The 144,179-nt window shown below is 39.1% G+C and overlaps 1 long non-coding RNA gene across 1 annotated transcript; it reads left to right on the top strand.

The window, feature by feature from the left end:
* Nucleotides 1–72,466: 72,466 nt before the first annotated feature.
* Nucleotides 72,467–121,487, top strand: LOC119530960. Its single transcript, XR_005216157.1, has 3 exons — nucleotides 72,467–72,593; nucleotides 107,895–107,971; nucleotides 121,407–121,487. It is a non-coding gene; the product is annotated as an uncharacterized LOC119530960 (long non-coding RNA).
* The last annotated feature ends 22,692 nt before the right edge of the window (nucleotides 121,488–144,179 follow it).

Raw genomic sequence — 144,179 nt, 5'->3', positions numbered from 1 at the left:
ATATTTCCTTTTATGAGGCATGGTTCATATATTCCAGAGTTTATTTTCCCATTATAATTTCAAATCAGGTGATAACTCATGTTTTCCAAAAGGAGTAGGCTTCAGATTTAATAAGACTATAGGTAAGGTGTCTTGGCCATGTTTGATTCAAGGATTCCATGAATTTAGCTAATTAAGTTTAAATTGCACTATGTGTTCTTTCATTGAGCCTGAGGGTTGGGGGTGATAGGCACAATGAAACTATTGCAAAATAGACCATATTTTGTGTATCGTTTTTATAATTTGTTCTGTAAAGTAGGCTCCTCAGTTACTCTGAAGTTCTGAGGGAATTCCCAAATGTGGACTTCTTTTCTCTAATACCTTTGCAACAGTAGCCGCAGTGGCTTGTCTACAGGGAAAGGCTTCAGGCTAATGGGAGTACATCAAATCATTATTAAAACATATTTAAAGCCTTGGGATGTTGGTAATTGAAAAAAAGTCCAATTGCTAAATTTCAAAGTTATGGTATGTGTTCTAGTTTGCTAATGCTGCTGGAATGCAAAACACCAGAGATGGATTGGCTTTTATAAAAGGGGGTTTATTTGGTTACACAGTTACAGTCTTAATGCCATAAAGTGTCCAAGGTAACACATCAGCAATTGGGTACCTTCACTGGAGGATGGCCAATGGTGTCCGGAAAACCTCTGTTAGCTGGGAAAGGCACGTGGCCAGTGTCCGCTACAAAGTTCTGGTTTCAAAATGGCTTTCTCCCAGGACGTTCCTCTCTAGGCTCCAGTTTCTCAACAACGTCAGTCTTAGTTGCACTTGGGATATTTGTCCTCTCTCAGCTTCTCTGGAGCAAGAGTCTGCTTTCAACAGCCATCTTCAAACTGTCTCTCATCTGCAGCTCCTGTGCTTTCTTCCAAGTGTCCCTCTTGGCTGTAGCAAGCTCGCTCCTTCTGTCTGATCTTACATAGTGCTCCAGTAATTTAATTCAGACCCACCCAATGGGTGGGCCAGCATCTCCATGGAAATTATCCAGTCAGAGTCATCACCCACAGTTGGGTGGGGCACATCTCTACTCAAAGGATTCCAGTCAAACAGCACTAAAATGTCTGCCCCACAAGATTGCATCAAAGAACATGGCTTTTTCTGCGGGACAAAACACATTCAAACCAGCACGGTATGCAAGGGAAAATTTCCTTGAAAGCTATTTAAAGGTTTTCCTGGTTTAGAGAAATAGTGCTTTCCTCAGTTTTACCAATTTATCAGTATTCCAGTGAGACATATTATTAATAACTTCCAAAATACTTTTCTGGAGGTAAGTAGGGGAAGACTGGTTTACCATTAGGGCCCAACAATGATTTAATTGCAGGCTTATAAAAGCAGTCAGCATTCCTCCCTTTTTTTTAATCTCCTGAGGAGTATTTTTTTAAGTATCAAGAAGTAATATTTTTATGTTTCCAATAGAATTGTTTGGCTCAAAAGTCATTTTAGAAATAAGAATAGGATTAGAATTTCTTGCTGTACTTTTGCAGCTATAATTGCCATGTGGTGGCCAGCACTTTTCTCCACTTTTGCCTAAGAATGACCAGAAATTTTAATTATAGCCAAAGCCTTTGGTAACAGTATAACATCTAGCAATTCCTTAACATGCGAGCTGTTAATTTTTTTTAAATGTACCTGCATCAGAGGATAAAAAACCTCGTTTCTATAACATCCCCAAATCACGAACAACTCGAAAAGCATACCAACTATCACTATATAGATATGCTGTTTTTCCTTCTGCAAGTATACAAGATTTTATGAGGACCAAAAATTCATCTTGCTCAGCTGATGTAGAATTAGGTAAGGAATTTTCTTTTATGATTTCATGATTAGAGGTAATAGCAAATTCAACACAATAGATTCCTGAGTTATCTTTAAGGTGAAAACCATCTGTATAGTAGATTTAAATATCAGTATTAATGATTGGGGTTTTTTGTAACCTATTCACAGGGTTAATAATTAGTTAAACCTGTGACGTCATGAGGAGTTTCATCAGAAATAGTAAGAAGTAAAGTAGTCGATTAATTTTGTGACAATGAACAAAAGAAACATTGGAAGTGGAAAGTAAGAGAATTTCGTAAGAAGTTAATCTGTTGGTAGAGAGGGCTTCAGCAGAATGAGAGACATAAACATTTAGGTCTTCAGTTGATTCCATAAGTTTTGCCATTGCAACAATGGACTACATGCAAGTGGGAATCCCTTGGTTAAGGTATCTAATTGCTTGTTTTAATATCCTAGAGGTCTATGTTTGTCTTTATGATTTTATACAAGAGAACATAAGGCATTCCCTTTATGTTCATGGACAAGGAGAAAAAATGGTAATTTGTGATTAGGGTGTCCCAGAGCAGGAGTGCTGAGCAAATTGTGCTTTATTTCCCTAATGAAATTTTGACTAGTTTTATTCTAAATAAGGGGCTCAATTTATTTAGCTTTAAGAAAGGCATATAAAAGTTGAGCCATCAAATAAACATTAGGAATCCAATTTCTACAATATCTGACAAGGCCTAAGTATCCTGTTAATTGGCACTTGGTTTTGGGAAAAGGGAAAGTTAGAATGTTTTGGATGTGGCCAAGATCTAGGAGGAGGCCCCGAGGACAGGGATAGGTGGGGAAGAAAGAACAAGGCTAAAGTGTTGGTATAGTATCTAAAAGAAGGTGACAATTAAATTTTATTTCTTCTTTAACTGAAAGGACAGCAATATGTATGGAACTTTTTTTTACAATTCCATACTATGGAGATATATTCACATACCATACAATCATCCATGATGTACAATCAGTTGTTCACAGTACCATTATATAGTTGTGCATTCAACATCACAAAAAAACTTTTGAACATTTTCATTACCACACACACACACAAAAAAAGAATAAGGATAAAAGTTAAGAAAGAACATCCAAAACATCCCATACTCTGCATCCCTCCCTGTTACTGATTTACTTTTTGTCCTCACTTTTCTATTTGTCTGTCCATACACTAGACAAAGGGAGTGGGAGCCACAAAGTTTTCACAATCACATGGTCATACAGTATAAGCTATGTAGTTATACAATCAGCTTCAAGAATAAAGGCTACTGGGTTGCACTTCAACAGATTCAGATATTTCCTTCTAGCTATTCCAATACACTAAAAACTAAAAAGGGATATCTATGTAATGCATAAGAATAACCTCCAGAATGATCTCTCAACTCTTTGAGATCTCTCAGCCACTGAGTCTTTATTTTGTTTTATATCTCTTCTCCCTTTTGGTCCAAGAAGGCTTTCTCAGTCCCATGATCTCAGGGCCAAATGCATCCTGAAAAGTCATGTCCCACATTGTCAGGGAGATTTACACCCGGGAGTCATGTTCCATGTTGGGGGAGGGCAGTGAGTTTACCTGTAAAATTAGCTTAGAGAGAGAGGCCACATCTGAGCAAAAAAAGAAGTTCTATGGAGGTGACTTTTTTTTTTCTCAATAGTTTCCCTTAACATTTTTTTTAATTGAGATATATTCACGTACTGTACAATCATCCAGTGTACGCTCAACTGTTCACAGTACCATCATATAGTTGTGCATTCATCACCCCAATGAGTTTCTGAACATTTTCCTCATTCCAAAAAGAATGAAAATAAGAATAAAAATAAAAGTCAAAAAGAACACACAAAACTGTCCATCCGCCCATCCCACCCCATCTTCATTTAGTTTTTGTGCCCATTTTTCCACTCATCTGTCCATAAACTGGACAAAGGGAGCATTAGCCACAAAGTTTTCACAATTACCCATTCATACCACGTAAGCTACATAATTATGCAATCATCATCAAGAATCAAGGCTTCTGGGTTGCATTTCAACAGCTTCAGGTATTTCCTTCCAGCATTCCAATACTAAAATACTAAAAACTAAAAAGGGATATCTATACAGTGCGTAAGAATGCCCTCCAGAGTGACCTCTCAACTCCATTTGAAATCTCTCAGCCACTGAAGCTTTGTTTCATTTCACTTCCCCCTTTTGGTCATGAAGATATTCTCAATCCCATGATGCTGGGTCCAGGTTCATCTGAGGAGTCATTTACAGCATTGCCAGGGGTGACTCTCAGGCACAATTATAAGTAGGCTTACCTCTCCTTTGCAGTAACAAGCTTCATAAGGGCACATGGACCCCCAAGACCAAGAGCTCAGTCCACTAAATTGGCAGTTCTCAATGTTTATGAGAATATCTGTAATAATCCAGGTGGGAAAGTCCAACATGTCCACATTTTCCCCAGTTCCTCAGGAGAGCCCTGCAAATATATTTTTATTCTCTGCCCAAATTACTCTGGGATGTATTGTGATTTCACACTATGTACAAACCCACCAGTTCTCACTTCCTATTCAAAGTTCCATGTAATTATGGTTTTTGAATAAACTGACCATACAAGTTAAATTATTTAGTGTGCTGCAGAAAATATAGACCCTATACTAAATAAACATCTCTTCCCTTGGTTTCTCTGAGGGTGACTCTTAGGAACAATTTTTTTTTAATAAACAACATTTATTTCAATTCATGAAATACCTACAAGACATAGAGAAATAGTGATTTGTTTGCACTCATCCATCAAATAATCAGGAAAAGGTGAATTAACAAATATAGACTAATATGGGTATACTGAATTAGTGACTGAGATATTAAAGCAACATTCCTGTTGACTATGAGATTTGTTTTCCCAATTGGTAAACAACTCTTGGTAATATTCCAAACAAAATATGTGAAACTTTTTAATATAATGTTTGTATGCCTAGAAAATTTAATACATGGTTCAAATTTTAGTTCATTATGAATAGTTTTTCACTTATGTGAATGAATGGTGGGGAATTCAAAAGTCGAACAGGTAGGAAGATGAGTTTGTTTGTTTTTGTGTTTTTAATTCAGTTTTTTGAGATATATTCACATACCATACAATCATTCATGGGGTACAATCAACTGTTCACAGTCCCATCTTATAGTTGTGCATTCATCACCCCAATCTATTTTTGAACATTTTCCTTACCCCAGAAAGAATCAGAAACAGAATAATAAATAATAAAAAAGACCATCCAAATTACCCCCTCCATCCCACCTTATTTTTAATTTAGGTTTTGTCCCCATTTTTCTACTCATCCATCCATATACTGGGTAAAAGGAGTGCAATCCACAGGGTTTCCACAATCACACTGTCACCTGTTGTAAACTACATTGTTGTACCATTGTCTTCAAGAGTCAAGTCTACTGGGTTCGAGTTTGGTAGTTTCAGGTATTTACTTCTAGCTATTCCAATATATTAAAAACTAAAATGTGTTATCTATATAGTGCATAAGAATGTCCACCAGAGTGACCTCTCAACTCCATTTGAAATCTCTCAGCCACTGCAGCTTTATTTTGTTTCATTTTGCATGCCCCTTTTGGTCAAGAAGATGTTCTCAATCCCATGATGCTGGGTTCAGATTCATCCCCGGGAGTCATATCCTGCATTGCCAGGGAGATTTACACCCCTGGGAGTCAGGTCCCACATAGGCGGGAGGGCAGGAAGATCACCTGCCAAGGTGGCTTAGTTAGAGAGAGAGGGCCACATCTAAGCAACAAAGAGGCACTCAGGGGGAGACTGTTAGGCACAGTTATAAGCAGGTTTAGCGTCTCCTTTCTTAGGCACAATTTTAAGTAGGCTTAGCCTCTCCTTTGGAGTAGCAAAATCCGTAAGTGCAAGACTAAGATTCAGGGCTATGCTGGTTTGAATGTATTATGTCCCCCAGAAAAAGCCATATTCTTTGATGCAGTCTTGTGGGGCAGACATATTAGTGGGGATTAAGTTGGAAAGTTTGGATTAGGCTGTTTGCATGGAAATGTGCCCCACCCAACTGTAGGTGATAACTCTGATGAGATATTTCCATGGAGGTGTAGCCCCACCCACTCAGAGTGGGCCTTTATCAGTGGAGCCAAATAAATGAGCTGACAAACAGAAGGAGCTCAGTGCAGCTGAGAGTGACATTTTGAAGAGGGGCTACAGCCAAGAGGGACACTTTGAAGAAAGCACAGGAGCTGCAGATGAGAGACAGTTTGAAGACAGCTGTTGAAAGCAGACTCTTGCTCCAGAGAAGTTGAGAGAGGACAAATATCCCAAGTGCAACTAAGTGACATTTTTGAGGAACTGCAGCCTAGAGAGGAACGTCCTGGGAGAAAGCCATTTTGAAACCAGAACTTGGAGCAGAGGCCAGCCACATGCCTTCCCAGCTAACAGAGGTTTTCCGGACACTATTGGCCATCTTCCAGTGAAGGTAACCGATTACTAATGTGTTACCTTGGACACTTTATGGCCGTAAGACTGTAACTATGTAACCAAATAAATCCGCTTTTATAAAAGCCAATCCATCCCTGGTGTTTTGCATTCCGGCAGCATTAGCAAACGAAAACAGTGGTGCATGGGGAATTTGGCCACCTGATGGGTGTGACTGTCTGTTCCAGTTTGCTAATGCTGCCCTTTTGCAAAACACCAGAAATGGATTGGCTTTTATAAAGGGGGTTTATTTGGTTACAAAGTTACAGTCTTAAGGCCATAAAATATCCAAGGTAAGGCATCAACAATAGGTACCTTCACTGGAGAAAGGCCAGTGGCATCCGGAAAACCTCTGTTAGCTGGGAAGGAGGGTGGCTGGTGTCTGCTTGCTCCAGGTAGCGTCTGCAGCTCGTCTCTCAGCTTCTATGCATTCTTCACAGTGTCCCTCGTGGCTGCAGCAAGCTCGCTCCATCTGTCTGAGCTTATAGAGGGCTCTAGTAAACTAATCAAGGCCGACGCTGAATGGGTGGGGACATACCTCCATGGAAATTATCTAATCAGAGTTATCACCTACAGTTGGGTGGGGCGCATCTCCATGGAAACAACTTAATCCAAATGTTCCAACTTAATCAACACTAATATATCTGCCCCCATAAGACTGTATCAAAGAACATGGCTTTTTCTGGGGGACATAATATATATAAACTGGTACACTGTCCATGTAGAAAACTCACTGCCACGAAGGAGCTGTTCATGAAGTTCCCTCCAGAACCTACACTAGGACCCAGTTTCCTCCCTAAACAGTCTTGCAGGGAAAACATTCATGGAGAGGACTCAACCGTGTTCATGGACCATGGGAAAAAGACCCGTGTGGTTTAATATGTATAAACATAAACAGGAATCCCCACATTTAAACCTAAAGATATCACATCAGGACTTGCATTACTGTTTTATGGATCCGAACTACATGAGGTTAATAAACTTGTCCAAGGCCACACAGAAAATGGCAAAGCTGGCAAACAAGCCAGGGCAGCCAGACTCCATAAATCTCTTTCCTCATTGTGATAACTTCCTTCCAATAACAAACACTTTGCAAAAATCTGGTGACTTAAATGTTCTCTCTATGCCTCCCTTACTCTAAAGCTTTTCAGTTTCATTCCCCTGAACTTCAGCAGTAATTTTGCAACCACCACACTGAAAACTATCCCCTTTGGCCCCTGGTTGTGTGTGGCAGTACAATTCTCAAATGATCTCTATGTGGGGGATAGCCTCAATCGTTGGCCCATAATAGGTAGTAGCTGCCTCCAAAATCAGAGAACCTATCAGATGCTATTTACTGAAGTGTCAAGATCCTAAAAGTAAACTGTGAGATACAAGGCCCCCTCCAAATAACAAAAGCACACATACAAACAAACAAACAAACTGAAACATACAAACAAACTAACTTACACATAACTAAAGTGTTGTATTTTTTAAAAATCACCAACTAAGCTTCCACGTTTGGGTCAACTTAGCAGAACAAGCTGGCAGTTAGATGAAAAGAGACACACATATAGAACAGGACAAAATTAAAAGACAATAAAAACACCAGCAAATCTGATGGGGTTGATGCCTACAGCTTGGTTTTTTACTCCACTGTGGTGTTAAGTGGTTGCAGAGAAGATTCCTGAAAGCTTATGGCCAAATATTTTGTCAACACTAGATAGGTGGTTGGACTGTCAACACCATATTTGAGTTCTGTAGTTATAGTACCAGAAATGTAGAACTAGACTGCAAGCTATTTGGAGACAGAATTTTAATTGACCTTTCACTTCTATATACCCATAGCCTAGGACATTTTCCTATGACCTGAAAATACCTAGATGTTGAATTAATGAATTAATTTAAAAATTAATATGAAATACACTGGATTGTAAATGAAGGCTGGAGCTTACAGCTCTGAAAGAAAATATATTCTTACTAACTCAATTTTCAATTTCACCTGGGTTACCACAAGCAGAAGGTGAAAATAGGTCATTTGTAATTAAAGCATTAAATTTTGTTTATTTTTCTATAAGAATTACAAGTAACACTTACAGGTATAATAGTTTTCTTCTTACATATGAGTACCTTAATTTTTCTCCAGAAAAACATTACACTTTTTGTGAGGGGGAGATATAAGTCCTTTATCAGACAAGTGTTTTGTAAACATTTTCTCCAATAACATGTCCTATTGTTTCATTCTTTTAACAGGGACTTTGGCACAGCAGAAGTTTTTAATTTTCATTAAGCCCAAATGATCATTTGTTTTTCTTTTGTGGACTGTACATTTGTTATCTCATGAATCTAAAAAGGCATTGCCTAACCTGAGGTCATTTAAATTTTCTCCTATGTTATCTTGTAGAAGTCAAACAGTTCTGAATGTTATAAAATCTGCATCTTTATTTATTTTATTTTCATTGGGATGTCTAGTTGTTCCAACACAATTTGTTGAAAAGAATATCCTTTCTCCTTCGAGTTTTCTTTGACCCTTTATCAAAGATCAGTTGACCATACTTGTGTGAGTCTGTTTCTGGACTATCTATTCTGTTACATTAATCATTTTCTTTTACAAACACCACACTATCTTGATCAATTATATTTTTCATAAGTGATAAAGTCAGGTAATGTCAGCCCTCTGAATTTGTTCATCTTCAGTACTGTGTTAGCTATTCTGGATTTTTTGCCCTTCTATATAAAGACATGTCTGACAAAGGACTCAGATCCAAAATATACAAATAATTTTTTAAACACAACAGTAATAAAACAACCTGATTACAAAATGGGCAAAAGGCCCTAACAGATACCTCTCACCAAGGAGATATACAGATGACCAAATAAGCATATGAAAGAATTTGCTACATTATTTGTTATTAGGAAATTGAAAATTAAAACAAAACATTAAATACCACTACACACTTATTAGAATGGCTAAATTCCAAAACACTGGCAAAACCAAATAGTGGTGAGACTGTTTACATCCTACATCCTTTAGTGGCAGGAATTCTTATTCATTGCTAGTGGGAATGAAAAATGATACAGCCACTTTGAAAGATAGTCTGGCTATTACAAAGTGAAGCATAGGTTAACCATAGAATGCCAGATATTTAAACAACGGTATTCAGAGTGGGAAATTTCTGTCCACACAAAAGCCTGAACACGAATATTTATAGCAACATTATTGATAACTGCCCAAACTTAGAATCAACCATGATTCTTTTCAGTAGGTAAATTGATAAACTGTGGTACATCCAAAAAAATGGACTATTATTCAACGATAAGAAATGAGCTATCAAGCTACAAAAATACATAGATGAACCTTAAATGCGTACTGAGAAGTGAAAGAAACAAGTCTGAAAAACCTGTATAGTATATGATTCCAGCTATTTGATACTTTGACAAAGGAAGTGCTATAGAGACAACACAATTATCAGTGGTTGCCAATGGTACTGGGGGAGGCAGGAAGGGATGAATAGATGGAGCACAGCATGTTTAGGGCACTGAAACTGTTCTGTGTAGTAACAGTAATGATCAATACATGATCTTAAGTCTTTGTCAAAACCCGTAGAACTGTAAAATACAAGTAGTGAGCCCTAATGTAAACTATGGACTGTAATTAATAATAAGATATCAATGTTCTTTCATTAATTGTAACAAACATACCACATTAATGCAAGATATTAATCATAGGAGAAATTGGGGTAAGGAGAGAGGTGTATGGCAATTCTCTGTACTTACTGCACAATTTTTCTGTGAAACTAACACTGCTCTAAAAACTATAAAGTCTATCAAAATAGTACAACTGGCTTCAGTAATGTTCATTGCCATATTTCTCCCAAAGGTTTATTCAAACAGATAATAAGCATTTAAAATTATCTTATTTTTCGTAGAAGCAGAAAGGAGCTTGCTATTTTAAATGTTTCAGTTGCTTATGAGTTTACTGTTTGTGCCGGTTTGGATGTATCATGTCCCCCAAAATGCCATGTTCTTTGATGCAATCTTGTGGAACAGAAGTATTAGTGTATTAGTGTTGATTAGGTTGGAATCATTTGATTGAGTGTTTCCATGGAGATGTGACCCCCCCAACTTTGATTAGGGTGTGACCTCTTGATTGAATGTTTCCATGGAAATGTGGTCCCACCCATTGAAGGTGGGTCTTGATTACTTCACTGGAGTCCTATAAAAAGAGCTCACACACAGAGGGACCTCAGAGCAACTGAGAGTGACATATTGGAGAAGAGCTGCAGCTGAGACACATTTTGAAGACAGCCATTGAAAGCAGACTTGCTGACACTTTGGGGATGCTATCCCAGTGTTTGCTCCAGAGAAGCTAAGAGAGGACAAAATGCCTCCAGAGCAACATTTTGAAGAATGCACAGGAGCTGAGAGAAGAGCTTGGACACAACCCAGTAACAGCAGTTTCCAGCCATGTGCCTTCCCAGCTAACAGAGGTTTTCTGGATGCCAATGGCCTTTCTCCAGTGAAGGTACCCTATTGTTGACACTTTATGACCTTAAGACTGTAACTTTGTAATCAAATAAACCCCCTTTATAAAAGCCAATCCATTTCTGGTGTTTTGTAAAACGGCATCATTAGCAAACGGGAGCACTGTTGTTTCTGGCTTTCCTGTGGCAGAGACACCCCAGACTGGGAGCTGTTTACACAGGAGTGGTATCCTGATGTGTTTAGGAATTCCAAAGATCCAAATCACAGCCAATCAGAGTTCTCTGTTATTTGGTTTCTTCCCTGTAAATCTGCATCATGTCTATAATGAATGCTTACATTCTTTCCCTCTAGTTGCTAATCATTGTCTCTATTGAAATGAAGATTAAATAGAAGCAGAACTATTGAACAAGATGGACCATAAAAGTTACATCATATTGTGGAAAGAAAAGTGGAAACTAAAGTCAGTGTATTTCTTTTTAATTCAGGAAAGGGTATTTGTGAACCATTTGAGGGGGCAGTGGGGTCAGTTTCTAATGTGAGATAATAACTAAGTTAATTATTTGAGTGAATACGGATTTCAAGGGTAAGATGGAAGGACCACCCAGAAGGGAAGATGTCCAATTGTAATGAGGCAAGAAGTATGATTTGTTCATAGAAATGTGAGTCCATGTTTGGGCAAGAGAGAGGCTGAAATTGTAGGCGGGTCTATGATTATTTTACCTCTATGCAAGGGGAGTAAACAATATAATTCTGTGGAAAAGTGCTAAGTATATTGGTGATAATTTGGGGACTGCTGATTTGAATTGGGAAAGACTCAAAGTAAGGAAAATAGTGCAGTAACCCACTGCTTTTTAAACTTAGGTTTGTAATGGTGAAATCTAACCTTTTCCATGAGATTTGATGAGTATCAACAAATGTCTACAGACATGCAACCACTACCATCATCAAGACATAGAACATTTTCATCACCACAAAAAATTCTGTGGTGCCCCTTTTTAGTAAACAGCCCCCCAAACACACACACTCAAACTTGGCAATTATTGATCAGATCTACCTCTATCATTTACCTTTTCAGTATTGTCATAATAATGAAATCATACTGCATGCAACATTTTCTGTCTGGTTTTTCTCACCTAGAATAATGCTTTTGAGATTAATCCATGCTATTCCATGTATCAATAGTTTATTCTGTTTTAATGCTGAGTACTATTCTATTTAATAGATGTATCACAATTTTTTCATCTTTTTACCACTTGAAGGATATATATTTTTCCCCTGGGTTTAGGCTAGTGTCAATAAAGATGCAATACACATTCCCATACAGGTATTTGTGTGGACATATATTTTCATTTCTCCTAGGTAAATTACCAACAGTGGGATTGCTGGATGGTTCAATTAATTTAACAAGAAAATGTCAAACTGTTTTCAAAGGGCTACACCATTTTGCATTCCTGAGGGCAACATATGAGATAGTACCAGTTGCTCTGCATCTTTGCCAGCAGTTGGTATTGTCAGTACTTTTTGAAACGAAAATAAATTATTCTAGTTGTTATGTGGTCACATCTTATTGCATTACAAATTCACATCTTCTAATGAGAGTGGTACTGACTGTATTTTCTTGGGATCCTTCGCCATCTGTATTTCTTCTTCACTTGTGTAACTATTTTATCCACCTTTATTATTCTTAAATAACAATGCATGTATAATCTATCTATATGTCTATATTGATATCTATAGATATAATCTTTCTTGATATAAGAAATGTATGCTTGAAAATATTTTATCAGACTACGTGCTGCTTTTGTCATTTTCTTAACAAGGTCTTTCAAAGAGCAGATTTTAAAAAAATTTACAATGAATCACATTTTTTCCTTATGGCTTACAATATTGAAAACTTTGGCTTAACTCAAGATTCAAAGATTCTGTGCTGTTTTCTTCTGGAAGTTTTATATGTTAAGGTTTTACTTTTATATCTATGATGAATTTTGAGTTAAATTTTGTATATGATCTAAAATAAGAATGGAGGTCTTTGTTATGATTTGTTTTGTTTTGATTTTTGTGTATGGATGCTCGATTGCTCTAGCACCATTTGTTGCAAATACTATTCTTTCCTCATTGAATTTCCTTGGCGCCTTATTTGAAAATCTACTGACCATGAATGTGTGGTTCCATTTATCTGAGCATCTATCCTCACACCAGTACCAGAGTATCTTGATTAATGTTGTTTGTCAGCCTTGGAATAAGCTAGAAGGAGTCTTCCAACACTTTTCATCATTTTTCAATATTGGTTTGGGTATTCTATGTCTTTATTTCCCCATAATTTTTAGTACTCACTTGTCAGTTTCTGCAAAAACACATAAGGATTTTCAACTTGGGATTGTGGCGAAAGTTCAGCAAAATTTGGGAGAATTGACATCTTAATACTGAGCCTACAATCTATGAAAATGGCATAAATCTAAATGTTATTTAAACCATCTTTATCTGATCAGTGTTTTATACTTTTTAATGTACAAATCTTGCACATATATTCCAGATTTATCCCTAAGTTTATGTTTTTCATGCTATTGTAAAACATATTTTTTATTTCAATTTCCCATTGTTTATTATTAGTATACAGGAAGACAATTGATTTTGACCCATTAATTTTTGCAAACTAAGAAAACTAAATGGCAACCATGAGGCATGTACTCTGCTGTGTGTGTGGGATGGACAAATGAACAACAATGTTCCTACTTTATGTGAGATATCAGTTAATAAAGGATTCAAAGAAATGAACAAGCAATAAAAATCAGATTATAGATGCTGTGGTAGAATAATATGCATTATTCTGTGGAAATTTATAAGATGTATGGGCATGTCACCTTAATTTAAATTGTCACTTAACATTTCCTGGAGGAAGCTCTTTATGATTGGATAATTTAAAAATAAGTAGCAGGAAGCCATGCCAATTAGTTTTAAGGAAGATAAAAGGATTGGTGTTATGGGTAGGGACCACAGCATGAATAGAAATTAAAATATTTGAGATACCAAAAAGAGAATGCAGTACACCTGAATAAAATTGGGAATATATGCATGGGCTAGATTGTGCAGGAATTGTATTCCTTGTTAATTAAAAACTTCATAAAGATTGTCTATATTATATTCATTTGCTATATAGAGGGTTTGTCTACTAAGAACACAGCTGGTGTACCTGTAAATAAAGAATTTGTGCATCTTTTAATGTTGAAAAAAACACAGGATTTACAGTCAGAACCTGTATAGGCAAATGAAAAGTATGGGGTGGGAAATATGTGAGACAGACTAAAGTCCAGGTAAAAAGACAAAAGAAAATTTGGCATTTTCAGGAAACAAACTTCTTTTCTTCCACTAAGATCTCCCAGTGAAAGGACAATTAAAAAAGAAAAAAGATCCCTGCTCAAATGTAATTAATCATTTCTGGTTCCTAGACCCCATCCTTTTTTTGTTTTGATATTTGTCCTTCCAGGAATTCACCCATCCGTCACAACACAGTGTTACCCTCATCAACTGCTGCTGTCAGCATTTGCTGAGCTTTTTATGAGGGTGACTTGGTCTTTCATTTACTGCATGCCAGCAGGGGCTGTAATCCTCAATCCTATAAAACAAAGTGTCCCCAAGAAGGGGACAATTCAGGTGCTGGCAGATTGATTTCATGTCTTAAAAGCATCTTACTGATATTTCAAAAGGGTCTGCTACATTATTATTTTCAAGATTCAGGGACCACTGGGCTCACAGCGCCATCTAGCAACAAAAAAAAATGGGAGACCAAAGCAAGCTTAATAAAAAGCCCAGAAGCTTTGAGATCACTGAGACGTCATGATAGAAATCAAGTTCTGGAAGGAGAAACATCAGAACAGAAGGCAGGGTCCAGGACTAGACACGACTATGTTCATTTGAGCAGGAATCTTTTCTTTAAAAATATATTTGTTTAAATCTGAAACATAATGTATGGCTACTGGGAGTATTTTAAAAACTTGATTCAGAATTTATTTATTATTTTGCAAACGAAATTTGACTGGCAACTTTGCTGCACCTGGTAGATGGACAGGTGAAGACACAGTTCCTCCTACACTTGAGGATAAATGGAACAGGCATTCAGAGAAATGAATAGGCAATTAAATTCTGGAGAGAAATGCTATGGTTTGACCGGTGCACTGTACTGGGGATTTCAGTGGACATAAGAACAAAGCAACTTATGACCAGAGACATGAAAGGGTAAGTAGTATGAACTCAAGAAAAACAAAGTGGAAATACAAAAATAGGATTTTTGCTCCAGGTAAGAGACAGGGTATGGGCAGATTATAAAAGCTTTGAGGCACCACTGGGAAAGTGACAATTTCATCGACCTGAGTCAAGTTGGAAATATACGCTGGGGTTAGATTTTGATGGAACCTAATGGCATGTTAATTATTTCTGATACTATACTGTTCTTTTCTTATATGCTAAATAGCTAGGTTTAGCATCTGCCTAGTAGGAATACAGCTAGTGTGACCACAAATGGAGAATCTGGGCTTCTTGATGTCTTAAAAGTTGCTAAAGCAAACCCTTGGCTTTAGGGAGTCTGTACAGGCCAAAGGAAGAGAGTTTGGCAGAGATAAAACATCCTAAAGACCAAAAGAGATGGTCACAAGAAATTAAGGTTTTCGGTTTATGCTATTTTCATTCACTTAGACCTTCTTGTACAGGATCCCAAATCAGTAAGTGAATAACCCACCCTGGAGAAAGACAAATTAGCTTCAGGCACAGGTTACTTTAAGGCTTTCACTGCTCATGTTTCAGGAGTGGGTGCTCCGCTTTGTTTATAGGATTGAGGATTACAGCCCCTGCTGGCATGCAGTAAATGAAAGACCAAGTCACCCTCATAAAAAGCTCGGCAAATGCTGACAGCAGCAGTTGATGAGGATAACACTGTGTTGTGACGGATGGGTGAATTCCTGGAAGGACAAATATCAAAACAAAAAAAGGATGGGGACTAGGAACCAGAAATGATTAATTACATTTGAGCAGGGATCTTTTTTCTTTTTTAATTTTTATTTCAAGACGGAAACGTATTGCTGTGTTTTGCTGTGGGAAAATGCAAGTAAGAATTATTCACATTAAAGATACAGGGAAGCCTGGCACACGCTCCCATTTCCTGCCACTTCCTACAGGTAACCGCTGTTAAAGATTGGCGTGAAACCTATTAGGCTGATTGATTTTATTTACAAAGTTGAATGAACACTACTGGGTTTCCATGGACACACAATACAGTTCATATTCGATTATAAAACCCGTTATGTTCGTACTGTGTCAAATGCATCCCTGGGGAACGGCGTGTGTGCTTGGCTGTGTTTACATACACATTTAATTCTTGGGTTGCACTACAGTTCACAAAACGATTAATGGCTGTAATTTCTTAGGATAAAGCTTTGTTAAGCTACCGTTCCTTAACGTTTTCCAGTCTGATAGAGAAGCCGCGTCCGTTCACTGGAGATTCCCAATGCAAAGAATTCGGGGATTCTCGTCTCCGCGAAATGTCCCCACCCGCACACCAGGCCGGGACTGTAAACGTGCACGCCACAGGAAATGCGCCATTGTCCCGCGCGGCCGGCTGTTCTGCGGAGCGCCGTAGAGAAGTCACGTGACGGGCGGGGAGGACGGCGAGCCACTGGGGTCTTTTCCGGGAGCGCGTTTGCGGCGCGGGCGAAGTGTGACTGGGACAGCGCCCCTCCCCCTGCCGGTTTCCGTCTCGCGGGCATCCTCTGGGTCTGTTCCGGTTTAAGGCGTTCGCTGTGCTTCCCAATCGGGAGTTTGCACAGCGAAGTCTTGACCAAGTTTTGAGTGTCCTACTAATATTTTTTGTTTGTTGTTTGTTTCTGTTTGGGCTTTGTATCTTTGTTTCGGTTCTTGCTCACTACGCATTAATTTCCGTTTCTTCTCTTCTAGAGAAATACGTCCTGTAGGGTTTCCACCCCACCCCCTTTATGTTCTACCTAAACCTTGCCTGCAACTTATTTTTTATAACTCTCCCTTTTATAGTAACCCTTTTCCTATCTTTTTTTTTGTCTAAATATATTTGCCTGAAAAATGGAAATATTTTTCAATAATACTCAGCGTTTTGACTCATTCATTTTAAAAATGGAATACAATTTTAATAATTTCTAAGTTATTAAGATTCTTTACTGATTCTCAGTTGTTTTTCTTACAACAAAATACCTTTAATATGAGACAATTGGTAGTGGCCTCAAGGCCAAACTTTCCCTAACTTCTCAGTATTCACGTTATAAAATATTATTTATTTGAGAAAATTGTGCAAAGTTGAAAGAAGTTTCAAGACCATGTTTTAAAACAGCTGCTGGATCTTGTCTTTCTAGTATGCTGATTTCTTTTATAACATCATTCTAGCTCTTATCTTAGAACTGATCATTCAATCCCTAAAATGTTTTTTTCAGTTGATCCTGCTTCTGTTTCACCAACACTATTCTAGTTCTGGCTTTTTTTTTTTCTGCTCCTCCCCCTCTTCCTCTTTCCTCGGCCTCTTCCCCCTTTCACCCCCTCCTCCTCCCCTCTCCCCCATAATAGGGATCTAGATTTTTTAATTTTTCTATAAAGGACCAGATACTAAATATTTTAGGCTTGGCAGGCCAGATGGATTCTGTGGCACCTACTCATTTCTGCAGTTGTAGCAGGAAAGCAATCTTAGGCCAAATGTAAATGAATGGGCAAGGCTGTTTTCCAGTAAATATTTATTTAAAAAGAAAGAAAGAAAGAAAAAGGAAAAAATAAACAGGCAATGGGAATTTCCCTAAGGGAGGTAGTTTCTGAAACTGCAGTTGAGTCCACATGATGCTCCTGGTAAAGGAGACTGCTATATACAGCCCCAAAAGTCATTTATGTTTTCTGTTGTTAATTATTTTGAATTTACACCATGTAATATTTTATGATGAAATTTTAAAACATACTAGAGAAAGTAAGTAAAAAGGGAGTGAATCCCAACAACATAAAGGCACTCTGGTCTGGTATATAGTTAGCTGAATCTTATCCAGGGGAAAAATCTGGAATTAATAAGGAGAGAATTTATTCAAAAAGATTATTGAAAAGGGTGTGGGGAATAGTGCAATGGGAAGAAGTGCTCTGATCATAAGATCTGCAAGTGTATCAGGAGTTAGGGAAAAAGGGATTTCTTTTATAGAGAGCATTAACAAAGTTAGAAAGAACCATGTATAGGGAAGTGGGGAGGTGGTATAAAATGATGGCATGATCAAATAGTACAGAAGAGAATGTTTTACACTTAAGACATCCTATTTTCTGAGAGAGATAATCTTAAGAAGGGATTGTGTGCTGGCTCCCGCTGAGGGTGGACCACAGTTCAGAGACCCAGGGGCAGGAAAGAAGCTAAACCAAAGTTTAGTTAAGCATTTTGTTCTGATTGATCTAATGGAAACAAGCAGTTCATCTAATTGTTTGTAGAGTGTAGAATGGAAATTTGGAGGGTCTGTGTCTGGCCTTGTCATTAAACGAGGGGGCATCCGTAAGTCATATGGAGAAGGGTGGTTCTTTGCAGTAAGCCATTTTCAAGAACAAAGGGTGACAGTGGGGGCTTATTAATCTTCCCTCTTCCTGGATCACAGTTCTTGGGTAAAGTTTGGCTTTTCAGCACCCCTACTGTTCATTCATCAGTGACCAACTCAGAGAGACCCTATATCTCAGTGTGTTCTTAGCAATAATCTCCTCAGTACTCCTGATATTGTTGCTGCAAAATCAGTGAATAATCTGCCCACAGGTGGTGGCAAACATCAAGTTTTTTTGTTTTGCTTTTTAATTGTTATGCTCAAGTATCTTAAAAGACAAATGCCTAAATTGAAAAAAAAATAGTAATATAAAAGGTCATATTAAAATCTAAGCTGTCAGTGGGTGAAAATTTTCAGTTATGCAGGACTGCTCATTAAGTTTCTTGAAGCTAAGATATACCTGCTCTTGGTGATGTTTTCCAGTCTTGACTACCTCTCCTATAAAGACATGCATTCCTGAGTATTTTAGCAGACTTTATTAGTGGCCCAGACAGCTGCTTATATGGAAAGAACTATGCCTGTGCATGGTCTGCTGTGGCCTTTTGAGATATACATTTAAAGTATATATCAAGTTCTTGGTGTTAGGTTTAGGCCCTGGTCCCTCACCCTAACCTCCCCCCCCCACCTTGTCTGCAGGCCTCCACTATGAGCCAACACCCCCCCCCAGGAATTCTGCAAGTTTGCAATAAAACCACCACCACCCCTGCCCTAGGAACCTGCACATCCACAATAAGCCACCACCCCACCCTCAGGAATTCTAGAAGCTTGCAATAATGTTTAAATTTTAAACTTTCCCACTCCCAAGTCCCCACTCCCCAGTCCCCACTCCCCAAACTCCCGCTTTCAAACCAGCCAATGGAAACTTGCCAGCTACACCCTTCCCCAGAGTAGCCACTGAGAAACTGCCATCCAGGACCTGCCAGGCTCCCCTTCCCTGGACAAAGAACTTCCCTCCAGCCATCCTTTATAAGCCCTACTGCTCCCCTGGCTTGGGGCTGTCGCCATTTTCTTCGACTTCAGCCCACCTGCGCACTGCCAGACAAAAAAACTCCTTTTGATCAAGTTTTTGTCTCTTCTCTTCTCAATTGAAAAACCTAACAGTTGGTCTTTACCTTGTGGAGTTTCTTCAGATCTTGGGGAGGAAGGTCAGCTGCAAGAAACCCAAAGTCCCAATAAATATTTGGGCAATCAAGTTTTATCTCTCAGTGATGCCAAATCAGGGCATAGGAAGTAAAACTGGAAATGTTAAATTCGAATTGGTAAGAGTTATGACCAACACTGTTCTTCTTTCTCTTGTCCATGCTGCTAGCCTTACTCCTGGCATATCCCTACTGACTCCCTCCCCTGTCCTAATTACCTTGAGACTTCTCTTGCAGCTAAGACTACACAGAAAATCAACTCCTGACTACAGGGAAAATAAGACTTCACACTCTTAACTATTGTAAATATCAGTCTTGCCCTTGACCCCCCTATCCCTCTCCCTTTCACCCAGACTACCCAGTCACCTGAGAGGCTCCTGACTGGGTAGGTCCGTATTTCCTTCTTCTTCCCTCCCAGCCCTTATAGATGCCAAATGGCCTAATTACTTTAAAGGAAAACATTCTGAACCAAGTGGCCTTAATCACAACCCAACTAAATCCCTCACTCATCTTAATGGAACCAAACTGTACTAATTGCAACCTCATAAATCATTCACCACTTCAGTGATCATCCCTATTACTATCTTCCAGTACTTTTCCTCTGAGCCACTCCCAGTCCTCCAAAAGCTTTGTTTGGACAGAGTTGAGTTCTCTTCTCTCTCCCCTGCTGTAGCAGGCCCCCAAGTAAAGTCATCTTTGCCTTTCTAAAATTTCCCTTTCAGTTCTTTGTGGTTGATAATGTGTGAAACATGACAGTATCCAGCCCAATTTTCAGGTAGGTAATGTCAACCTAGAAATAAACTAAGATACAAGACAGTAAAGGCATTTACTTGAGGTCTTCAAATTGCAATTAGGAAGCACAGATTCAGGTAGCAACCCAAATCCTGTCCCATTTTGGCATTTCCAGGGAGGAGTATTTAAAGGAAAAGGAGATGAGATAAGTTGTTTGTGTTTGGTGGCTATTTGGGGTACTCTAATTGCCCTTCAGGTTGGATAGTTAACTGAGTTCTTTATCTTGTGGTTTGTTTATGGTGTCCAGATGTCCTTAGGGTTTTGAAGAACATCTTTGCTTGAGGCTTTGTGTACTTTGGCAATTCATGATATCTGGCTGAGTCTTGCATAAAAGTATCCTACAGAATGACCTCCCAACTCCATTTTAACGCCTTTAGCCATAGACACTCAATTTTGTTCCATTTCTTTTAACATTTCCCCCTTTTGATCAAGATATTTCTCTGAAAGCATCACTGCTCAACATTTGGTACCAATCCCTCAGTGCCCGGGAGGCTCATCCTTGGGAGTCATGTACATTGTGGGGAAAGGTAGTGAGTTTAATTGCAGAGTTTGGTTTAGAGGGACCACATTGGAGCAACAGGGAAGTTATCAGGAGCTGACTCTTAGGCATTAATTACAATAAGTCTTAGTTCCCTCATTACAGAAATAAGTTTTATAAATGCAAGCTTCAAGATCAAGTGTTTGGCTTATAGCATAACTCGTCAGGTTGTTGAGGCTTTATTCTGGAGATGGGACAACAAGTAAGAGACATTGTAGTGACTGTAAAATAAAAAGAATTAACAAGGTTTGAAATATGTTATGAATCTCCTCTCTCCAAGATCTAAGATTTAGCCAATTAAATATGTGCCTGTGGGTGTGGCCTCTAACTGTGGCCATTCTGTGGAATCTAAATAAGCATAGACCAAGTAATTTGATAGATTGCCTAGGTCAACAATCCTTTGTAGGGCTGGAAAAAAGGATGCTGCATGGTACGGGACCAGGGAGAGGTTAAGGGCAAGAATGAGGAGTCTAAAAGGAGTAGAGTTCATAATGGGAAGGACAGAGATGGACTGGGGTATGAAAGAAGGGGTGAACGTAGAAAAGTGTGAATAAGAGAGCTAATAGAATAATAATAAAGATGACAGCAACGCTATTGAGTGCATTTGAATCTGATGAAAATCTGTTCTGGTCTTGGTTCTTGGGTTAGCTTTTCACATCAGATGCCATCTACTTCTGGGTGACTTAAGCCTAAGATCACCAGTAAGTATTACTTACACAGGCCTGATTCTGGGTCTTGGGATAGCTGTCTGCATGAGATGCCGTCTACTTTTAATGCTTGGTAATTTGGGTCTTTAGGTCCCAATAGGAATGGATTTCCAGGCAGGGTTGGGGGTGCTCTTTAAGTGAGAAACAGGAATCCAAGAAAAAATACCTTCTAATTTGGCTCCACATGGATTGGTAAAAAGTACCTGCTGGGGTTCTTTCCAGTGAGGTTGGAATGCATCTTTACGGAGGTGTCTTTTCCAAATCCACCAGGCTGAAGATTGTGATTCTGAATGTCTTTGTCACCCAGGAGCACACTGTAAAAGGATTGTTCTACAAAGGTTTCATTTTTTTAAGGTTTTCATTAATTCCTGATAATAGATTAGCATATTTCCTTTTATGAGGCATGGTTCATATATTCCAGAGTTTATTTTCCCATTATAGTTTCAAATCAGGTGATAACTCATGTGTTGCTGACAGGGTGATGCTGAAATGAGACACAGATGCAAAGTTAAGATTTAAGGGAGAAGGGGATCCACTGCATCTCATGCTAAGTGGGATCAACGCGGGATATCTGAGCTTGTTGAACTTTAGCTTCCACTAATTATAATTCCTTCTCTGCAGCTGAAGTTAAAGATCTAAAGCTGTTTAATTTAGAATCCCCACAAAGGAGAGAAAGTAGGTTGGAGAGCTCATAGTTAGCTATGCCTCCTTTGGGGCGAAGCCAATTTATATCCCCTAGTAGATTTTGTAAATCATTTAAGGCGGTAACAGCATCTCTGCAGAGTTGTACTTTTTGGGGTCGAATTGTATGTCTGTCAGTGGTGGAGCCCAAATACTGTAATGGCAAAGTCCATTGCACCTTGTCAGCAGCAATATGCAATCCTACATCCTGTAAAGCCTTTTGAACAGCATAGAACAAAGTGTCTACTTCAGTCTCCTGAGGTGCAGAGCACAAAATATCATCCATATAATGGATGATGTAGGCTTTAGGAAATTTTGAATAGACCGGCTGTAAGGCACGGTCCACATAGTACTGACATATTGTAGGGCTATTTAGCATGCCCTGTGGTAAGACTTTCCACTGATATCATTTTGAAGGCGCTTTGTTGTTAAGTGACAAAATAATAAATGCAAATTTTTCCTTGTCTTGATCAGCTCAAGGGATGGTGTGATGGTTGGGTTCATGTGTCAACTTGGCTAGGTGGCCTAGCTGTCTGGTCAAGCGGGCACTGGCCTGATGATTGCTGTGAGGCTATTTGAGGCTGGTTAATAAACCAATGGGCTGGTTTGTCGGATCATCAGTCAATTGACCGCAGCTGGCTGATGACTCATCAAGAGGCGTGCTTCCACAGTGAGAGAGTGCAATTGGCTGGATTTGGTGCGGGTGATCAGTTGGAGGCTTATAAGCCGGACGGTTAGAGAAACCTTCACTTCTTCTTCAGCTGCTCAGTGAAGCTTTTCCTGGGGAGCTCGTCGAAGTTGCCAGTTCGTTTCCTGAGGAGTTCGTCAAAGTTGCCGGTTCGTTTCCTGAGGAGATCGTCAAAGTTGTCGGTTCGTTTCCCGAGGAGTTCGTCGGATGTCTTCCTTGGAGTTGACAGCTTGTTGACGGCTCTGCAGAATTTGGACTCGTGCACTCCCGCAGTTGCGTGAGTCACTTTTACAATTTGATAATGAGAGACATCTCTCATTGATTCTGTTTCCAAGGAGAGCCCTAACTAATACAGATGGAAAAGAAACAGTCTTTAATATCAATGACCACTAAGGCCCAGTTTTCAGGAATCATGCTAGGGTTTGGGACCCCAGGTTGTAAAGGTCTCATAGGCTGAATAACAGCATTAACACCTCTTAGGTCAGTTAACATTCTCCATTTCCCAGATTTTTTCTTTATTGGGGATACAGGAGAATTCCAGGGACTAAAAGACTCTTCGATATGCTGCAAGGACAATTGTTCTTCAACTAACTCATGCAAAGCCTCTAATTTTACTTTTGTAAGTGACCACTGCTCCACCCATACCGGTTTTGTTGTAGTCCACCTTAATGGGATGGGTTGGGGAGGTGAATGAACAGCGGCCACCACTAAAAAGGTTTATGTCCTAAACCAAATCGATTACATTTTGCTGAGACTTGTATGGGTGAAAGGGCACCTTGCAAATGTGCACCAAGCCCATGGCCAGGGACATACCCCATATTTGCCATCATGTTGTGGCTTTGAATACTGTACACCCCACTAGGAGGAGGGATATGTACAGTGGCACCCCATTGTTCAAGTAGGTCTCTGCCCCAATTATTAAGAGGAAGAGCAGCCATATAAGGTTGTAGAGTGGCCTTCTGTCCCTCAGGGCCAAGGCAAGGTAAGATGTGAACACTTTGCATAAGCCCTTTTGGTGAGCCTAGGCCCACAACAGTAATTCGTGCCTCTTGCAATGGCCAATGTCAGGGCCAATGTTGTTGACTAATAATAGAAATATCTGTTCCTGTATCTATAAGTCCAGTAAAGCTATGTCCATGAATTGTAAGAGTACACATAGGGCGCAGCTCCTGCAGAGCCTCTGTGAGAAAAATTCCTGCCTTGCTTGTGCTACCAAAACTTCCATCTCCCTGGTTTTTAGAGGAGGAACCAACAGGTACATAAGGTAATAATAAGAGCTGAGCAACTCTTTCACTTTTATGGGCAGTCCAGGGAATAGAGGAAGACATGACCACTTGAATTTCACCAGTATAATCAGAGTCAATGAATTCAGTGTGTACACGAACACCCTTAAGATTGAGAGAACTGTGTCCAAGCAAAAGTCCCATCATCCCTTTAGGTAAGGTGCCATAATAACCGGTGGGGACCTGAACAGGAGGATTATTGGGGAGAAGACATACCTCAGCATTGGCAGCTGAGTCTACTGCTGCACTCCCTGCAGTGGCTGGGGAAAGCTCCAGGTCAGAGGGCTTGGAGTTGGTGGAGGGGCAGCATGCAGATTTTGATGTTGAAGTGGGAATGCTCCCTTTCTGTGAGGGGCTGGGAGCCCACCCCGATTGCCATTTCCCGAAAAGGAGGTGCCGTCCTTATGAAAAACAGATTGGCACTGGTTGGCCCAGTGTCGACCTTTTTGGAATTTTGGACATATGCCAGGCTGCTTTTGTGGAGATTTATTTTTTGAGTTCCATTTTCCTGGAACTGAAAGCGAATTCTCAAATTAGCCATGGCTTGAGCCATCATTTCTGCTTTATAACCTTCAGTCCCAATATCTTGGCATAAACGAATATAGCCAGTAAGATTAGCTTTACCTTTAAATGGGGCAATGGCTTGTTGACAATCTTTATTAGCATTTTCATATGCTAACAGCTGCAAAATAGTATCGGCAGGCTCTGAACTATTAACCTGCCGGTGTATTGCTTCTTGGAGCCGGGCAATGAAATCTGGATGCGATTCTTTTGGCCCTTGCAAAATCTTTTGAAAGGATTGTGCAGCTTTACCTTTAGCTTCAATTTTGTTCCAAGCTTGCAAACAACAATGGTGAATCTGCTCGATTGCCTGATCATTATAAACAGCCTGTTTTTCAACAGTGGAATAATCTCCTTGGCCCAGTAACTGATCTAAATTTATATTTACCTTATTTTGCTGATTACGTGCAGCCTGTCATTCTGCTTGCTCCACCCACCAAGTCCTAAATTGTAGATATTCTCCTGAACTAAGGACTGTACGGGCTAACGTGGTCCAATCTATGGGAATTAGATGAGAACCTTCACCTAAACTTTGTAATATGCCAACTGAAAAAGGGGAATAAACCCCATATGTTTGTACAGCTTTTTTCAATTCTTTAAGAACTGCAAATGGGACATGCTCATGGAAGTAAGTATAAACTCCACCAGGATAATTAGTGTCTTGGCCAGGAGGTACTTCTTCAGGAATCATAACAGGGAAGGCAACAGGACAACATATGGCCTCTAAATCTCCTTGCCACCTAGCCTCTGCCAGGCCCTGCTGCATGCCTGAAAGGCCAGCAGGCTTAAGTGCCTGGGTATTGCTAGGCGCAGGAGGAAGCCGCAGAGGAGGAGGAGGCCATTCATCTAAACAAGGAGCAGAAGGAGGTTGTGGGCATTGACAGGAATAAAAGACTTTAGCAGGTTTTATAGGATCTTTATCATCCTTCTCATCTTCAGAAAGAGGATCAGGACTAGGACTATCACTAGATTCCCTGTCCTCCTCCTCATCATCAGTTTTTAGAGGCTCAAGAACAGACTTAATTAAAGACCATGTAGACCAAATAGTAACAGGTAAATTAACTCCTTGCATATGTTTTTGTTTCAATTCCTTACCTACCCGCTCTCAGTCATACAATTCAAGGGAGCCAAGGGTAGGGAACCAAGGGCAGTACTTTTCAATAACCTGCAGCAATTCTAAGATTTGTGACCTCCCCACCTTGACACCGCCAGCCCGCAGCAGCTGCTGCAAGAGGGAAATATAGGGCACATACTTATTGTGTCCCTCAATGTTACCCATTACCCTGCTTAAAATGCTCGGGGTCATTCTACAAGCAACGCATACAAAAGACGGCCGTTACCTCCACCCAAGTTCCAGCGCCGCTGTACCTCAGTCGTTCAAGGGATTCTTCTGTCAGGAACCAGGTCCGCTTCTTCGAGCCCCACGTTGGGCACCAGTTGTTGCTGACAGGGTGATGCTGAAATGAAACACAGACACAAAGTTAAGATTTAAGGGAGCAGGGGACCCACAGCATCATGTGCCAAGTGGGTGCTGATGCACCTGTGCTCCAGTTATTTATTTGTTTGTTACACAAACCTAGACTATGCTACGTGATCAAAAGCATTCAGGGTCTCTCAGATATTAATCTTTACATCCTGCTGCAGATAAGAAGGAACAATTTGGGGTTAATGGTTAATGCTGCTGTCAGAGTCACAAGACAGACATCTTTACAAGGTGTGCCTACACGGTGTTCCATGCAGGCTTGTGGCCCAGCATTCCAGGCCACCACCCCGGACATGGTCTAAGTGACATGAAAAGCTTGGTTCCCCACACTCATGTTTTCCAAAAGGAGTAGACTTCAGGTTTAATAAGACTATGGGTAAAGCGTTTTGACCATGTTTGATTGAGGGATTCCATGAATTTAGCTAATTAGGTTTAAATTGCACTATGTGTTCTTTCAGTTGAGCCTGAGGGTTGGGGGTGATAGGCACAATGAAAATGTTGCAAAATAGGCTGTATTTTGTGTATTTTTTTTTATAATTTGTTCTGTAAAGTAGGCTCCTCAGTCACTGTGAAGTTCTGAGGGAATTCCCAAATGTGGGCTTCTTTTCTCTAATACCTTTGCAACAGTAGCCACAGTGGCTTTTCTACAGGGAAAGGCTTCAGGCTAATGGGAGTACATCAAATCATTATTAAAACATATTTAAAGCCTTGGGATGTTGGTAATTGAAAGAAGTCCAATTGTTAAATTTCAAAATGTGTGGTATGTTAGGGAAAATTTCCTTGAAAGCTATTGAAAGGTTTTCCTGGATTATGCTTGGGACATAGTTTAAACAATTGTGGTATATTCTCATATCTTTTTAGTGGGTGGTTTAGAGAAATAGTGCTTTCCTCAGTTTATCATTTCATCAGTATTCCAGTGAGACATATTATTAATAACTTCCAAAATACTTTTCTGGGGGCAAGTAGGGAAGACTGGTTTGCCATTAGGGCCCAACAATTATTTAATTGCAGGCTTATAAAAGCAGTCAGCATTCCTCCCTTTTTTTAAATCTCCTGGGGAGTATTTTTTTATGTATCAAGAAATAGTATTTTTATGTTTCCAATAGAATTGTTTGGCTCAAAAGTCATTTTAGAAATAAGAATAGGATTAGAATTTGTTGCTGTACTTTTGTAGCTGTAACTGCCATGTGGTAGCCAGCATTTTCCTCCATTTTTGCCTAAAAATGACCAGAAATTTTAATTACAGCCAAAGCCTTTGGTAACAGTATAACATCTAGCAATTCCTTAACATGAGAGCTGTTAATTTTTTAAATGTACCTGCATCAGAGGATAAAAAAACCTCTTTGTTTCCATAACATCTCCAAATCATGAACAACTCAAAAAGCATACCGACTATCACTATATAGATATGCTGTTTTTCCTTCTGCAAATATACAAGATTTTATGAGGACCAAAAATTCAACTTGCTCAGCTGATGTAGAATTAGGTAAGGAATTTTCTTTTATGATTTCATGGTTAGAGGTAATATCAAATTCAACACAAATTGCCTGTTATAATATCCTAGAGGTCTATGTTGGTCTTTATGATTTTGTACAAGAGAACCTAAGGCATTCCCTTTATGTTCATGGACAAGGAGAAAAAAGGGTAATTTATGATTAGGGTGTCCGAGAACAGGAGTGCTGAGCAAATTATGCTTTATTTTCCCAAATAAAATTTTGACTAGTTTTATTCCAGATAAGGGGCTCAATTTATTTAGCTTTAAACAAGGCATGTAAAAGTTGAGACATCAACTAAACATTAAGAATCCAATTTCTACAATATCTGACAAGGCCTAAGTATCCTGTCATTTGGCACTTGGTTTTGGGAAAAGGGAAAATTAGAATGCTTTGTATTTGGCCAAAATCCAGGAGGAGGCCCTGGGGACAGGGATAGGTGGGGAAGAAAGAACAAGGCTAATGGGTTGGTATAGTATCTAAAAGAAGGTGGCAGTTCAATTTTATTTCTTCTTTAACTGAAAGGACAGGAATATGTATGGAACTTTTTTAACAATTCACTATTATTGAGATATATTCACATACAGTCATCCATGGTGTACAATCAGTTGTTCACAGTACTATTATATAGCTGTGCATTCATCACCACAATCAATTTTTGAACATTTTCATTACCACACACAAAAAAAGAATAAGAATAAAAGTTGAAGTAAGAAAGAACATCCAAAACATCCCATACTCTGCATCCCTCCCTGTTACTGATTTACTTTTTGTCCTCACTTTTCTATCCATCTGTCTATACACTAGACAAAGGGAGTGGGAGCCACAAAGTTTGCACAATCACATGGTCACACAGTGTAAGATATATAGTTATACAATCATCTTCAAGAATAAAGGCTACTGGGTTGCCCTTCAACAGAGTCAGGTATTTCCTTCTAGCTATTCCAATACACTAAAAACTAAAAAGGGATATCTATGTAATGCATAAGAATAACCTCCAGAATGACCCCTTGACTCTTTGAGATCTCTCAGCCACTGGAAATTTATTTTGTTTCATATCTCTTCCCCCTTTTGGTCCAAGAAGGCTTTCTCAATCCCATTATGTGAGGGCCAAGCTCATCCTCAGGAGTCATGTCCCACGTCACCAGGGAGATTTACACTCCTGGGAGTCATGTCCCACATGGGGGGGAGGGCAGTGAATTTACCTGCAGAGTTCGCTTACAGAAAGAGTTTCTCTGGGGGTGACTTTTTTTTTCTCAATAGTTTCCCTTAACTTTTTTTTTAACTGAGATATATTCACATATCATACAATCATCCACAGTGTACACTTAACTGTTCACAGTAGCATCATATAGTTGTGAATTCATCACCCCAATCAATTTCTGAACATTTTCCTCACTCCAAAAAGAATGAAAATAAGAAAAAAATTAAAGTAAAAAAGAACTCACAAAGCATTCCATCCACCCATCCCACCCCATCTTTCATTTAGTTTTTGTCCCCATTTCTCCATTCATCTGTCCATACAGTGGACAAAAGGAGCATTAGCCACAAAGTTTTAACAATTACTGATTCATACCATGTGTTCTAGTTTGCTAATGCTGCCAGAATGCAAAACACCAGAAATGGATTGGCTTTTATAAAGGGGGTTTCTTTGGTTACAAAGTTACAGTCTTAAGGCCATAAAGTGTCCAAGGTCAGTCATCGACAATTGGGTACCTTCACTGGAGGATGGCCAATGGTGTCCAGAAAACCTCTGTTCACTGGGAAGACATGTGGCTGGTGTCTGCTCCAAAGTTCTGGTTTCAAAATGGCTTTCTCCCAGGATGTTCCTCTCTAGGCTGCAGTTCCTCAAAAATGTCACTCTTAGTTGCACTTGGGATATTTGTCCTTTCTCAGCTTCTCTGGAGCAAGAGTCTGCTTTCAATGGCCATCTTCAGTCTCTTATCTGCAGCTACTCTCTCAGCTTCTGTGCATTTTTCAAAGTGTCCCTCTTGGCTGTAGCTCTTTTTCAAAATGCCACTCTCAGTTGCTTTTCAAAATGTCACTCACAGCTGCACTGAGTTCAGCTCATTTATATGGCTCCAATGATTTAATTTAGACCCACCTTGAATGAGTGGAGTAACACCTCCATGGAAATTATCCAATCAGAGTCATCACGCACAGCTGGGTGGGGCACATCTCCATGGAAACACTTAAAGAATTACAATCTAATCAACATTGATACGTCTGCCCACACAAGATTACATCAAAGAAAATAGCATTTTGGGGGACATAGGAAATTCAAACCAACACACTATGTAAGCTACATAATTATGCAATCATGTTCAAGAATCAAGGCTATTGGGTTGCAGTTTGACAGTTTCAGGTATTTCATTCTAGCTATTCCAATACAAAAAACTAAAAATGGATATCTATACAGTGCATAAGAATGCCCTTCAGAGTTACCTCTCAACTCCATTTGAAATCTCTCAGCCATTGAAACTTTGTTTCATTTCTCTTCCCTCTTTTGGTCCTGAAGATGTTCTCAATCCCGTGATGCTGGGTCCAGGTTCATCCCACATTGCAAAGAGATTTACACCCCTGGAAGTCATGTCCCATGTATGGAGGAAGGCAGTGAGTTTATCTGCCGAGTTGGCTTAGAGAGAGAGGCCACATAAGTGCAACAAAAGAGGTTCTCTGGGGTGAGTTTTAGGTGCATTTATAAGTAGGCTTACCTCTCCTTTGCAGTAAGAAGCTCCATAAGAGAAACCCCAAGATCATGGGCTTGGCCTACTAAATTGTTAGTCTTCATTGTTTGCGAGAATATCAGTAATAACACAGGTGGGAAAATCCAACATTTCTGCATTTTCCCCAGTTCCTCAGGTGGCCCTGCAAATATATTTTTATTCTCTGCACAAATTATTTTGGGATATATCAGGATTTCAAGCTAACCTGTACAAACCTACCAGATATCACTTCGTATTCAAAGTTCCATGTAATTATGGTTTTTGAATAAACTGACCAAACAAGTTAAATTATTTAGTGTGCTTCAGAAAATATAGATCCTATACTAAATAAAAATCTCTTTGCTTGGTCTCTCTGTGGGTGACTCTTAGGCACAATTTTAAGTAGGCTTAGCCTCTCCTTTGCAGTAACAGACTTCATAAGTGCAAGCCTAAGATTGAGGGCTCAGCCTTCTAAATTGGTAGCCCCCAATTCTTGTGAGAATATCATGAATTCCACAGGTAGGAAAATTTAATATTTTCACATTTTCCCCCAGTCCCTCAAGGGGGCTTTGCAAATACATTTTTATTCTCTGCCCAAATTACTCTGCGATGTATTGGAGCTTCACAATAACCTGTACAAACCAACCCAATTTCACTCCCTGTTCAATGTTCTAAGTCATAGTGTTATTTGAATAAACTGACCATACAAGTTAAATCATATAGTGTGTTACAAAAATATAGCTTTTGCACCTAATAAACATCTCTTCCTTTGGTCTCACACAGAAGTTGAAGTTTTAAAAACACCACCAATGTCATCCTTTACTCTTCAGTCTGATTTTCCTTAGTCCTAACCAAGGCCATTTCATTCAAATCTCTAATTGAAGTCTGATCTCTTTTTCTTCTTTAACAGTTGCTGTGTGGGGTAATGCTGACATTCATAGCTGCTGGACTCTGACTCTGAGTCTCAGGTGTCACACAGATACCCAAAGTTCCAGGGACTGACCAGGTTATACAAAAGGACTCAGCATCTCAGAATTTAGAAATAGCCATTACAACTCACAAATAGATGTAACTGCTGTAAGAGCTTACAATCTAGGAACCTTTACAATAAGCCTTCCCCTGATAACCTATGCTCTCAGATTCAATTCTCAGAGTTTGCACATTATAGTTAGTCAATACTAGTGAGGTGTTATAATGTTTTTATTTTCATTTCTGGTTTATTTCACTCAACATACTGCCCTCAATGTCCATTCACCTTGCAACTTCACTTCCTGTAGCAGCTCAATATTCCATTGTATGTATACACCACAGTTTGCCATTCTGTTCATCAGTTGATGTACCCTTAGGTCACAACCATCCACTGCAAATCATGATTACTGATACCATAAACCCCACTGTACAAATGTTCATGTCCTTCTTTTCTGTTCTACCAAGTATATACACAATAACCAAGTTGGAGGGCCATATGACAACACCATACTTAGCTTCCTGTGGAACTACTACACTGCCCACCAGATGGGCTGCTCTTCTGCATTCTACTTCCCCACCAACAGTGCTTGGTTACATCCCTTTCTCCACATTTCTGCAGCACTTGTATGCCTCTGTTTATTTTTTAGACAGATTTATTCACACGCCATATGTTCCATCCTAAGTAAAGAATCAATGGTTTCCTGTATAATCACATAGTTAGGCATTCACCACCACTATCTATATAAGGACATTTCTATTTCTTCCACAAAGAAAGGGGAAGAGGCAAAAACGGAAAAAAAAAAAGAAAAAAATTACAACTAAATAGCAACAAAAGAAACAATAATATCAAAATAAAACACAATAGTGAGGTCAGAAAACACCATCACTACCAAGAATCTCATATCCCACATTTATAGCCCCCTCTCCTATGCATTTAGCTTTGTTATATTGCCTTTGTTACATTTAATGGAAGCACATTAAAATGTTACTGTTGACCATAGATTCCATTTTGCTTTGATTATTCTTTTTCCCCAATACCATCCCTTTTTCAACACTTTGCATGGTTGACATTTGTGCCGGTTTGAATGTATTGTGTCCCCCAAATGCCATTATCTTTGTGGTCTTGTGGGACAGACGTTTTGGTGCTGGTTAGATTTGCTTGGAATTGTCCCACCCAGCTGTGGGTGGTGACTTTGGTGGGATACTCCCATGGAGGTATGACCCCACCCATTCAGGGTGGGCCTTGATCAGTGGAGCCATATAAAACATGCTGACTCAAAGAGACTGGACGGAGTGCAGCTGTGAGTGATGTTTTGAAGAAGAGCAAGCTTGCTAGAGAGGAATGTCCTGGGAGAAAGCCATTTTGAAACCAGAACTTTGGAGCAGACGCCAGCCATGTGCCTTCCCAGCTAAGAGAGGTTTTCCGGACGCCATTGGCCATCTCCAGTGAAGGTACCCGATTACTGATGTGTTACCTTGGACGTTTTGTGGCCTTAAGACTGTAACTGTGTAGTGAAATAAACCCCCATTTTATAAAAGCCTATCCATCTCTGGTGTTTTGCATTCTGCAGCATTAGCAAACTAGAACAACATTCATTTGTTCTCCCACATGTAAAAACATTTTTATATTTATACATTTAGAGACAATCAATGACCACTCCAGTTTTTGCTAAGTTATACAGTCCCAAGTCTTTATCATCTGTTTCTGACTCTGGCATAATACATGCTCCTAGATCTTCTGTTTCAGCTTTACTCACAGACATCTATGTTCAGTGTACTTAGAATATTACATAACCATCACAGAGTGGTAGTTCCACAAGAAGCTAAGTATGTGGGTGCCATAAGATCATACAACCTCATTATAGGGTGCTCCAGTTTGTGAATGTTGCCATACGCAAAACACTTATAACATCCACGTTATTATATGTTCCATGTCTTTGTTCTGTCTTACAGCTGCGTAATATTCCATCATGTGTCTATACCACAGTTTGTTTATCGACTCATCCATTGATGGACTTTTGGGCTGTGTTCTAGTTTGCTAATGCTGACAGAATGCAAAACACCAGAGATGGATTGGCTTTTATAAAAGGAGGTTTATTTGGTTACATAGTCACAGTCTTAAGGCCATAAAGTGTCCAAAGTAAGGTATCAACAATAGGGTACCTTCACTGGAGGATAGTCATTGGCATCCAGAAAACTCTGTTAGCTTGGAAGGCATGTGGCTGGTGTCTGCTTGCTCCCATGTTGCATTTTGAAACAGCATTCTCCAAAATGTTGCTCTTGGGGTATTTTGTCCTCTCTTAGCTGCAGCTGCTCTTCAAAACGTCACTCTCAGTTGCTCTCAGGTCCTTCTGTTTGTGAACTCCTTTATAAAACTCCAGTGATCCAATTAACAGCCACCCTGAATGGACGGGGTAACACCTTCATGGAAATTATCCAATCAAACATTTCACTCACAGTTGATTGAGTTACATCTCCATGGAAGCACTCAAAGAATTCCAATCTAATCAACACTAATGTCTGCCCCCACAAAATTGCATCAAAGAACATGGTGTTTTGGGCAACATAATACATCCAAACTGGCACATAGGGTATATACTTGGAAGATCTGAGAACAGGGACATGTATGAACATTTGCACACTGATGTTTATGGAGGCAGTATTCATGATTTGCAATAGGTGGAGGTGACCTAAGGGTTCATCAACTGAGGAACAGAATGGTGTACTGTAGTGTTTGCATACAATGGAATATTGAGCAAGTGTAAGGCATGAAGCTGTGAAACACACGAGGTGAATGGATCCTGTATACAGAATTTTGAGTGAAATACACCAGAAACAAAGACAAACATTATAATGCTTCACCAATATGGACTAACTACAATGTGTAAACTCAGAATTGAATCTTAGAACACAGCTTATCAGGGGAATGCTTATTGTAATGGTCCCTATGTTGTAAGCTCTTACAGCAGTCACATCTATTCCTGAACTGTAATGGCTATCTCCAAATTCTGAGATGCTGATCCCTTTGTGTATAACCTGATCAGTCTCTAGAAGTTTGGGTGTCTATGTGACACCTGAAACTCAGAGCTAGAGCTTGGCAGATGTGCATGTCAGTATTAGCACATATAGCAACTGTTAAAAAAGCTGAAAAAGAGTCCAGACTTCAATTAGAGATATGAATGAAGCAAATATGGTTAGGACTAGGGCAAATTGGGCCAAAGGGTAAAGGATGATACTGATTGTGTTTTAAGACTTCAACTTCCGTGTAAGACCAAGGGAAGGGATGTTTATTTGATGCAAGATATATGTTTTCTAAACAATTTAACTTGTACAGTCAGTTTGTTCAAAGACCATAATTACATGGAACTTTAAATGAAAAGTGAGATCAGGTAGGTGTGTATACATTAGTGTGAAATAGTGACACATCCCAAAGTAATTTGGGCAGAAGTTTAAAATATATATGCAGGGGCCCCTTGAGGAGCTGGGAGAAAATTTGGAAGTGTTAGACTTCCTCACCTGGGTTGTTGCTGACTTTTCACAAACAATGAGGACTAACAGTTTGGTGTGCTGAGCCCTGTATCTTGGGGCTTCCCCTTATGAAGTTTATTACTACAAAGGAGAGGCCAAACCTGCTTATAATTGTGCATAAGGGTCTCCCCTGAGTGCCTCTTTCTTGCTCAGATGTGTGATGCATCTCTCTCTCCCTAGCTAAGCCAACTTGGCAGGTGAACATGCTGCCCTCCCCCCTACATGGGACCTGATTCTGAGGTGTGAAAATCTCCATGGTAATGCAAGATATGACTCCCAGGAATGAATCTGGACCTGGTATTGTGGGATTGAGAACATCTTATTGACCAAAAGTGGGAAGCAAAATAAAACAAAATAAAGTTCAGTAGTTGAAAGATTTTAAATAGAGTTAAGAGGTCACTCTTGTGGGCATTCTTATGCACTATAGAGATATCCTTTTTAGGTTTTAATGTATTGGGATAGCTAGAAGTAAACATCTGAAATTATCAAACTTCAACCCTGTAGCCTTGACTCTTGAAGATAACTGTATAACAATGTAGATTACAAGGGGTGACAGTGTGACTGTGAAAACCTTGTGACTCTCACTCCCTTTATCCAGTGTATGGACAGATGAGTAGCAAAATGGGGAGAAAAACTAAATGAAAAATAGGGTGGGATGATTTGGGTGTTCTTTTTTACTTTTATTTTTTATTATTATTTTTATTCTTTCTGATGTAAGAAAAATATCCAAAAATAAATTGGGGCAACAAATGAACAAGTATATGATGTTGCTGTGAACAGTTGATTTTACACCACGGATGACTTTATGGTATGTGAATATATCTCAATAAAACTGAATTTTCAAAAAAGGAAAGGCAAATAAACTAAAAAGTCAGACGACACCACTAACACCAAGAATCCCACCCCCCACCCCCCCTTATAGCACCCTCTTATAGACATTTAGCTTTGGTATATCACCTTTGTTACAATTAATGGAAGCATATTACAATGTTACTGTTACAATGTAAAGACTCTAGTTTGCACTGATTGTATTTTTCCTCAATACCAACCCATTTTTAACACCTTACAAAGTTGGCATTCATTTCTTCTCCCTCATGTAAAAACATTCTTATATTTTTATCTTTTATCACAATCATTGACCTCTCTAGGTTTCACTAAGTTATACAGTACCAGTCTTCATCTTCTGTCTTTCCTTCTGGTGTCCTACATGCCCCTAACCTTCCTCTTCTAACCACACTCCCAGTCATCTTTGTTCAGTGTAATTATAATTTTGTGCTACCATCACCCATTATTGTATGCCAAACCTCTTTCTCCTATCTTTTCCTATCTGCCTGTAGTGCTCCCTTAAGGAGGTATCTTGTTCATAAAATCTCTCAGTGCCTGTTTGTCTGAGAATATTTTAAACTCTCCTTCATTTTTTAAGGGCAGTTTTGCTGGATATAGAATTCTTGGTTGGCAGTTTTTCTTTTTCAGTATGTTAAATATATCATACCACTGTCTTCTTGCCTCCCTGGTTTTTGCTGAGAAATCCACACATGGTCTTATTGAGCTTCCCTTGTATGTGATGGATTGCTTTTCTCTTGCTGCTTTCAGAATTCTCTCTTTGTCTTTGACATTTGATAATCTGATTATTAAATGCCCTGGCATAGGTCTATTCAGATCTATTCTGTTTGGGTTACACTGCCCTTCTTGGATCAGTAATTTAATGTCTTTCATAAGAGAAGGGAAATTTTCAGTGATCATTTCCTCCTTTATTGTTTCTGCCCCTTTTCCCCTCCTCCTTCTGGGACACCCATGACACATATTTTCATGTGCTTTATGTTGTTATTCAGTTCCCTGAGACACTGCTCATATTTTTCCATTATTTTCCCTATCCATTCTTTTGTGTGTAGGATTTCAGACAGGTCCTCCAGTTTATGAATCCTTTCTTCTGCCTCTTCAAATCTGCTGTTGTATGTCTCCATGTGTTTTTCATCTCTTGTATTGTGCCTTTCATTCCCGTAAATTCAGCCAGTTGTTTTTTCAAACTTTCAGGTTCTTCTTTATGCTCACACAATGTCTTCTTTATATCCTTCATCTCTTTTCCCATATTTTCCCTCAACTCATTGATTTGATTGTTTAATTGATTTAGCATATTTGTTTGAAGATCTTTAATTAGTTGTTTCAACTCCTGTATCTCATTTGAAGTGTAAGTTTGTTCCTTTGACTGGGTCATATCTTCATTTTTCCCAGTGTGACATAATTTTTTTGCTGTCCAGACATCTGGTATCCATTTTACCCCAATCAGATTTTCCCAGACAAGGGGGGCCCAGGTCTCAGGAGGAGGCTGTACTCAATATCAGGTTTCCCTGAGGGTGAGACCCAGCAGGTTGTCACACTTTCCTGTGGGGCCTCTAGTCTCTGTGCTTTTCCTACCCTGTCCAGCAAGTGGAACTTGTCAGCCCACAGCTCCCCACTGGTGTAAAAAGGTGTGGTCCCTTTAATTCTCAGCGTTCTTGCCAGGGGCCACAGGTGTCAGAAGCCAGACTTAAGTTGTTTCTTGTCCTCCACCCCACCCTCACCCAGGTCCTGGGGTCTGAATTCTCTGAGAGGGGGCAGCCACTTGAGCTGGGCCCTGCCCCCCTTTTCTTTGGGAAGATACACCCTTTGGGGAGTTATCTCCTACACTTGAATTCCTCTTTTAGCTCTCTGACTCTCTTAACTTCATCCTTGCCTGGCCCAGTGCTGATAATTTAAAATGCCTGAGGCTTTCTCTAATAAGCTACTTGAAAATGGGAGAAAAAATAGGAAAAAGGGATTAAGCCCCTTTTCACAGCCAGTTCCCAGTCCCCCAGTTTTGCCAGTCAACCAGTGTTGGTACCCAGTTCTCTCCCTTTTCTTGGAACACAGCCATTTTCCAGTATTCTGAGCTCAGCCATCTCCAAAAGCCTTTGTTTTTATTTATTTATTACATTTTTTCCATCAGCCCTGCCTCCTGTCTCCCTGGAGGGACAACAATTTTCCTTTCCTGCTTATTCTGGGTTTATCTGTGCTTGTAGTTTGTGCTTGTAGACCAAATTTGTTAATTAAAACTGCAATTGAAGCTTGGTTGAGTTACTTTCCCTCACTCCAGGTACTGCTTCTTTTTTCCACAGGGAATTGTTACAACTCAGCCTGTCATACCAGTGAGGGAAGGGTGCCATCTTTGCAGTTTGTGGAGCTTTGCTTATAGTCCTATGCTGTGATCTCAGCCATTCCACCCATTCCAGGCTGGTGTAGAATGTGTGTCCAGTAACAGATGTCCCCCAACAGTTGTTCCAGATGATTTACTAGTTGTTCCTGGCTATTTACAAGTTGCTCTAGAGGACTAACTAAATTTTACCCCTCTCTATACTGCCATCTTGCCCCGCCTCATATGTATGGAACTTAATCCCTTATCCTGGTCTGTTGAATCTGGTTCTAAGAATTCCAGATTAATATTCCTCTATTTGGAGAAAGAAGTGTGTGTTTGGAATAATCCAAGGAAATCCTTTCCCAGAAGGTGAATTGGGGTAGAGGGGACTAATAGAAATTGATAAGTGCCTTATAAAGGTTCTAACTGAAAGGGAATTGGGGGAATTAAAGGCAGTCATAGGTTTTTTGGACAGTCCAACCATTTGAATTGTTTCTGCAATCCAGGGAGGAAGGTTAATGAGAGCAATGTGATTTAAGACAAAAAAAATTGGCCCTAGTATCCACTAGAGCCCATTTGCCATTGATTCCAATTGTTTCCAATTATGAGATCTGTTTTACCTAAAGATGTGACACGGACAATTGGAAAAGCATCTACCACTTGCCTGTGTAGCCCTAGCAGTCACACTGAAATGCTCTTTGCTTTCTAAGAGGACAAAGAGCATTGTAGAGGGGGGGATGTTGTTGTTTTGGGGAAGTTTGGGGCAGTTTCTTTTTCAATGTCTGGGTTGTTTACAGTAATTACGAGTACAGGCACCCTGAACCCTGGTATCTACAGGGCTTTTTAGGGCTTACTTAGCTGCTGTTTTGGCTTGGGAGGATATCATTTTATTTATTTTCAAAGTTGTGATCTGATTGATCTGTAAGATTTAGTAAATCTTTAGGTTCCAGTGCAGCCCAATTCAGTTGTTTACATTTTGGAATGGATAAGTTCCTCTGAAAAAAACAATTATCAGCAGAATTAGAATTAAATAGGCTAGGGGTTTCGGAGTTAATATGGTCAAGACCTGAGAATTTTTAAAAGTTTTCTCCCTTCAGTCCTGCTATAATGTTCATATATCATATTTGGGCTCTTCAGGTTTTGGAGTACATTGTTGATTTTTTTCCAATCAATACTTTGAGTAAAAACATCAGGTGTGACCTCATGAAGTTCTTTAGCTAGTTAAATGCTTTAACTTTGTCAGTAGCTGTTCATTTTGAAAAGTAATGTGAAGGATTTTTCCAATTAGCTTTTTCTATCCAGATTTTGGCATGACCTTCACCAGCAATTATGTAAATTAATTGGTAAAGGTCTGAGTATCCAGGCTCATACGTCTGAATGATAAGACTGAATTCTATTGCAAAACCCCTGAGTCTTCAGTAGGACTTTGGAAATCTTATTGCATAGAAAGAGAGTTAGGCTAAGTTAGGACATGTAGGGGAAGGACAGGAGGGGTTTAAAGGAGGGTTAGAACACTCAGAGTCAGGAGTTCTAGATAATTTTTCAAGATTTATAATGTGCTAAGAAGTCTTTGTTAGTTTTCATTAATTTAGTGTTTGTTTCTTGAAGAGAGGCAATTTTAGAATTACTTTTCAGTTTGAAAGTTTCCATGTACCAATTAAAATAAGTATTTCACTCAGATTGCTTAGTTTTAGAGCCTTTATTTTCTAGTTGAGTGTGCAAATATACTAATTTAGGCATATCAAAAGATCCCCATTGTGGCCATTATAATTTAAGACTTTCCCTAGTGTTCCAGGTCCTGTGTGATAAGATTTTGCATAAGGCAGGACCATAAGTTTTGAACAAGAAACCAGCTTGTGTATGGTAGACAGTTGTGCACCATTAGAGTTCTTAGATGGATTGGAACCCATTCTTTTAATTAGTTCTGAATGTGAGCAGTCCTAAAGCCTAAACCTGAGAGGAATTGTCTGAGTTTGGGGCAAGTTTGATGTTTTACAGGGTGCCTTTCACAGGATACTTATTTTACCTGGCAGACAGCCTGTGCTCTAGTTGGCCAACCCATGACTAAGTGTCCCTAGTTGCACAGAAATTGTCTTCAGGATGGTGGGTGACCTTGTGTCAATCTTGCCCATCTGTGACCACCTTATCTTTGCATGGGAGATTTGTTCTTTGGAAACTAATTCTTCTCAACAAAAGGTGACAGGCCCTTTAATAGCATTTTAATGCCTGTCCTGTGCCCACCAAAATAATTATTTGATTGTTGTGCCGGTTTGAATGTATTGTGTCCCCCAAATGCCATTATCTTTGTAATCTTGTGGGGCAGACATAATAGTGGGGATTAAGTTGGAACATTTGGGCTGGTTGGATTTGCTTTGAATGTGCCCCACCCAGCTGTGGGTAATGATTTTGATGAGATGTTCCCATGGAGACATGGCCCCGCCCATTCGGGGTGGGCCTTGATCAGTGGAGCCATATAGATGAGCTGACTCAGAGAGAGGAAACTCAGTGAGTGCAGCTGTGAGTGATGCTTTGAAGAGGAGCAAGCTTGCTACAGAGGAACGTCCTGGGAGAAAGCCATTTTGAAACCAGAACTTTGGAGCAGACACCAGCCACATGCCTTCCCAGCTAACAGAGGTTTTCCAGAAACCATTGGCCATCCTCCAGTGAAGGTACCCAATTACTGATGTGTTACCTTGGACACTTTATGGCCTTAAGACTGTAACTGTGTAGCCAAATAAACCCCCTTTTTATAAAAGCCAATCCATGTCTGGTGTTTTGCATTCTGCAGCATTAGCAAACTAGAACAATTGTTCACAGAACAGAGATCAAATTGTTAGGGAGGTATTCCACCACTGAAAAGAGCTCATTACCAAAGTAGAGATTTTTAAAATCCCATTTGATTACTCACCAGACAAAGAAATTTTCCTTATCTACTAAAAAGGGCAAACACAAATGGGATACGCAACAAGCCTGGACCAGAACAGGATTGTTATCAGCCCAATCAAAAAAAAGCCAAAATTTACAAACTGGGCTTCTGCTACAAGCCCAGATAGAATGGGATTGTTACCAGCCCAAACCAAACGAATGAAGTTCACAAGCCCAGACCACAAGAACCAAAGTGCAAATGTGGACTGCTGGTCCTAACCTGAGCCAAAAGAACCAAAGTTCAGATTGCCCTTTAACAGAAGACACCCAAAGAAAGGCTAGAACCTCAACCAAACAGAGGGAGGTTCAGAGCTGAGAGGCCTCACCAGTAGGAACCCAGGGCTGCACGGGAGATGACAGAGCTCAAGGGGCTCCTGCTGGTGCCATGCTCAAATCCAGTTACAGCAGAGTGAGGTCACTGGTCACTTTGGATCCCATTTTTGACATCATGTAATTCACCCTAGAAATAATAAATTAAGCTACAAGGCAATAAAGACATTTATTTGGAGTCTTAGAATTACAATTCAGGGAGCACAGATTCAGGTAGAAACCCAGATCTTGTTCCATCCTGGCATTTCCAGGCAAGGTTTTTTTGTTTTTTTTTTTCTGTTTTTTCTGTTTTTAAATTCAATTTTATTGAGATATAGTCACATACCATACAATCATCCCAAGTATACAATCAATTGTTCACAATAACCTCACGTTGTGCATTCATCCCCACAATTTTTGAACATAAGAATAAAAATTAAAGTAAAAAAGAATACCCCAAGCAGCCCATTCCCTCCAACCCCCCTGTTAATCATTTAATTTTTGTCCCCAATTTTCTACTCATCTGTCCATACACTGGATAAAGGGAGTGTGAGCCACAAGGTTTTCACAATCGCACAGTCACACTGTGCAAGCTACATAGTTATACAATCATCTTCAAGAATCGAGGATACCGGGTTGCAGTTTGATAGTTTCACGTATTTCCTTCTAGCATTCCAATCAACTAAAAAATAAGAAGGGATATCTATACTATGCATAAGAATAACCTCAAGAATGACCTCGACTCTATTTAAAATCTCTCAGCCACTGCAGGCAAGGGTTTTTAAAGGAGAAGGAGAAAATGAGATAAGTTATTTATTTGTGATTGGTGGATATTTAGGGTACTCTGATTGTCATTCAGATTGCATAGTTACCTGAGTTCTTTATCTTGTGGTTTGTTTATGGTGTCTGGATGTCCTTAGGGTTTTGAGGAATATTGTTGCTTGAGGCTTTGCATACTTTGGCAGTTTGTGATATCTGGATGAGACCTGCCTAAGAGTTATCTCCAGAAGGACCTAGTTACTACATTTTAACTCTCTTAGCCATATGTGGTGGTTTGAAACTGTATGTATCTCATACAATACAATCCATTCCTGAGGGTGTAAACTGATTGTAAGACCTTTAGATAACTACTTCAGTTAAGGTGTGAACACCTCATTCAGTATTAATTAAGTCCTTTATAAATGGAATGGTTGGAGTTTGGTACATTTGGGTATTTACTTCTAGCTATTCCAATACATTAAAACCTAAAAAGTGTTCTCTATATAGTGCATAAGAATATCCACCAGAGTGACCTCTCAAATCCGTTTGAAATCTCTCAGCCACTGAAGCTTTATTTCATTTCATTTCACATCCCCCTCTTGGTCAAAAAGATGTTTTCATTCCCATGATGCTGGGTCTAGATTCATCCTTGGGAGTCATATTCTGTGTTGCCATGGATACTTACACCCCTGGGATTCAGGTCCCATATAGGGGGGAGGGCAGTGAGATCACCTGCTGAATTGGCTTAGCTAGAGAGAGAGGCCCACATCTGAGCAACAAAGAGGCACTCAGGGGAAGACTCTGAGGCACAATTATAAGCAGGTTTAGCCTTTCCTTTGCAGTAACGAGTTTCATAAGGGCAAGTCCCAAAACAGAGGGCTTGGCATACCAAACCATCAGTCCTCAATGTTTGTGAGAACATCAGCAACAATCCAGGAAGCAGCTCTCTTTTTACAAGGTGAAATAATAAGTCCTTTGTGATTTTCCATAAGTCCTCTGGAAAACTTAAAAGACAGTTTGAAATCAAGAAGACAGAATTTAAGATTTGATTTAAGAATGCAGAATGTCCAAAGTTGTTAGAAGATTTGTATATTTGTATAAATAGGATCAAAAGTCATTGTGAACAATTAAATGCCAAGGATGATCCCATCCAGGGAGGATGGAGGAGAGGAGGCTCCAAGGGACACAGCTGGGACATAAGAAAAAAAAAGGAATTATAGAATGTAAGCTTTGTATCAATGTTGAATTTCTTGAACTTCTTAGCTGCACTTAATGGGATTGCATAAAAGAATGTTCTTGTTCATGGGAAATGTATATGTGAATTACATTGTTTGTTCAAGGATGTGTGCAGCTTGCTCTTGTGTGTTCAGAAGACAGAGCAATAGATGATGGATGATAGGGAGGGAGGGAGGGAGGGAAAGAAAGAAATGGTGGTGTGACAGGATGTTAAAGTTGGTGGATCGGGGTATCCAGGGACGGGTGTTGGGATATGCTGGAGTTCTGAGTATGGGGTTTGTATTGTTTTTGCAACTGTTCCTGTAAGTTTGAATTTATTTCAAAATAAAATTTAAAAAAAAAAGTCATTGTGAAACAGCTCTTGGCTCTCTATTTAACTGAAGTACAATAATTTAAATATCTAAAGTAACATATTGTAAAAAAAAAAAAGAAAGAAAAAGGAAACAGTTCTTTTAAAAGTGATAAGACTTGTTTCTCTTTTTAAAAAACTCATAACATGAGACAGTCAACGTAAAGCACCAGAAATAATTATAAGACACTGAATCTCTGCCTTCTAGACCAATTATAATTATTCTAGGTCAACCACTCAGAAGGTAAGGAAAAGATTGTTACAACCTGTTACTAAGAAAAGACTATCAGCCATGAAAATTTTATCATTTTAGCAGAGATAAACCAACTTTCTAGTTTTTCACCTAGTTTGATACTAAGGCTCTTACAAATATAATGATAAACTCATCAAATCTTAACCAGATTTTACCATGAGAAATACAATTCATTTCCTGAAAATGTTCTACAACCTCCCATACCCATTCAGGTTTTGTCCTATGCTTACTTCTTTCTTGCTTTCAACAACCAGTTCTTTTACCAGAAGGAAACAATTCTATTTTCTTTAAAAAATACATCCTGCACAGATTACATATATAATTTATCAACGCTTAAAGTTTTAAGTTGCTCAAAGGTCTTGAAAACTGTCCTCAAGCTGATATTCTACAGAACACAATCAGTGCTGAAACAGAATTTATCACAATAATTACTGCATTTGCTAAAATGCAAATTTATGTTTTTTATCATCTTAAACATCTAAAAGATACAATGCTAGATTATTTGATCAGTAAACCTGTAAGTTTAGGAAGAACATATCAAAATAGAATTAAATATATGCATATATTATGTTTAAAATGGATAACTCAGAAGTTATAGAAGTTTGTGTTACATTAACAATATTCAACTAGTCCTGTTTGCCAAAGATATACGTAAATTATGTGAAATTCATTTTTAGAACATTTAAGATTAGTTTTTCTAAGAGTTTTGTTTTTTATCAATCTCATAAGTATTTGAAGTTGTTATCTTAGTTTCTGAGGCACATATAATTTATATAAATGTTTATTTAGCTAAGCCAATTAGAATAGGACTTTTCTAATGGGATTTTAAAGTAGAGTTGTTAATACTATCCAGAAGCAGGAAAATCTTTTACTTATATAACAAACAGAAATACACAATTATACAGATAGAAACAGATAGAGACTTCATAGCTTCAATTTAAAATTTTCATCCATGAGTTAGACATAACCACAGAAAATACAAAACTCACTGGTTTACATACAAGAGCTGGCTTTGTCCTTGGTGCACTGTTACATTTTTACCATGATTTGTGTTTCTGTTAGATCAGAAAAATTGAGGTTACTTGTTCAATATGAGGGATGAAGTATCTTCATCAATAATTATAGAGGAGACCTTTAAGATTTTCTTTGCCATATGTGCAATCTTATGAAACTTGTGGATTAAATTTTGGGCCAAATTAAGGCCAAATGGCCATCTGAGTGTCTCTAAAGTGAGTGAGACACCCAGCCTGCTCCCAATGAGCTTTCTCAACCTCAGGTTCATGCAGTTTCTGAGAACAATCAAAGCAAAGGGGGCCTAAAAGTCAAGAGGCTATGAGTAGATGAGGGGAACGATAGGGAGAAGAAAGGCCTGGCAGATGATGATAGATGGGAGGAAGAGAGCGAGGCATTGAAGTGGGATATATCAAATGTTTCAAGGGAGTAGAAGGGAAGGTCTAAGTTAGTTAAAGGAGGAAAGAGTAGCAGGGAATGATGGGGAGGGAAAAGTATTAGATTAGCAAATTTGGACAGTTCCCAACTTTCATAATGAGGCCACTGAGGTTCTAAACTGTCTTCAATAAAATTTAGCATTTCTGAAGGTACTAAATTGACTCATTGCCTTAGTGGCTTAGCATGTAATCAGTATGGAAGAAGAGGGAAAGCACCTGGCAGGATGTGAGTTACTCATGGGGTTAACAGATAGCTATTTCCAGAAAAGAAAAAAAAAAAAAAAATCAAAGAAATTGGGAAAGACTCCCACTAGATTAACTTCCTCATGCAATCCCTGAGTTGTGAGCTGAGGGAAAATAGAAGAGGCCACACAGTAGATTGAAAGAAAACAAAGAATCAAAGTTTCTCCTTGTTGAGTGTTTTGATCTGCAAGGCTGCTGAAAGAAGACATCATGAAAAGGGTTGAATGGGAATTTATTAGATTATGGTTTTGAGGCTTAAAAAAGTGTCCAAATCAAGGTATCATCAACACAACGCTTTCCTCCTGGAGACTGACTGCCAAGGACCCTGGTTGCTTTGCCACATGCCAAGGCACATGGCAACATCTGCTGGTCTCTTCCTTCTCTACTAGATTTCATTGCTTTCAGCTTTTTGGTTGCATGGCTTTCTCTCTTTGTCTAAATTTCATTCTTCTAAAGCACTCCAGTAAGAAGATTAAGACCAATCCTTAAGGAGCTGGGTCTGAAAGATCCTCATTAAAAGATCCTATTTACAATGTGTCCACACCCATGGGAATGGATTAACTTTAAGAACATGCTTTTCTGGGGTACATACAGCTCCAAACTACCACACTGTGCATCAACAGGTAAGATTTTCAGAACGTTGGTTAATAGTGTTGAATTCACCAAATGATCCCTGAATCACCAAGCAGTAGGGAGTCCAAAGAACACTCAAGACACCATTACCTTGGCCAGGATAGCTGGGTTGTAGTAAGGCTCAACCTCAACCAGAGTCATAGTACCAAAAACTGTCAGCTAGGTAACACATCCAACTTGATGAGGAGAGGCTTTATTTGAAATATTTCTGTTTCAAAGGTGTGTGAAATTGGTCTATTACATTCGATTGCATGTTCTGACCATGAGAACTCCAAGGGTCTCATAAATTAGATAAAGTATTTTTCTTTTATAAAGAGGAGTAAAGAAGGCTAGAATTAAGCAGGTATGGGGAAGGGAAGAAATGGGATGAAATGATGACATGATCAGTTAGTAAATCAGAGAATGTATTTTCAGTGGGGTGGTTTGGAATAAACAGAATCTGCATGCTGGCTCAAGGTGAGGGTGGGCCAAATTTCAGGTAGGTGGGGGAAGGAGAGCAGCTTACCCACAGTTTGGTGAAAAGCATTTTCTCATTGATCAGTGGGTAAAGCAGTTCAGCTACCCATTTCTAAGGTAAAAAAAAATGGGAATATGGAGGTTGTGCACCTGGCCTTCTTATCAGTAAACAAGGAGGGCTTCTGTGAGTTTTATCTAAGTCATTTGGGGAAGAGTGATTCTTTGCAGTAAGCCACTTTCTGGAACACAAACGATGAGGGCAATTTGTTAACCTTCACCAATTTCCAGGATTACAGGACCAACACTGCCTTTCTATTATTATTGTTCTATAATCTTCTATAGTCTTTTGCTATGCTGACTATTCCATTCATTTTTGAAAGAGGAATACATGTTCTTGGTAAAAAAAAAAAAATGATGGAAATCAATCAAAAAAAATTGGAATGGGAAGTCCATACAAATAAAAGTATTTACCACTGATTCCAGTAATTGAACATTGCGGTGATGTTCATCACCAACATTAAAGGCTTTGGTATCCCCCTTTCTTACATATTCTTGTAAAATACATTGATGTGTATCACTACTTTTGTTTCTCTATGTGCATTTAAACATGCTATGCACACTATAATGATAATATTAATTTCAACTAGTACTTATTTGGGGAATATTTTGTGTCAGGTATTGTCCTGAAATTCTTCATTTAATTAAAAGTCAGCAAATATATGTGCAGTGTATTCTATGCATTTGACCATTGTTTATATGAGAAAAAGAGGAAACACAGGTAAAATGTATTTTCCCATTTCAAAGCAGTGATTAATGGTGGAGCAGAAGCACCAAAACACCCTTCTTTCCACCTTCTTTCTGCATTGATCAAGTTCTTCACCCTATAATTTAATAAACACCATTCCATATTTGACTCTTTTATACACAACTGAAAAGAACATTTATTGTGTAGAGTTTTTGTTTTCTTGTTTGCTTTGTTTTTCTATCTTTGTATTGTAGCTGTTGTGTGGATTTCTGGAGAAGTATCCATATCAGCAGTAATGATTGGGGATTTGCATTTTACTTGTACCTCAACAAGCTGCATATTATTATATTAAACAGTATCTCATTTGCATTAAAGTAAACACCATTTTTAACTATATATGAAAGACTAGCTTTAGTGATTTCTGTTGTGGACATATGTTTTAGTTTCCTAGGCTGCTTAAAATAAACACCATAAAATGGTTTGGCTTGAACAATGGGAATTTATTAGCTTACAATTTTGAGGCTAAGAAAATGTCCAAATAAAGGCAACATAAAGACATCATAAAGGTGATGCTTTTTTCCAAAATACAGGTTGCTGGTGATCCTTGGCTCCTCTGCCACATGGAAAGACACATGGCGGTATATTTTTGTCTCTCTCTTTTCTTCTGTGTTTCCTTGATTTCAGCTTCTTGCTCCCATGGCTTTCTCTCTCTCTGTATTCATTACATTAATAAGACTCTAAAAATAGAAATAAGAATCATCCTGAATTAGGTTGATAGCACCTTAACTGAAGTAGCCTCATCAAGATACCTTACTTACCATGGGTCCAAACCCACGGGAATGGATTAAATTTAAGAATATGTTTTTCTGGGGTACATACAGCTCCAAACCACAATACCATATATCATTACATTAGATACCATTCTTAAAATCAGAACCAAGCAAATTTGCTAAGGATTCCAAAGTTTTCTACAGCAGATCATTAAAAATTCCCCTTTTTAAAAAAGATTTCCCAGATTCTTATCGTTCATTTTATTCTGGAAAACTGTTCTACCTCATCATTCAAATTTATTTGCTGCACTTATTGGGTTTTTTTTTTTTTTTTTTTTAAGAGAAAACAGGAGAATTTATTTAAGGCTGAGAGTGTCTGGTAGAGGCCAAGGACAGGCTCCCCTGGGACGGGAACCGAGAACTAGGAATCTAGCAGGAACAAGGAGTCCCTTGCTCTCTCTCAACCTGTCTTCTCCCCCTGCCCCCAGCGCAGTTCCTCTCTGCAAGGCCTTCTCTGCCCTTTAGTCCACTTGGCAGAAGACGGCTGCCTGATGGCTCTTGAGGCTTTATACTGACTCCTTTTATTTTTTATTTTTTTTAATTTTTTTTAGAGGTTTTTTTTTCCATTTTTATTGAGATTGTTCAGATACCATACAATTATCCAAAGATCCAAAGTGTACAATCACTTGCCCCTGGGTACCCTCATACAGCTGTGCATCCATCACCACACTTAATTTTTGTTCAATTTTTAGAAACTTTTCATTACTCCAGACAAGAAATAAAGGGAAAGATGAAAAAAGAAAAAAAGAAAAGGAAATTCTAAACCTCCCCTATCCCTAACCAACCCCCCTCAATTGTTGACTCCTAGTATTGACATAGTACATTTATTACTGTTTATGAAAAAATGTTGAAATACTAGTAACTGTAGTATATAGTTTGTAATAGGTATATAGTTCTTCCCTATATGCCCCTCTATTATTAACTTCTAATTGTATTGTCGTACATTTGTTCTGGTTCATGAAGTGATTTCTAGTATTTGTACAGTTGATCATGGACATTGCCCACCATAGGATTCAGTTTTATACATTTCCATCTTTTGACCTCCAACTTTCCTTCTGGTGACATATATGACTCTGAGCTTCCCCTTTCCACCTCATTCACACACCATTCGGCGCTGTTAGTTATTCTCACATCTTGCTACCAACACCCCTGTTCATTTCCAAACATTTAAGTTCATCCTAATTGAACATTCTGCTCATACTAAGCAAGAGCATCTACATTTCTTCCACAAGGCAGGAGGGAGAGTCAAAGAAGGTAGAGAGGCAAAAGAAAGAGGAAACAAAAAAAAAAATGACAGCTAGGAAGCAGCAAAAGGAAAAATAAGCTTAAATCAAAGTAGAATAAAGAATCAGACAATACCACCAATGTCAAGTGTCTAACATGCCTCCCCTATTCCCCCCTTATCTGCATTCACCTTGGTATATCACCTTTGTTACATTAAAGGAAGCATAATACAATGATTCTATTAGTTATAGTCTCTAGTTTATGCTGATTGCATCCCCCCCCAGTGCCTCCCCATTTTTAACACCTTGCAAGGTAGACATTTGCTTGTTCTCCCTCGTAAAAGAACATATTTGTGCATTTTATCACAATTGTTGAATACTCTAGATTTCACCAAGTTACACAGTCCCAGTCATTATCTTTCCTCCTTTCTTGTGGTGTCTCACATGCTCCCCATCTTTCTCTCCCAACCGTATTCATAGTTACCTTTGTTCAGTGTACTTACATTGTTGTGCTACCATCTCCCAAAATTGTGTTCCAAACCACGCACTCCTGTCTTCTATCACCCTGTAGTGCTCCCTTTAGTATTTCCTGTCGGGCACGTGTCTTGTTCACAAAGTCTCTCACTGTCTGTTTGTCAGAAAATATTTTGAGCTCTCCCTCATATTTGAAGGACAGCTTTGCTGGATACAGGATTCTTGGTTGGTGGTTTTTCTCTTTCAGTATCTTAAATATATCACACCACTTCCTTCTTGCCTCCATGGTTTCTGCTGAGAGATCCGCACATAGTCTTATGAAGCTTCCTTTGTATGTAACGGATCGCTTTTCTCTTGCTGCTTTCAGGATTCTCTTTGTCTTTGACATTTGATAATCTGATTATTAAGTGTCTTGGCGTAGGCCTATTCATATCTCTTCTGTTTGGAGTACGCTGCGCTTCTTGGATCTGTAATTTTATGTCTTTCATAAGAGATGGGAAATTTTCATTGATTATTTCCTCTATTATTGCTTCTGCCCCCTTTCCCTTCTCTTCTCCTTCTGGGACACCAATGATACGTACATTATTGTACTTTGTTTCATCCTTGAGTTCCCGAAGACGTTGCTCATATTTTTTCATTCTTTTCTCCATCTGCTCCTTTGCGTGTAGGCTTTCAGGTGTTTTGTTCTCCAGTTCCTGGGTGTTTTCTTCTGCCTCTTGAGATCTGCTGTTGTATGTTTCCATTGTGTCTTTCATCTCTTGTGTTGTGCCTTTCATTTCCATAGACTCTACTAGTAGTTTTTTTGAACTTTTGATTTCTGCCGTATACATGTCCAGTGCTTCCTTTACAGCCTCTATCTCTTTTGCAATATCTTCTCTAAACTTTTTTAATTGATTTAGCATTAGTTGTTTAAATTCCTGTATCTCAGTTGAAGGGTACGTTTGTTCCTTTGACTGGGCCATAACTTTGTTTTTCTTAGTGTAGGTTGTAATTTTCTGTTGTCTAGGCATGGTTTCCTTGGTTATCCAAATCAGGTTTTCCCAGACCAGGACAGGCTCAGGTCCCAGAGGGAAGAAATATTCAGTATCTGGTTTCCCTGTGGGTGTGTCTTAGAAAATTGCTCCACCCTTTGATGCCTTGGGTCCCTGTGCTTTTCTGCCCAGCAGGTGATGCCTGTTAGCCTATAATTCTTGACTGGTATGAGGAGGTATGGCCCTGTTCCCCCAGGCTCTGGGGTCTGGTTCTGAATGGAAAGGGCCCCACCCCTTTCCTCCTAGAGAAGACAGACCCCCCAGGTGGAGGTCATTAGCATTTCAATGGTCTTGCTCTCTGCTTGTGCTGTCTCCGTCCTTCCCTGAGTCACAGCCCTGGAAACTTAAAATGACTGGGGCTTTCTCCACTGAGCTGAAAAAAAAACAGATAGTCCCCTTCAGACCCAGTCAAGGCGAGCCTCCGGCTCTCCCAGGTCAGTCGTCACCCAAAGCCTCTGTCTGTTTTTTGGGGATGCGTACCTGTAGTGAGCAGTTCACACTCGCTACTTAAAACCCCAGTTGGAGCTCAGCTGAGCTGTATTTGCTTGCTGGGAGAGAGCTTCTCTGTGGCACCACGTGGCTCCGCAGCTCGGGCTATGGGGGAGGGGGTCTCCCGACCTGGTTCCGCAGGTTTTACTTACAGATTTTATGCTGTGTTCTCAGGCATTCCTCCCAATTCAGGTTGGTGTATGATGAATGGATGGTCTCGTTTGTCCCCCCGCAGTTATTCTGGATTATTTACTAGTTGTTTCTGGTTTTTTGTAGTTGTTCCAGGGGGACTACTTAGCTTCCACTCCTCTCTATGCCACCATCTTGCCCGAGTCCCACTTATTGGGGTATTGAGGAACAAATTTATTTGAACTAAAAACAGTTATTGAGAATACTAAAATTTGGTAATTAATAATTAAAAATTAATGAATAAGCTTTATTAACATTCACTAATGTTATTTAAAATAGTATTCCATATTAATTTATCTGTCATGATTTTGATTATATTTCTTTATATACTTATTTTAGTGGTACTACTATACTGCGGGTGATACACTGTGGCCTAATTTTAAAACCTGCCCACTAACTCTTTATATAAAGTTTATTGGAACACAGCTAAATCAGTTCATTTATCTATTATCTTTGGTTACCTTCATGCTACAATGGCAAAATTCAGTAGTTACAGTGGAGAAAATGTGACCCATCAAGCCAAAAGTATTTATTATTTGGCCTTTATGCCATTTAGTGTTCAGTCTATGACCCGAGCAGTTCAATCTTTGGTAGGCTAAATATGATGAAATCCCGGCATGGACAGCTGGAGAGGGGAAGTGAGCCCGTAAGTTTACAAACAACTTCATGGATTCACTTTCCCAGGCTCCTTCCTTTCCATGACCTTCCAGGAATTTTCTGGTACTCCTGGATTCCCCTTTTCAATTCTCTACCCATAAACCTGGGGCCACTAGTTTGTCAATGTTGGGGGTAGTCAAATGATACAGAGAAATAAAAAAAAATCCAATTAGTTGTGGCCTCACTGTCTTGGAACTGCAACTCCACCCCAAGCAAGAGGAGATTCACTCACAGCTTGCACTCTTGTGCCACCCTTAGCTATCACAGTCATCAACACATCAGGATGGCCTGAGGGCCAAGGCAGGAGAGACTGGAGAAGAGAAACAAAAGGGGAGGGAGTTTTCTGCACCAACTTTGAGTGTTAGCTTTTCTTTTTCCAATCCTGAAACCAGGGCTGGAGAGCTCTTTCTGAAGCTCTTTCAGTCTGTACTGATGTGCTCACTTCTGGGTTTTTTACTGTATTAAGTTCAGGCCAGGGGATACAGATGGAAAAAAAGTGTAAACTCACCAGTGATTCTATAGGATTTTGAAATCTGATGTTCTTCCTTTTTCCAGCTACTATTTACTTTTCAGTTTCCTCAAATAGCAAATCCATATATTTTTAATGTGATTTTATTGAGATATATTCATATACCAGATATTCATTCAAAATGTACAATCAGTGCTTCATATTATCATCATATAGTTGTGCATTCATCATCACAATCAATTTTTGAACATTTTCATTACTCAAAAAAATAAAAATAAAAAACACCTGAAACAACCCAGACTCCTTATCCCCCTCTTATTATTTATTTATTTATTGTCGTTGTTTTCTTACTCATCTGTCCATACACTGGATATAGGGAGTGTCAGTCACAAGGTTTTCACAATTACACAGTCACACCTTAAGAGCTATATAGTTATACAATCATATTCAAGACTCAAGACTACTGGATTACAGCTCAACAGTTTCAGGTATTTCCTTCTAGCTATTCCAATACAGTAAAAACTACAAAGGTATATCTATATAATGCATAAGAATAACCTCCAAAATGACCTCTTGACCCTATTTGAAATCTCTCAGCCACTGAATCTCTTTTTCATTTCATTTATCTCCCCCTTTTAGTCCAAGAAGGCTTTCTCAATCCTGTGATGCCAGGGCCAGGCTCATCCCAAGGAGTCATGGCTCACATTGCCAGGGAGATTTACACCCCTTGGGAGTAAGTACCATGTAGAGGCGGAGGGCAGTGAGTTTACCTGCAGAGTTGGCTTAGAGAGAGAGGCCACAGCTGAGCCACAAAAGAGGTTCTCTGGGGTGAATCTTAAGCAAAATTGCATATATGTTTTGCTTCTTCTTTGCAGGCATATGTTTCACTGGGGCAAGCCCCAAGATGGCGGGCTTGGTCAATTAAGTTGGTAGTCCCCAATGCTTGCAAGAATATCATGAATTCCTCAGGTGGGGAAATTTAATATTTCCACCTTTTTCCTCAGTCACTCAAGGGGGCTTTGCAAATACAGTTTTATTCTCTGCTCAAGTTGCTCTGGGATGAATCAGGGCATCGAACTAAGCTGTACAAACCAACAAGATATTACTCTCTATTCAAGTTTCCATGTAGTTATGGTGTTTGAATGAACTGACCACACAAGTTAAATTAGATAGTGTGCTACAGAAGATAAAAATTTGCACCAAATAAACATCTCTTTCTTTGGTCTAACACAGAAGTTGATATTTTAAAACACCGTCTGTATCATACCCTTTAGTAAGCATCTTTTGCCTTAGTCCTAACCAGATCAGTTTCATTCATATCTTTAATTGAAATCTGATCTCTTTTTCAGCTTTTTTAACAGCTGCTTTATGGGTAATACCGACTTTCATAGTTGCACAACTCTAGCTCTGAGTTTCACATGTCACACAGATACCCAAAATTATAGGCAATGAACAGGTTGTATGCAAAGAGCTCAGCATCTCAGAATTTAGGAATAACTGTAACAACTCAGGAATAAGTGTGACTGCTTGGTCACATCTATTGTGACTTACAATCTAGAAACCTTACAATAAGCCTTCCAAACAGTTCGATGTGTCACATCTCCATGGAAACACTCAATTAAAATGTTCCACCCAACAAAATTGGATTAAAAAGATTATGGCTTTGTGGGGGACATAATACATCCAAACCAGCACAGATATCATCTCACTCCTATAAGAAAGGCCTCTATTATACAAACAGGAAACTACAAATGTTGGAGAAGATGTGAAGAAATAATAACACTTATTCACTGCCTGTGGGAAGACAATTTGGTGATTTCTCAGAAAACTAAACATTGAGCTTCCCTAAGACCCAACAGTTCTGCTACTGGTATATACCTAGAAGATATGAAAGCAGGGACATGAACAGATATTTTCACACTGTGCTGTACTGAATCTACTATACCCCCACAAAAGCCATGTTCTTTAATGCAATCTTGTAGGGGCAGACTTATTAGTCTTTTGATTAGGGTGAAATCTTTGAATTGAGTGTTTCCATGGAGATGTGACACACCCAACTGTGGGTGAGACCTTTGATTAAATTATTTCCATGGAGGTGTGGACCCCACCCATTCAGAGTGAGTATTGATTAATTCACTGGGGTACTTAAGAGAGCTCAAGAGCTGACACAGATGCTGATGCTTAGTGACACTTGGAGATGCAAATAGAAGGATTCTTGGAGATGCTGAGCTAAGAGATGAAGCCCAGAGTTTCCCAAGAGATGCTAAGAGAGGACCCCCCCCCCCCATATGCTTAGATAGCAATGCCCTGGGAGAAAGAAGCAAGGACTCATAGGAGCTTAGAGAGATGAGCAAAAACAGAAAACCAGAGACATTTTGGAGAAAACAATTTTGGAGTAAAACCTGGGAGCAAAGGACCAGCAAACATGCCTTCCCAGCTGACAGAGATGTTCCAGACACTGCTGGATCTTCTTCAGTGAAGGTATCCTCTTGTTGATGACTTATTATGGACACTTTTATGGCCCTAGAACTGTAAACTTGTAACCTAATAAATCCCCTTTATAAAAGCCAATCCATTTCTTGGATTTTGCATAATGACAGCATTAGCAAACCAGAACACACACTGATGTTCATAGCAGCATTATTCACAATTGCCAAAAGATGGGAACAATCCAAGAGTCCATAAACAGATGAATGAATAAAAAAAATGTGGTAAATCCATATGTTCTAGTTTGCTAATGCTGCCAGAATGCAATCTAATTAGCACTAAAATGTCTGCCCCACAAGATTGCATCAAAGAACATGGCTTTTTCTGGGGGATATGATACATTCAAACCGGCACACCATATGATGGAAAATTATGCAGCAGTAAGAACAAAATGAGGTCCTGAAGCATGTGACAACATGGATGAATCTTGAGGACATAATGCTGAATGAAATAAACCAGACACAAAAGAACAGATATTGAATGATTTCATTAATATCAACTAACTAGAACATGTAAATTCAGAGTCTTAAAATGTAGAATGTAGAGTACCTAGAAATAGACATAAGCTAGAGAAGGGGGAGTCATTTCCTAATTCTTATTAATTCTTAATAAGGTTGAACTTAAATGTTTGGGAATGGATAGACATGATGATAGCTCATTATTGGGATTAAATGTAATTGTGCTGTATTGTAGGTGAATTTGATTGAAAATGATTGTTTAAAGTCATGTCACTGATTAGCACTACAAATATAAATAAATTCTTGCATGAAGTACTACAAATGTAAAAAAATAATGGATATATGGGGAAAACATAGCTGTTGCAAACAATGGACTATAGTTAGCAGTAATGTTTTAATATTCTTTCATCAGCAGTAACAAATATACTACACCAATGGGTCAACAATAGGGGCAGATAAGGGGTATAGGAGGATTTGGGTTTTATTTTTTATTCTTATTTATCTCCTGGAGTAATGAAAATGTTCTAAAATTGATCATGGGGATGTATGCACAACTATATGAAGGTACTGTGAGCCAGTGATTGTGTACTTTGGATGGTTAATTGCTGCATGACTATATCTCAATAAATTGAAATTAAAGTGTTGAACTTACAATGATTCATGCCCACAGGAATAGTGTAAGTGTAAGAACATGTTTTTCTCACGCACATACAGCTCTGAACTACCACAATCCATCATCTGGACCCCAATAATGTTACCAACTCTCTTTGGTCCAAACACCAAAAATGGGGCTCCTGTCTGGTATCACTTTCACCAATAGAATGAAACCAGATTTGGAGAAGCAAAGCAGAACTTTATTCTTTGGCAAAGAATGAAGGAGGGTGGACTTATGCCCAAGAAAGAACCTTCTCCCCAGAGAGAGGTGAGTGTGGTTCTTTTATAGGGAGTTGGGGAATGCACATGCAGGTGGCTGATAGAGGTTGTGAGTGGAGTTTCAAAGGTAAAGATAGGTCAGGGTTGGGACTTAGTGTACATGCCCCAGGAAGGGACTTCTTGGCTGTGGCAAGTCAGGAGCTTGTAGTTAACAACAAGATGGGTTCTTGCTAACCTCATTGGCTGGGGACTTCGTGGTTCACTACGGAGTGATCTGGCAATGGGTGCAGGAGCTGCAGTTCTTAACAACTTCTTGTAAGTATTTTCTTGATTTATTTTTCTGGAAATCAGCACAACTCAGGCAGAGACAGAAATCAGATGGAACAACTTTTTTGGTCAAACTTCCTCCTGATCACAAAGAGACATGTTCTTTCTACATATAAAATGCATTCATTCCACCACAATATCCCAAAAGCCTTATATCATTTCAGTAACAAAGTTAAGTTCAAAGTCTATTCAAAATCCATTATGTTCATGGTCTGTCCTGGGACACAATTCCCTTCTGTGGAACTGTGAAACCTAGAAAACAAATTATCTGTTTCCAATATACAATGGAGGGACAGGCATAGGATAAACTTTCCCATTCCAATAGGGAGATATTGGAAGGAAAATGGGGTTTCACAGGTCCCAAATAGTTCCAAAACCCAGTAGGGCAAACTCCACTAGATTTCAAGGTCTGGGAGTCATCTGAATAGATAGTTCATCCTTCCAGCCTGGTGGAGTAGCAGCCCCACCACCTCCAAGCACTTGTGCAGCAGCCAAGCTCTTCGTGAACACTGGAGCAAAGGCACCATCCTTTCCAAGCATCAGGAGAGTGTCCAGCATCTCTGCAAACCCCAGGACCCAGGCTCCATCCCCTCTGATCCCTGAGGTGGCAGCCAGGCTGTCTACAAACACTGGGGCACAGGTCCTGCCATCTCTGTGCATTGGGGTGACGACACAGGTCCTAATCAATGATACAGAAGGCAGCCATCTCCTAGCACTCGGGTGTATTCATCCTTTCCACACACATGAGTGGGCCCACTCTCTTTGTCCAAGGAGATCTCTTCAGTCCAGACCTCAGCTTCCATGGTTTTGCCCTTGACACCATTCTTCCTTCATTTTTTCCCTCCTCTTTAGACCAGACTGGCAGTCATTCAATTCATACAATGGTCCAAACCATCAATTTCTGGTTTCTGTGTGCCCAGGAGTTGAGTCCTCAGTCTCGTCCTTTTCTCTCTCACTTCACTATAAGCCACAAAGAGAAACCAGGCTGTAGTTTCTAAATTTAGCTTGGAATTCTCCTCGACTAAATATCCAAGTCCATCACTTTCAAGTTCTGTCCTCCAACTGACAGCAGCATTCAACTTCACCAAGTTCTCTGCTACCTTAAAATAAGGATCACCTTTCTTCCAGATTCCAATCACACGTTCGTCATTTGCTTCCAAGGCCTCATCTTAAGTGCCTTTAGCATCCATACTTCAACTAACAGTCTCTTCAAAGCAATCTAGGTCTTTTCTTTCAAGAATCCATAATTCTTCCAGCCTCTACCCATTACCCAATTCCAAAGCCATCTCCACATTTTTGTTATTTTCAGTAGCAGCACCCCACTCTCCTGGTACCAAAATCTGTTTTAGTTTTCTGGGCTACTCAAGAAAATATCATGAAATAGGTTAGTTTAAACAATGGAAATTTATTAGCTTACACTTAAGAAACTAGAAGAAAGTCTAAATCAAGGTGTCATAAAGGCAACGATTTCTTCCCGAAGACGGTGGCATTCTGAGCTGAACGCTGGCATTCCTTGGTCCTTAGCTTGTTGCGTGGCAAAGCATGTGTGGCAACTCCTGGTCTCTCCTTTCTCTTCCAGCTTCAGCTTCTGGCTGCTCTGTCTGAGGCTTTTTGCTCTGTCTGAATTTCATTCTGCTAATAAAGGATTCCAGTAACAGAATTAAGACCCATTCTGATTGAGGTTGGCCACACCTTAACTGAAGTGACCTCATTGAAAGTCCTATTTACAACGGGTTCACACCCCCATAAATGGATTAAGTTTAAGAACATGTTGTTTTTTTTTTTTCCTTAGGTACATACAGCACCGAACCACCACACCACTAAGTACTTAGTTTTGGAGGTTCATATAGGAAAGAGAAATTGAATTGCTTTAAATTCCTTTACCACACACACACAGGGATATGTAAATTAGTATTACAAGGTAAGAAGTAGCATACGTAGTGGCAAATTGAAAATAAATCATATGTCATGCTTATAGATTTGCGAGTAGCATGAACAAGGAGATCAGGAAAATTAGGTAGTTGGTACATCAATTTTACATCTATAGAGCATGATGCCACTGAAGAATTTTATTCTACACAAGCACCAAGTCCAAATTGTTGAAACTGTTGAGCTAATTTGAAGAAGGAAATGGTGGTGGATGCAGCATTCTTTCCACTATTATTTTAGTTTTTATTTTGAAACAATTTCAAGCTTACATGACAGTTTCAAAAATAAGGCAACTCCATACACAGAAATGCAACATACCATACCCCCCCACCCAGATACCTAGAGCCACCACCTATAAAATTTTGTCATATTTAATGTATCATTCTATGTATCTATGTGTGTATATGTATATATATATCTGTGTTTCTATCTATCTATCTGTCATCTATAATCTATCAACCTCTCTTTCTTTTTATCTATTTTCTAAACATTTCAGAGTAGGTAAACATCATGGTCTCTGAACATTTTATAATTCCCTGAACATTCCCTAAGAGCAAGGATATTTCACCTTAAGAAGAGTTACCAAGTCAAGAACATTTTTCTTTTCTATTTTTAATAAACTATTTATTCAAGTAACATGAATACAACTCAAAATTTCCCTTTTAACCATATTCAAGTATACAATTATTTGGTGTTAATAGCATTCACAGTGTTTTTATAAATTTAGTTTTATTGAGATATATTCACATACCATATAATAATCCATGGTATACAATCAACGATTCACAATACCAACATACAGTTGTGCATTCATCACCCAATCAATTTTTGAACATTTTCCTTACACTAGAAAGGTTTTACCCTTGGGAAGACAGTTGCTGCAAAGGAGAGGCTAGGCCTCCCTATAATTGTGCCTAAGAGCCTCCTCCCGAATGCCTCTTTGTTGCTCAGATGTGGCCCTCTCTCTCTAGCTAAGCCAACTTGAAAGGTGAAATCACTGCCCTCCCCCCTACGTGGGATCAGATACCCAGGGGAGTGAATCTCCCTGGCAACGTGGAATATGACTCCCTGGGAGGAATGCAGACCTGGCATCGTGGGACGGAGAACATCTTCTTGACCAAAAGGGGGATGTGAAAGGAAATGAAATAAGCTTCAGTGGCAGAGAGATTCCAAAAGGAGCCGAGAGGTCACTCTGGTGGGCACTCTTACACACACTTTAGACAACCCTTTTTGGGTTCTAAAGAATTGTTGTAGCTGGTGGTGGATATCTGAAACTATCAAACTACAACCCAGAACCCATGAATCTTGAAGACAATTGTATAAAAATGTAGCTTATGAGGGGTGACAATGGGATTGGGAAAGCCATAAGGACCGCACTCCACTTTGTCTAGTTTATGGATGGATGAGTAGAAAAATACGGGAAGGAAACAAACAAACAAACAGACAAAGGTACCCAGTGTTCTTTTTTACTTCAATTGCTCTTTTTCACTTTAATTATTATTCTTGTTATTTTTGTGTGTGTGCTAATGAAGGTGTCAGGGATTGATTTAGGTGATGAATGTACAACTATGTAATGGTACTGTGAACAATCGAATGTACGATTTGTTTTGTATGACTGCGTGGTATGTGAATATATCTCAATAAAATAAAGATTAAAAAAAAAAGAAAAGAAAAGAACACCCAAATCATCTCCCCCATCCCACCCTATGTTTCATTTAGTTTTTGTCCCCATTTTTCTACTCATCCTTCCATACACTGGATAAGGGGAGAGTGATCCACAAGGTTTTCACAATCACACCATCACCCCATGTAAGCTACATAATTATACAATCGTCTTCAAAAATCATTGCTACTGGGTTGCAGTTTGATAGTTCCAGATATTTACTTCTCTCTATTCCAATACACTAAAACCTAAAAAGGGATATCATATAGTACATAAGAATGCCCTCCAGAGTGACCTCTCAACTCCATTTGAAATGTCTTGACCACTGACACTTTATCTTGTCTCATTTCATTTCCCCCTTTTGGTCAAGAAGATTTTCTCAATCTCATGATGCCATGTCCAGATTCCTCCCCGGGAGTCATATCCTGCGTTGCCAGGGAGATTTACACCTCTGGGAGTCAGGTCCCATGTAGGAGGGAGGGCAGCAAGTCCACCTGCTGAGTTGGCTTAGCTAAAGAGAAGGGCCACATGTGAGCAACAAAGAGATACTTAAGGGGAGACTCTTAGGTACAATTATAAGTAGGCTTAGCCTCTCCTTTGCAGTGACAAGCTTCATAAGGGCAAGCCCCACGAATGAAGGCTCAGTATACCAAATTGTCAGTCCTGAATGTGTTGGAATTCACAGTGTTTTGCTAACATCACAACCATCCATTACCAAAACTTTTTCATCATCTTAAGAAGAAATGACATACAATTAAGCATTATTTCCCTTTACCTACACCCATCCTCAGACCCTGGTAACCTGCATTTTTGTTTCTGAATATATAAATATGCCAATTCTAATTAGTTCATATAACTAAGAACATACAGTATTTGTTCTTTTGTGTCTGGCTTTTTTCACTCAACCTGATGTCTTCAAGGTTCATCAATGTTGTAACATTTTATCAAAACTTCTTTCCTTTTAATGGCTTCCACTGTTTGGCAATTGTGAGCAATGCTGCTATAAACAATTTTGGGGGGCAGATAAGTAGAAGTCAGATTACTGGGTCATATGGTAATTCTAGACTTAATTTCTTGAGAAACGAACAGACTGCTTCCATAACAGTTGCATCATTTCACAATCACATCAACAATTTACAAGTTTTCCTATTACTCCTCTTCCTCTCCAATACTTAATTACTTTCTTTTACTTAAGTAGCAGCCATTCTAGTGGATGTGAAATGTTATATAATTGTGGTTTTGATTTGAATTTCTATGATGACTAATTTGTAAAATTACTTTTGATCTGCCTTTAGCCATTTATATATCAATTTTGGAGAGCTGTCTATTCAAGTCTTTTGCCCATATTTTACTTTGGTGATTTGTCTTATGATTGACTTGTAGGATCTCTCTATATTTTGTGGATATTAACCCCCTGAGAGATATATGGTTTACAAATTTTTTCTCTTATTCTGTAGCTTGTCTTTTCACCTTCAGGATGAAATACTTTGATACACAAAACTTTTTAATTTTGAGAGGGAGGTCCCATTTATTTATTTTTCCTTTTGTTGCTTGTGCTTTTGGTGTAATGCCTAAGGAACCATGGCCTAACACAAGGTCTTGAGGATGTTTTCCTCTATGAGTTTTATTGTTTTGTTGCATATATTTAATTCTTTTATAACTTTTAAGTTGATTTTTGTGTATGTTGTGAGGTAGGGGTCCAAATTCATTACTTTGCACATGGATATCCAGTTTTCCCAGCACCATTTTGGGAAGACTAAGCTTTCCCCTTAAGTGGCCTTGGCACCCCTATTAAATAGCAATCAGTGAGAGCTTCTGGTCGACCAAGATGGTAGTGTAAGATGATGCAGGTTGTTGTTCTCCAGAGTCTTTTAACAAATAGCAACAACTGGCAGAACTATCTTCCTCAAAACTCTGGAAAACAGTAAAAGGGTTGCAGCCACTGGGTGAGTGCCAAAACAAGAAAACATAGCTTTAAAAATTGTGGGCAAATCGGGTGGTGTCTTGCTAGCCTGTACCACACACCCTCTCTCGTGTGGTAGAGTCACCCTGCACTCCTATTGTGGTTCCCTGGCCCTTTTAGGAGGGAGCAGAGTCACCTCTATGCTCATACTTGGGTGCTTGTGTGTCAATGCCAATCTATCAGATAGCAACCTGCAAACTGAACCTGGAAGTTCATCATAAGCTTGCCCTTCCAAAACTTGCCCTGTGGACAGAAGCAGATTGTGGACAGTGAAAGCAGTGTAAAAAAACAACTAAGTCAAAACAGCCTGGGGGAAAAGAGTTCATGCATTAAGTGATACAACAGAGCAACAAGGAGGGGAAAGTCTATGAGAGAAGATAGGGCATTCAAATTCCCATAAAAAGAGGATTTCTTAAGGTCACTAGCAAAGACAATACCAGAAAAAGGCCCAGGCTCAGATGAGACAGAAAGGACCACGCACTTTGCGTTCAACTGGCTGATCTTCTTGATAGAAAGGCTAAACCCTGAAGGAGATGACCAATCAAAGCAGAGTCCATTTGCAAAGAGTAAAAAGTGGTTTTTCTTTGATTTATTTGTTGTAATTAGCAACTGGCACTTAAGGAAATCTGTCATATATCTAGCTGCATGCAAACTTAAGGATCAGAGAGATCAGGGACTAAATTCCAGAGTTAGCACTCTGGAATATTAAAATGTACAGTGTGCAATAAAAGAGTACAAGACAAACAAAGAAATAGGAAATGATGGTCCATTAAAAGGAATAAAATATAAATCCAGGAACCAGAGGATCAGACTTTGGAAATACCAGACAAAGACTTGAAAAAAATGGTCTTCAATGTACTCAAAGGGATTAAGAGAAACATGGAAAAAGAACTAAAGGATATCAGGAAAACAATGCATGAAAACATGAGAATGTCAATAAAAAGATATTTTATAATGGAGCAAACAGAACTTCTGGCATTGAGGACCACAAAAACTGATATAAAAAGTTGACCATAGGGTTTCGATAGCAGATTGGGGCTGGCAGAATAAATAATCAGTGAACTAAAGAAAAGACAACTGAAAGGATTCAGGCTGAGAATTAGAACCAAAAAATAAATAAATAAACATGAATAGAGCCTAAGACAACTGTAGGATACCATCAAGCATACCAATATACACATCGTGGGAGTCCCAGAAAAAAAAGGGGGAAAGGGACTGTTCAACGAAATAACAGCAGAAAACTTCCTAAATTTAATGGAAAACATTAATATGCAGATTCAAGAACTCCAGTGAACCCCAAACAGAACAAACTTAGAAAGAATCATATCAGTATACATGTAGCCAAGGATAAGGAGAGAGTTCTGAAAGCTGCAAGAGAAAAGCAACATGATATGTACAGTGGAGTTGTACAAGAGAGTCTCAATAATATTAAGTTTCGATTTCTCATTAGAAACTATGAATGCAAAGAGGCAGTGGGATGAAATATTTAAATGCTTAAAGAAAACAATTTTCAATCATGAATTTTATATATGCTAAGGCATCTTTCAAAAAATGAGAGAGAGAGTATGTGCTCATGGCCTTAAGAATTACCCTAAAGCAGGGCTCCAAATGTTCCCTTTACTCTCTGTGAAACAAAACACACTCCTATCCTGAGTGAGTACTCTATTAGATATCCTTTGCACCAGGCTGCTTCAATTTGATTGTTTCTTAAAGTGGTTTAGCTATCATAAACTGCTTCTGTGTACAGAACAAGTTCTGAGATGTGTCCTGGTTCAGTCTGTCAGGCTGCCTCTTGATACAGTGGCACTGACACACATGCACCCCAGAATGCACATGAGGTTTACTCAGCTCCCCCTGTGAGAGTGTAGAAGCTCCACACCACACGTGGGAGAGGCTGAAAGAGGTTTCTGCAGTGGCACCATGAGCTTCCCTTACTCATTTGTGTTGCATTTGCTTGATCCAGCACTCATCCTGTTGCTGTAGCATATTAACTCTTTTCTGGAGCTCTGAGGAATCTGGCTTTGTTAATTTCCACTGGTTGTTTAAAAATTCACCTGGGGAACCGAATCCTGGAGTGACTTATGCTGCCATCTTAGTAGAAGCCAAGTTCAACAAATTTAGCATCAAAATAAAGCTTACAGTCTATACTCCAACTTTTTATATGGCCCAATAATGTCCTTTTGGGCATTTTCTCCTCCATTGTTAGATCCAGGGTGGGATCATATATTGGTTTTACTTGTCACCATTCTCTCTTGTTTCCTCTCTCTCTGTCCCTCTCTCTCCTTTCCTCCCTCTTTGTCTCTCCCTCTTTTAATTATTGAAAAGTATATACAACTTTCCCAACTCTACCACTCCCAAACATACAATTCAGTGGAAATATAATCACACTCAATGCTGTGCTTCCCTCATCACGATCCATTGTCAGAGTTTTCTTATTACCCTGCAATAAAACCCTGAACCCATTATGCAATAACTCCCCTCCACATCCCCCCTCCAGAATCCTGTGCTCTAATTTTTGCATTTATGAATTTGTACACAGCAGCTATTTCCTGCAAGTGTAATCATACAATATCTGTCCCTCTGTGTCTGTCTTTTTCCATACAATATGTTATCTTCAAAGTTCATCTGTGTAGTAGAATACATCAAAACCTCACTCCTCTCTAGGGCTCAACAATAATCCACTGTATGTATCTATTCACATTCTCTTTAACTATTCATCTGAACCCCCTGGAACTCTGAATAATGCTGTTGTGAACATTGGTGTACACAGCATACATAGCTGCCTGAGTCTCCACCTTAAATAATTTTGTGTAACCCTAGAAGTGGGGTTGCTGAGTCGTATTGTAGTTCTATGTGCAATTTGCTTAGGAATCTCCAAACTGTTTCTCATAATTGCTTCAACATTTCACACTCCCACCAACAATGTGCTAAGATTTCCATTTCTCAGCATCCTTGCCAGCACTGGTTAGTTTCCTTTTTTTTTTTAATAATAGCCACTCTGTTGGTGTGAAGTGGTATCTGACTGTGACTTTGATTTAGAATTCCTCAAATGATCAATGATGTTGAGCATCTTCTCATGCTAATTATGGATGCTAATTGACCATCTGACATCCACTTTAAGGAAATGTCTATTCAACTCCTTTGTCCATTTTTGTATAGAACCCTTTAGCAAACCTTCTCATTTTCTTTGCATATTTTTAATTTTTTGTGTGTGCTTACCCAGGAGATTAAATTTATATCCTAAATCTATATCTGGCTTTGTTATTAGAGTGATGTTCACCTCATAGAATAAGGTAGTATTCCCTTCTCTTCAATTTTATTGGAAGAGTTTGAGAACAATTGGTTTTAACTCTTCTTGGAATATTTGGTAGAATTCACCCGTGAAGCCATCTCGTTATGGGTCTTTCTTTGAGGGAAGGTTTTTGATGACTGATTCAATCTCTTTACCTGTAATTTTTCTCTTGAGATCATCTATTTTTTCCAAAGTCAGTGTAGTTTGTTTGTGTGTTTATAGGAACTTGGTCATTTCATCATTCAATCTTAAATTGTCTAGTTTGTAGGTATACAGTTGTTCATAGTATCCCCTTATGATCCTTTTTATTTCTTTGAGTTCACTAGTAATGCCCCCTTTTCATTTCTGCTTTGATTATTTGCATCCTCTTCTTTTCTTTGTCAATCTAGCTAAACTTTGCCAACTTCATTGATATTTTCAAAGAACCAATTTTTGGTTTTGTTAATTCTATTTTTTTAAATTTCTATTTTTTTTAAAATTTCTGTTCTAATCTTTGTTGTTTCCTTCCTTCCACTCACTTTGGGTTTACTTTGCTGTTCTTTTTCTGATTCCTCCAGGTGTGTGGTTAGGTCTCCAATTTGAGCTCTTTTTACTTTTTGTAACATTAGTATTTAGGGCTACAAATTTCCCTCTGAGCACTGCCTTCACTGCATTCATAAGTTTTGATATGTTTGTTCTCATTTTCATTCATCTGAAGATATCTCCTGATTTCTTTGATCTTAAACACAGATCAAATTGTTTAAGAGTGTGTTTTTAATTTCTGTATATTCATGATTTTTCCAGTTCTGTCTGTTATTGATTTCTAGGTGATTTCATTTTGGCCAGAGAAGACCTTGTGTGTAATTTCAGTCTCTTTAAATTTACTGAAATTTGTTGTTTGACCTAACATGTGGTCCATCCTAGAGAATGACACATGTGCACTTAGGAAGAATGCATATCCTGCCAATATACAGTGCAATGTTCTGTATATGTCTGCTACCTCTAGTTCATTTATTATATCAAGTTCTCTATTTCCTTACTGATCTTCTGTCTAGATATTCTATCTATTGGTGAGAGTGTTGTGTTGAAGTCTCCAAGTATTATCATACATGCATCTATTTCGCCCTTTAGTTTTGCCAGTGTTTGTTCATATATTTTGGAGCACTGTAGTTAGGTGCATAAATGTTTGTGCTTGTTATTTCTTCTAGGTAGATTGACTTTATTATTAATACATAGTGTCCCTTTTTGTCTCTTGTAATTTTTTCACTTAATGTTCAGTTTGTGCAATTTTAGTATAGCTTACACCTGCTCTATTTTGGTTACTATTTCAATGGGACATGTTTTCCCATCCTTTTACTTTCAATCTGTTTGTGTCTTTGGGTTTAAGATGAATCTCTTGTAAAGAACATATAATTGGATCATGCTTTTTAAATCCATTCTGCCCATCTTTTGTTGTATTTAATCTATTTATGTTCAATGTAATTAATGATAAGGTAGCACCTACTTCAGCCATTTTTTCCCTTGTTTTTTTATATATCATATCCTTTTGGTCCCTCTTTTCCTTTATTGCAGCTGCATTTTGAGTATAGATGATCTTTTGTAATGTAACTGATTGATCCCATTCTCATTTCTATTTCTGTATGTATTTTTACAGACTCTTTATAGTTAACCTGAGTTTTGTATTAAACAACGTAGGTCTATAAGCTAGTAGTTTTAAAAGATAGCAATATATCCTCAGTAGCATACACAGTTTCTACTCATATATCCCTCCATTTCCCCTCTTTATGTTGTTTGTATCATACATTAACTCTTGAATTTTATGTCCCCATTATAAGGATCTGTGAGCATTTCTTATTCAATTGAATTCTCAATTTTATATTCTGAAGATAGAGTACTATTGGATTTCGCTTTTACCTATGTAATTTCCTTTACTGGGGATCTTCACTTCTTCACACTGCTCTTGTCAACAGTGTGGCTGTGGGTCTCTTTTGTTACCTGGGGGTCCTCTCGTATGCACACATCTGCTGCTGGCATGGACTCTGCTCTGGGTCCATGTGGCCGAGAGTCTCCATGCTTGAATGTGCAAGGGGTTCTAAACCACAGATGTGAGTGGTTCTGTGGTCTGCAAACACAGCAGGAGGTGCCTGGGCCAGAGTGCTGCCCTGTGTGTCTCTTAAGCCCTGCATGCAGGACCAAGCAAGGGGGAATGCGGTACATGTACTGGCAGGTCCAAATCACAGTCTCCTGCCTTCTTTTTGGATGATTTTTTTTCCCTTTCATTCAGAAGTTGTGGAGTCTTTCTACAATCTCTATCATCCTCCAGAATTCCAAGCAAGCGGGATTTGCCCTATATTCATAGTTACTGATGGGAAACATTTCCAGGGATGTTTTACTCACCATCTTGATGATGCCCTTCTGACCATGTAGGCCTTTCTAAGTTTTCTTTCCTGGAAGTTTTCAGTTATGTCAGATGGTAATTTTAAAACACTCTTTAGGCTAGAGAGACAAGCCAAGAACTCACCCCTAGATTTCTCCTGTGGGACTTATAATTTTTGATGAATTCTTCTTTTCTCAAGGTCCCAGAAATAGCATAAGGTCCCACGGTCTGACAGATTCCTTACTCACCTGAAGGGACGGGAGCCCTATGTCAAAGAAAATAATCGCACCACTGTTAAACAGGGAAGGATTACTTTATTCAGGGGATGCTATAGCAGTGGAGAGTGATAGAACTCAACTCCATCAAAACAAAGGATATCAAGCTTTTTAAGGGCTGCAAGTAGATTAGGGGAAAAGCACTGGAAGATATTAAGGGTGACTGAGCACAGGATGGGTGTGTGATTTACTAAGGTTGCAATAAGGACGATTTGCTTCAGAATGTTTTCTTTTCGGTAATTTGGTAACCTGGTGTCTGTAAGAATAGAAATGGAGGAAGAAAGAGAGAAGGACATGCTTAGTTAGGAGCCTCTCAGGCACATGGAGAGAATAGATTCAGGGCTGGGGTGAGAGGGAAGACAGGGGTCTGGAAATGGGGAAAATATTTAGTTACGCTAAAGAGAAGTTAAGGCAATATTGGTCAGTCCCCCATTTATTCACAGAAAGTATAGATCTGAGTGAAGTGGAGTCTAACAATATTCTTTTGAAGACTCATTGGCATCATTTCTGTAAAATCAATTGAAAATTCTGTTAAGATGTAGTAAAGGTGAGTTGTTTTTGGTCAGGCATCTTATCAGAGAAATGTCTAAAGGAAAAAATAAATATTAATATAAAACCCATTTGTATTAATCTTCCTGTTTTGTAGTGCTGCTCATTGAATTTTTTTGAAATTAAGATGGGATGCACTTGGTGATACTGTACATTGACATAGTTATTTATCATATAAGGGCATCTTTATCTTGAATTTTACCAGAATTCTTTAATGACTCAGATGTGGTTTCTCCTGGGAGAAACATAGCCTATGCATAGTCTGCTGCAGAACGAGTCCTTTGGGGTATATGTCAAGTTTTCAAGTTTAGCTCACAAAGTTTTTGCAGATCCTGGGGAAAAGGCCAGCTAGCAGGCAACCCAGAGTCTCAATAAGTATTTAGGCAGTCATGTTTTAGTTTTTCATGATGCCAATTAATAAGATGGAAGGGGAATTGAATATTTACTTTGCAAAGTTGCAGCCAGATATTGAAGGAAACTGCAGAATAGAGAAATTGTTAAGGGTTGACAATATGCAAATATAACAGGAGCCAGTCTAATTTACAAGTACATAACAAAACCAGGCAATGAGGTGCAAAATAGCACAAAGACAATGTATAGAACCAGCATCTGATAATCCTTAGTAGTGTGTAAGAGTTTTCTATCAAACCAAAAAATTTCTCTTTAGTCACACTTTTTGATCAATATAATCCCAAAGAAAGATCATTCTTTATTATAAAATAAGGCTGGCTTGTTAAATTTGGCCTGGTTATTTACATAGATGCAGCAAGAAGGGTAATCTATTATACAGACCTTTTAAGCTCGCTCTCTTGGAAGTTTTCTTAAGGAATCCCAGATTGGATCTTTGAAAGTTTCTCCAGACTTTGAAGCCAAACAAATTGCCATCAAATTTCCCTTGCATAGTCTATACATTTGGGTGAATTATTCTTTCCATATGTTTCCCCCAAAACTTGTATTTTTCCTCGTCCTGCATGGAAGTGACTTTCTTTATCAGACTCTAAGAAGGGAACTCTGTAAGTCATGTAGCATGCTGGCTTTTTCAAGAGGGCTTTGTAAGCGTTGGCTCCATGCAGTCAACCTTAGTTCCTTAAAAATGTTTTATTTCCTTGAATGCTTTGGTGATGTAGCCAATGTTTGCAATTATGTCCTGTTAACATAGACAGATTCTTATTTTTTTTAACTCAGTTTTACTGCAATATATTCACATACTGTACAATCATCCATAGTATACAATCAACTGTTCACAGTACGATCATATAGTTATGCATTCATCTCCACAATCTATTTCTGAACATTTTGCTTACATCAGAAAGAATCAGAATCAGAATAAAAAATAAAAGTAAAAAAAGAACACCCAAATCATCTCCCCGTCCCATCCTATTTGTCATTTAGTTTTTGTCCCCACTTTTCTACCCATCCATCCACACACTAGACAAAGGGAGTGTGATCCACAAGGCCTTCACAATCACCCCGTCACCCCTTGTAATCTACATTATTATACAGTCGTCTTCAGGAGTCCAGACTACTGGGTTGGAGTTTGGTAGTTTCAGGTATTTACTTCTAGCTATTCCAATACATTAAAACCTAAGAGGTGTTATCTGTATAGTGCATAAGAATGTCCACCAGAGTGACCTCTCGACTCCACTTGAAATCTCTCAGCCACTGAAAGTATTTCGTCTCATTTTGCATCCTCCTTTTGGTCAAGAAGATATTCGCAATCCCATGATGCCAGGTCCAGATTCATCCCTGGGCATAATATCCTGCGTTGCCAGGGAGATTTACACCCCTGGGAGTTGGGTCTCACATAGGGGGGAAGGTAGTGGGTTCACCTGCTGAGATGGCTCAGTTAGAGAGAGAGGGCCACATCTGAGCAACAAAGAGGTACTCAAGGGGAGACTCTTAGGCACAATTATATGCAATTTTAGCATCTCCTTTGCAGTAACAAGCCCCACAAGGGCAAGTCCCATGATAGAGTGCTCGGCACATCAAACCGCCAGCCCCAATGTTTGTGACAACATCAACACCAGTCCAGGTGAGGAAGTCCAACACTTCTGCACCTTCCCCCAGCTCCTTGGTGGCGGGGGGTGGGAGTGGGGAGAGGCTGGGGGGGTGGGGGGAGCCTGTAAATATTTTTTTTATTCTCTGCCCAAATTACTTTGGAATGTGCGGACAGACTCTTATTTAACTTCTGCAAATTGTTACATGGACATGAAAATAAGAATACTCAATTTTTTTTAAATTCTGGAGGGACCAGGAAGAGAGACAAAATAAATGTTTCCTTTTTGTTTATAAATTATAGTCCATACAAGTGTTTAGATAAGGTAAGAGTGAAATGAGTTCCCTGTATCCAGAAAGTAGAACATTAAAGTATCAACAGTATTACACACAAAAAATTAACAATCATTCCTTATGCAATCATTGACTGCTCTATAATTGATTCCTGTTTCCCTCGACCTTCTGTTAGCATTCTGAGGAACACATCAGCTTTTCGACTAGAGTTCTGGAAATTTTGTTTCAGTCTAGTGGCACAAACACAAAGTTATTTTTGTCTGTACCCTAACCTGGCACTGTCCTTTCTATGTGCATTTGAGTCTGTCCCTTTAATACTGATGTACTCAGGCCTGTAAGCAACTTCAGGGAAGTAGAAGAGTAAACTAAAGAATTTGTGGATTGCAAAGACTAAATAAGCCATAGTGAACTTCTTTACAAAAGTGAAAAATCTGATGAGTTCATTAAAAAACATGGAACTCATAAGGAAATTTGGCTGTTTCCATGGACTTAAATATTTTTTAAGAATAACTGAAATTATGACCTATATAACCTTATACTATTGTCTGATATCCAGCAAATCAGTGCCAGGACATACTATGGACAGTAAGGACATTGCCAAATCTCTATGAACTTCATATAATTTCTGAAATACTTAAATTAATAACATTTTTATCCATGCAAATTTAACCAATGGAAGGTTAAAAATCTTTTTTAAATTTGACTATACTTTCCATGTAACTCATTACATATTAGCTAAATGTAATTATTTTTAGCACTTCCCATTTTGCAAGGTGAAAGAACAAATTCTTTGTGACTTCCCAGTGGCCCCCTGGAAAATCCTAAAGACAGTCTGAGATTAAGAAGGCATTCTTGGACCCACGTGCGCCCGGCTCCCGGGACGCTGAGACCCGCGGCGGCCACAGGAAGATGCGCGGCGGCAGCGCACGGAAGGGGCGCGGGCGCCTGGGAACGCAGGGGGGAGTCATGGCACGCGCTCTCCGCAGCCTCGGATCACTCGCGTAGCGCGCCCGTGGCGGGGTGTGCAGCCACCGAGCTCCGCGCGGGGGCGCGAAGCCGGGCATGGCGCGCTGAGCCGCGCGCGCGCCCCTGCCCGCCTCCCCGGCGCGCGCCTCGCCGGTGCCCGTGCGGCCGCCGTCCAACCCCGCTGCACGGTGATCGCCGCGGCTTTCCTCGTCTTGCTGAGACCCCGCAGCACGCAATGGGCCCCTCTTCCTCTCGGTGCTTCTGCTGGGCACCCTCGCCGCCGCCGTCTGCTGCTGCTGCAGGCACCGCAGGCTCCAGAAAGGGAGGCATCCGATGAAATCGGCCTTTTCGGGTGGTTCAAGGAGCCGCTATGCTGTTCTGAGAGCTCACCACTTTTGATCTGAGGTAATTTATTTAGCCCGCACATTTAAGGTCAGGAGTTCGCTAATATTAATCGCATTCGTGTTAAGAAACCGCTAGTTACTGGATGGCGAGCATGCTGTCCCAGAGCCGAAACGGACGTTTTTCTTTTCAAGAGGTTCTGCAACATTGGTGTTCAGCGAATGGTTTTAGCAGATTTCTTGAGAGTTGGAACGGCAGTAGGAGATGGGGAAGGCAGCCCCGAAAAGCGCTGCAGACCTTCGGAAAGTTAGTCATGAGGTGGATGGCAGTTTAGGTTTACAATCTGTAATTTGTCGGTGGAATCTTCCTGGGTGCTGTCAGCAGCACTTGGATAAACGACAGAAAAGAGCCTTTTGGAAGTGAGTGCAGAGCAATTTATCTTACATGTTTTCCTTCCTGTTCACCCTTAAAGATTTCCACGTTTTATTGGGGCCATTTGTGCAAAAAAAAAAAAAAAAAAAAAAAAAAAGACTAGGCTTTTCGTAATGTGTGTGCCTAAATAATTGCGCTCTTTCAAAACGTGGATCCCTCCAAGAACAGGTGACCTGGGCAGAGTGATCAAGTGTGATCACTCTGTAAGATCAGCTCCACTGAAGACAAGAGGAAAAAAAACAAAAAAAACAAAAACTCTCCCTGACACAGCGTTTTCTTTGGAGTTTCCAGCCTGTCCCCCATTACTGTGAGCTAATTTCCTCCCTTTCTGGGAGAGTTTCACACTGCCAGGCTTAGAGGTTGTGGTGCCATTGCTGGATGTGGGTTACTCATCTTAGCAAATACTTCGTAGTTACACACCCTCCAGTTACCTGCCATTTACCTGAGAACTTTTTTCACATTTCATCTCACTGGTTAATCAGATGTCTTATTTGGACCTTAGATATTTTATTGGACTCTGCTTGCTTAAAAGTTTTGACAGTATTATTGTCACATTATGATGCTGCACAATGAGTATTTCTACTGTATGTAGTCCTGGAGAGTGAGAACTCTGTGCTCAATTTAGAATTCTCAAGAGAACAAATTGACCAGTCAAATAATCAGAGATTCCGTGCCTGGCTTTATACTAAATAGCTGTGTGTTGCAAGGGAACTCACTTAACTTCTCTGCACCTCAGTTTTCTCATCTGTAAAACAGGGCCAATAGTACCTTGCACAGGGGATTACAAATAATTATGTTTAAAAGAACCACTTATTTCAATAGTAGGTATTCAATACGTGGTAGCTATTATTATGTTTTATAAAATTCAATTGAAAATGTATAAAAACAAATGATCTGTTTGCAAATTTTTAAAAACTTTACTCAATTAATTAATTCAAGTTTATGGGAATCAACATAAACTGTAGCTATTGTGAGGCAACATTTTTTTGAATATCTGATTAACTTGATAGAATAACCCAGTTAGATGTGACAAAAAGTAAATAATGATGAGGTTGCAAAAATTAAAACGTAGAATTTTGATTTTAAAACGAGATCACACATTAACGGTAGAAATGGAATAATATCCTGTTATGGATTATTATAACTAGCTCTCAGGCATTTAAGCTAAAGAGCAAAAAGGAAGAATGAGGCAGAACTATGTTCTGTATAGTTACCACCTAATTACATGTTTGCTCTGAGCTTTGCATATTGGTTAGGAAATGCCTTAACTCATTTGTCTAGATTACTGGTACAGTAATTGAGGTTTGCCTCTGCTAGACTGTGAGATCCTTGAAGGTATGGACCATATCTCTCTAGTTTAGGGCTCTATCCCTAAACAACAAGTGCCCATATACAGTGGGTTTTTAATAAATAAGTGTTTAAATTCCCTTAGTAGATAGTGCTTTAAATTGCTAGTTCCTGTTAACTGGGAAATAGAACTCATTATTGGGTAGAAAAGAAAAATTCACATTCTCGGGAAATTGCTCTGAATTCAACATTTGCTGAATCTCAACTCTTCTTGTATCTGACCAGGCTTTTAAACATTGCCTTGGAGTTTGTAAAAAAATTTAAGATACTAAGTATAACAAAATGGATTTGGATAGGTTTTATTTTCAGAGAAAATTAAATGCAATATTAGCTTAAAACTTGTCAGTGTTTCTTTTTGTACCAAGTTCATTTGATAAACTGCTCAAATAATGTTATTGTATAAGTGAAAATCCTGAGACTGTGTTGCTTGACAATGTTGTCTTTCATTATTATTTTGCGTTTACCATAAATAAATTTTTTTCCCTAAGGAATAAAAAAAAGAAGGCATTATTTAGGATTTCACTTGGAAAAGGCAAAAAATCAAAAGTTCCCAGGACATTTGAACACATGGCTAAATTGGATTTTGGGTCATAATGAAACAAAACTTGGATCTCTATTTAACAGAAGTAGCAATAAAATATTTTAAAAGTAAAAATATAGACTGTAATATGATAAACAAAACAAAGAAAAAATCTTAGTCCTTAATTATTTTACAAGGGAGAAGATTTGGTTCTTATAACCAAGGATATAAAAGGGCAACATAAAATACAGGCAATTATTGAATATCTGCCTTTTAGGCCAATTATATACAAGGTAAAGGAAAACTTTTTACCACCTGAACACACCAATAATTCAAGAAAACTTTGCCATTTAAACTGAGATAAAACCAAATTCAAGTTTCACAACAGCATATTATTTGATACTAAAGCTCTTTAAAAAAAATCATGTAATTAAATCCATTAAATCTTACCCAACTTTGACCACAAGAAATAAAATTCCTTTTCCATGAATATTTGATAAGATTTCATGTCCACTCAAGTTTTATTTTATACTTAATTTTCTCCTTCTGATTCTGCAACAACCAGTCATTATACTGTAGGAGAGAACTGTCTATTTTCTTAAGAAAAACACATTCTGAGTACCTTGAATACATGATTTAACATAGACCTAAGGTTTTAACTTATCGAAAGATCATGGTCAACTTCCATGTGAGACCAAGGGAACAGATGTCTATTTGGTGCAGGATCTGTATTTTCTAAACAGTATAACTCTAGAGTCGGTTTGTTCAAACACCACAATTACATGGAACTTTGAATAGGAAGTGAGATACGGTAGGTTAGCATAGGTTAAAGTGAAATAGTGACACAACCCAAAGTAATTTGGGCAGAGAATAAAAAATATATTTACAGCCCCCCCCCCCCCCCCGAGGAACTGGGGGAAGGTACAGAAGTGTTGGACTTCCTCACCTGGACTGGTGTTGATGTTGTCACAAACATCGGGACTGGCGGTTTGATGGGTTTGATGTTCTGAGCCCTCAATCATGGGACATGCCCTTATGAAGCTTGTTACCACAAAGGAGAGGCTAAACTTGCATATAATTGTGCCTAAGAGTCTCCCCCTGAGTACCTCTTTGTTGCTCAGATGTGGTCCTCTCTCTCTCTAACTGAGCCACCTTGGCAGGTGAACTCACTGCCCTCCCCTCTACGTGGGACCCGACTCCCAGGGGTGTAAATCTCCCTGGCAACGCAGAATATGACTCCCGGGGATGAATCTGGACCCGGCATCGTGGGACTGAGAGTATCTTCTTGACCAAAAGGGGGATGCAGAATGAGACAAAATAGTTTCAGTGGCTGAGAGATTTCAAATGGAGTCGAGAGGTCACTTTGGTGGACATTCTTATGCACTATATAGATAATACCTCTTAGGTTTTAATGTATTGGAATAGCTAGAAGTAAATACCTGAAACTACCAAACTCCAACCCAGCAGTCTGGACTCCTGAAGACAATTATATAATAATGTAGATTACAAGGGGTGACAATGTGATTGTGAAGACCTTGTGGATCACACCCCCTTTATCTAGTGTATGGATGAGTAGAAAAATGGGGATAAAAACTAAAGGACAAATGGGGTGGGATGGGGGGATGATTTGGGTGTTCTTTTTTCACTTTTATTTTTTATTCTTATTCTGGTTCTTTGTGATGTAAGGAAAATGTTCAGAGATAGAATGTGGTGAAGAAAGCATAACTATGTACTGTGGACAGTTGATTGTATACCATGGATGACTGTATGGTGTGTGAATGTGTTTCAATAAAACTGAGTTTAATAAAAAAAAATTGATGAAACATAAAAAAAAGCATATCCTATTAAATTGTTGTGAGTTCTAGAAAGATGGAGGGAAAAGATAAAGGGGTTATTTTATCCAGAAAATAGATTATTAAAGCATCAGCAGTATCTCAAACCAAATCCGTTTTCAATTTTTAATCAGTTTGCTTAGTCCTATGTAATTAAGCTTTGTTTGGTTCGATCTTGGGTCTCATGAACTCATTAGCTTCTCCTGTTGAGTTCTGGGAATCTTGACACAGTCCAGTGTTATGGTATCAAAATTAGGTAAGTAATGTCATTAGAAGCCTGTTCCCTAGAATACCTGGTAACATCCTTTCTCTGTGTCTTTGAGACAGTTCCTGTTTTGTTAAAGACAAAGCACTGTCATCTGTAGCTGATTGCAGACACTTTCAGGGAAGCATCAGAGAAAAACAAAGAACTATCTGTAAATGACACCAGAGTAAATTTATTACTATATTACAAAAGTAAAAGATCTAATGAGTTAATTGCAAAAATTATAAGGACATTTTTGTGTTTCAGTGGCATTCAACATTTTTAAGAATAACTAAAATTATAACTGAAAACACTGTCTCCTGTCTTGGAAAACAGCACCAGGACATACCATGGACAGGCCGGACATTGGCAAATCTCTAGGAACTCCTTCTGAATTATTTATATTGATAAGATTGTATCTATACATATTTTACCTAGAAATGATTACTCATCTCTCTTAATTTGATAGCACATCCCGTGTATCTCATAACATTTCAAAGAAATTGTTTTAAGCACTCTATTTTTACAAGGTGAAAGAACAAATACTTTCCAATATGTGATAGTTTGGAGGCATTTTGGACCCCAGAAAATTATGTTCTTAAAGTTAATCCATTCCTGTGAGTGTGGACCTATTGTAGGTGGGACTTTTTGATTAGGTTACTCCAGTTGGGGTATGACCTAGGGTGGGACTTAATCCTCTTACTGGAGTCCTTAATATATGGGTTGAATACACAAAGACACGGGAAGAAAGCCCCAGAAGCCAGAAGCTGAAAGCAATGAAACCCAGAAGAGAAGAGAGAGACGAGCAGACGCCACGATGTGCTTTGCCATACGACAGAGGAGTTATCAAGAACATAATAAAGTTAACGTAAGGCACAGGAAATTATTCTGGTAAGACACTGAACATCTGCCTTCTAGACCAAGTACTCAAAAAGTAAAGTAAAACCTTTTTATAACCTGTTAGCAGATCAAAAATCGAAGAAAATCTTGTCATTTTAACAGAGGGAAAATGAAATTCCAGTTTGTGTCAGTATATTTTTGCTACCAAAGCTTTTAAAAATTCTATAAATAAACCCCTCAAATCTTACCCAGCTTTGACAATGAGAAATAAACGTTTTCTTCCACCTTCTACAACTTTCCATATCCATTCCCTTTTTGTCCGGTACTTTTCTCTTTCTCATTCTGCAAGAAGCAAGCATTTTACTGTCAGACAAACAAATCTAAATCTCTTTTTCCTTAACAAATACACATCCTGCAAACCTTGTATACATAATTTAGCATAGCCTTAAGATTTTAATTTGATTAAAGGTCTTGGAAACTGTTTACAAGCTGTCATCCTACAAAACACACTTACTACTCAAAGAAAGTTTATCAGAATAATGACTAAATTTGGTAAAATTACATTTTTTGTCATATAAATATCTAGAAGATGTAGTGCCAATTTATTTCAGCAGTAAATCTGTAAGTTTAGGAAGAGAATATAACAGTAGAATAAAATGTGTGCTTTTATTGAATTTAACATTAACTTAGAAGATACATCTTTTATTATTAAACTAACAATCGAATACTAACCCTGCTTGCTAAATAGTTAAATAAATTACATCATTCATTTTTAGAGCACTTGTTGGTTTTTTTAAGAAAATTTTTTTTTAACTTTTGAAATATTATAAGTTCAGCTTTCTTAATTTCTGGGAGTTAATTTATATAAGCACTTTTTATCTCTAATCCAATTACAATAGAACTCTGTTAAAGGATATTGTTAAAAAATTGTTATAGCCATCTGGTGATAGGAAAGTCTGCATATGTAACATACCTATACATACAGAATCATACAAACACAAATAGGGAACTTAGAGCTTCATTGTTAAAATTTTTAGCCATGAGTTAACATAAACAGAAAAATATCAAACTCCCTCGTTTATATTAAAAAAAAGATGGCTTCCTTGGCAGTGAACTCACTGCCTTCCCCCCTACGTGGGATCTGACTCCCAGGGGTGTAAATCTCCCTGGAAATGCAGGATATGACTCCCGGGGATGAATCTGGACCCGGCATTGTGAGATTGAGAACATCTTCTTGACCAAAAGGGGGATGCGAAATGAAACAAAATAAAGCTTCAGTGGCTGAGAGATTCCAAATGGAGTTGAGAGGTCACTCTGCTGGACATTCTTATGCACTGTATAGATAACCCTCTTTAGGTTTTAATGCATTGGAATAGCTAGAAGTAAATAACTGAAATTACCAAACTCCAGCCCAGTAGCTTTGACTCTTGAAGACGATTGATTAACAATGTAGCTTACAAGGGGTGACAGTGTGATTGTGAAAACCTTGTGGATCACACTCCCTTTATCCAGTGTATGGATGGATGAGTAGAAAAATGGTGACCAAAACTAAATGAAAAATAGGGTGGGATGGGGGGGATGGTTTGGGTGTTCTTTTTTACTTTTATTTTTTATTCTTATTCTGATTCTTTCTGGTATAAGGAAAATGTTCAAAAATAGATTGGGGTGATGAATGCACAGCTATATGATGGTACTGTGAACAGTTGATTGTACACCATGGATGACTTTATGGTATGTGAATATATCTCAATAAAACTGAATTAAAAAAAAACTTAGTGACATGGCCAGTGCAGTGTCATATGGCTGATAAAGGTGAACGTGAAACTAGAACTTCGAAAAAATATTCTTGATTACTATTTCACCATTTCTCAGAGTAGAAGTCTGAAATAAAGGTGCTGGGAAGTCCTTGGTTCCTCTGTAATTTATATGGTTCTGGTGGTAGATTGTCAGCAAATCGTGGCATAAATAAACCTATGCCTCCACCAGAGGACCATCACTCTCTGTCTCTGCATCTGTCTTCTATTGCCTGAGTCCAAGTTTCCTCTACTTATGAGCAAAACCATAATATTGGATTAAGGGCCCTCCCTAATCTAGATTGACCTCATCTTTAATAACACTTTCAAGGATCCTGTTTTCAAAGAGAGTCTCATTCTCAGGACCTGTAGTTAAGAGCAGAACATATTGTTTTGCGGGACACAATTTAAGCCATACCACTAGCTCTGCCGCTACTTTGCCACAAAGATGACAGAAGTGACCTGCTTTGTTCTGTGTACAGTGAAACAAAAAGTAAAGTTGTCAAGTACCATCATGGAATAAGGTAGAGGGACCCCTGCATACATATTTTTATTCTCCACCCAAATTACTTTGGAATGTGTTGCTATTTCACTCTTAACCTATACAGACCTGCCATATCTCACTTCCTATTCAAAGTTCCATGTAATTGTGGTGTTTAAACAAACTGACTGTGGAAGTTATATTATTTAGAAAGTATAGATCCTACACCAAATAAACATCTCTTCCTCTGGTCTCACATGGAAGCTGAAGTTTTAACACAGTCGGTTTCAACCTTTACCCTTTGGCCTGATTTGCCCTAGTCTTAACCAGATCTGCTTCATTCATATCTCTAATTGAAGTCTGGGCTCTTTTTCAGCTTTTTTTTTTTTTAACAGTTGCTGTATGCATTAATACTGACATTCATATTTGCTGAGCTCTAGCTCTGAGTTTCAGGTGTCACACAGATACCCAGTGTTCCAGAGACCAATCAGGTTATACACAAAGAGATCAACATCTCAGAGTTTGGAGATAGCCATTACAATTCAGGAACAGATTTGACTGCTGTAAGAGCTTACAATCTAGGGACCGTTACAATAATCATTTCCCTGTTGGACTGTGCTCTAAGATTCACTTCTGAGTTTACACATTCTAGTTAGTCCATATTGGTGAGGCATTATAGTGTTTGCCTTTGTTTCTGGTGTACTTCACTCCAAATGCTGTCAGCATGATCCATGCACCTCATTGTGTATCTCACAGCTTCACTCCTTCTCGTAGTTGCTCAATATTCCATTGTATGCACACACCACAGTTCACCATTCTGTTCCTCAGTCAGTGCACCCTTAGGCCACCTCCACCCACTGCAAATCATGAATACTGCCTCCATAAACACCAGTGTGCAAATGTTCGTTCATGTCCCGGCTCTCAGATCTTCCAAATACATTCCCCATAATAAGGTTGCAGGACCTTTTGGCCCCTACATACTACGCTTCTTGTGGAGCCACAACAGTGACCTCCAGAAAGGCTACACCATTCTGCCTCCTCATCCACAGTAAATAGGTACATCCCTCTCTCCATGTTTTCTCCAGCACTTTTACCCCTATTTATATTTTTTCCTACAGTTTTATAGAGATATATTCACATACCATACAGTTATCCATAGTGTCCAGTCAGTTGTTCACGGTATCATCACATAGTTGTACATTTATCACCACATCAGCACTTGAACATATCGATTACTATAAAAAAGTGTGTTTTTTTGGTGAATAATAAAAAAGATAATAAAAAGAAAAATAAAGTGTCATACAATACAATATATTAGTAAGGACAGAAAACAACACCATTACCAAGAATCCCATGTCCCTCCCTTATATCTCCCTCTCATACACATTTAACTTTGGTATATGCCTTTGTTACATTTAATGGAAGCATATTACAATGTTCCTGTTGACCATAGACTCCAGTTTGCTTTGATTATGTTTTTTCCCAAATACCATCCCTTTTTCAACACTCTTCATGGTTGACATTCATTTGTTCTCCCACATGTGAGAACATTTTTATATTTGTACATTTAGTAACAGTCATTGGCCACTCCAGTTTTTGCTAAGTTATACAGTCCCAGTCTTTATCATCTATCTTTACCTCTGGTGTCATACATTCCGCTATCCCAACTCTTTCAGCTTTACTCGCAGACATCTTTCTTCCATGTACTTATAATATTGTGCTACCATCACACAGTATTATACTATTTATTTCTGGATCTATACAATCAAACCTGCTGAGCATTCTGTAGTCGTTCAGAATCAAATGCCCTATCTCTACCCTCTTTATATCTTCTGGTAGCCTGTGTTATCAACTTTTAACTCTCAAATTTGTTCACTAATGTTAGTTTGTATTAGTGAGACCATGCAGTATTTGTTCTTTTGTTTCTAGCTAACTTCACTCAACATAATGTCCTCGAGGTTCATCCACGTTATTATATGCTCCATGTCTTTGTTCTGTCTTAAGCTGCATAATACTCCATCATATGTATATACCACAGTTTGTTTATCCACTCATCCATTGATGGACATTTGGGCTGCTTCCATCACTTGGCAATTGTGAATAATGCCACAATAAACACTGGTTTACAATAATCAACAGTATTTTAATCAAATAATCTGTGTAACGTGTTGCAGGAATCTTTGCAAACTGAAACAGCTGGTTAGCTGTTTATTGGGGAATGAGGCATTTGCTAAAGATGCCAATACAGTAAATACGCCCTATTGGCATCTCTTTAATTCAGTGAAAATAATGATCTTCTCTGAAAAATAGAAAATTACTGTAGTTATTTTAAATAAGAAATATGATAATCACACACACAGCAAAAGTTCTGGGAGGAACCGTTGAAGACGGTCCGGTTGTCTGAGCATGCAGTCTTCTGAAAGGCCCCATTTCCCTTTCTGATGCGTAGTCTTCTCACATTGCTGCTTTGCAGTGTCAGAATGACTGCTGCAACTAAAGGATTTTTTCATCCAGGAATAAGGGGAAAGCTGTAAAAACCAAGGCAAATGTCTGCTCATTTTATACATAGGATCTTGTAATTCTGGAAGGGAATCTGTGTTTAGAGACTAGAATATGTCTTTTTGGTGCAGTTATTTAATCTGACCACCCTGTATGTAAGGGAGGCTGGGATAATTAGTGGTTCCTGTTCTGGAGGATACTCTATAAGAAGGTCTACCATTGATGCAGACTTTCTATTTGAGGTGATGAAAAATTTTGAGTTAATGGATATTAATTATGGTATCATAATATTGGGAATGAAATTAATAAAACTTAATTGTACACTTGAGTGTGGACAAAATGTGAAATTTTGAGTTGTACATACGTTAATACAATGAAAAGTTAAAGAAAAAAAAGGACCACACAGTAGGCCTGAGGTGAATTCTCTGTGTTTGTCACACTCCCCTCTTTGTCCTGAGGTATGAATTATGTTCTAGGGGGAAGGTAGGGCCTATATCTACATGTGGCCAGTACTGAGAAGAGAGGATAACAGCTAATAGTTCAAATCACTCTCAGACTTTCCCAAATCTATCACTTACGGATCTATCCACTTATTTTACATGCAAATATTTATTTCCTTTTCTCTTTCATGGCAATAATAAAATTAACTATCTCATGGTTACCTTGTGTGATTTAAATGCTTTAACAAATCTAAAGTATTAGCAACAATAATTAGAGCAAATAATTACTCAATAATAATTACTTGTTGATATTTACCTGACTTGGTATTTCTGTCAGGTTGGTGAGGAGAGCAGGAAAATAAAAACAATACAAAAACAGCACTATATACCTCTTTGTTCTTCAAGAAACTAGTTACCACAAAACACTTAATTCTAAAGGTTCATATCAGCAAGGAAATTTGAATTGCCTTGCAACTCCTTGACCACCCACACATAGGGGGACATAACTAAGTGTAACAAGGTAAGAAGTGGCATTCATATTGGTCACTTGAAAAGAAATCATTTGGCCATGTGTATGGTATTGTGAGTAGAATGAGCAAAGTGTATGAGATAAATAGGCAGGGCTCATCAATTTTAATATATACAGCAGGATACTATTGAAGAATTTATCCTACAGATGCCCATTCATATTGGGTATAGTTGTATGGTTAATTTGAATAAGAAAACATGGTCAATGTATCATTTCATTCAAACCATAACATGGTGCAGCCAGGTGACCTTGAGTGTGATGACACCCTGCTGTTCAGAGTAGAAAAATGTACTGTTGTCCCTGAGCCAGCAGTCGACTGGGCTTTCAGATGGGCAGTGATTTCCGTTGACATAGAGAGTATGGAGCTGAAAAAAAAAAAAAAAAACAGTAAAGCATGGCTCATAGAGTGAGGCAAAACTCAGTGTCAGAAAACAAAGGAGACCTTTAAGGTGTCCTTTGCCATGATATAAAGTCTTGTGGAGGCTGTGGGCTGAATTTTGGCAAGGGACTGAGAAGAGACAAAGGTGTCTCCAAAGTTCTTCTGAGTGGATGAAGCATGCAGCCTATTTCCAAATAGCTTTTTCAACCTCAGGTGGTTGTCACTGGGGTCCCCAAGTCCCTACAGACCTCAATGTTGGGACGAAGCCTAAAGTCTGAGTGACTACAGGGAGTTGAAGGGTTTGAAGGGAAAGTAAAGGTCTAGCAAGGTTGGATAGAGGGGTGCATGAGGTGGGGTGGTAAAGGGGACGTATGAAATGATTCAAGGGAACTGAAAGGAAGGTCTAAGGTGGTAGAAAGGAAGAAAGAGGAGCAGGGGATGTTGGGAATGGTGATGTCCTAGAGGAACTGGTTTGGACACTTCCTGAGATTCCGAAAGAGGTCACTGAAGTTCTAAATTGCCTATGATAAAATTTCACCATTTCTGAAGATATTGATTCAATAGGTGCCTTAGTGGTTTAGCTTGTGGTCGACAAGAAGAAGAGGGGGGAAGGCGTCTGGCAGAGGGCGTTATCTAAGAGATTAACGGATAGTTAAGCCAAGAAAAGAAAATAAAGGAAGCAGGAAAGAGTCTCAGTGGATTCATTTCCTCAGAATTGCTGAGGTAAATCCTCCTGAAATCCCCGTGTTGGGAGCTGAGGGGACACAGAAGAGGCTTTACAGTAGGGGAGAGAAACATACCCAGTCAAAGTTTCTCCTTTCTGTGATAACATGGGTGAATGTGTTTCATAATTTCAAAGCAACAATTAATGACAGTGTAGGAACACAATACCGCCCTTTTTTCTGCAGTAACCTAGTTCTGCACACTGTACTGAAGTGAACACCATCACATATATCTGTTGGCTCTTTTACAGACAGCTGCAAAGAACTTTTATAGCTCATAGATTTTATTTGTTCACTACTTTTGTTTTTTCTACCTTTATCGTCTAGCCGGTGGGCCAGTTTGGATGTATTATGTTGTCCGGCGCTTTCTCCGCCCCGCCTCGAGTCCTCGGTCGGCCGGCGATGGGGACCAGAGAAATAAGGGGAGAGAGGGTGCGGACAACGTCTTACCCGGCGCACTCGTGATCACTCTGGACTCGCAGCAGTGAAGCATGTAGACTTTTAATGGAACTAGGCAATCATCCTCTTTACAGGTTCCGCCCGGGGCAAGACGCCTCGGGGGAGAACAACCTCGATGCGGCCGTCAGGTACGGCTCCTTGTGGGCTGTCTCCCCGAGCTCTGCCCGGGAACTTTCTTATAAACCTTACGTATATCCAATGGGCTAACGCCACGCACACAAGCATGATTGGTGAATACAGCGGGTGGTTACATACATCGAAAGGCGGAAGCAGGATGTGGGCGCCATCTTGGCACCACTCGATGGGCGGGGGGAACTCAAGGGCAGGCTGCAGCTTAACAACTAGGCCAAATCCGGAAGGTGGCTGCTCACATCTCCCCCTTTTTTGTTTTTTATGCCCCAGTGTCTCCAGTGATGAATGTGCTCCCGTGGACCAAGATGGCCCACAACGTATTTTTTGGTGCTTTGGGGAGTCTGGACTAGGTCTCAGCCATTTAGCGGCGGAGCCTCTAGCACCGACCAGAATGCTCACCTCATATGGAGACAGGAGAGTCCGTGAGCTGGAAACAACATGACTCTCCCTGCAGTGCTTTGCCTTGCAACTGGGGGACAAAGGCGGGGGCAGGGATAGCATTAACCAGAGTCGGAGGCGTCACTAGGCGTCCCTATGCATTGGCTAGAGTCAAGTCTGGCCACAACTATGACTCTGCCTTAGGGACCTACCTGAGACAAAAATTATGACTGCTGGCGTCGCCCGTTATACCCGGGACATAGCTGCGCGCTTAGCTACAAACCTCGCTCCCGAGTGCCCCGCCCGAGGCGGCCAGGATGGGGTATGGCCATCAGAATGGTCGCTGTTGGGGGTATCAAAGGTGGAGGACATAGCCATCATAGTGGTAACACGGTACTGCCGCGCTTGAAACAGGCGTTCTAGCAAAGATTTAACAATGACTAATCCCACCAATAGTCCCACCATCAAGAGAATCCAATTAGTCAAATTGGGCCAAGAGAACCAAGAGGTGACTTGGTCTCACAGATTTTTTACAGTCTCGCCCAGTGTGGAAAGGTCGAAACTAACAGGCTTCAATTTCCTAATGTTCTCAAGTCCCTGAAGGCCGGAGGCTTGGTCCAATGGCCCAGGCCGTATATTCGTTGGCGTTTCTGACAGCTGCTCCCCGGCCTCCCCAGGTGATGCCACGGTTCCCACCAGTCTTTCCGGAACCCACACTGGTTGACGTCCTGGTTCCTGGGGAAAAACACAAACAGAGCCTCCGGCCCAGCCGAGCACCGGGTCAGGGCCTTTCCACTGTGACGTGGAGGGAGCGATATGGCCCTTAACAGTCTCCCATATAAGGACTAGAATCGGGTCCAAACAGACACCCGTTTGGCGCGCTCGGTCTATATCACGACCAAGTTTCATCCAAGAGGGCAGATTAAGGCTGCCAGAACAAGGAAACCAGGGGGCAAAAGTGGCCACATCATCAAGAAATCGCTGGAGAGAACTTCTCTTAATTGAGATACCCCGCTGTTTCAAAAGGGTCTTTAAGGGGGTTAATAGGGGTGAACTCCCAGACTGCCCCATGCTTGCAGTCGGCACTATCTCTTAATCACTCGGAGAGCTCTTCCGAGTCCCCGGGGCTACCTGAACGCCCACGGGCCCTAGTCCTCGCACGAAAAAAGGGGGTGCTTACCTTCTCGCGGTGATCAGTCGCGGAGGTCAAACCACGGATCCCGGGAGCACGTCTCCGTCGGGTCGAGGGGAACGCGAATGAGGTGCCCCGTACGGGCCACCACTTGTCCGGCGCTTTCTCCGCCCCGCCTCGAGTCCTCGGTCGGCCGGCGATGGGGACCAGAGAAATAAGGGGAGAGAGGGTGCGGACAACGTCTTACCCGGCGCACTCGTGATCACTCTGGACTCGCAGCAGTGAAGCATGTAGACTTTTAATGGAACTAGGCAATCATCCTCTTTACAGGTTCCGCCCGGGGCAAGACGCCTCGGGGGAGAACAACCTCGATGCGGCCGTCAGGTACGGCTCCTTGTGGGCTGTCTCCCCGAGCTCTGCCCGGGAACTTTCTTATAAACCTTACGTATATCCAATGGGCTAACGCCACGCACACAAGCATGATTGGTGAATACAGCGGGTGGTTACATACATCGAAAGGCGGAAGCAGGATGTGGGCGCCATCTTGGCACCACTCGATGGGCGGGGGGAACTCAAGGGCAGGCTGCAGCTTAACAACTAGGCCAAATCCGGAAGGTGGCTGCTCACATTATGTCCTCCAGATTGCCATGTTCTTTGATGCAATCTTGTGGGGGCAGACATATTTAGTCTTGATTAGGTTGGAACCTTTGGATTAGGTTGTTTCCATGAAGAGGTGACCCACCCAACTGTAGGTGATAACTCTGATTGGATTATTTCCCATGGAGACATGGCCCCGCCCATTCAGCATAGGTCTTAATTAAATCGCTGGAGCCCAGTAAGAGCTCAGACAGAGAGGATCTTGGTGCTGCAGCCAAGAGAGACACTTTGAAGAATGCACAGGAGCTGAGAGTGGAGATGGAACACAACCTGGGGTCAGCAGACGTCAGCCATGTCCCTTCCCAGCTGACAGAGGTTTTCCAGACACCCTGGCCTTCCTTCACTGAAGGTATACTTGTATTGATGCCTTCATTTGGACATTTTCATGGCCTTCAGACTGTAACTTTATAACTGAATAAACCCTCTTTATAAAAGCCAATCCATTTCTGGTATTTTGCATAACAGCAGCATTAGCAAACCAGAACAGCCAGTGTATAAATTTCTGGTGAAGCTTCACTATTAACAGTAATTATTGGGTGTTTACATTTCACCTGTGCCTCATCAAGCCACATATTACTATATTACACAATATCTTAGTTAAAATTAACTTTTACCATCTTTTAACCATATAGGGATGATTAGATTTTTTAATGCAATTTTATTGAGATGTGATCACATAACATACAGTCATTCCAAGCTTACAGTTGTTCACCGTGTCATCATATAGTTGTGCATTCATCACCACAATCAATCTGAACATTTTCATTACTCCAAAAAATAAAATTAAAATTAAAATAGAAAACAACATTCAAAATATCCCATTCCCTTCCTCCCCCCATTGTACATTTACCTTTTTTTTGAAATAAAAGAAAATATTTTTCATTAATGAATAATTCAAGTGACATAATTTTACTATTACAATCAGTTGCCCCTGGGTACCCTCATACAGCTGTGCGTCCATCACCACACTTAATTTCTGTTCAATTTTTAGAAACTTTTCATTACTCCAGACAAGAAATAAAGGGAAAGATGAAAAAAGAAAAAAAGAAAAGGAAACTCGGATCCTCCCCTATCCCCAACCAACCCCCCTCAATTGTTGACTCGTAGTGTTGGTATAGTACATTTGTTACTGTCCATGAAAAAATGCTGAAATACTACTAACTGCAGTATACAGTCTGCAATAGGTATATATTTTCTCCCTATATACCCCTCTATTATTAACTTCCAATTGTATTGTCATACATTTATTCTGGTTCATGGAAGCGATTTCCAATATTTGCACAGTTAATCATGGACATTGCCCACCACAGGATTCAGTTTTATACATTCCCATTTTTCAATCTCCAACCTTCCTTCTGGTGACATATATGACCCTGAGCTTCCCCCTTCCACCTCATTCACACACCATTCAGCGCTGTTAGTCATTCCCACATCTTGCTACCAGCACGTCTGTTCATTTCCAAACATCCGAGTTCATGCTAGTTGAACATTCCGCTCATACTAAGCAACTGCTCCATTCTTAAGCCTCGCCCTATATCCTGGTATGTTATATTTCATGTCTATGAGTTTACATATTATAATTAGTTCCTATCAGTGAGACCCTGCAATAATTGTCCTTATGTGTCTGGCTTATTTCACTCAGTATATTGCCCTCAAGGTTTTGTCATCACCCGATTTTTTTCCTTTTAATATGGTTTTGTTCACTCACCGTACATTCCATCCTAAGTAAATAATCGATGGTTCTCTGTATGGTCATATATTTATGTGTTCACCACCTTCACCACTATCTATATGAGGACATCTACATTTCTTTCACAAGGCAGGAGGGAGAGTCAAAGAAGGTAGAGAGGCAAAAGAAAGAGGAAAAAAAATGACAGCTAAGAAGCAGCAAAAGGAAAAATAACCTCAAATCAAAGCAGAGCAAAGAATCAGACACCACCACCAATGTCAAGTGTCCAACATGTCTCCCCTATCCCCCCCCCTTATCTGCATTTACCTTGGTATATCACCTTGTCAGATCAAAGGAAGCATAACACAATGATTCTATTAGTTACAGTCTCTAGTTTATGTTGATTGCATCCCTCCCCCGATGCCTCCCCACCTCTAACACCCTGCAAGGTTGACATTTGCTTGCTCTCCCTCATAAAAGAACATATTTGTACATCTTATCACAACCATTGAACACTCCAGATTTCACCAAGTTACACAGTCCCAGTCTTTATCTTTCCTCCTTTCTGGTGTCTCACGTGCTCCCAACCTTCCTCTCCCAACGGTATTTATGGTTATCTTTATTCAGTGTACTTACATTGTTGTGCCACCATCTCCCAAAATTGTGTTCCAAACCACGCACTCCTGTCTTCTATCACTCTGTAGTGCTCCCTTTAGTATTTCCTGTAGGGCGGGTGTCTTCTTCACAAAGTCTCTCATTGTCTGTCAGAAAATATTTTGAGCTCTCCCTCATATTTGAAGGACAGCTTTGCTGGATATAGGATTCTTGGTTGGCGGTTTTTCTCTTTCAGTATCCCAAATATATCACACCACTTCCTTCTTGCCTTCATGGTTTCTGCTGAGAGATCTGCACATAGTCTTATTAAGCTTCCTTTGTATGTAATGGATTGCTTTTCTCTTGCTGCTTCCAGGATTCTCTCTTTGTCTTTGACCTTTGATAATCTGATTATTAAGTGTCTTGGCGTAGGCCTATTCAGATCTATTCTGTTTGGAGTATGCTGCGATTCTTGGATCTGTAATTTTATGTCTTTCATAAGAGATGGGAAATTTTCATTAATTATTTCCTCTATTATTGCTTCTGCCCCTTTTCCCTTCTCTTCTCCTTCTGGGACACCAATGATATCTACATTATTGAACTTTGTTTCATCCTTAAGTTCCCGGAGACGTTGCTTATATTTTTTCATTCTTTTCTCCATCTGCTCCTTTGTGTGTAGGCTTTCAGGTGTTTTGTTCTCCAGTTCCTGAGTGTTTTCTTCTGCCTCTTGAGATCTGCTGTTGTATGTTTCCATTGTGTCTTTCATCTCTTGTGTTGTGCCTTTCGTTTCCATAGATTCTACTAGTTGTTTTTTTGAACTTTTGATTTCTGCCTTATATATGCCCAGTGTTTTCTTTACAGCCTCTATCTCTTTTGCAATATCTTCTCTAAACTTTTTGAATTGATTTAGCATTAGTTGTTTAAATTCCTGTATCTCAGTTGAAGTGTACGTTTGTTCCTTTGACTGGGCCATAACTTTGTTCCTCTTAGTGTAGGTTGTAATCCTCTGTTGTCTAGACATGGTTTCCTTAGTTATCCACATCAGGTTTTCCCAGACCAGAACAGACTCAGGTCCCAGAGGGAAGAAATATTCAGTATCTGGTTTCCCTGCGGGTGTGTCTTAGAAAATTGCTCCACCCTGTGATGCCTCAGGTCACTGTGCTTTTCTGCCCAGCAGGTGGTGCCTGTTAGCCTATAATTCTTGACTGGTGTGAGGAGGTATGGCCATGTTCCCCCAGGCTCTGGGGTCTGGTTCTGAATGGAAAGGGCCCCACCCCTTTCCTCCTAGAGAAGACAGACCCCCCCAGGGGGAGGTCATTAGCATTTCAATGGTCTCTCTCTCTCTGCTTGTGCTATCCCCACCCTTCTCTGAGTCACAGTCCTGGGAACTGGAAATGACTGGGGCTTTCTCCACTGAGCCAAAAAAACAAACAGATAGTCCCCTTCAGACCCAGTCCAAGCAACCCTCTGGCTCTCCAAGGTCAGTTGTCACCCAAAACCTCTGTCTGTTTTTTGGGGATTCGTACCTGTAGTGAGCAGTTCACACTCACTACTTAAAACCCCAGTTGGAGCTCAGCTGAGCTATATTTGCTTGCTGGGAGAGAGCTTCTCCCTGGCACCACGAGGCTTTGCAGCTCAGGCTATGGGGGAGGGGGTCTCGTGACTTGGATCCGCAGGTTTTACTTACAGATTTTATGCTGTGATCTTGGGCATTCCTCCCAATTCAGGTTGGTGTATGATGAGTGGACGGTCTCGTTTGTCCCCCCGCAGTTATTCTGGATTATTTACTAGTTGTTTCTGGTTTTTTTAGTTGTTCCAGGGGGACTACTTAGCTTCCACTCCTCTATGCCACCATCTTCCCTCCTCTCCTGGGATGATTAGATTTTGTATTTAGTAGTACTGTGACCATTTTCCTTTACATGAGATACCATCCTCAATATCAGAACCATCAAAATTTGCTAATGGTTTCCAAAATGTTATAACATTAGATCATTAAACTTTCTCTCTCTTTTTAAGTTTTTCATGAGTCTTATAATGCATTCATTTATGGAAAACTGTTCTAATTCATTAGTCTTTTTTACTAAATGCCAATATTAAGGTTAATGAGGAACAATGGAAGCTGTTTGAACTTAAAAATGTTAATAAAAACTTACTAAAATTAGTAATTAATAATTATAATTTTACCAAAATCAGTAAATTTTATTTTTACTAATTATACTTAAATTAGTTTCCCATATTTATTTATCTGTCATGATTTTTACTATATCTCTTTATTTAACTTATTTTACTGGTTATTCCATTGAAGGTATCAACACACTGTAGCTAAGGTCTAACACTCTCCTCCACCTTTTTGAATAAAGTTTTATTGAAACACAGCCATACCCATTCATATTTTTATCATCTGTGGCTACCTTCATGCTATAATGGAAAGTTTAGTAGTTGCAACTGACACATTAAGGCCAACAAAGGCAAAAATATTTATTATCATGCCTCAATACCACCAAGTATTCAGTTGGTATCTGAATAGTTCAGTCTTTGGTATTCTAATTGTTCTGTTGCTGAATTCCCTTAGCTACCACTTTCACCAACACAACAGATGGCCTGAAGGGTGGGATGGGAGAGATTGGAGAAAAGGAACAAAGAAGGCAAAGGATTTCTGCAGTTTGAGTGTTCCCAGTTCTCATTCCACTCCTCAAGCCAGAACTAGAAGGTTCGTCCTGGATTTCTCTCTGTCTGCACCACTCGGTTCACTTTTGGGTTTCTGGTTGTGCTATGTTCAAGTGAGGGGTCCACAGGAGAAAAAAAATGTGAACTCACTACCAATTCAGTAGAATTTTGAAATCTGGTGTTCTTCCTGATCCTCTGGACACTATTTACTTTACAGAGTCCTCAAGTTTTATAGTTGCATTCAATGAGAGACAGGCTGAAGTGTGCTGCCTTCACCTTACCTAGCAGCTGAACTCTGGAGGCAGCTATTCTACATTTTAAATTTGGGCCTGTTCTAGTTTGCTAATGCTGCCAGAGTGCAAAACACCAGAGATGGATTGGCTTTTATAACAGGGGGTTTATTTGGTTACACACTTACAGTCTTAAGGCCATAAAGTGTCCAAGGTAATACATTAACAATCGGGTACCTTCACTGGAGGATGGCCAATGGCGTCCGGAAAACCTCTGTTAGCTGGGAAGGCATGTGGCTGGCGTCAGATCTGGAGTTCTGGTTTCAAAATGGCTTTCTCCCAGGACGTTCCTCTCTAGGCCTCAGCTTCTCTCCAAACTGTCACTCTCAGTTGCTCTTGGAGCGTTTGTCCTCTCTTAGCTTCTCCTGAACAAAAGTCCGCTTTCGATGGCTGTCTCTCATCTGCAGCTTCTGTGCTTTCTTCAAAGTGTCCCTCTTGGCTGTAGCTCCTCTTCAAAACATCACTCACAGCTGCACTGAGTTCCCTCTGCCCCTCAGCTCATTTATATGGCTCCACTGATCAAGGCCCACCCTGGATGGGTGGGACCACACCTCCATGGAAATATCTCATCAGAGTTATCACCTACAGTTGGGTGGGGCATATTTCCATGCAAACAACCTAATCCAAACGTTCCAACTTAATCCTCACTAATATGTCTGCCCCTCAAGATTGCATCAAAGAATATGGCTTTTTCTGGGGGACATAATACATTCAAACTGTCATAGCATCTTTCTTAGTACTTGGCCACATTACGATTTAATCAGCATTGGAGATGAGGCTCTGTCTTCAGTTTGCAGAAACCAACTCCTCCCCAGGTGGAGATGAGGGGAGTATATGGATACAGTGAATTACTTCAGACCTATTGCTATGTTATTTTGCAACCTACATAGATTATATTCCCTATAAAAAGAAACACTGATATCCCCAGTCTCCCTTGAATATTGGGTGTCCATATGACACAAATCCACCAAAGAGACATGTTTAAGTCTCTAAATATGTCTTTAGACTTGTACACCTGATTTCAGCAATTGAATACTGTACCGGTGTCCACTATGAAAATTAAGGCTTGTGTCCTTTTTTTTCATAAATGCTTATTAATACATTTGTGTATATCCCTATATTTGTGTCTTTGTGAGAATTTAAACATTATGCACAACAGGTAGTGATAATATTAAAGTCAACTAGTACTTACTTGGGAGTTATTTTATGCAAGGTATTGTTCTGAAACTTTTCATTTAATTAAAACACAGAATATATATATGTGTTTGTGTGTGTGTGTGTGTGTGTATGGATATATATATATATATAGGGTTTTCCATGAATGTAACCATAACCACTGTTTAGATGATAAAACAAAGGATAACACAGATAAAATGCATTTTACAATTTCAAAGCAGCAATAAATGGTAGACTAGAAGCACTAAACCATGCTTCTCTCTGCATTGACCAGGTTTTCCACCCTGTACTGCAGTCAAAACCACAACATATTTCTGCTGGCTCTTTTATGCACAGCTGCAAAGAACATTTATTGCTTATAGTTTAGTTACTTTGTTTTGTTTTTCTATCTTTATAGTATAGCTTTTGTGTGAACATCGCTCAATAGAAATGATTGGTTTTCACATTTCACCTGTACTTCATCAAGTTGCATATTATTATACTACAAAGCATTGTGTTAACATTACACTATTTTAACTATAAAGGATTGAGTACCTTTTATGTTTATCAATATTGTGGCCATATTCTTTTACATTAGATACCAACCTCAAATTAACAATATCCACATTTTCTAAGGGATTCAAAAATTTTAAAAGGTAGTTCATTGAAAATTTCTCTTTTTTTCTAAATTTTCCTATAGTCTTATGATATATTCATTCTGGAGCTCTCTCTGTTTTACTTGCTGCCTATATTGTGGTTCATGAGGAACATGGGAGCTGTTATTTAAACTAGAGATTTTACTAAGAAATTTACCAATAACTAGTAATTAATTGTAATTGTTTCAAAAACAGTACATTTAAAAATTTTTATTTATTTTATTTAAAAATATAATTTCATTTTAAGTTGTCTGTCATTATTTTAACTATGTCTCTTTGTGTACTTATTTTTATGGTTATCCTATTGTAAAGGTTGACACACTATGGCCTATGGGCCAAATATTTCCTGTTTTTGTAGTTTTATTGGAACACAGCCACACACATTCATTTATCTATTATCTATGCTGCCTTTGCATTATATTGGAAAATTTCAAAGTTGCAACAGAGGCAATATAGCTGAAAAAGCCAAAAATATTTCCTATCTGCCCTTTGCCCCACCCAGTTTCCTTTTGAAAACTGTCAGCAAAGCAAACTTAAAAGGGCCTATATGGTAAATTGCCATTCTTGCTGGACCTATGTAAATAATTAGGCCAAATCTAATGAAACCAGCCTTACTTTATGACAAAGAGTAATCTTTTTGAGGTTATCTTTGATCAAGAGGAGGGTGACTATAGAGAAATTTTATGTTTCAATGGAAATCTATATCCCACTTCTTTGCGTTATGAGATTCCATTGCTGTTCCTTGTCTAAGCTATTTTGCATCCCCTTTTTAAATTGCAGATAACTGTGTAGGCTTTTCTACATACTTGTAAATTGGACTGGATCCTGTGATCTTGCATATATCATCTACCCTTAATGCCAGTCAGGAAGTTAACTTAGTATCTTTTGCATACTGGACCTCAAACTGATAAAAGAAGGTTAATCTGCCCAATCCCTTACCCTACATGACAGACGATGTCACTCTTTCATGCATACCATCATACCTTTCATAGGAACTAACAACCAGGAGCAAGCAACTATGAATATATCCAAGGTTATGAGACAGCTTTTAATACCACCCTAAGCAATTTTCAGGCCCTCCAGGCTGAAATAGTTTAACATCAGTGTTCTTGCAAAACTTACAGGCTTTAGATACCCAGACTGCCATGAATAATGTTGCATTTATTTCAATAAATCTAGCACAATGGTAAATAACCTGAATATTTTAAAGGACCAAGTTAAGGTGTTTTATGATATCAGTCAGGCTCAAACATTTCAATGGACAGAATTATTTCCTGACCTAGTTTCTTGGCTTATTGGAATATGGTGACAAATATGCTCTGGATTTGTTTTTAGTCATGATTATCAGTCTATATGTTTTTATTTCTTGTACACACGAGTTTCATGGTTCTGTTCAAATTCCTTGTCACCTTCAAGACACATGGTTGCTCTTAATGTAGCTAATCAAAAGGAAAATGAGATAGAAATGGGACTGTCTCTATTACACTTAGGCTAAAAATTATCAGAAAATGGAAGACAGCCTGATTTGGAGAGGAGGCTGTATCTGTAATATAACTGTAATATGTTATATAGTTAAAAGATTTTCCTATCTATGGATAGTAATACCAAATTCAGTTATGAAATCCCTTGAAGGAGATCTATTTTAATTCCCTTGTGTGTCTGTAATGAGCTTCCATTAGATCTTTCACTTTTGTTAAACATTACAAAGTTCATCATGCCATTTAAAATTTTTTTTTGTCATCGGCAGATAGTTCTTTTTTTTTTATTCTAATACTTTCCTCTAAGTACTTGCAAGCAGCTGCACATGAGTTCTTTGTCTTCAACAAAAAATGGACTGTCTCAAAGACACATGGAAAAGACTATGCCAGGTGCTCTAGGCTTCTAATAACATCAGCTACATAACATTGATGTATATACCACCACACTGAGTCAAGATTTCCACAACTGTTGTAGGTAGCCTGTGTGATATATGAGACCCAATATATAGTGTATAGTGGAGCAAGAATTAATTGTGTAGGATTGAACGACCTAAGATGATTATATGTCTCATTGGAAATATTATGTGGATATAAAGAATCTCTTTCTCTTTTCTCTTGGACTAGCTATATCTCATAAAAACTTAGTAGATTATGCTTTTGCAAACAGAAATGAAGCATTTATCTTTTGTCCCCAGCAGTTCAATTTATACCTTGAAGTGCTTAATGAGTAATCTTATTTTCATGACAATATAATTATTGCACATGTTCAATAATAATCTGTTCTTTTAGTAAATAGGACATAATTGGAGACATTGGTTATATAACCAAGGCTTTGACTAGAATGTCTTATTTAAGAATGGTGGCCATTTAATCAGACATGGCCAAACACTCTTAAGGAACTAAGTTTGACTTCATGGCACCAATGGTACTAGCCTTATTTTATGAGCAAGACTAATCTTTTTTGGGGATTATCTTTGATCCAAAGGTGGATGACTGTAGAAAGTAATTTTATATTTTAATAGGAAACTATAGCAACTACTTTGGCTTTTCAGATTCTGGTCCTGTTCATTATCTTTGAACTATTTTGCACATCCCTGTAAATTGGAGGTAATTAATGGTTTTGTGACCTACCTGTAAACTGAACAAGATCCTGTCATCTTGCACGTAACTCAACTCTGCCAAATTTTCAATTTTTGAAGTTTGCGTCAATGCCTAGCTACAACTAGCCAAACTAACTTTTCCAATTTCCTCTCACCCTCCTGCCTTGTAGCACTGACAACTAAAACCTGACTGCCAGAACCCTTAATTAGGACCACAGGTTATCTCTTATCTGGCTCTTTCCTCTAGGATGTGGAGAAGGCCCACACTGCCTGGGCTGGAGGCCCCCTGGCTTGTTTTGTACTCACTCCAGATGGGCTGAGAGCTGCAAAACAGAGCAGATACTGTGATGAACTTTTTTTATTAATAAATGCCTGGAAATGAAAAAAAAAATAGGCATTGCAACTTGAACCATGGCTGTAGACAGCATCAGCAAGTGCATGGATACCCTACCTTCAAGAAACTCAATGAATAGTACTGCATTATTGGAAGATTTTTATCTTGAAACAGCTGATACCTCCTCTCAACAGATGGATCAATTGATTTTTCAGGAATGAAGTCAACAACAGACTTCTTAGATGCTATTGCACTCCACCAATATTTATGATCCCTCTGAATTGTTCAATGACGAGCAAAGGGGTACTAACAATGTTAAATATTACCTGAGCCCTGATATCCTGGGGAATAGTGACGTCAAGCAATCCCCGTTGCTTGTGTTCTGGTTAATGGCTTACAGCAAAGAATCTTCCATTGACATATGAATTAGATTAAACTCATATATGCCCCCTTGTTTACCTATGACAAAGCCACACACAGACCCTCCAAATTCCCATTCTTTGTCTCATAAATAATTAGCTGAACTGATTATCCCTGCTCATCTATTAGGAAAAATGCTTGTTTATCAAACTTTGTTTAAGACTCCTGAACACTGACCTTCCTTCAGCCTGAGTCAGCGTCCAGCCCTTCACCCTCCTTAAAGGCCTCTCTAAGAAAAGTCTGGTAGCACAAAATATTCCCAAATCTACTATCTCTTCATACCTAACTTTCATCTCACTTCCCTTGCTATAAAATGCAAACACAAAATCCAAAGAACAGAAACTCTTTTGCCTAACTTTTGAGATGCTTATATGCCTTTTGGTCAGAGCATAACAGTAATTGCTTTTGTCTCCCCCTACCCATCTTTCTTCTATTAGTTGTCTCTACATGTCTTCTTAGAAGCTCATCCTCCACATTGGCTTAAGCATCCTCCCTAATCCATGTTGGCCTCATCTTAACTAATAATGTCTTCAATGATCCTATTTCCAAATGGGATCACTTTCATGGGATCTGGGCTTATGTCTTATATATCTTTCTGGGGGACACAATTCAGTCCACAATGCCAGCTTTCCTATTACTTTTCTACTACAAATGACAGGGAATATCTGTTTTGAGAATGAGATTATTCATCTCTATATAGTGATACAGAAAGTAAAGTTACTGGTATCAGAAGAGATTTAGTAGTGAGGGTTCTTCAGTGAAACAGAACCAAACTGACATATAAAAATGGAAAATTGGCTTACGTGATCATGAGAGCTGGTAAGTCTGATTCCATAGGGCACATCAGACACTCAAAACTCCGATAATAGTGATGCTGAGGTTGAGTACAAATTCCCCAGGGGAAGCTGGCTGGCTCAGGTTGTGACAGAAATTCTTTACTTTTGGCTTCTTCTGGATTAAACTTTTGTATCCAATTTCCTTTGCTCATAAGGACTTCAGTTATATTAGATTAAATCCCACCCTTAATTATTATCACTCTAATAACATCTTCGAAGTTCCTACTTAAAATGGGCTCATTTATATGGCTCCACTGATCAAGGCCCACCCTAAATGGGTGGGGCCATGCCTCCATGGAAGTATCCAATCAGAGTCATCACCCACAGCTGGGTGGGGTGCATTCCAAAGAAACACTCAAAGAAATCTAATCAAAACTGATAACGTCTGCCCACACAAGATTACATCAACGATAATGGCGTTTGGGGAACACAATACATTCAAACTGGCACATTCCACCCCCTGGATCCCAAAATGACATTCTTTCCATATACAAAATACATTCATCCCACAACAATATCACAGAAACTTAAATCCTTTCAGTAAAAATAGTTAAGTACAAGATCCCATCAAAATCAATTATAGGCGTGGTCAGTCCTAAGGCATAATTTTCCTTTAGCTGTGGATCTGTGAACTTAGAACAAATTATGTGCTTCCAATATACAAAGGAGGGACATTCATAGGATAAACATTCCCATAGCCATAAGGAAAAACTGAAAAGAAAACAGGGTTCACAGGACTGAAACAGTTCCTAAAAACTGCAGGACAAACTCCATTAGACTTCAAAGTCTGAGAGTCATTTTCAGAAGGACGTTGCATCCTTGGGGCTTGAGAGAGCGGGAGTCTAACCCTTCCTAAGGGCCTTTGTGGCAGCCCTTTCCTCTCCAAACACTTAGGTGAGTGCTCCAACATATCCACACATTGGGGAGACCACCTTCTTGGCCCCACCCTCCTCAAACATCGGGGCAGCTCCCGGATTCCCTTCCATCTCCGGGGTACACGCTCAACCTCTTCAGAACAGTGTGGTGGCAGCCAGGCTCTACCCAATTCCCTAGAAATGTGCTCCACCCTCTTTGGGGCTTGGGGTTGCAGAACATTTCCTGAGCATCGAGGTGGAAGGCCCACCCTCGACCTCCAGGGCAAACTCACCCTTTCCATGCATCTGGGCTGCTCCGCTCTCCCAGCCCTAGACATCTTGACTCCAGACCTCAACCTCCATGGCTCTGTCTCTGAAGAAATTTTTCCTTCAATTTGTTCCTTGTCTGTCTCCTCCAGTCCAGACTGGCAATGGTTCTGTCTATAAAGATCTTGCAAAAATTCTGTTGGCTTCGCATGAAGCACACAGGGGTCAAAGCCATCAGACAATAGGACTTTCCACAAATCCTTTCTGCTTAACTCCTTTTCCAATCTTGGCTTGTACTGAAATGGTGTCCAGGTTCCATGTTTGGTTACATCCTCATGTTGGGCTATAGCTTCTGGGATTCCACCCATTGGAAGCCCATAATTTTCCAAGCCATCAGCTTCTGGTTTCTTTGAACCCAAGAGTTCAGTTGTAAGTTTGTCTCTCTCCGCTTGCATTTTACTATAAGCTGCAAGGAGAAGCCAGGGTACATCCTCCACACGTAGTGTGGAGATCTCATCTAAGTATTCCAAGTTGTTGCTTTCAAATTCTTCCTTCCATCAGACACCAGGACTCAATTTTGCCAAATTCTCTGCCACTTTAAAACAAGGATCACCTTTCTTCCAGTTCTCAACAACACATTCATCATTTCTGTTCAAGTCCTCATCAGAAGTATCTTTAGAGTCCATTTTTCCACCAACAGTCTCTTCAAAGCAGTCTAGGCCTTTTCTATGAAGTTCCTCACAATTCTTCCAGAATCTTCCCCTTATCCACTTAAAAAGCCATTCCAACATGTTTGGTATTTGCAAACACAGCAGCACCAGCACCCCACTCTCGGTACCAAAATCTGTTCTAGTTTGCTAATGCTGCCGGAGTGCAAAAGACCAGAGATGGATTGGCTTTTATAAAAGGGGGTTTATTTTGTTACACAGTTACAGTCTTAAGGCCATAAAGTGTCCAACAATCGGGTACCTTTACTGGAGGATGGCCAATGGCGTCTGGAAAACCTGTTAGCTGGGAAGGCACATGGCTGGCGTCTGCTCCGGAGTTCTGGTTTCAAAATGGTTTGCTCCCAGGATGTTCCTCTCTAGGCTTCAGCTTCTCTCCAAAATGTCACTCTCAGTTTCTCTTGGAGTGTTTGTCCTCTCTTAGCTTCTCCTGAACAAAAGTCTGCTTTCGATGGCTGTCTCTCATCTGCAGCTTCTGTGCTTTCTTCAGAGTGTCCCTCTTGACTGTAGCTCCTCTTCAAAACATCACTCACAGCTGCACTGAGTTCCCTCTGCCTCTCAGCTCATTTATATGACTCCACTGATCAAGGTCCACCCTAAATGGGTGGGGCCACACCTCCATGGAAATATCCAATCAGAGTCATCACCCATAGCTGGGTGGGGCGCATCTCCAAAGAAACAATCAAGGAAATCTAATCAAAACTGATAACATCTGCCCACACAAGATTACATCAAAGATAATGGCATTTGCGGGACACAATACGTTCAAACTGGCACAGGGCCAAAAAGCTTTTAATTTCTATTCACAAATTCATAACACATCATGTGCAACTCAAGAGCTTCATTTTAGTCGTCATGCTTTTCAATTCAAATTAAATCTATTTCAATTCTTAGTGATTTTTCAGAGTTATCAATTATAGTAATAGTGACTATTGCTTTTGGTTATTTGAAAGTCATTTTTAATATAAGATAGATTTTAGTAAACATTTTCTGTTTTCGTATTTCCATAATTTTTCATTTTAGTATACTTGCTAAAAACCAAGATGGACATTTTTTAAAATTCCAAGAATTTTCCTTGATATGGCTTCCATAATTCTAAATTTAAAATGTGTTGTTTGATCCAGGAAACTTTTGAAAAAAACATCATTGATGCATTTCAAACCAGGTGAAAATATCTGCCATTTTGCAACTCAAAGTCAATTTTATGGAGCTAAAATTGAAATTCAGAACTTCTTGAGCATATATTTATGCACAAATGGGCTAATTCCAAAATTCCCAGAGCACTGACAAAGGCTTATATCTCCCTCACTGCACCCCCTTCAATGACCTCCTTGTCTTTGACCTTTATCCTTCTCTAAATTAACAGTGACAACTATGTGTTTAACCCCAGAAGCCTTTGGAGTTGTCCCTTTCCAGCACTCTCATCATTGGTCAGGCCTCATGGTCTCCTAACTAGGATAATTCAGAAGTTGCTCCTTGGCTTCATGGTCTACAGAAACAACTCATGAAAGTCTGGTATTAGTGCAATTTTGAATACCATATTATCTACAAAAAATTAATTTTTCTCTCTATAATCAGTTCTCCAAACTATATGGAATTTAATATGTGTTTTGTTTCACTTTTTCCAGAAAATTACTTAGAAATCTCTGAATTTTTATAAAATTGAAGAAGGCATGTAGAGAAAAGAAGAGGAAGCAGAAAGTAACCAGAACTGCTTAGAAGAACAGGAGTCCTATTTAGAAATGCTTTCAAATGTACTCCTGCAACACTGAAATATTTGATAACTTATTCAAAGCCATATGAGTACATTTTTTGCTCTATTGATTGTCTTATCAATTTAAGATGCAGAAATCTGAAGTGGAAACTCTGAATATCATCACATATCCCAGACGTCCCTTCCAATATCCCTCACATCATGACCATTATGAAAATCTTGGTGTACTTCTATTCTAAAACTCTGCTATGCTTATAAAATCCTTACATGGATCCTTTGTATGAAGGTGGATTTGTGAGTGTGTGTGTGAATGTGTATGTGTGTGTCTATATTTAGTTGAATGCACATATGACCTTAGTAATAGTAGGGATATTGATTATAGATAGAATTATTTGATAACATAGTAGGTTCCAGAACTCTGCTTTAGCACTTTTCTGTAATCAAAAAAATTTTTCATCTTGTACATTATATTACCCACTAAACAGATGTGGACATTAAGGGCACACTTGTGAGAATATCTGGTGCAGATAAAATAAAGGCCTTGAAGATATAATCAGGACACTAAAGCCCAGATTTCATATCCAGAAACCACTGTCCTCATGACAGTGCTGGATGAACTCCATAAATATGCTTGAGATTTTCAACTAATATCCATTAGTTATGGATATTTGTTGGAGTCCATGAATCTCCCTGCCTATCTTACTAATAACCCAGAAGAGATATTATATTTAGAACACAGGTTCATGTAACTGAGCACCAGGGACTATGGAGGAAAACAGCTGTATGCCTATTGTTTGTTACACATTACTGCTTTGACGGGTGTATTGCATGGATAGAACAGGGCTTAGACACTGGGAGTCCATACTCGCAAGCTGTAGAGTCCTTGTTCATGGAGCAAAGCTGATAAATCCTATGATTCACCTGGTGTGTATCATTCTGATGCATTCTGAACACTCAGGAATTTGTGGTCATTTCAAGAATTTCCATGTAAATGTCATAGATCTGTGTTTAAAAAAAATCAATATTAGCCACTGAGCTTCACAGTTCTGAGCCCTGCATTATTTTATCAACAATGTATAAGGTCAACAGTAAAAGGCAACAGGAGAGACAAGCTATTTAAATTCTTCTTCTTTATAAGCCCAAGAACATGGACGCCCAGAAAAGCTCTCCCTGCACCACCTCTTCTTGTGAAGGAGATCTTCCTACTGAGGTTCTCCAAAGTCTGGTCACCAAGTCTTATGTGCAGTCAGTGAAAACCTCATATTAAATCAGGGAACTTTCTAAGAACCTGGCACCGTTTGCATTGGATGTGGAAACGTGAACTACAAGGGAACAAAAGTTCATTATTGTCTTATCAACCATATGTAACACAGGGTGGCTTCTGGTCTCCAGATTCGGAGCTGAATGGGTAGTGCTGGGCTCCCAGCATATGGGGCCACAGCTGAGAACAGTCACCCCTCTGCCTTAATCCCTGTTGGAGACTGAATCATTTCCTACACAAAAGACATATTCAAGTCCTGACCCCCAGCCCCTTGGGATTGAGGCTATTTGTACACAGAACCTACTGATGTTATTATTTAGATAAGGTATGGCCAAAAGGAATGAGAGTAAGCCTTAAACCCAAACAACTGGTGTCAAGATAACCAAAGGAAACTGGATAAGGAAGCAGAAAGAAGTAGAAGCCACAAGTCAGAAGGAGCTGGAAAATGAGGCAGGTCATTGTGTGGCAGAGGCAGAGATGCAAATCTAAAACCCCAAGGTTTTCAGCAAGCCAGCACCAGAATGCTACACTCTGGCAGAAAGAATGGCTCGATTGTGAACTTCTGGCCTCCAAAACCATGAGACAATACCTTCCTGTTGTTTATATACATATATATAATCTTCATGAACAGAATAAGATAGAAATGTGGACATTTTGGGTGCTTCTGGTGAGGACTTAGAAGCAACTGATTATAGTGTTATGGGAATATAGAGGAAATCTGGCTGTTTTTTATGAAGTGGTGGAGAACTTAACAAAATTGTGATCTGAGGGAAGTAAGAAGTGTAAGCAATGAACTTGGATATTTAGCTGAGAAGATTTCCAAGCAAAATGTGGGTGGTGCAGCCTGGTTTTTCCTTCCTATTGTAAAAAAAATGAGAGGAAAGTGAGGTCTGCAATTTTAAGGAGAAAGTAACCGGCAATTGATTCTTTAGAAAACTCTCAGTCTATCCAGAAAGCATGCACCGAGGCTAGTGCAAGAAACGTGTCTGACAGAGCCCTTCCTGAGTTTCCCAAAGGTGAGACACCAGAGAAGTAGACTCTGTGAGGATTTGGCTGAGCAGCTGTTTGCTAAGGAGATTAGGCACACGAATGATGGATTCAGTTGACCATCTCAAGGGATGTCAGTACTGGGGATGCACTCATCCAGGAAGGATCTGTGGAAAGTCTTTCTGTCTGAAGGCTTGGACCCTCTTGAATTGCAGGAAAAGCCAAATGTTTTTTTTGTTTTGTTTTGTTTAATTTTGTATCAGCAGAAGTACTGAAAGCCTGGATGGGAAAGGACAGAGACTGAGTGAAATGAAGGAAGAGTGGCTTCAAGAGCAGAAACATGAAGTAGAAGTTTGGGCCTAAGAGAACTCTCTGGTTAAGAGAGAGGAGTTACTACCCTGGTGTTTAGCGGGGACTTGCCTTCTGCCCTGACATTCCCTAAGAGTGTGGCCACTACTTAATGATTGGAAAGAATTGGGCTGCTGCTTCAACAGAACCTAGAAGATGAATTATCCATTCACAATTGACTCTAAGACATTGAAATCTAATGGAAATTGCCCTGCTGGATTTCAGACTTGCTTGGAACCTATGGACTATGTTTTCCTTCCAATTTCTCCTTTCTGCAATGGGAATATGTATCCTATGCCTGCTCTACCATTGTATTTAGAAAGCAGATAACTTGTTTTCTAGGTTTCAGGGGTCCACAGAGGGAAAGGAATTTTGACCCAGAATGGACCATGCCCACAACTTATGTTTAATGAGGCTTTGGACTTAGAGTTGTCACTGAAATGATTTAAAGCTTTGGGGATGTTGTCTGTTTTGCATGTGGGAACAATATCTTTTGGGGGTGCAGATGATGGGCTGTTGGGAATTGAATCATGTTGCCCACAAATGACATGTTCATGTTCTAACACCTAATCCTGTGGGTTTTAACCTATTTGTAACTAGAACCTTGAAGCTGTAGTCTTTAACTAAGGTGTGCCCAAACTAATGAGGGAAGGCATTAATCCAATATGATTAAAGTCCTTATGAGCCAAGCAAATTGGGTACAGAAGTAGAAACTAGTAGAAGTCAGAAGTCAAAAAGAAGAATTTCTGCCTCAACTTCAGCAAGGCAGGTTTCTCTGGGAAGTTCTGTCTCAAGTTCAGCAACATCTTTATCAAAGTTTCCTGCTTATACTTTGCCCTGCCAAATTCCAACTTGCCACACTTCATGTGGTAGGTTGAAGCTGTTATGTACCACAGAAAAGTCCATGTTCTATTAATCCATTTCTGTGGATGTAGACCAATTGTGGATGGGATTAGATTATTTCAATTGAGATGCGACCCACCTCCTTTAAGGTGGGTCTTAATCCCCTTATTGGAGTCCTGTATAAGAGGATAAAACACATAGAGAAGCTCAGAGATGAAATTAAGAGAAGCTCACAGAGAAAAGAGAAGCTACTGAAACCAGAAGCCAAAAGCAACAAAACCCTGGAGAGAAGGACCAGCAGACACTGGCCATGTGCCTTCCCATGTGACAGAGGTGTCCCAGATGCCAGCAGCCTTTCTTCAGAGAAGGTATCCTCCTGCTGATGCATTAACTGGGGATTTTTCACTGCCTTAGAACTGTAAGTTTATAAGCTAATCCCCATTGTTAAAAGCCAGCCCATTTCCAGTGTATTGCATTTTGTTAGCTTTAGCAAACCAAAACACTTCATAATCATTTGAGTCAATTTCTCATAATAATTAAATATAGGTAAAGATATATATAGACAGAGAGAGAGAAATATTGACAGATAAATGAGTTAATACATAAATACACACTGACATTTTCTGTAGGTTCTGTTTCTCTGGAGGATCTTAACTACTACAGACTCATGATCCCAGGCAACTTTACTTCTTGTTTCAAGGTATAAACAAGAATAATACCATTCTCAAAACAACCTGGTAGGCTCTGTCATTTGTAGGAGAAAATTAGAAGCAAAGCTTATGTAATGTTTTAAACTGTGTTTCCCAAAAATATATGCTTAAATCCTAATCTAGAGCCCATGGATGTGACCCCAACTGGCAATGGGATCTTTGACGATGTTATTGATTAAAATGAAGCTAAACTGGAGTGCTGTGTTTAAATAAGATTAGTAAAAGTTTTAAAATTACTGGCTTTTATGAACTTATAATTATCAATTTTATTAAATTTCTTAGTAAATTTTTTTAGTTCCCAAAACAGCTCCCAATTTTCTTCATGAACCTCAGTATTAGCAGTGAGGATAATAGAGTAATGAGGTAGAATTCAATTCCAGATTGAATTTATCACAAGACCTTTGCAAAGCTTATGAAAAAAGGGACATTTTTAATAAATTACCTTTTTAAATTTTTGAATTCCTTAGCAAATTTGGATGGTTCTTATTTGAGGATGGTAACTACTATAAAGGAATATGGCCACAATAGTAATAAATAGAAAAGTAAATGTTCCAGTTTGCTAAACCTGCTGTTATGCAAAATGCCAGAAATGGATTGGCTTTAATAAAGGGGACTTAACAAATTTACAGTCCTAAGGCCATAAAAGTGTCCAAACCAAGGCATCAATAAGAGGATACCGTCAGTGAAGAAAGGCTGATGGTCTGGAACACCTCTGTCAGCTGGGAAGGCACATGGCTGGTGTCTGCTGGTCCTTTGCTCCTGGGTTGTGTTTCAAAATGGCTTTCTCCAAAATGTCTCTGGGCTTTTGTCTTAGCTCCTCTGTCTCAGCTCTGGAGAACCAGGAAAAGTACCACCAGCAGACTATGCATTGGTGCTTCTTTCTCCCAGGGCGCTTCTCTCTAAGCATCTGGGAGACCTCTCTTAGCTTCTCAAGGACAACCTCTGGGCTTCATCTCTTAGCTTAGCATCTCCAAACTTCCTTCTGTCTGCATCTCCAAGCACTCTGCTGGCTCTAGCTTCTCCTGGGGGCAAACTCTGGATTACATATCTTAGCTTCTCTCCAAAATGTCTCTCTGAGCTTCTCTGAGTTGCTCCTCTCCATGAGCTCTCTTAAAGGACTCCAGTGAACTAATCACTGGATGAGCGGGTCCACACCTCCATGGAAATTATCTAGTCAAAAGGTCTTACCTGTAGTTGGGTGGGTCACATCTCTCTGGAAACATTCAATCAAAAGGTCCCACCCTAATCAAAAGACTAATAAGTCTGCCCCCACAAGAATGCATTAAAGTAAATGGCTTTTTGGGGGGACATAATAGATCCAAACCAGCACAGTAAAGCATTCCTTTGTAGTTAAAAGATTGTAATAGTTCGTTTTAATGCTAATAATATACTTGGAAATATAATATATCATTAATTATAATATAATATTTTATAAATTAGTATAATATGCAGCTTGATGTGGTACAGTTGAAATGTGAACACTGTTGATAGTGAAGTTTCTCCAGAAATTTATACAACAGCTATAGTATAAAGGTAGAAAAAAATTAAACAAAACTAACTAAACTCTAAGTAATAAATATTCTTTATATCTATATGTAAAAAAAGCAACAGAAATATGTGATGTTTTCTCTCAAGTACAGGGTGAAGAACTTAGCTCCTGCACTGAGAAGTATGGTTTAATCTTTCCACTCTGTGATTAGTTATTGCCTTGAAATTTGTAAGTATACTGTGTGTATTATCCTTTCATTAAATTGATAAAACACACTACATATATGCTTATATATTTTCTAAATTTTAAGTAAATGAAGAATTTCAGAACAATACCTGGCACAAAATTACCCCTGGATAATTATTACTTGAAATTAATGTTATCATTATGTTATGTATAACATGTTTAAAAAAATTCACAAAGAAAAAAATGTAGTAATACACACTAATGTATCACTAATTATAAACATCATATGGAAATAGGGACATGAGCCTTTATTTTGGTACTGGACACTGGTACATTGTTCAATAGCTGGAATTAGTGGTACAAGTTGGTATTTTAACTTATTTTTCTGAATTTTTCTTGGAAATTCCTAATTTTTTTCTTTTTGATTATCTTTTACTCTGTCATAGTCAGCATGTATTCCTCTCTCAAAAACAATAAGCTGATCAACATACCAAAAGGGTAGAAGATTATAGAAGAAGAATAATAGAATGACTATGTTGAACCTTACCCTGTGATCCTGGAAAACAGAGAAGAATGAAACCTCCCCACACTTCATGTTTCAGAATTGGTTTACTGCAAAGAAGCATACTTTCCCATATGACTTAGAAAAGATTCACAGATGCCGCCACCCCTTGTTTATTTTAATGAACTCTCATTAAACCTTTCACTTTGTAAAATAGTAATAAGCTAATCGTGGCCATGTTGGTCTTTGTTATCAATAGATAATTCATTTTTTAACTCTGGCTCTTCCCTTAAAGTGCTTGGAATCAGCTCCAGGTCAGAGTGCTTCATTTTCAACTGACTGTCTCAAAGACACATGGAAAGGATGTGGCCAGTAATCTGAGGTCCAGACTTCTGGAACTTTTGGAGCACAAGTGCAATATTGTCTTGTCAACTTCATGTAACAGAGGTTGACTTCCAGTTTCCAGTTAATTCACAGAGGCCTCACGGGGGGAATACTGGACACCCATCAGGCAGGGCCAGAGTTCAGAATAGCCACCCCTTTGCTTTACTATTTTATGATACTGGGCTATTTTACTTTTTGTTTCAATGTAAACAGATGAATAATCCCATTCTTAAACCAAAACAGCCTGCCATTTTCATAGCAAAATAGTAGTAGTAAAGCAGTTGTTATGGATTGACTTGTTTTACCCAAAAAGATACATTCAATTCCAAATCTCAGAACCTATAAATGTGACCCCATTTGGATACAGGATCTTTGAAGATGTTATTAGTTCAGGTGAGGACAACCTGGATTGGGGAGGGCCCTTAATCCAGCGCAGCAGGTATTCTTACAAGAAGAGGAATTTTGACTGTCAGTAGAGGACAGATGGGGAGAGAGAGCATACTTTCCCATATGACTTAGAAGAGATTCACAGATCGAGTCAGGCCATGAGTTGCCCACAAGCCACTGCCAGATCCATGCAGATGTCAGGGTAAACATGGCTTTGTTGCCTCCTTGATTTCAGATTTCTAGCCCCAGAAATGTGAGATAATATTCTTTTAAGCAACTAGTGTATGGTACTTTGTTGCAGCAGCCCTGACAAACTAAGACATTTGGTTACCCATTCAGTGGGGCACTGTACATAAACTAATGATGCCAGAAGAGTAAAGAAGCCCTATGGGCATCAACTTAATTTGGAGGAAAACGGTGATCTGCTCTGAAAAAAACAGAAAATTCCATTATAACTAGTTTAGCTAGAAATGTATTGATAACACAAAGCAAAATCCCAGGAGAAGCACCCCAAGATAGTACTGTGGTCTAACCATGTCATCAAGGATAGATGCAGCCACCAGAGAGTCTCCACTTCCCTTTCTGAAGGTACTGTCTTCATCCTCCTGGTACCGACAGGGTTTTTGCATCAGGCTGGAGAAGGCAAAGGGTAAAAACAAACGTCTTCTTTTATGCAGGTGATTTTGGTTTTTTTCTGAAAGGGAAAATGTCTTCAGAGTCCTGAACTTATGTCTCTTTGATGCAATTGTGTCCTATGCCTATTGCATTAGCCAGGGAGGATGGGATTATTAATGATTTCTTTGATGGAGACTATAGTAGAGGAAGGTCCACAGAAGAACCCACAATGGGTGAAGTGAATTCGCAGATCTGTCATACTCCCCTCTTCTGCATCTGGGGAGGAGTCAGCCCTTGCAGACAGAGGGCAATGCCTCATCCTGGTGCTGCTTACAGGGTAATGGGACCAGTAATTTTTTTTTAAATTCAGCTTTACTGAGATATAGTCACATACCCTACAATCATCCGTGGTTTACAGTCAACTGTTCACAGTACCATCATATAGTTGTGCATTCACCACCTCAATCTATTTTTGAACTTTTCCTTACACCAAAAAGAATAAAAATAGGAATAAAAAATAAAAGTAAAAAAGAACACCCAAATCATCTCCCCCCATCCCACCCTATTTTTCATTTACTTTTTGTTCCCATTTTTCTACTCGTCTGTCCATACACTGGATAAAGGGAGCAGATTCCACAAAGTTTGCACAATCACACTGTCACCCCATGTAAGCTACATAGTTATACAATTGTTGAAATTCAATGGTTTCAGGTATTTCCTTCTAGCTATTCCAATACACTAAAACCTAAAAAGGGATATCTATATAGTGCATAAGAATGCCCACCAGAGTGACCTCTCAACTCCATTTGAATATGACCAGTTTTAAGAAGAGAGGATAAGAAGCAATTGTTCAATTCACTGTGAAACTCTCCTAAATTCACCACCTCTCAAATCTATGACCTGTTCCACTTATTTTACTTGCACACATTTATTTTCCTCTCCCTTGCATGACAATTACAAAATAGCTATCTCGTAGATATCTGTGTGACTTCAATAAGTAAACAAATATGACAAATTAACAATAAGATTAGAATAAAATACAGACTCCATAAATATTAGTTGTTGATTTTTCTTCAGTCTGGTATTTTTATATTCAGGTTGGTGAATGAAGAAAGGAAGAAAAATTCACATGCACAGAGCACAGTATACCTCCTCTGCTCATCATGAAACACGTTATCACTAAACATTTAATCCTGAGCATTCATGAAGGCAATGACCTGGAATTGCCTTAAAGTTCCCTGACCACCGAAGCAGAGTGGCACATATCTAGGTATCACAAGGTAAGACACACCGTACATATTGGTGAAATGGAAGGGAAGCATATGCCATATGCATGAATTTGTGAGTAGAATTAGCAAAGCGGTCAGAAGAATTGCTTCCAGTATCAAATTTGGAAGGCAAGATTCATATCAAATTTACCTCTATACAGCAGCATATTATTGCAGAATTTTATCAAAAATCACATGTGGTCTACTTGTGTGGCTAATTTGAGTAAGAAAATGGAAGTGTTTGCAGCTGTCCACTCACTTTTGCAAACAGAATCAGCAGCCACCCCATGGCCGGTGCACTGCCCTATGGAGAGGATACACAGGTGTTCAGAGCAGGCAAAGGTCCTGCTGCCCCAGACACAGCATCGAGTGGACAGTCACACAAATAAATAGCTCTGTTGTCATAGAAAGGATGCAGTTTTAAAAGCAACAGTGAATCATGGCTAGGGGAATAAAGCAAACTCAGTGTCAAATAAAAAACAAATCCAGACTTGATTAGGAGAGACTTTGTTCAAAAGGATTATCACAGAGGAGAAAGGGGTTATTACAATAGGGAGAATGCTCTGGCCATAAGGCTTGCATGCACCTCCAAAGATAGACAAAGAGGGTTTTTCTTTTATAGAAATGAGGCGGCCAGGGTTAGGGAAGTGTGAGGAAAGGCTAGTGTGCTCAGATCTGGGAATATATTAAGCTGAGGTCAGTCTATTTTGCAAGACTGTCTTAAGTTGTGATTATATCCTGGCTCAGGCTGAGTGTAGGTCTGAATTTTGGGGTCTGGAGGAAGGAGAGAATATTAAAGTATGGTAAGCAAACATTTTGTTTCTATTGATCACTGGGAACAAGCATTTAGCTAATCTTTTATAACATAGAGAATCAGAATTTGGGCCATCTGTGTCCATCGTTGCCATAGATAAACAAGGGGGCATCCATAAGCCTTATCCAAGTCCTATGAGAAAAGGTGATTGTCCACAGTAAGTGATATTCCAGAACACAAAGGGAGCAGGATTTCCTAACCTTTGCTGTTTTGAGAATCACAGGGCTGAGGTAAAATTTACAATTGTCAGTAGCCCTTTTGTTCAAGACAAAGGATAGTCATTTATCAGTGTTAAACCAAGGCAATTCCTTGATCTGAGAAAGGTGAGGTGGGGTCTGAGAACTCTCCTGGAGGATGCTGTGGGCATCTCTCCTGTAGTCAACCGATCCATCTGTCGTGAGGTGGAGCAGTCATTTTGGGGTAACACATAGGCAGCACGACTCTCTGAGGATCTTGAAGCTGAGCTGCTGATCTCCCACTGATGCTTTCTAGAGTTGTGGTTCAAGTTGTCAGGCTCTTAGCTCGCACTGCTTCTTCAGATCCTGGAGGAAAAGTTCAGCTACGAAACAACCTAGGGTTCTGATGAGGATCTGGGTAGTCAGGCTTTAGTTCTTAATACTTCCAATCAGGAGGGTGGGAGAAAAATTGGAAACACTGATTTGAATATTTGTAGCCAGATAATGAATATAAGTGCAAGTATTTAAAAAATTATTAAAGGTTGAAAAAATGTGAAAGATGACAGGATCTCATTCAATTTACAAGCAGGTCACAAAACTATTAATTACTTACAGTTTACAAAGAGATACAAAATAGTTCAAGAAGAGGGAACACTTCTTAATTCATTCTATGTGGTCAGTATCACTCTGATACCAAAGTCTGATAAACATATCTCAAGAAAATAAAATTGTAGACCATTTTCCCTTATGAACATAGACGCAGACATCCTTAACAAAATACTAGCAAATAAAATCCAATGGGATATTAAAAAGATTACACACCATGACAAGTGAATTCATCCCAGAAATGCCAAGAATGTTTAACATTTTAAAATCAATCAATGTAATCCTCCAGATAAATTGAATGAAGAAAAAAAAACACACATGATTATCTCAATAGATGCAGAGATGCATTAAAAAAATTCAGTGTCCTTTCTTGATAAAAACACTCAGAAAGGTAGGAATAGAAGGGAAATTTATCAATATGAGAAAGACCATTTATGAAAAACCCAAAGATAATATTGTACTCAATGGTGAAAAACTTATAGCTTTCCTCCTCAGCTATGGAACAAAACAAGGATGTCTGATTTCACCATTGTAATTCAATATTTTACTCCTTTTGCAGTTGAAATTATCTTATATATAGAAAATCCAAAGGAATCCACAAGAAAGTATTAGAGCTTATAAATGAATTAAGCAAAATAATTAGGTACAAATAAACAGGCAAAAAACAATTGTGATCCTATAAACTAGCAATAATCAGCTCAAAATGTAAACTAAGAAAACAATTGCATTTACTATAGCATCTAAAAGAGTAAAGTATCTAGGAATAAATATAACTAAGGAAACATGTGATTTATTTACCAAAAACTATGAAACACTACTGAAAGAAACTAAAGAAGACCTAAATAAATGGCAAGACATCCCATGTTTATGGATTGGAAGAGTTCACATTGTTAATATGTCAACATCACCCAAAACAATATAAAAATTCAATACAGTCCCTACTAAAATTTCAAAGGCTTTTCTGCAGAAATGGAATAACCAATACTCAAACTTATACTGAACTTCAAGGGACTCTGAATAGTTAAAACAATCTTAAGAATAATAAGAAAAAGGCTGGAGGACTCACACATCCTGATTTCAAATTATATTGCAAAGTGAGAGTAAACAAACCATACTGGCACAAAGATAGAAAAATATACCAGTGAAACAGAATTGAAAGTCCAGAAAACAGATTGGCACATAAAAAGATGCTTAACATAATTAGGCATGGGGAATGCATATTAAAACCACAATGGGTTACCACTGCACATCCTCAAGGATGGCTATTATTGATAAAAAAATGAAAAATGAAATAACAAGTGTTGAAGAGGATGCAGAGAAATGGGAACTCTAGCACATTGTTAGTGGAAATGTAAAATGGTGAAGTCACTGTCTAAAGCAACATGACATATCCTCAAATAGTTAAATATAAAATTACTATTTGACCCAGCAATCCCACTTCTAGGTATATACCCAAAGAGAGTGAAAACAGGGTCACAAAAAATTCGTTTACACCAGGGTTTATTCACAATAGCCAAAATGTAGGGACAACCCACATGTCCATCATGAAAAGAATGGATAAACAAAATATGGTACATGTACACAATGTAATATTATTTGGCCATAAGAAAAAGTGAAGCTGTGAGACATGTTACAATATGGAAGAACCTTGAAAACATTATGCTTAATAAAATAAGCAAGATCTATAAGGACAGAAATTGTGTGATATCACTTAGATTTCTAGAAATTAAAAAAAATTTTTTTGCAGAGATAGAAAGCAGAGTAGAGTTTACTGGGGGGGGGGGGCAAACAGAGGAGGGAGTAAGGGAGAGTACCTGTTTGTAAAAAGACGAAATAATTTAAAAGACAATGAACATGACCAGAATCTTGAAAACCAACAGGAATGTGTAGTCACTTTCTCTTGAAATATAAAATTTACCTTTATAGTCACCTTCCTTTTATCAAAGATTATCCCAGAGAAAGATAATTATTCATTGTAAAATGACTTATTTTATTAAATTTGGCCTGATTGTTTACATAGGTGTGACAAGAATGGTAATTTATCTTATGGGCCTTTTTAAGTTTGCATTGATGGAGGTTTTCAAAAGGAATCTCGGATAGGACTTTTAAATTCCTCTTTAAGCCATGAATCAAAGCAAAGAACTTGCCTCCAGATTTCTCCTGCTGGCCTATATTCTGGTGAATTCTTTACCCGAGGTCCTCAAATTACATGGTTGATCTCCAGGAAGTGACCATCCTTTCTCCCCTGTAAGCCTGGGAACCCTATAAGCCAGGACCCAGGCTCCTTTTTCCAACAGAACTTTGTAAGCATTGGTGCCAAACAGTCAACCTTAGTTGCTTAGAAGTGTCTGGTCATATACGATTAAATGAACATCATTTTCAAATAGGATGTATAAGTCAAAGCCTTGGTTATATAATCAATGTTTCCATTTGTGTCCCATTAACAAGTAGGGCAGATTTTTACTGAAGCTCTACAAATAATTATACTGCCCTAAAAATAAGAATCTGAATACAAGTTTCCAAATTCTGAGTGAACAGGCAGGGAGAAAAAGAAAAATATTCCATTTATGCTTAAAAAAGCATTGTCTACTAATTTTTTTTAAGTTATGGATACCTTAAGGGAACAGAGAAAGTGGACCCTTATATTGAGAAATTAGAACATTAAAGCATCGGCAATATTCAAACAAAACCCGTCGTCATCTTTTATGAGGTCCATCAGTCCTATGTAATTGATCCTTGTTGCATTAATTTGGATATCATGAACCCACCATCTTCTCCATTAGAATTCTGCCTATCTGAGTCAATCCAGTGGTACAGTCATAAAATTATACAAGCAGTGTCATTAAAAGCCTTGCCCCAGAGTATCTGGCATAGTTCTATCCCATGTCTCTTTGTGGCAGTCCTTTTTTGTTGAAGATGAAGCCCTCTGACTGTAGCCAATTGCAAGCACTTTCAGGGAAGCATCAGAGTAGAACTGTTTTGTATGTTATATGGAAGTTCTCTGGGTGATGAGATGCAAACACAGATACCCACACAGCAGAGAAAAGACAGCTTTATAAATCAAAGGGCCTGAAGGGGGAGAAAGGAGAATGAGGTGGAGGGGCCCAGGGTTTACCTAACCTAGGTCCCCCGTGAGGGCCAGTGGAGGGAGGGAAATAAGAGGATATGCCTTTATTGTGACCCAGAGGGGAGGAGTGGGGTTTTACCATGGATGCTGGGGATTGGCAGCTTTCAGCTATGCAGTGTACAGGGCAAAAGTGGCAATGGCCATTTGAGGAAGTTGAGGGCTGCTCTTTATTATCCACACCATACGGAAGTATAATCTTTGATAGTTGCAGTTTCACCCAGGGCAGGGCTGACTGGAGTGATCACCCAAAAGGGGAGCTTATGATTGTGCCAGTCATGAGGGACCAAATATAATTTTTTATGCCGTTATAAAATGGCATATATCTGTAGATGACAGGAGACTTGCAATGGCCATGGGTAGCATTTTATAGTTTTTCAGATCAAAAGATCTAATGGGAATTCAGTATAAAAACAAGGAAATTTGGGTGTTTCAGAGACAGGTAACATTTTTAACAATAATTTAAATTATGACTGTTAACACTGTATTTTTGTCTAATATTAGGTTAAAGCATCAGGACATATGGACAGTGAGGACACTGACAAATCTCTAGTTAACAGCAAATATGTTCTGAATTATGTATATTAATAACATTTACTCATACAAATTTTACCTAGAAAAGATTAAGTGTGTCTTTAAATTGACAGCAATTCCCATGAAACTACTAAATATCAAATGTACCTAATTATTCTTCTTTTGGGGGGAGGGGGGCTTTTATAAAGGGAGTGTATTTGGTTACTCAGTTAAAGTCTTAAGGCCATAAAGTGTCCAAGGTAAGGCATCAACAGTCGGGTACCTTCACTGGAGGATGGCCATTGGCATCTGGAAAACCTCTGTTAGCTGGAAAGGCATGTGGCTGATGGCCATTTGCTCCCAGGTTGCATTTCAAAATGGTGTTTTCCAAAATGTTGCTCTTGGGGCGTTTTGTCCTCTTTTAGCTGCAGCTCCTCTTCAAAATATCACTCTCAGTTGTTCTGAGGTCGCTCTGTTTGTGAGCTCTTTTTATAGGACTCCAGTGAACTAATTAAGACTCACCCTAAATGGGTGGGACCACATTTCTATGGAAACTTTCAATCAAGAGGTCACACTTTAATCAAAGGTGTCACTCACAGTTGGGTGGGTCACATCTCCATGGAAACACTCAGTCAGAAGTTTCCAACCTGATTAACACTAATACATCTGCCCCCACATGATTGCATTAAAGAATGTGGCCTTTTCTGGGGGACATAAATACACAAACCAGCACATTCCACCTCCTAAGCACCAGAAAAACATATTCTTTCCAAACACAAATAGATTCATCTCATCACAATATCACAAAAACTTAAATCATTTCAGAAACAATAGGTAAGTACAAGATCCCATCAAAATCAGTTACAGGCGTGGTGTTGTCCTAAAGCAAAATTCCCCTCTGGTTGTGGACCTGTGACACCCAGAACAGGTTATCTGCTGCCCACATACAAAGGAGGGACAGTCATAGGGTAAACATTCCCATTGTCGTAAGGAAAACAGGGTTTCAGGGACCAAAACAGTTCCTGAAACCCACAGGACAAACTCCATTAGATTCCAAAGTCTGAGAGTTTTTTATAGAATGATGTTTTATCCTTGGAGTTAGGGAGAGCAGGAGTCCAACCCTTTCCAGTGGCTTATGCAGCAGCCCTTTCCTCTCCACACACTGGGGTGAGTGCGCCGACATATCCACATACTGGGGAGACCAGCTTCTTCTTGGCCCCACCCTCCTCAAACATCAGGGTGCCTCCCAGACTCTGCCTCTCTAGGGCAAAGGCTCTCCCCTCTCTGAACAGTGGGGTTGTGGTCAGGCTCTCCCCAATCCCTAGGGAATGTGCTCCACCCTCCCTGGGGCCTGGGGTGACAGCACTCCTCCTGAGCATGGAGGCGGAAGGCCCATCCTCGACCTCCAGGGCAGACTCACCCTTTCCACATGCATGGGCTGCTTCGCTTTCCCAGCCTGAGACTGCCCTAATTATTCTCAGAACCTCACTTTTTACAAGGTGAAAGAACAAATCTTTTGTGATTTTCCAAGGGCCCACTCAAAAATCCTAAAGACCGTTTGAGATCAGTAAAACATCCTTTAGGATTTGATTTAGGAAAGCAGACTGTCCAAAGCTGTCGGGAGGTTTGAACACTTGGATAAATAGGCTATAGGGCACTAGTGAAGCATTACTTGGCTATCTATTTAATGAATATGTCAATAAAATGATTATAAAAGTAAATGTATATGTAACACAAGTGTAAAAAATAACTAAACATGATTTAGTTATTTTTAAAGTTTGGTTTGGTTTTAAAAGACTTGGTTTTCTTAACACTCAAGGGCATGATAAAGTCAATGTCAAGCACAGGAAATTATTCTGATAAGGCACAGAAATCTCTGCCTTCTACACCATTTCTCAGTAGGTTAAGAATAACCTTTTACAACCTCTACCTAAATGGAGACCAATAAACCAAGAAAATTTTATCATTTTCACAGAGAAAAAACTAAATTCTAGATTTGCATCACTATACTATTTGATACTAAGTCTCTTAAAATTTTACAGATAAATCCATAAAATCTTACCCAGTTTTGACCACAAGAGATAAGATTCGTTTTCTGTAAAGCTACACTTTTCATATCCATTCATGTTTTTTCCTACACTTCCCTCTTTCTCATTCGGTTTCAATCAGTTCTGCTTTTTTTAAAATGTAATAAAACTATCCTCTTTTCCTTAACAAAAACATATCCTGCATACCTTGCATACCTAATTTAGCAAAACCCTAGGGTTTTAAGTTGCCAAAAGATCTTGAAAACTATCTTCAAGCTGTCATGATATAAAACACAATCACTATGGAAATGAAATAAACTTCAGTGGCAGAGAGATCCCAAAAGGAGCCGAGGGGTCACTCTGGTGGGCACTCTTACGCACAATATAGACAACCCTTTTTAGGTTCTAATGAATTGGGGTAGCTGGTGGTAGACACCTGAAGCTATCAAACTACAACCCAGAACCCATGAATCTTGAAGACAATTGTATAAAAATGTAGCTTATGAGGGGTGACAATGGGATTGGGAAAGCAATAGGACCAAACTCCCTTTGTCTAGTTTATGGATGGATGAGTAGAAAAATAGGGAAAGGAAACAAACAGACAGACAGACAAAGGCACCCAGTGTTCTTCTTTACTTTAATTGCTCTTTTTCACTTTAATTATTATTATTATTATTTTTGTGTGTGGTAATGAAGGTGTCAGGGATTGATTTAGGTGATGAATGTACAACTATGTAATGGTACTGTGAACAATCGAATGTACGATTTGTTCTGTATGACTGTGTGGTATGTGAATGCATTTCAATAAAACAAATATTAAAAAAAACACAATCACTGATGAAATTAAGTTTCTCAGAATAATGACTCGATTTGATAAAGGACAAACGTACATGTTTAAAATCATATTAAAACATCTAGTAGATGGAGTGCTAGCTTCTTTGATCAGTAAACCTATATAAGTTCAAAAAGAACATATCCAAGTAGAATAAAAGCTATACTTTTATTGCATTTAACTGAATAAATCACAAGACATAACTATTTTTATTAACCTAACAATATTAAACTATTCCTATGTGCCAATGATTTATGTAAGTTATGTGAATTTAAATTTTTAAACTTTGGGTTAGTTTTTATAAGACTACTTTATTTTAACCTTGGAGTACTAAAAGTACAGCTCCCTTAATTTCTGGGATTTTTAAGGATATTTATTTCATCTAAGCACTTACTTATCTCTAAGCCAGTTAGAATAGGCATTCTTAAAGGATTTTATGAGTTAATTTGTAATACCATCTGGGGGTAAGGAATATGTATACATATGTAGACAGACAAAAATAGAGAACTTATACCTTTAACTTTTAAATTTTCAGCCATGAGTTAGATACAAACTTTGAAGTGTCCTTGTTCCACTCATATTTTTATGGCAATTAAAATCCTGGAAAATGGGGCAACTTGAGGTTACTTGTTCAATATGAAGACTAAAGCTTCACCATCAGTAATTGTGGAGGAGTCTTTTAAGATTTTCTAGGCACTGATGTGTAATTTTATGGGGGCTGTGGACTCAATTTCGGTGAGGGAAGAAATAAAGACCAAGCAGCCTCTTGGTGTCTCTGAGATCTCTCTAAGTGGATAATATCCAGTCTTTCCACTTAAAATTCTAGCCTCAGGTAGTTGCTTTTTGGGCCCCTGAACCTGGAGAGCCCCAATGGGAGTGAGGGCCCTAAAAGCTCTGGTGACTGTAGGGAGTTGAGGGGCTGGAGTGGAAAGGAGAAAAATTAAAAACAGTTGCAAGAATGGTCAAAGGTAGTAAAAAGAGGGAAGGAGAAATGGGTGGGTGATGAAAAGGGAGAGGAATTAGATGAGCTAGTTTTGGGAAATAAGTTGCACAAAGAAGCCACTGAAGTTCTGGGGGGCCCTTATTGCAATCAGTTCGTCCAGAGCAAAAGGAGAGTTGGTGCCATGGTGGTAACATATGTAATCAATAGGAGTGTTCAGAATAGAAGAATCAGAGTACTGAGAATTTCCCACAGTGAGTAAAGGTGTCAAAATAAAGACCAGAAGGCCAAAATTCAAACAAGATCTCCACAAACAGAAGCCTTACAAAAGAGCCCAGAATTCCCAGCCCAAGGATCAGGGAGTGAATCCCCACTCAAAAAAGAGTAAAGGAAACTTCTGTCCAGGAAGTTTCTCCTCAAACATCAAAAAGCCAGGAAGAGTCCAGTTCAAAAGAGTCCATGATAAGATCTCCCTTCAAAAGAGCCCAGAAGACTTCCACCCAGGTCAGCACGGGCTCTAACGGAAGGAGTCAGGAAGTGATTACCCACTGAATGAGTCTGTAGTATGCAAAAGTTTACTCTAAAAGAATGAAAGTGAAGCCCTCACCTTGCTTTATCAGACAGATAATGGAGCCCTGGGTCGGGAGCCGGTCTCACCAATGGATCCCCAATCAGTCATACCTCCTCTTCTGGATGAGAGGACTGGGGGTCCTGTGATAAATCTGACCCTATCTTAGTTGCAGGCACCAATGACTGTCAAATAAAACATAAATCTGAACTTGATAAGGAAAGACATTATTCGAAAGAATTCCTGTAAGCAGGAAAGAGACAACTGCAATAGAGGAGAATGGTCTGACCAAATGATCAGCAAGCATCTCAAAGTTTAGGATAAAGGGGTTTTTCTTTTATGGAGAAGAGTGAGCAAGCAGGTGTGAGGAAGTAGGCTGAAAGCTTGGCAGTTTCACATAGTAATCACAAAGTTTTATGCTGAAGAGCCTATTTCCTGAGAGACTCCCTTACAGTTTGGCATCCTGGAAGGAGAGAAGTTTAAACAGAGTTTGTTTAACTAGACTTCTGTTCTGAATGATCAGTGAGGACATGCAGTTCAGCTCTCATTTATAAGACCAACAATTGGAATTTGGTGAGCCTGTGCCTGGTATTGACATAGGGAAACAAGGAGGGCATCCGTGAGTCTTCTCTAAGTCATATGGGGAAGGGCAGTTCTTTGCAGTAAGCCATTTGCCAGGTCATGAAGGGTGGAGGATTTCTTAATCTTTGCTATTTTCCAGGATCACAGGGCCCAGGGGAAATTTATCATTGTCACCTTAGGACTTAGGACCTCAGAGCTGCAGCTGAAAGACATTTTGAAGACGGCTGTTGAAAGCTGACATTTTGGAGAATGCCATTTTGAAACGCAACCTGGGAGCAAGCAGACGCCAGCCACGTGCCTTCCCAGCTAACAGAGGTTTCCAGATGCCGTCAGTGTTCTTTAGTGAAGGTACCCTACTGTTGATGTCTTTGTTTGTACATTTTCATGGCCTTCAGACTGTAACTTTGTAAAATAAACCCCCTTTATAAAAGCCAATCCATTTCTGGTATTTTGCATAGCAGCAGCATTAGCAAACTGAAACACTATGCCTTAACATGCAAGTTGTTCAGAACACTGGTTTGAGTGATGAACTCATCAAAGGATCCCTGAATCACTGAGCAGGAGAGAGTTCAAAGAACTCACAAGTTACCATTACCTTGGTGGGGATTATAGGGTTCTGTAGGTATGATAATTTGGAGGCTGAATGTACCCCCAGAAAAGGCCATGTTCTTTTAATCCATTCCTTTGGGTGCAGACCTATTGTGGGTGGGACCTTTTGATTAGATTATTTCAATTGAGATGTGGCCCAGCCAATTAAAGGAGGGTATTAATTCTCTTACTGCATTCCTTTATAAGATGATAAAAGACATACAGAAGACCCAGAGAAGTTTGGAGAAAAGCTCTGGAGAAGCTAAGAGAGGACATGCAGAAGCCCAGAGAGGAGACCACTGGAACCAGAAGCTGAAAGCAACAAAACCCAGGAGTGAAAGACCAGCAGATGCCAGCCACATAATTTCCCATATGACAGAGGTGCCCCCGACACCAGCAGCCTGTCTTCAGAGTCCAGGTATCATCCTGCTGATAATCTGGAGTTGGGCATTTCCACAGCCTAAGAACTATGAAGTGTAAGTTAATAAATCCCCATTGTAAAGCCAACCCATTTCTGGTATACTGTATTTTGTCAGGTTTACCAAACCAGAACAGTAGGTAGCACCCAATCTTGATCAGAGTCAAGTAACCATTAACTATCAAATAGATAACAAATACAGATTTGATGAGGAGAGACTTTATTCAAAGGAATATTGAAAAGGGATGTGGATATGGGTCTATTGCAATAGGGCTCACACTCTGCAAGTTCTCAACTGTTAGGTAAATGTACCAGTTTGAATGTATTGTGTCCCCCAAACTCCATTATCTTTGATGTAGTCTTGTGGGGCAGATGTTTTGGTGCTGATTAGATTTGCTTGGAATGTGCCCCACCCAGCTGTGGGTGATGACTCTGATGAGATATTCCCATGGAGGCGTGGCCCCACCCATTCAGGGTGGGCCTTGATCAGTGGAGCCATATAAATGAGCTGACTCAAAGAGAAGGAACTCAGTGCAGCTGTGAGTGATGTTTTGAAGAGGAGCAAGCTTGCTAGAGAGGAACGTCCTGGGAGAAAGCCATTTTGAAACCAGAACTTTGGAGCAGACACCAGCCACCTGCCTTCCCAGCTAACAGAGGTTTTCCGGACGCCATTGGCAATCCTCCAGTGAAGGTACCCAATTGCTGATGTGTTACCTTGGACACTTTATGGCCTTAAGACTGTAACTGTGTAGCCAAATAAACCCCCTTTTTATAAAAGCCAATCCATCTCTGGTGTTTTGCATTCTGCAGCATTAGCAAACTAGAACAGTAAAAATATTTTTTCTTTAGTAGAGAGGACTGTGGTGGTTTCAACTGTGCACCCCAGTTTGTACATGTTCTTGGTCTTGAGCCACATTCTGTTGGGTGTGCACCCATGGTAAGTAAGTTCTCTTCAAAATGTGACTTCAGGTAAGGTGTGACCCCACTGAATCAGGGTGGGATTTAGTCTGGCTTAGTGGAGGCCTTTACAAGCAGAGTGAAAGACAGATGGAGAGAGAAGCCAGGAGAGGCTAACATGTACACTGATGTGTGACAGAGAAACCAAGGACTACCCATTGCTGGCAGCCAGTTACAGAATGCCACAGTCTTCTGGAAGAAAGTATCACTTTGCTGATGCCTGGAATTTGGACTTCTCTTCTCCTCAAAACTGTGAGCCAAAAAGATTCCCATTGTTTAAGTGAACCTATTGTATGATATTTGTTTCAGCAGCTGGAAACTAAAGCAAGGAGTAAATCAGTCTAGGAAGAACCAGGTATGTGGAGGTGGGGAAGTGAGATGAAAGGGGGACATTATCAAAGTAGATTATGCAATGTTTTACACTGAGTCCTTCATTAGAGGCTGAGGCTGGGCTGAAAATCAGGGATCTGGGAGAAGAAGAGAAGCTTCACCCAAGTTTGGTTAACAATCATTTTGTTCTGATTGGTAAGAGGGGATAAGCAGTTCGGCTAATCATTTATATGGTAAAGAAGGGGACTGTGGAGGGTCTGAGTCTGATCTTGTCATGAATAAACAAGAATGGCTCCTGTGAGTGTTATTGAAGTCATTTAGGGAAGGGAGGTTCTTTGAAGTATATGATTTTTCAGAATGCAGAGAGTGGGGGATGGGAGGTGCTTCTGAACTTTCGACATTTTCCAGGATCACTAGGTAAAGTTCCACATATTCTTTTTCAGTGTTAACTATGTTTTTCTAAGAGAAATTCATGCTGATGGTAACAAAATAAGAGTTGAAATTTTAAAAAAAGAGGAATGGAAAGACAATCTTCTATCCATGATATCAGCAACTGAATGTTGCAGTGCTGACCACAACCCAAATTAAGTCTTTCCTATCCCTCTTTTTGTACATTTACTTATAAAATACATTAATATAACACTACATTTGTTTTTACGTGAGTTTAGACATATTATATATAAAACATAATGATAACTAGCAAATTTAATCAAGAGCTATACTACAATAATACTACAACATGGTCAATTAAGGTTAATTCCAAGAATGCAGTAGATTTTGGGAAACCAATTGTCATGGTTCAGCACATTATTTGGATGGTTAGAATCAAAGCATCAGCTAATAACAAGTTTTGGTGAGAATGTGGAGAAATCAAAGCCCTATGCACCTGGGGGGAAAGGGAAATGGTGCATCCATTCTGGAAAACAATCTGGCAGTTCCTCAGACAACTAAATGGTATTACCATTTAACCCAGCAACTCCATTCCTGGGCATATACCCATGAGAAATGAAAATATATGTCCACACAAAAACTTGTACGTGAATATGTATAGCAGCATTATTCATGATAGCCAGAAGGTAGGAAAAGAAAAACAAATGTCCCTCAACAGACAAATGAATGAACAAAATGTGGGAAATATCCACACAATGGAAATATCATTGAGTTGTAAAAAGAAATGAAGTGCTGATGCATGCTACAACTTCCATGAGTCTTGAAACATTATGCTAAGTGAAATAAATCATCACCACAGTCCACATACTATGACTCCGTTCAAATGAATGTACAGAATAGGGAAACCTATAGAGGTGATGAAAATATTCTAAAATTGACTAGTGAATGGTTGCACATTTTTTTGACTATATTAAAACCAGTGAATTATAAACTTTAAAAAAATGGTAATATTATCTTCAACTAGTACTATTCAGGGGTAGTTTTGTGACAGGTTTTTGTTCTGCAAATCTTCATTTAATTAAACTCAGAAAATATATATGTGTCGTATTCTATGAATTTAGCCATGGTTTAAATGATAAAACAAAGGATAACATCAATAAAATGTATTTTACAGTTTCACAGCAACAATTGATAGCAGAGCAGAAACACCAAACCACCCTTCTGCAGAGAAGTGGTTCCTCACCTAACACTGGAGAGAACATCATCACATATTTCTACCGGCTTTTTAAACACAGCTGCAAAGCACATTTATGCTGAGAGTTTTGGGTGTTGGCTGATTGTTTTTGTTTTGTTTTGTTATTTACATTTGTAGTATGGCTATGGTGGAAATTTCTGGAGAAGCTTCACTATCAACAGCAATGACTGAGGGATCACATTTCACCAGTATCTCATCAAGCTGCATATTGTTATATTTCACACTATTTCATTACATTATCATGAACTTTTACCATCTTTTACCTATATAGGAATGATTAGCTCTTGTATTTTACATTTATTACCGTTGTGGACGTATTCTGTTACATTAGATACCATCTCAAAATCAGAATTATCCTAATTTGCTAAGAGATTTGAAAACATTATAATGTAACAGATTACAAGTTTTTATTTTAAGCTTTCCTGGAGTGCTATGGTGCATTTCATCTGGAAGGCTCTTTTCTACCTCATTAATTACACTATTTTTCAGGCTGACAATATTGAGTTTAATGACTAACAATGGCAGCTCTTATTTAAACAAAATATTTCACTAAAAATATACTAAAAATCAGAAATGGCAAAATCAATGGTTGCAACAGAGACAATATAGCACTTGAAGCCAAAAATGTTAATTATCTAGACCTTAAAACATTGAATATTCACTGTAGGACTAGAGCAGTTCATTCTTTGGTATGCTAATTATGTTGAGATCCATACATTTACTGGTAGGTAGGGGAGCTGAGAACATGAGTTCAAAAACAACTTCCTGGATTCGCTTTCCCAAGCTCTTTCCTTCCCCTGTTCCCCCTCATATTTTTGGTTCCCTGGGATCCCCGTTTCAGCCCAACAACCAGAAACATGGAGCAACAATTTTTCCCATACCAGAGACCAAGTGATCAGACAGAGGAAAAAAAACAACAATGGGGGATAGCCCCACTGTCTTGGAGCTGCAACTCCACCCAACAGAGTGGACTATTTCACTCAGACTTCCCTTCCAGTGAATTACCTTAGCTGCCGCTTTCACCACCGCAGAAGGCCTGAGGATTTTTGCCCAAAAGTCTTTACTTTTTATTCACAAATTCAGATTTGTATTCATAAAATATGTGAAACTCAAGTGCTTCATTTTAGTATTAATGCCTCTGAATTACCTTTTAATCTATTAGAATTATCAGTAATTTTTCAAAAATTTATTCTGTTATGATATTGCCTAACATTTTTTGTTATTTGAATGTGTCATTTTTAATATGAAAGATAGATTTTAGTAAACTTTCTGTTCTACTGTTTTCATAATTTTTTACTGTAATATCAAGATGGGACATAGAACCTTGCTGAGAATATTTTATATATATATATATGTATTTTAATTTCCATGAATTTTATTTCACATCGCTTCCTTTATCCTAATTTAAAAATAAGTCATTTGATCCAGAAAACTTTTGAAATAAGCATCATGGCTGTATTTCAAACCAAGTCAAACTCTGCTTCATTTGCCTTATGGAGTTAAAAAGCAGTCAGACATTGAGGACTGGCGGTTTGATGTGCTGAGCCCTCTATTACGGGACTTGCCCTTATGAAGTTCCTTACTGCAAGGGAGAGAATAGGCTTGCATACAGTTGTGCCTAGGAGTCTCCCCTGAGGGCCTCTTTGTTGCTCAAATGTGGCCCTCTCTCTCTTTCTCTCTAATTAAGCCACCTCGGCAGGTGATCTCACTGCCCTCCCCACTACGTGGGACCTGACTCCCAGGGGTGTAAATCTCCTTGGCAACACAGGATATGACTCTTGGGGAGGAATCTGGACCCGGCATCGTGGGATTGAGATCATCTTCTTCACCAAAAAGGGGGATGTGAAGTGAAATGAAATAAAGTTTTGGTGGCTGAGAGATTTCAAATGGAGTAGAGAGGTCACTCTGGTGGACATTCTTACATACTACATAGATAACCCTTTTTAGGTTTTAATGTATTGGAATAGCTAGAAGTAAGTACCTGAAACTATCATACTCCAGCCCAGTAGCCTTGACTCCTGAAGATGATTGTATAACAATGAAGCTTACAAGGGGTGACTGTGTGATTGTGAAAACCTGTGGATTGCACTCCCTTTATCCGGTGTATGCATGGATGAGTAGAAAAATGGGAACAAAAACTGAATGACAAATAGGGTGGGATTGGGGGCATGATTTTGGTGTTCTTTTTTACTTTTGTTTTTTATCTTATTCTGATTCTTTCTGATGTAAGGAAAATGTTCAAAAATAGATAGGGGTGATGAATGCACAACTAACTATATGATGGTGCTGTGAACAGTTGATTGTACACCATGGATGATTGTATGGTATGTGAATACATCTCAATAAAACTGAATTTAATTTAAAAGAAAAACAGAACTTCTTGGAAATATGTTTGCACTGGAATGGGCTATATCCACACTATTCGGTCCATTATCAAAGTCTAAGGTTTCCCTCATTGTACCCATTATATAACTTCCTTGCTTTTTGTCTTCTGCTCATCCAAGATACCGGTGAAATTATGTGCTCTACTGCATATGCTTTCAGGATTGTCCCTACTCAGGGACAGTCTTGGTCTCCTCACTAGGAAAATCTTGAAGCCTATATGATTTCCTGTAGCAGGAACCCTCTAAATACTGAGTATTAGTGTGATAATGATTATTATATGATCTTCAAAATTTTAATTTTTCCTCTCTATTTACCATTCTCCATACAATACAGGAAGTAATTTATGTTTTCTTTCACTTTTTTCTGTTAGATTATTTAGAATACCTTGAATTTTCATAAAATTGGAGAAAGCATATAGAAAAAAGGGCAAGCAGAATGAAACCAGACCAACACAGAATAGCAGGAATCAGATTAGGAAATGCTTTCAGATTGACTTCTTTAACACTTAAATTTTTAATAACTTACTCATAGCAAAATGAATACATTTTTGATTTGTGGATTTTCTTTTACTTTAAGAATGCAGAAGTCTATGTCATTGACTGTGAATATCTGCACATATCCCAGATCTCTTCCCATTTCACCTCTCGTGTTTATCATTACCAAAACCTTGGTGTGCTTCTATGGTGAGCTTCTGTTCTAAAGATGTACAGCACTGATAAATACTTACCTGATTCTTCTATAAAGGTATATTTGTGAGTGTGTATGTGTAAGTCTTGGTATGTGTTTATATGAACACATATGACCAAAATAATGGTTAGAACACTGATTATATATAGAATTTTTTTATAACATATTACAGAACTCTGCTTCAGGGCTTTTCTTGTGTCACAAAAGCAGTTTGCATCATGTACAGTTTTTTCACTCACTAACAGGTAAGGAAGATAAAGATATATTTGTGAGAATAACTGGTGCAGAGTCACTTCATTCAGAACACAGAAGTCCATCTTTCTGAAGACACAGACCACTATCTTCATCATAGTCCTAGATAAACTCCTTAAATCAATTTTTTTTCATACAGTTTTCATACCATTACTAGTGGATGTTTTTGGAGTCCATGAGGCTGCCCTGCAGTCTCACTCTGTCTTCCTCATGAAATGGCTCATAATCAGATAGGGTGCTAAGCACATACCTCTATATCCTTGCGGCCCCAGGAGCTGTGTGGGAGGGAAAGGCTTTAGGCATGTTGTTCGTAATTTGTGTTTATTTTTGCCCTGGTGTATTGCATGGCAAAATGTAGACATCATGACTTAAATACAGGTCTGTTCCACACCCAAACCTAGTAGAGTCCTTGCTCATAGGACAGAGCTGAGATTCCCTAAAATTCACCCAGTGTATTTCACCTTGATGCATTCTAAACATTCTGCAAATTTGTGGTCTTTTCAAGAAGTTCCTTGTACCTGTAAATACCTTTGCATCATGTTAAAAGAAATACAGCCTTGACCTCTGAGCTTCATAAATCTCTGACAGGTAAAATGTTTCATCAACAATAGAGATGGCCAGCAGAAAAAGGCAGCTGGAGACACAGAATATTTAATTTCTTCTTCATGATTAAACTAAGAATCTAGAGTCCCAAAAAAGGTCTTCCAGGACCACCTTCCCTTTTGAGGGAGTTGTTCCACCTGGGGGGTCTCCAAGTTACCAATGTATAATGAACTGTGAATGAAACCCTCCATCTATTAAGTCAGAAAACTCCTCGAGGGAGGTGGCACCTCATACACTTAATTCAAGAGATGTGAACTGTAAGTGGAATGCAAGGGCAATATTGTCTCATCAACCATGTGGAACCCAGTGTGGCTTCTGATCCCTAGTTAATTAATCACAGCTGCAGGTAGTGTCTACTACCAAGATACCAGGTAGTAGGGCTGGAGTTGAGAATAGCCTTACTCTCTGTTGCAGATTGAACCATATCCTCCACAAAAGACATATACAAGCCTAAACCTTGTTCCCACAGGTGAGAACCCATTTGTAAATAAGAATTTTCAAGATATTAGATAAGTGTGGCCAAATGAATGAAGGCAGGCTTTAATCCAATGTGGCTGAAGCCATTATCAGCAAAAGAAACCATATGTAGAAGCAGAAACAAGTAGAAGCCACAATTCAGAAAAATCTGGATAATTAGTTTGATCACAATGTGATAGAGACAGCATTAGAACACTAGAGCACTGAAGACTCTGGGAGAAAGTATGGCCTGCCAAGCCCTTGATTTTGGACTTCTAGTTCCCAAAACTATGAGGTGATGTATTCCTGTTTATGCCAACCACTTTGTGCTACTGGTTTTACAGCCCTGGCACACTAAGACAGTGTTTGGTTTCTGGTGAGGGCTCAGAGAAAATGAAGAGAGCTGTAGAGAAATTATCTATCATCTTAGAGAATGCATATATCATCAGAACAGAACATTGGTAGAAATATAGACATTGTGGGTGCTTCTGGTGAGGCCTTAGAAGAAAATAATTAATGGAAGAAAGGTGATCCTTTGATAAAGTGAAGAGTGGAAGGCAGAAAATGTAATCAATGAACTTGGATATTTACTGATGGAGATTTCCAAGCAAAATATGGAAAGTGTGGCCTTGTTTCTCCTTGATGCTCATACTAAAATAGGAGAGAAAAGGGAAAAACTGAGAAGAGAACTGTTCAGCAATAAAGGAACCAGAAATTGATGATTTGGAAAATTCTCAGGCTATCCAGAAAGCATGCTCTGAAATAAGCACCAGAAACAGTTCTAACAGGGCCTTCCATGAATTTCTGAGAAGTCGTCCCCAGAGAATAGGCTTCCCAAGAGGGTATGGCTAAACCAGCGTTTGTTAAGGAGACTAGGTGTATGACTTATGAATCCAGTCAACCATTTCAGTGGAAGTCAGGATTGGAGACATATTAATCCAGAAAGAATCTGTGGGAGATCTTTTTGTCTATGACTGAGACCCTGTTGAATTGTATAGAGAGATGGCAAGGTTTGGGAGAATTTTATAAGAGCAGAAGCATGACCAGCTTGGACAGAGAGGCCCAGGGACAAATGAAATGAAGGAACAGTGGATTTGAGGTCAGAACCATGGAAGCAGAGGTCTTGATGGAAGGGACCTCCTCTGACCAAAAGGGAAGGACTACCGACCCAGGATTTGGAAGGGATGGGGCTTTTCCTCTGGTGTCTAGAGCGGGCAGGGCTTCTGCCCCGGCATTTGGGGAGAGTGAGATTGCTGCCCTAAATATAGGAAAGGGTGGCTCTGCCGCTCAACCAGTCCCAGAAGACAGAGCGTTGACCCACAGAAGACACTCGCCTCTTGGTATCTAATGGAAATTGCCCTGTTAAATTTTGGACTTTCTTGGGACCCATGACCCATGATTCCCTTCCAGTTTCTCCTTTCTGCAATGGAAAGTCTATCCTATGCCTGTCACGCTATAATTTGTTTTGTAAGTCCACAGAAGGAGGGGAATTTTGCCTCAGGATAGACCACACTCATAGCTGTTTTTTAAAATTCATTTTTATTGAGATATACTCACACTCTATACAGTCATCCACAGTGTACAATCAATTGTTCACAGTGCCATCATATAGTCGTGCATTTTATCACCACAGTCAATCTCTGAACATTTTACTTACTCCAAAAACATAAAAATAAGACTAAGAATAAAAGTTAAAAAGAACAGCCAAAGCATTCCATCCCCGCCTTCCATCCAACCCTATTTTCATTTACTTTTTGTCCCCATTTTTCTACTCATCTGTCCATACACTGGATAAAGAGAGTGTGAGCCAGGTTTTCACAATCACACGATCACTCTGTGTAAGCTACATAGTTATACAGTCATCTTCAAGAATCAAGGTTACTGGGTTGCAGTTCAATGCTATAACTGATTTTGATGAGGCTTTAGACTTAGAGTTGTCACTGAAATGATTTAAGGCTTCGGGGATATTGCAACAGGGTGAATGTGTATTGTATGTGGGAGGAACATGTCTCCTTGAAGTCCAGGTAGTGGATGCTGGGAATTGAGTCATGTCCTTCACAAATGACACATTCAATTCTAACACCCAGTCCTGGGGTGTGAGCCCATTTTAAGTAGGAACTTTGAAGATGTTGTTAGAGTGATAATAAATAAGGGTGGGATTTAATCTAATATAACTGAAGTCCTAATGAGCAAAGGAAATTGGGTACAAAAGTGGAATCCAGAAGAAGCCAGAAGTAAAGAATTTCTGTCACAACCTGAGCCAGCCAGCTTCCCCTGGGGAATTTGTACTCAACCTCAGCATCACTATTATCAGAGTTTTGAGTGTATGATGTGCCCTATGGAATCAGACTTACCAGCTCTCATGATCATGTAAGCCAGTTTTCCATTTTTATATGTCAGTTTGGTTTTGTTTCACTGAAGAACCCTCACTACTAAATCTCTTCTGATACCAGTAACTTTACTTTCTGTATCACTATGTAGAGATGAATAATCCCGTTCTCAAAACAGATATTCCCTGTCATTTGTGGTAGAAAAAGTAATAGGAAAGCTGGCATTATGGATTGAATTGTGTCCCCCAAAAAGATATATTCAAGACCTAAGCCTAGACCCCATGAAAGTGATCCCATTTGGAAATAGGATCATTGAAGACATATCAGTTAAGATGACGCCAACATGGATTAGGGAGGACCTTTAAGCCAATGTGGACGATGAGCTTCTAAGAAGAAATGTAGACCCAACTAATAGAAGAAAGATGGGTAGGGGGAGATGAAAGCAATTGGTGTTATGCTCTGACCAAAAAGCATATAAGCATCTCAAAAGTTAAGCAAAAGAGTTTCTGTTTTTTGGATTTTGTGTTTGCTTTTTATAGCAAGGGAAGTGAGATGAAAGTTAGGTATGAAGACATAGATTTGGGAATATTTTATGCTACCAGACTTTTCTGGGAGAGGCTTTTAAGGAGGGTGAAGGGCTGGATGCTAACTAAGGCTGAAGGCAGGTCAGTGTTCAGGAGTCTTAAACAAAGTTTGATAAACAAGCATTTTTCCTAATAGATGAGCAGGGATAATCAGTTCAGCTAATTATTTATGAGACAAAGAATGGGAATTTGAGGGTCTGTGTGTGGCTTTGTCATAGGTAAACAAGGGGGCATATATTAGTTTAATCTAATTCATATGTCAATGGAAGATTCTTTGCTGTAAGCCATTAACCAGAACACAAGCAACGGGGATTGCTTGATGTCACTATTCCCCAGGATACCAGGGCTCAAGTAATATTTAACATTGTCAGTACCCCTTTGCTCAAAGTGAATGATATTCACTAGCCATTGAACAATTCAGAGGGATCATAGATATGGGTGGAGTGCAATAGCATCTAAGAAGTCTGTTGTTGACCTCATCCCTGAAAAATCAATTGATCCATCTGTTGAGAGGAGGTGTCACCTGTTTCAAGATAAAAATCTTCCAATAATGCAGTAGTATTCGCTGAGTTTCTTGAAGGTAGGGTATCCATGTACTTCATGATGCTGTCTACAGCCATGGTTCAAGTCGTAGTGCCCATTTTTTTTTCTTTTCCAGGCATTTATTAATAAAAAAGACAGTATCTATTCTGTTTTGCAGGTCTCAGCCCACCTGGAGTGACTATAAAACAAGCCAGGGGGCCTCCAGCCCAGGCAGTGTGGGCCTTCTCCACATCCTAGAGGAAAGAGCCAGATAAGAGATTACCTGTGGTCCTAATTAAGGGTTCTGGCAGTCAGGTTTTAGTTGTCAGTGCTACAAGGCAGGAGGGTGAGAGGAAATTGGAAAAGTCAGTTTGGCTAGTTGTAGCTAGGCGTTGATGCAAACTCCAAGAATTGAAAATTTGGCAGAGTTGACAGTGATGTGCAAGATGACAGGATCTTGTTCAATTTACAGGTAGGTCACAAAACCATTAATTACGTCCAATTTACAGGGATGTGCAAAATAGTTCAAAGATAATGAACAGGACCAGAATCTGAAAAGCCAAAGTAGTTGCTATAGTTTCCTATTAAAATATGAAATTACTTTCTACAGTCATCCACCTTTGGATCAAAGATAATCCCAAAAAAAGATTAGTCTTGCTCATAAAATAAGGCTAGTAACATTGGTGCTATGAAGTCAAACTTAGTTCCTTAGGAGTATTTGGCCATATCCGATTAAATGGCCACCATTCTTAAATATGACATTCTAGTCAAAGCCTTGGTTATATAACCAATGTCTCCAATTATGTCCTATTAACTAAAAGAGCAGATTATTATTGAACATGTGCAATACAATGATTATATTGCCATGAAAATAAGATTACTCATTAAGAACTTCAAGATATAGATTGAACTGCTGGGGACAAAAGATAAATGCTTCATTTCTGTTTGCAAAAGCATAATCTACTAAATTTTTATGAGTTATAACTAGTCCAAGAGAAAAGAGAAAGAGATTCTTTATATCCACATAATATTTCCAATGAGACATGTAATCATTTTAGGTCATTCAATCCTACACAATTAATTCTTGCTCCACTATACACTATATATTGGGTCTCATATATCACACAGGCTACCTACAACAGTTGTGGAAATCTTGACTCAGTGTGGTGGTATATACATCAAAGTTATGTAGCTGATGTTATTAGAAGCCTAGAGCACCTGGCATAGTCTTTTCCATGTGTCTTTGAGACAGTCCATTTTTTGTTGAAGACAAAGAACTCTGATGTGCAGCTGCTTGCAAGTACTTAGAGGAAAGCATTAGAATTAAAAAAAAAAAAAGAACTATCTACCAATGATAAAAAAAAATGTAAAATGGCATGATTAACTTCGTAATGTTTTACAAAAGTGAAAGATCTAATGGAAGCTCCTTACAGACACACAAGGAAATTAGAATAGATCTCCTTCAAGGGATTTCATAACTGAATTTGGTATTACTATCCATAGATAGGAATATCTTTTAACTATATAACATACGTACATACATACATACATATGTATACAGGCAAATGCAAATATTAACCTTATAGCTTCAATTTCAAAATTTCCACCCAAGATAGATACACAAACTCACTAGTTTATGAAAAAGAACTGACTTTCTGTCCTTTCCACACTCATATTTTTACCAGAATTATGGTCCTGGCAGATGGGGCAAATAGAGGGTTGCTGGTCAATATGAGTGTTGAATTGTCTAGGTGAACATATTCTTTTACTTTTGGTAAAATGACCCCTTTTGGTCATTTTTTCCAGTGATCTCATTGCAAATTTGACTAAAACATTGCAGTCACCACTGATTTCTTTTCTTGTCAGATGGTGGAGTAGTCTTGGTCAGTCATTTTGTTCCATTTTTCCTTTTTATTTTTTGTGTTTGTTTCCTTTCGTGATTGCAGTGAGGTTCATTGGGTGGCTGTTCAATAACATTTAAGACCCTGCGAATAGGGTTACATCTAAGTATATTACAGATACAGCCCCCTCTCCAAATCAGGCTGTCTTCCATTTTATGTTAATTTTTAGCCTAAGGCTACTAGACACAGTCCCATTTCTATCTCATTTTCCTTTTGATCACCTACATTAAGAGCAACCATATGTCTTGAAGGTGACAAGGAATTTGAACAGAACCATGAAACTCGTGTGTACAAGAAATAAAAACATATAGACTGATAATCATGACTAAAAACATAAATCCAGAGCATATTTGTTTGTCACCATATTCCAATAAGCGAAGAAACTAGATCAGGAAATAGTTCTGTCCATTGAAATGTTTGAGCCTGACTGATATCATAAAACACCTTAGCTTGGTCCTTTAAAATATTCAGGTTATTTACCATTGTGCCAGATTTACTGAAATAAATGCAACATCATTCATGGCAGTCTGGGTATCTAAAGCCTGTAAGTTTTGCAAGAACACTGATGTTAAACTATTTCAGCCTGGAGGGCCTGAAAATCATTTAGGGTTGTTTAAAAGCTGTCTCATAACCTTGGATATATTCATTGTTGCTTGCTCCTGGTTGCTAGTTCCTATGAAACGTATGATGGTATGCATGAAAGAGTGACATCGTCTGTCATGGTAGGGTAAGGGATTGGGCAGATTAACCTTCTTTTATCAGTTTGAGGTCCAGTATGCAAAAGATACTAAGTTAACTTTCTGACTGGCATTAAGGGTAGACGATATGTGCAAGATCACAGGATCCAGTCCAATTTACAAGTATGTAGAAAAGCCTACACAGTTATCTGCAATTTAAAAAGGGGATGCAAAATAGCTTAGACAAGGAACAGCAATGGAATCTCATAACCTAAAGAAGTGGGATATAGATTTCCATTGAAACATAAAATTTCTCTATAGTCACCCTCCTCTTGATCAAAGATAATCTCAAAAAGATTACCCTTAGTCATAAAGTAAGGGTGGTTTCATTAGATTTGGCCTAATTATTTACATAGGTCCAGCAAGAATGACAATTTACCAAATAGGCCCTTTTAAGTTTGCTTTGCTGACAGTTTTCAAAAGGAAACTCTGGGTGGGGCAAAGGGCAGATAGGAAATATTTTTGGCTTTTTCAGCTATATTGTGTCTGTTGCAACTTTGAAATTTTCCAATATAATGCAAAGGCAGCATAGATAATAGATAAATGAATGTGTGTGGTTGTGTTCCAATAAAACTACAAAAACAGGAAATATTTGGCCCATAGGCCATAGTGTGTCAACCTTTACAATAGAATAACCATAAAAATAAGTACACAAAGAGACATAGTTAAAATAATGACAGACAATTTAAAATGAAATTATATTTTTAAATAAAATTAATAAGAATTTTTAAATGTACTGTTTTTGAAACAATTACAATTAATTACTAGTTACTGGTAAATTTCTTAGTAAAATCTCTAGTTCAAAGAACAGCTCCCATGTTCCTCATGAACCACAATATAGGCAGCAAGTAAAACAGAGAGAGCTCCAGAATGAATACATCATAAAAGTATAGGAAAATTTAGAAAAAAAGAGAAATTTTCAATGAACTACCTTTTAAAATTTTTGAATCCCTTAGAAAATGTGGATATTGTTAATTTGAGGTTGGTATCTAATGTAAAAGAATATGGCCACAATATTGATAAACATAAAAGGTACTCAATCCTTTATAGTTAAAATAGTGTAATGTTAACACAATACTTTGTAGTATAATAATATGCAACTTGATGAAGTACAGGTGAAATGTGAAAACCAATCATTTCTATTGAGTGATGTTCACACAAAAGCTATACTATAAAGATAGAAAAACAAAACAAAGTAACTAAACTATAAGCAATAAATGTTCTTTGCAGCTGTGCATAAAAGAGCCAGCAGAAATATGTTGTGGTTTTGACTGCAGTACAGGGTGGAAAACCTGGTAAATACAGAGAGAAGCATGGTTTAGTGCTTCTAGTCTACCATTAATTGCTGCTTTGAAATTGTAAAATGCATTTTACCTATGTTATCCTTTGTTTTATCATCTAAACAGTGGTTACATTCATGGAAAACCCTATATATATATATCTATCCATACACACACACACAAACCCACACACACACAAACACACACACACACACACACACACACACACACACACACACATATATATATTCTGTGTTTTAATTAAATGAAAAGTTTCAGAACAATACCTGGCACAAAATAACTCCCAAGTAAGTACTAGTTGACTTTAATATTATCACTATATGTTGTGCATAATGTTTAAATTCTCACAAAGAAACAAATATAGGGATATACACAAATGTATTTATAAGCATTTATGAAAAAAAAGGACACAAGCCTTAATTTTCATAGTGGACACTGGTACAGTATTCAATTGCTGAAATCAGGTGTACAAGTTGGAAGCGAATATGTCTTTAGAGACTTAGACATGTCTCTTTGGTGGATTTGTGTCATATGGACACCCAATATTCAACGGAGACTGGGGATATCTTTTTATAGGGAATATAATCTATGTAGGTTGCAAAATAACATAGCAATAGGTCTGAAGTGATTCACTGTATCCATACACTCCCCTTACCTCCACCTGGGGAGGAGTTGGTTTCTGCAAACAGAAGACAGAGCCTCATCTCCAATGCTGATTAATCATAATGTGGCCAAGTACTAAGAAAGATGTTATGACAGTTTGAGTGTATTATGTTCCCCAGAAAAAGCCATATTCTTTGATGCAATCTTGTGGGGCAGACATATTAGTGGGGATTAAGGTAGAACGTTTGGATTAGGTTGTTTGCATGGAAATGTGCCCCACCCAACTGGAGGTGATAACTCTGATGAGATATTTCCATGGAGGTGTGGCCCCACCCATTCAGAGTGGGCCTTGATCAGTGGATCCTCTCTTAGCTTCTCTGCAGCAAGAGTCTGCTTTCAAAGGCCATCTCCAAAATGTCTCTGTAAGCTGAAGCTCCTCTCTCAGTTCCAGTGCATTCTTCAAAGTGTCCCTCTTGGCTGTAGCAAGCTCGCTCCTTCTGTTTGATCTTATATAGTGCCCCAGTAATTTTATTCAGACCCACCCAATGGGCGGGCCAACACCTCCATTCAAATTATCCAATCAGAGTCATAACCCACAGTTGGGTGGGTCACATCTCCACAGGAACAGTCAAAGAATTATAATCTAATCAACACTGACAGGTTTGCCCACACAAGATTACATCAAAGAGAATGGCGTTTGGGGGACACAATACATCCAAACCGGCACATTCCACCCCTGGACCCCAAAATGACACTATCTTTCCGTATACAAAATACATTCATCCCACAATATCACAGAAACTTAAATTATTTCAGTAACAATAGTTAACTACAAAATTCCATCAAAATCAATTATAGGTGTGGCGGTCCTAAGGCATAATTTTCCTTTAGCTGTGGATCTGTGAACTTAGAACAAGTTATGTGCTTCCAATATACAAAGGAGGGACATTCATAGGATAAACATTCCCATTGCCATAAGGAAAAACAGTAAGGAAAACAGGGTTTAAGGTACCAAAACAGTTCCTAAAACCCACAGGGCAAACTCCATTAGATTTCAAAGTCTGAGAGTCATTAACAGAACGAGGTTGCATCCTTGGGGCTTGACAGAGCAGGACTCTAACCTTTCCTAGGGCCTTTGTGGCAGCCCTTTCCTCACCAAACAGTTAGGTGAGTGCTCCAACATATCCACACATTGAGGAGACCACCTTCTCGGCCCCACCCTCCTCAAACATCGGGGCAGCACCTGGTTTCCCTTCCATCTCCGGGGCACACGCTCAACCCCTTCAGAACAGTGTGGTGGCAGCCAGGCTCTCCCCAATTCCCTGGAAATGTGCTTCACCTTCTTTGGGACCTGGGGTGGCAAAACTCTTGAAGAGCATCGAGGCGGAAAGCCCACCCTCAGCTTCCGGGGAAAACTCACTTTTTCCATGCATGTGGGCTGCTCCACTCTCCCAGCCCAAGGCCTATTGAATCCAGACCTCAACCTCCATGTCTCTGTCTTTGAAGAAATTTTTCCTTCAATTTGTTCCTTGTCTATCTCCTCCAGTCCAGACCGGCAACGGCTCCATCTATAAAGATCTCACAAAAATTGTGTTGGCTTTGCATGAAGCACACAGGGGTCAAAGCTATCAGACAACAGGACTTTCCACAAATCCTTTCTGCTTAACTCCTTTTCCAATCTTGGCTTGTACTGAAATGGTGGCTGGGTTCCATGTTTGGTTAAATCCTCATGTTGGCCTGTAGCTTCTGGGATTCCACCCCCTGGAAGCCTGTAATTTTCCAAGCCATCAGCTTCTGGTTTCTTTGAACCCAAGAGTTCAGTTCTAAGTTTATCTCTCTCCACTCATATTTTACTATAAGCTGCAAGGAGAAGCCAGGGTGCATCTTCCACACGTAGTCTGGAGATCTCAGCTAAGTATACCAGGTTGTCGCTTTCAAATTCTTCCTTCCATCTGACACGAGGACTCAATTTTGCGAAATTCTCTGCTACTTTAAAACAAGGATTGCCTTTCTTCCAGTTTGCAACAACACATTCATCATTTCTGTTCAAGTCCTCATCAGAAGTATCTTTAGAGCCCATATTTCCACAAACAGTCTCTTCAGAGCAGTTTAGGCCTTTTCTATCAAGTTCCTCACAATTCTTCCAGAATCTTCCCCTTATCCATTTAAAAAGCCACTCCAACATGTTTGGTATTTGCAAACTCAGCAGCAAAAGCACCCCACTTCTCTGGTACCAAAATCTGTTCTAGTTTTCTAATGCTGCCAAAATGCAAAACACCAGAGATGGATTGGCTTTTATAAAGGGGGTTTATTTGGTTACAAAGTTACAGTCTTAAGGCCATAAAGCATCCAAGGTAAAACAGCAGCAATCAGTACCTTCACTGGAGGATGGCCAATGGCATACGGAAAACCTCTGTTAGTTGGGAAGGCACGTGGCTGGCATCTGCTTGCTCCTAGGTTGTGTTTCAAAATGGCTTTCTCCCAGGATGTTCCTCTCTAGGCTGTAGTTCCTCAAAAATGTCACTCTTAGTTGCACTTGGGTGTTTGTCCTCTCTTAGCTTCTCTGCAGCAAGAGTCTGCTTTCAAAGGCCATCTCCAAAATGTCTCTGTAAGCTGAAGCTCCTCTCTCAGTTCCAGTGCATTCTTCAAAGTGTCCCTCTTGGCTGTAGCAAGCTCGCTCCTTCTGTTTGATCTTATATAGTGCCCCAGGAATTTAATTCAGACCCACCCAATGGGCGGGCCAACACCTCCATTCAAATTATCCAATCAGAGTCATCACCCACAGTTGGGTGGGTCACATCTCCACAGAAACACTCAAAGAATTTCAATCTAATCAACACCAACAGGTTCACCCACACAAGATTACATCAAAGAGAATGGCGTTTGGGGGACACAATACATTCAAACCAGCACAGTACCCAATTGTTGATGCATTACCTTGGACACTTTATGGCCTTAAGACTGTAACTGTGTAACCAAATAAATCCCCTTTTATAAAAGCCAATCCATCTCTAGTGTTTTGCATTCTGGCTGCATTAGCAAACTAGAACAGATGCTTGTTTACTGAAAAACTCTCCTAAATCCATCACCTTGCAGATGTATCACCTGTGCCACTTATTTGACTTGGACACAATTGTTTTCCTTTCTTTCAGGACAGTAACAATATAGCTATATCATAGATATCTTGTGTGATAAATAATTTAACAAATCTAAAAAATTAACAACAATGTTTGAAGCAATATGTAGGCAGTATAAATATTAGTTGTTCAATTTTCTCCAGCTTTATATTCTTCTTCAGGCTGGCGAATGGTGACAGGAAGAAAAAGCCACACACGCAGAGCACAATAGAACTTCTTTGTTGTGAAACAAGTTATCACTAAACACTTAATTCTAGAAGATCATATAGGCAAGTGTATTTCAAATGCCTTAACATTCCTAGACCAACAACACAGAAGTGGCACGTGTGACAAGATAAGATGTAGCTTATATATTGGCAAACTGAAAAGAAATCATGTCACATTCACTGGTTCATGAGTCAGATTGTTGCTGGAGTTGAATTCCTAGGTTCTGGGCCATGCCACAAGAAAGAATCCAAGGGCAGAGCACAGATTGAGTACGGAGGCAGAAAGTGTGTTAAGAATACATGCAAAGAGGAGCATGCAGGCTCTCTCTCAAAGAAAGAGGCTGCATACAAGAGAGAAGCCCCGGCACTGTGGGCTTTTACTGCTCGGCTTTACTTACTCCCCTCCCTGCTCCTTGTTCCGGGCTCCTTCCCATATGCTCCCTTTTCTCCAGGGTGGCGCCCGTTGGTAGACAGTATGCTTTGGCGTGTTGGCTGCCCCCAAGATGTTTTGCATGGGTGGGTAGCAGGACAAGCCCTCCTTACCTTGATTAACTGTCTTGCTTCAGGTTATTTTCTCTCCCCTCTCGGGTCCCTGCTCTAGCCCCTCAGAATGAGCAAAGATATTGGAATAAATAGGGAGGAGTCATATCATTTGTACCCCTATACAGCAGCCTGTTACTGAAGGATTTTCTTCTACAAAAAGACCAAATCTCGTTTGGAGTGTTTCTGTGGCTAACTTGAATAGGACAGGGAGGTGGATGCAGTATTCAGTCCATCCACCTTTACAAACAGAAACACCGTGCACCACCGGGCCTGTGCACTGCCCTGTGTGCAAGATACACAGGTGTTCTGAGCAGACAGAGGTCCTTCTGCTCCAGAAACAGCAGTGGAGTGGGCGTTCCCACAGAATCATGAACTGCCATTACAAAAAGATGCAATTTAAAAAGTAGCAATGAATCATGGCTAGTAGAGTGAGGCAGAACCCACTGTCAAATAAGAAACAAACCTGGACATGACAAGGAGAGACTAGTGCCAGAAAGAATGTGCAAAAGGACAGAGCAAGGAGGGAAGTTACTATTGCAAGAGAGGAAGGGAACCATTGCAATGGAGAAATGACCACAAGGCATGCAAGAGCCACAAAACTTAGGCAAAAGGGGTTTTTCTTTTATAGGGAGGAAAGAACTAGCTGCAGAGAAGTGGGAAGAATGGCTGGCATGATCAGGTAGTAGTTCTGAGACTACTGATAGGTAAGTAGTTCTGATTTCAATCTGAGGGCAGGCTATTCTGGGAGGGGTCCTTAAAGTGGGGCTGTATGCTGGGTAAAGAAGATCCAGTTAAAGAAGATTATCTTAATCCAGGTATGTAAACAAGCATTTTGTTTCTATTTATCGGTGAGGACAAGCAACTTAGCTAATCATTTATAACAAAGAATGGGAATTTGGAAGGTGTCTGGCCTTGTGATAGGACAGAATCCTTGCATCTTGTCTAATCCATATGCAAATGTGTGATTTTTTGCAGTAAGCCATTTTCCAGAACACAAAGGGTGAGTTGATTTCTTAACCTTCACTCTCTCCAGGATCAAAGGGCTGAGGTGAACTTTAACATTATCAATGCCCCCTTTTGTGAAAGATAAAGGATATTGATTTGTTACTGACCATCCTGGAGAGATCAAAGATCTGAGTGGGAAGAGGAAGGGTCTAAGGAGTCTCCTGAAGTTTTGTTGGTATTGCTCCTATAATCTGTTGAACCATCTGTGGATAGATGAGGGCAGTTGTTTTGGGGTAAAGTATTCCAGTTATGCAGCACTACTTCTTGAATTTATTAAAGATAGGTTGCCAGTGCTCTTAGTGATGTTATCTGCAGTCATGCTTCAATTCATCCTGCTTTTTGCTCAGAGCACTTCTTCAGATCCTGGAGAAAAGAGCCAGCCACTATACAACCAAGAATCCTGGTCAGTCTGGTTTTAGGTCTCAGTGATGCAAATTTAGGAGGGGGGGGAGAAAAAAATGGAAAAAAAATAACTACTTGGGATAGTTGTAGCCAGAAAGGGAAGGTAATTGCAAGAATTTAAAAGTTGCCAAGGGTTGAAAATATATGCAAGATGACAGAATCCAGTTCAGTTGACAGATACATGACAAAACATCACTTATGTGCAGTTTACAAAGAGGTACAAAACAGCTCAAAGGCAATGAACAGGACCAGAATCTGATAACCCACAGAAGTATGCTATAATTTTCTACTGAAAAATACAATTTCTCTCTTCAGTCACACTCTTTTGATCAAAGACAATCCCAAAGAAAGTTTAGTGTTGATCATATAATACGGCCATTTTTATTACATTTGTCCTGAATATTTATATAGGGGCAGAGTAGTAATTAACAATAAAGGCCTTTAGTTAGTTTGTTTTACTGGGAGTTTTCAAAAGGAAGCTCAGATTGGACTTTTTTTTTTTTTAATTAAATTCAGTTTTATTGAAATATGTTCACATACCATACAATCATCCATGGTATACAATCAACTGTTCACAGCATGATCATATAGTTATGCATTCATCACCACAATCTATTTCTGAACATTTTCCTTACATCAGAAAGAATCAGAATAAGAATAAAAAATAAAAGTAAAAAAGAACACCCAAACCATCCCCCCATCCCACCCTATTTTTCATTTAGTTTTTGTCCCCATTTTTCTACTCATCCATCCATACAGTAGATAAAGAGAGTGTGATCCACAAGGTTTTCACAATCACGCTGCCATCCCTTCTAATCTACATTATTATACAATTGTCTACAGGAGTCCAGACTACTGGGTTGGAGTTTGATAGTTTCAGGTATTTACTTCCAGCTATTCCAATACATTAAAATCTAAGAGGTGTTGTCTCAGATTGTACTTCTAAAATCCTTTTCAGGCTGGGGAGCCATGCCAAGATCACTCCACCAGATTTCTCCTATAGTATGTGTATTTTGGGTGGATGCCTCTTTTCTCAAGGTGCCTGAAAAATCATTTGATTCCTATTCCTGCCAAGAAATGATTGTCTTTACTCACCTGTAAGTCTTCAAAATCTATCAGCCAAGTACCAGGCTGGTTTATAAATATTTATATTTATAAAGAGAACTTTATAAATATTGGCTCTATAAGGTCAACCTTAGTTCCTTAAAAGTGCCTGGTCATGTCTGACTAAATAAACCCATTTCCAAATATGACACTCCAGTCAAACCTTGGTTAAATAACCAACTTAACAAGGAAGACAGATTCTTCTTGAATTTATGC

The sequence above is a fragment of the Choloepus didactylus genome, chromosome 4, assembly GCF_015220235.1.
Source record: "Choloepus didactylus isolate mChoDid1 chromosome 4, mChoDid1.pri, whole genome shotgun sequence".
Lineage (NCBI taxonomy): Eukaryota > Metazoa > Chordata > Mammalia > Pilosa > Megalonychidae > Choloepus > Choloepus didactylus.
This window is presented reverse-complemented; position numbering and strand designations above follow the sequence as displayed.